The sequence below is a fragment of the Antechinus flavipes genome, chromosome 2 (assembly GCF_016432865.1).
Source record: "Antechinus flavipes isolate AdamAnt ecotype Samford, QLD, Australia chromosome 2, AdamAnt_v2, whole genome shotgun sequence".
NCBI classification, from domain to species: Eukaryota; Metazoa; Chordata; class Mammalia; order Dasyuromorphia; family Dasyuridae; genus Antechinus; species Antechinus flavipes.
Genome location: NC_067399.1, coordinates 650,159,575 through 650,303,753, shown reverse-complemented (window position 1 = coordinate 650,303,753; position 144,179 = coordinate 650,159,575). Strand labels below are relative to the sequence as shown.

General features: G+C 44.1%; 2 protein-coding genes across 8 annotated transcripts in view; both read right to left on the bottom strand.

Annotated features, from left to right (window-relative positions):
* The window catches only part of BMPR1A (bone morphogenetic protein receptor type 1A), a 104,818-nt gene extending 103,648 nt beyond the window's left edge, over positions 1–1,170 (bottom strand). Inside the window, exon 1 of the mRNA XM_051982384.1 lies at positions 913–1,170. The gene's annotated coding sequence lies outside the window, so the exon portion shown is untranslated. The remainder of the gene's footprint in view (positions 1–912) is intronic.
* A 22,844-nt stretch (positions 1,171–24,014) lies between these two features.
* On the bottom strand, positions 24,015–141,506 carry LDB3 (LIM domain binding 3). Of its 7 annotated transcripts, XM_051982376.1 has the most exons (17): positions 141,446–141,506; positions 141,194–141,315; positions 106,668–106,819; positions 99,483–99,558; positions 87,363–87,385; positions 84,944–85,147; positions 81,503–81,517; positions 77,796–77,965; positions 75,663–75,699; positions 61,395–61,430; positions 59,449–59,616; positions 50,525–50,658; positions 39,134–39,638; positions 37,100–37,280; positions 36,526–36,646; positions 33,691–33,806; positions 24,015–27,360 (listed from the first exon to the last, which is right to left on the bottom strand). In XM_051982376.1, exons 2-17 carry the CDS (start codon positions 141,284–141,286, stop codon positions 27,271–27,273), a joined length of 2,121 nt encoding a protein of 706 aa, XP_051838336.1. In that variant the 5' UTR covers positions 141,287–141,315; positions 141,446–141,506; the 3' UTR covers positions 24,015–27,270. The 7 variants fall into 7 exon arrangements, with proteins under 7 accessions (XP_051838336.1, XP_051838335.1, XP_051838337.1 ...); XM_051982375.1 differs by lacking the exon at positions 141,446–141,506 and having other exon boundaries at positions 141,194–141,436; XM_051982377.1 differs by lacking the exons at positions 59,449–59,616; positions 141,446–141,506.
* Positions 141,507–144,179: the final 2,673 nt, after the last annotated feature.

Below are 144,179 nucleotides of genomic sequence, written 5' to 3'. Positions count from 1 at the left end.
CTGAGCCAGGCTCTTTCATCTCCGACCCCAGCGCGCCAGTTCCTAGCTGCCTTCCGCCGTCCTCGGGCTCCGAGGAGGAGGCAGGGCCAAGGCGGCCCCGGGGAACATGAAGGCCTCCCCGGCCCCTTTTCCATCGCGGCCCGGAGGTCTGCACTCCCAGAGGCCCAAACGGGCCCGCAGGGCAGCAGACAGCCAGGCAGGGCCCACCCCGAGGGGCTCCTGGAGAGGGCCGGGGGAAGGGCACGGAACCCAGAGCGTTTGGGGAGGAGGCAGATTGGGGAGGACAATGGAGTTTGGCTCCGAGGACCAGCTAAAATTAAAGGGAGGGGGGAGCCAATGGTCAAGAGCCAAGAGGAACAGATCGGGGGGCTGGAGCCAAGGGTCCACAGAAGTCCATTTGGGAGAAGCACAGACCTGGGAGATCCTGATAAGGGGGACTGGGGGAATCGGCGATGGGCTCAGGCTGAGGGAAGGGGAATGGAGGGAAGGGGTACGAGCGGGGTGAAGGGGTCAGTGTGTAGGGCGGAAGCAGGGGGGCCACCAGGGGCTGAGGGGGCTCTGGGGGTCATTAGGGCAAAGGCTGGCCACAGACAAAACGAGAGGGAGGGGGCGTGCTGAGGGGCCCGAGGAAGGGGCGGGGCGGCAGTCAGGAGGGGGCAGTTGACAGGTGGGGGCGGGACAGGCCGAAGCGGAAGATCTGGGGCGGCGGGGAGGGGGGTCGGCAGCGGGGAAGGAGTGGGGGAGGGGAGAGAGATGGAAGGTGGCCTAAAGGGAGTCCTAAAGGGAGTGGGGGGCGGGCGCGGACGCAGCTTAACTGCTCAGGCCCGTCCTGCCCCGCGGCCTCTCGTGAGCGCGCGCCCCGGCCCGCACCCCAACTTCTAGGGAGGCCCAGCGGCGGAGCGGAGGACTCACCGGAGGCACGGGGGGCTCATCCTTTCTGCCGAGGGCCGGGCGGCCGGACTTCTGGGCCCTCCCGGCCGCCGCCGCCGCCCTCCCCCCGGGCCTCGGCGACTTCTCGGGCCGGCCCGAGTCGGGCTCCGGCTCCGGCTGCGGAGCGAGCTCCGGTTGCAGCGGGTGCGGGTGCGGCCGGTGCGGCGTCTCGGAGGCCTCGCTAGTGCTCCTCTCGTCGTCGATCGCGGCTCGATCGCGGCCCGCTCCCTCCCTCCCTCCCTCCCTGTGTCCCTGCGCGGCGCGAGGCGGCAGCGGCAGCGGCGGCGGCGGCAGCGGCGGATTCCAATCAGTGCAGCCGCGGCCCAGACGAGGCTCGGGACGGCGGGGGAGGGGGAGGGGCTGGGGCCGCGGGAGGGGGGTAGGGGGCGTGGCCTCCGGGAGGCGGGGCTTTCTTCAGGCTCCGCGCGTACGCACACACGTACGCACGCGCCCCCACGCTCCTGCACAGACCCCGCCCCGCCTTTCCTATCCGGGGAGTCGGAAGGAGCCGAGTAGGCGCAGGCGAAGGCGCCCGAAGAGTACGGGAGTCCTTCCCTTGGCCCCGCCTCCGGCCACCATCGGCCCGGGGGAAGCCTCGTGCCAGAAGCCTCCCAGCCACGCCACGGCGCGCGGAGTGCGGCACCCAGTAGGCGCTCAATGCTGGTCTCCCACCAATTTCTGGGTCCTCTGTAACCATTTCGCAGATGTACACGGAAAGTAGGGTTGTGACTATCTGCATTATGGGAAGGAATTACCACACCACCGAGATCCAGGCCCCATCTAACACAGAAGTGCGCGGAATCTAGCGTGTGACTTCAAATTCCTTTTTCTTTTAAAGCCTTTTCGGAGCCCTCTCCTCCAATCTCCACTTGCCCTGGATTCCTCGTGTTTTTTAACCTAAGAGGTCAGCCCGAGGTCCACTCAGACCCCTGGATCTGTCTCTGAGCCTAACTACCATCTCGTGCTCTCTGGCTATCTTATAGCATCCCATGAGCTTCCCTCTCGGGACAGATGCCTTCGCCTTGGAGTCGTGGAGTTGGATGTCCCTCCGGTTCCCTTCAAGAATGCCCGGCCCCCTGCCAAAAAGCTTTCCTCGGAGCCCACTCCCACCCCTCTGCTCCCCATTCCGTACAACGTGTAATCTCTCCTGGGGCATCCCCAGAATTTAGAGGAGATAGCACCTGCCCACCTGGAGATGGAGAATTGGGGGAAGAACTCCAGAACAGTTAGTCAAAATGGTCCTCCGCGCGCCTCCTTTCCAGGAAGTCGTCCTAAGGGCCGCCTCCAGAAAGGTCACCCGCCGAAGGGCTGGAAATGATCCCCGAAACTATGGAGCGCCCCCCCCACCGTAGCCCACAAGTGATGGCCGCGGTGGCCGAGCCTGAGCTCCATGCGCGGAGACTCGAGGGGCTCAGCTCTGCTGCCCGTGAGGCAGACGGATCGTGCATTGGGGGGACCCGAGAAATCGGGGAGACTGAATGGGGAATGCTCCAGGTCCGCGCTGGGCTAAGGAAGAAGCTGGGGTTTGACGCCGGCTCCTCACTAAATCCAGTCTTCCTTTCCCTAAACTTCACAGATAAGAGCCTATCTTACCTGTGATGGAGGGAAAGGGTAACCGAGATCTTGGTAGGGGAGAAGGGGTTCTAACGCATTGGAAGGTTAGACGTCGTAACGTCCCCCTGAAAGGTGCGGTCAGGCAGTCTGGTGCAGACCTCATTTAAAGCCGAGGAAACTGAGCCGCAGAGAGTAAGTAACAGAGAGGGGATTCGAATCCAGATCCCTGGTGGTGTCATTCTTTCAAACTCTTGGAGAAAAGGATTAAGCTGAGTCGGAATCGAGAGAACGGGAAGCTGGTGACAGAAACAAAAAGTGCTAGAGATCATGGGGCCAAGGGGTTCTGCCCCTCACCCTCAGTCCCCCTGCTCCTCCCCTCTACCCTCCATTTGTGGTCTCTTCGTCATCCTCCCCCAACTAGAACCTCCCACAATTTTTGGGCCGCAGTGAGCATATCACTGCCGGAACGCTTTTTGATCTGAACTTAAATCCGGCCTCAACACTTACTGGGATCTTGAGCAAGCTACTCTTCCTCTCGTTACCTCAGTTTATTCGCCTGTAAAGCAAATAATAGCATTTACAACTCAGGATTGTGAGGATAAATTTAGCTCTTTGCAAACCTTCGAACGCTCTATAAATCCTAGCTAACTTTTTCTTTTTTTAGGTTAATCTAGAAATCTGGAAAAAATCCCGATTTCCTTTTATCCCTCTTGTGTTAACTATTATAAGTTAAACAGTAGGTGGAGGTCCACAGTAAAGTGAGAGGTTTTCTCCCTCTGGAGTTCCCTCAATTCGGGGTCCTTCCCTATCCCTTTAAGCACTGTCGTTAAGAGGATAGCCCTTAGGCTACTTTCCATTGTGAGGTTTATTTCCTTAATGAGAGTAAATCTGGAGGTCTCTGACCTTAATTGTAAAAACTTCCCCCAGGATAGGAAGCTGTCAACTCAATTTATTGGTGCTTAGCCCGTGCTAGACAGTGGATTTGAATACACATTGCTCGGCTCTTATCTTGAGTATTTTTAGTGGTTAACTGTGGTGAAGTGTGAAATCAACTGAAATGAAAGAATTAATCCCCGGATGCTGGATTGGTTTGTAGTGGTTTCCAGAGTGGAAGTTCCCTCTGCCCTAAAGGAATTGCAGGAGTCTCAGAGAGGTTGGGGACTGGCTTTGGTCACACAGTTAGTCTGAGGAGGGAATGGAGTGCAGAGCTTCCAGTCTCCTGCTCTCTCTCTCCAACCATGCTAATAAAAATAATTTGATGCATTACTGAATGGCAATCCATACGACAGCTAAACCTCTCCGCCTCTTATGCTCCCATTTCTCTCTCTTTCAGTGCTCCCCATTGTGAGAAAATGTTGGACACCTAGGTGACTCATTAGCGGTAAATTAGGACATTGTTTTTATGCTTCTAGATGTGATTAAAGTCAGGCATAGATAAATAGGCTCTGAATTCCAAAGGGGTAAGAATAGAAACCACTACATAGCTTAAAGGGCTGGGAATAATAGGTTGAGGCTGTTTATTTTCTGTCCCTATCTCTACTCCTGACTCATTTCTGGGATCAGTCGAGTAAGCTCACTTCTTTGATGTCAGTTCCTTCATTTGTAAACTGTAAATAATTGCTACTTCTCTTTAAAAGGTATGGTACAATTACTCCGTTAAGATCTATGTGGAAGGTCCCTTGTGCCATAATCAAAAATGTAATCTGCCTGTGGTAGGGGAAGAGGAGAGGTGGTGGGATGATTTCCTCTAAATGTGACTTGAAGGATTTTTGAAGAGAATGCACTATGTTCTTAAGTTAAACCTTTTCTACATATAAAATCATCTTTTAAGAGGCAGCAGACTACTCATTGGAAGGACAGATATTGAAGTTGAAGCTCTAATAATTTGGCCACATCGTGAGAAGACAGGACTCATTGGATAAAGCAAAAGAAGGGGGCCGCAGAGATGGACAGATAGTGTCATGGAAGCAACAAACAAGAGCTTGGAGTGATCTGGGGAGACAGCGGAGTACAGAAGGGCCTGGAGTGCTATAGTCCATGGGGTGATAAAGAGTTGGACATGACTAACAACAGGGATGTAAGGATATAAAAGATCTGTGTTCAAAGCCCACTTCTGATATTTAGGAATTGATGGACAAGTCACTTAACCACCTGAGGCTCAATTACCTCATAAAAATAGGGGACAAGATGGCTTTGGTCCAAATCAGTTCTAAAACTATGATTTTTGTCAATTAATTTTCAGGGGAAAAAAACTACATCACTTAATTGTTAATGTTATTAAAGTGTTGAATACCAAATTTACTTGCTTAATACATTGGTTAATTAGGTCTTACTCGCTTCTCCCCCACTATCAAAATAACCCTCTGCCTCTAGTTTCTCTTGGGCATCTCCACACAGCTCAGAATATCACAGCTAACTGATATTCTTAAAGCTCAGACTCCAACCACATCACTACTCTGTTTGAGAAGCTAGGATAAAAATTCAAAGTCCCTTACTTTGCCTTTTCTTCTCAAGTTGACTCCCATCTATCTTTCCAGACTTTCCAGTTTTCATTTTTCTCCTCATTCATTCCAACTTATTTTCTGTTCTCAGAATACCTTTGCACAAGCTAGTATATTTTGCCTCCTCAAACCTGCCTCTTGGAAGCTTTCCCCCACTTCAGAAAATACATTTACTCCTTATTTTTATTTATTTGTCTACCTGCCAATAGAATGTAAACTCTCTGAGAACAAAACTGTTTCAATTTTTTGTTTTGTTTTATTTTGGAATCTCCAATGCCTAATTCATAGTAGAGACACTATAAATATTTGGTGTATTGAATAAAATTAATACACCAAAGCCTAGGCCCCATCTCCTTCCTTTTTTATTATTCTTTCTTTCCCTGAGTTACTTTTCATAAAGTTCCTTTGTTCTGTGGTTTCATATTCCTTTTGTTTTTTCCCACCATTCCCCTCCTCCTTTATCCCCCCTTTTATTTCTTTAATCTCTCATTTTTGCCATCAGTTTTCATTTTTTGCCTTCTCCAGTTTTCAATTTTTCTTGTTTCCGTAACTCCTCCTATTACAATAAACTCTTCATTTCCAGTTTCTAGTCAAAGCCTATTTGAGGAATGAAATGTTTTAAATCAATAAAGATTTGTCCCTTTGCTTAACATCAAGTTCCTGACATACTACTTTGTCTTAATTAAAGGGAAAGGGATGAACTATGCCTCAGGGCTTTGGAGGCTAATTGGGATAGGAGGTGTTGAGGTGTGATGAGCAAGGTATCTTAGGCAAGCCCTTCATAGAGCTTAGAAAAAAACCTCACCTGAGTGCACTGTCTGTAGTCTGGGTTAGTTTTTGTGCATAAAGAAAAAAAAAAGAAGAAGAACGGATATATTAAGCTGTAAAACTCTAACTGGAGTCAGAGCAAATCAAGTTTTTCAAAAGAGATCATGTCCAAATTCAGGTCAGCATTTTCTGACTGGTGTCTCATTCTGATGTGGAAACTGGAGCAAACCTGAAATATCAGACTTGAAGCTATGATATCTTTGACAGCATCTCTATAAAAGTGCCTCTTTTTTAAGACGTAGGGGATTTTATTTAACACATCCTTTTGATCCTGAAAAATCTCACTATTGGTGGATAAAGACCACCTGCCACCCAGATTAAATACACACACACGTTATGTCTGTGAATGAAGCAACCACTAACAGCAAAACTGGTTACAGTGTTTTCTTTATGGCTCCTGGCAAGTGGGTACATGTTAGCCTGTCTCTCTGGTTTGCCGGCCCACCAGGCAAGCCGATCTGACTGGTGTGGCACAGGGAGGCAGTTTAGCACTGGGGATATGGCCCCTAAACGCAAAGGCACACCAGAAGGTCTAAAGTTTGCTTTTTCTAATTTGGTGAGACATCTCTTTAAATGCATATTCATATTGTGAGTAGGGGAGAAGGTGACTTTCACTTATAGTGCTGATTGACAGAAGGAGTTATTTTTGAAGCCTGCTGAAATGTTTCTATAGTATAATTGAGGTTTGGTTTGGTTTGGTTTTTAGTGTCTTGTATTATACAATCTCTATCATTAATTATTCTGATTCAAACCATCTTTTTGTCTTGCTGAGACAATGGAATTGTTTTCTTAAGACACCTTTTCATATAACCCTGGAGATCTCCCATGATTCCAAAGAAACTAGGTTCAAAACCCAGCTCTGCCTCTTAACAGTTGTGTGACTTTGAATAGATCACTTAAACTCTCTTAAGTCTCAGTTTCCTCATTTATAAACTGAGAAAGCAAAAGGTGTGGGTGCTGATGCCATCAGGGACAATAACACTTACTGTTGCCAAAGTCCCTCTTCTCTTTCCTGTTGTAAAAGATTTTATGGGACAAGAGGCAAAGCTAAATGTTTGTGGGTGTGGTGTTGTTAGAATAAAATAAAGGGGCAAATGAAATGTCCAAAGTGAAAGGATGTCATTCAGTTTTTGTGCATAAAGAAAAAAAAATGAATGCATAAATTGGGGGGGGAAGATTGCTGTGGAGCTGAGTTGAAGAAATGAAACCCCTACCTCTTTGTTGAGAGACCCATCCATTAGAAAGAGTGCTGAATTTGTAGACAAGAGCTTGTAAGAAACTAATTCTGGGACCTTAGAGAAATCACTTCTCTGGGCCTCAGATTCCCCTTCTGCAAAATGAGGGTGTTAAATTAATGGCCTCGAAATTAGAATCAGTGATATCTTGATTTGACTTGAATTTGTAGCTCTTTAAAATTGTTGGATATTTTTTACATGAATTATTGCCAAGGCATGTTTCTCTCATCAGTTTGAGCAGCTGATTTTGATATATACAGATATAAATATGTATGTATGTGTATATACATATGTATATATGAATCCCTGCCTAAGTAATATAAATAATAAATATATAAAAGTACTAATGCATAATAAAAGTCTGCACTTAGGCTCAAAATCATAGTTATATAATAACTTTATATTTAAAAGGAATAGCAAATTATATACAATAGATTGGTAGCTTCGTGGGTTTATATTTTACTGTATTATGGAAATGATGGTTTTATTAAATTAGAATAAAAAACAAAAAAGTTGAAAAAAATCATATATATGTATATGCATATGTATTTGTATATGTGCATGTGTACATATATTAATATAACCTATATCTATTATAGAGATAATTGCATCGAGGTAGCACAGTGAATTAATTGCCAGGACTTGGAGTCAGGAAGACTCCTCTTCATGAATTTAAATCTGGCCTCAAATACTTACTAGCTATGTGACTCTGAAACCACTTCACCATTTTGCCTTAGTTTCCAAATCTGTAAAATCACCTGGAGAAGGAAATGGCAAACTGCTCCAATATCTTTTTTAAGAAAACCCCAAAAGGCATCGTGGAGAGTCAATGTGACTGAAGTGACCCAACAACAACAATTCTGTTTTATACACACACACACACACACACACACACACACACACACATAAAACCTCTATCAACATCCTCCTGCAATTCCTCAGCAAGGCAAGGAGGTGATTCTGGGTTCTATGTGGTCTACTAGGTCCTGCCCACACTTCAAAAATAGTCCTGGCAGTCAAGCCTTTTATATGAGAACCAGTCCAGCATTACTCAGAGCTGCCCTCTAGCAGGACAGCCAACAGGTAAATCACTTCTTCAGTCATAGCAATTCACAAAAACCATGTCCCAAACTTTTTCTAGTAGTACATTTCTATCAGTTAAGAAGTTTTGAGCATGCATCCCTTAATATGTGCATATTTATTTACTTACAAATTCTACACATATGCTACTAAATTGAATTTTAAGCAGGATAAGTCAAAGATATTAAAGAACATTTTTACAATTTTTTATTCAGTAATACTAGGAAAAACCATTTTGTTCTCACTAAATATTGGTAATAATAATGCTGGTAATCTCTAATTCACAGAGTTGATGTAAGGACCAACTTGATCATTTTAATTTATTGAGCTAAATACAAAATAAGAAAAAAAACAATAGAAAAAAAGAAAAGGAAAACAAAACAAAACAAAAATTGCCATGTGTCCAGGGAAGATTCAAACTATGTAACAAAAAATTATAATAAAAGAAATTACATTCATGAGTGTCCATCTTTGCTTTCTTGTAGGTTATACGTTTGTTCTTCACTGGATACTTTTTACTATTCTTTTTTTTCCTTTTCATCCTCCCATTCCCTCAAGCAGGCTACATTTAAGCACAGATCTATAGATATATTGATAGATACAGATATACAGATTAACATCTACCACAGACCAACACATATATCATATGACTATATGCACATATACATAGATCTACATACACATATACCCATATATATATACTCAGACACATATATGCATATACCCATATGTAAACATGCATCCAAAATTATGTTAATGTTTTTAAGGTGATATAAATATTAGCAATTTAATTATAATATAAATCAGCAATTTAATACACATCAATATTTTAAAAACTATAGAGGGAAGAAAGACTGACTTATAAATAGTAATTGTTATTAAACATTTAGTTAATTTGACCAGTGTAGCTAGTCAAGCAGGTGAATGTCTTTTTTTTAAAAAATGCCTTTTTAATGAAAGATACACAACACAACAAGCTAAAATGTAACAATTGTGAATATAAGTTTTTCAAGCGGAATTAGACTTCTCTGTGGACAGATATTCACACTAAACAATGCAAAAACAATGAGCAAAAGTGAATCTCTCTGATTTCAATGAAGCAGAAAGTTTTCAATACGAATAAAATCCTCTTTTTTAACATGGTTCTGCTTAATGAATGTTTCATATCTTAATTTCCTTTTTGTGTTTAAATATTTTAGCTGTGTTTTTGTAGGACTGTGGAAAACAGCAAGCAAGCCAGTTGGGCTGGACCACAGAGAGCATGAATTAATCCATCAATCAACAAGTATTTATAAAAGACTTAATAAATATCAGGCATGGTGCTCAGTATATACAAAATAAAAAGATCTCTATTTATAAGGTAGTCATGTATATGAAGACTGATAAGATAGACTGGAGTCAGGTCTTGTTCAATCCAAGAAATTATATTTGATCTTAGGGATATAAAGAGCCACTGGGGTTCGTTGAGGGAGAAGGTGGGATATGACATGGTCAGAAATAAAGTTTGGGAAATTAAATTAACAACAAATATGCATGAGGGATAGGAGTATTAGGGACTGGAAGCAGGGAGACAAGTTAGGAAGCCATTGCAATAGTTTAGGAGAAAGTGGAGGAGGTCCCAATCTAGCTGTATGAGAAAAGTAATGAATAGGAAAGATGACGAAGAGAAAAATGGCACGATTCGACAACTGCTTGGATATGTGGAGTGAAGAAAAATGAAGTGAGGATGACAATGAGGTTGTGGACCTGAGAGACTGTAAAGATGGTGGTAGTCTTGACAGAAATAAGAAAACTCAGTTTCCTGAACTTCCAGAGATAGGAAGGTTCAAGGATGGCTTTGTGAAGACATGATAATGACATTTACAATTTAAGTCCTAAAGTGTCCAAGACTGTTCATTTTGTACAGCTCTCTCTGGCCCATTCAAAACTAAAGAGAAAAGGACTCTTACTACCAGGAATGACCATCTTATAATATGGGGGACCACGGGATGTAAAGGGGAGAAAGGAATGTTTCCAATGACACCTCTGCAAACACTGCCATTAGATTATTACTACTGGTCTGAGAGCCTATTGCCCACCTGATTTAGAATGGGGAACATGTGGGAGTTTATACAGCAGTGACAAGGGGCAGAATGAAGAAAAGATGGGGAATAATGAGTAGAGAATAGTTGTGGTTGGATTAGATTTCCCTGTAATCAGAGAGGGAGGATGAAATGAATCTCCCTGCCTTCCTGCCTTCTGATTGGTTCATCTTATATCCCTTGGGGTCATAAAAGGGCCACAGTTCTTTGGAGTCAAGTCATGATTTCCAGTTTGGAGATCACCATGTCAAATCAGGAGCAAGGTGTGTTAGCCAAGGGAGTCTCCATTCTAGTGACCAGGATCCTTAAAGCATTGAAATGAAGGCCCTTTCCTCATGATACTTGATCCTTCCATCTAAGCTATCTCAATTTTTTGGATGTTGAACTTATCTTTCAACATGTTAGCTCTCTCTTTCAGGTCTGTGACATTCTAATATCTGAACATTTTCTTGATCCCTCCTGGTTTCTTCTTGCATTTTAGCATCTCTTTAAAAGCTAAAATAAACACATCCGCAAGTATTTGATTTACTGATGATTTATGTCTTCAATCAGATAATAAAAAGCAATAGGTACATTTCTGGTAAATACCAGAAATGGCCTATAACTTTCCCATAAAAATTCTATGATAACAGTCTACAGTTAGAAGTTTTGAGCTTTGATATTTTTTATTAGGGAACTGCCCAAATTCTATACAAAATACCATGAAGAAGTTCCTTAGATTAACTATTAACTATTTACTCCTGTGTTCATAAGCATAGCACAACCAATATGCCTAGTGACAGAACTGAATTTAATGACTCATTTAATCTTTTAGGAAAGAATATTTACTAATTTTTGTTTCTGTGCTAGTTGATCTGGGAAATCACAAAGATATATGAGCCTCTCTCCCAACCTTTAAGGATTTTATGGTCTAGTAGGGAAGATAAGACAGTAGGGGGTCAATCTGACTAATTGGTCTTTATCTGGAGATGGTTCCCTTCATCAACTAATTCATCAGCTAGCATTTATTAAGCACCTAAGTGACAGATATTGTGCAAGCTTTGGGGAACACAAGGACAAAAATGAAAATTCCTGTGTTCGGAGATTTTCCTTTGTGCAACATTTAAAATTTCTTCTTCTTGGAGAGTGATTTCAGAATCACTTCTCTTTCCACTGCATCACCACCCCCTTTCTAAGATCCTATCCACCAAATCAAGATATCATCATCATCATCAAGAGAATATGTGGAGAATAAAGAGTTGACATAAACAGGAAGATTTGAGTTCGGTTTCTTCTTTTGACACATATTGATCATGCTATCCTGGGAACATCATTTAATCTCTCAGTGACCCAAGAACAATACTGTGACATAAAAAGGTGGCAGAGATAGGCATGAGCTGCACTGGTCAAAGTTCTTTCATCATTTAAAATCACAGATCTAGTCACATTGAAATAGAATTCTATCATGTATATATGTCTACACCAGACCATGTAGGGGTTACTAGAAACCAGATTGATGGATAGTTGTCTTATATTTAAATGACTCCTTAAAGCTTATATCTATTTTGGCAGGTGAATGCTCAAATATTTTATACTTCCTGTAATTATTTTAAAGGGAATTGAGCTTTTTATCTCTTCCTGTTGGGTTTTGTTGATAATATGAAGAAATGCTAATGATTTCTGTGAGTCATGAGTAGAATTCAAGGCATCTGTAAAGTTGGATGGGATAAATACATCTTTATTTCAATATAATTGGCTTCCTTTATAATTTTGTATTTCATTTTATTCATTTTAAAAGCATTTTTTTTTCGGTAAAGAGATCCACAGGTTTGCCAGACTACTGAAGGAATTCAGAACACACCAAAAAAGTTTAATAACCTCTGAAAAAGAGCCAGGATACAAACCTTAATTTCCAAAACCCAGGGCCCCTTTCACTTCACTGCACTGCCTCTTAAAGTAAAATGAGTGGGAGGTAGAGCAACAATAGAGGCAAACAGTTTTTAATGCTGCCCGCCTCCAAGTTCTTCCCAAAGAACACCTCCATGTGTCTTATAACACACACTTGATCCTTTAAACGAGAACCAGATTACCAGCAATGGAACTTAACAACAGAAAACTAAGGCACCAACATACCCACAAGGGAAAGGTATTTGTTTTCCATCCAAATCCAGTCCCAGGGAATTACAATAGTGAAGCTGTGGGCTTGGATTCTATTATCATACAGAGAACAAAAGACATCACAGAAAAATGGAAAGCGGTCCTTCTTTGCCTGACGGCTCATTGCATTGAAAAATACAACAATTCACCAGCAATCTGATTTCCACTACCCTATACAACAACCACCACCAAAATCTTCACTGGGCAGTTGTCTGCCTTCAGCCGATCTCTGGGCCTTTGAACAATACTGGCTGTTGCTTACGGGGCCATCAGGAAAACCCAGCTGTGCTACTCTCTAGTACAATGAATTGCTTCCGCTGTATATAAAATTGAAAGTATTGGGTGTTTTAGTGCGGAAAAAGGATATCCTGCTACTCAGCTCCTATTTCCTAACTGAAGGCTATTACTGAACTTTCTCCATTAATTCATATGCACTGGATTATCCTGTGATGAAAGAGAATGGGCTGGGGAAACTGGTTAGTTATCCTTTGGGGGAAGGGATGAAGGGTAGTTATTTTCACTTGAGTATCCTTTCCCTAGGAAGTTCACTAGGACTATACAGAAGAGATGATTTGCTGATTTTCATTAAAAGAGGGAATTTGCACACTTCGAGTTTACCACAGGAAAAAAAATCACAGATCTAAGGGTCCCTCCCCCCGAAAAATTTATTTCTTCTCTTTTACACTGGAGAGGTCAAAGTTTTCTAAGCTACTGTTATGACAGAAAGTGGCTGGATACTGATTTTATTATTCAGAATCTCTATTAGAACTTACTTATGACCTTTTCTTTGGAAGGTTTTATTTTGAAAATACGTTTTCTTGCTTTTGCTGTTGTTTCTACATCACCTAAATTTTCCTCTATAGCTTTTCCCCTTTTCCTTCTCAAAGAACCATCTGATCTAAGAAAGGCATTTTTAAGAGGAAAAAAGAAAAAAGGGAGGGGGAGGACATTAGCAATACTCAATAAATCAATATATTTTTTTAAATCTCTGAAAATAGTTTCATTGTTCCTCACCTGCAGACTTACACACACACACACACACACACACACACACACACACACACACACACACACTGCAAAGGAATAAAGGGAAAAAATTGTCCTTATATCAACAATCTTTTTTTTTTTAAATCGATGTACATTCCATCAGTGTTTAGCAGTATTTGAATTCTACCACACTTGTAAGGTTTAGAGAAAACATTGTTCTGGAAGTGAGGAGGTTGAGACTCAGCCCTTCACTATTGAAATGTCCTTGAGAGTCATCAAAGATCATGGCTTCCCATTTGTAGAATGGTAAGTGATCTTTGAGATCTAGTCAGGGAATTTACCCAGGGTATCGAGAAGGTTGGACCAGCTAGTTCTCTTACGAGAGGTGGGGCTTTCCCCAGGGTCATCCCTTACTCCTTTCCACTCCTACCTCCACTATCCTTTTCTAGGCCCTATCTCCTCTCCCCTGAACTATTGCAATAGTCTCCTAATTAGTTTCCCGGCCCTGGTCCTCTCACTCCAGGCCACACTCCTCACCACTGCCAAGTTGATAACACAAAAATAAAACACAACCTAAGTCATGGCCTTGCCATTCTCAGAAATTTTCGGTGATCCCTTAGTCTCTAGGTAATGATTCTCTAGCTAGTAAATTATGATTCTCTAGCTAGTCTCATAACCCTTCCCTCTGGATTCATAAACCTTTTACTGCCTGACTCCCATGTCCCTTTCCCGGGGACATTATCCCCTGGATTATTCCCCTTGCCGATTTCTTCATTCCCGATTAGCCAGCTAGCTGTTCCCTAAATTCTCTGCCTCTTGCCTGGATTTCTTTATACATGGTCCCTCTTGCTTAGAATGTACTTCCTCTCACCTCTTCCTCCCAGATTCCTTCTATTCCTTCAAAGCAGAGCTCCAGTAACTGAGAACCCGCCTATTAACACTCTCTCCCTTTTGAAGTTATTTGGTCTGAATTCCCTTTTGTATTTACTTACTTATGCAAGTAGTGCCCCTTCCCACTCACTTCTCAGGCTCCTGGACAAGGGACTGTTTCATTTTGGCTTTGTCACCCTATCTCTTAGCTGTGCTTGTGAAATAGTAAACAACACATATTGACTTACAGTCAATTGAATAATAGCAAGGGATAGGCAAATTCTATTGTGTTGATTTAAATGATTAGATTATTTTTATTAAACTATTATGTACGGTTTAACAAATATTGGACTACTTGCCATCTGGGGAGGGGGAAAGGGAAGGGTGGGAAAATTGGAACACAAGGCTTTGGAAGAATTAATGTCGAAGAATTATCCATGCATATGTTTTGAAAAAGAAAAAGCTTTAATAAAAAAAAGAAGAAAGAAAAACTATTATATACTTAAATACTATGTAATTTGAATAGGGAGAGCACTATGAGTTTGTTATTATTGTTGCTATTAACACAAAATGTGCCCTCAAACAAGAGGGAACAAGGAAGTAAATTATTCTGTATTGGTCATTCCACAGCCAAACTCCTATACAAACACCTGTTGCAACCATTTTTTCTCACCTCCCATTCTTCTCTCAATTCCTTTCACTTAGGAATTAAAATCTGTCTTTCAAACTTCACTATCAAATAAATCAAGAAAAGTCTTCTCATAGGAAATGGCACAAAAGATGGACCTTAAATGAAGCTTGGAATTCTAAAGGACAGAGATGAGGAGAGAGAGAAGTCCAGTTATGGGAGACTTGTTTAAGAGTGGAATTGCAGAGATGGAATGCTGCTGCTGTAAAATATCAGTTAAGCCCAGCTGGCTGGAATGGAGAGTGTATGAAGGAGAACAATGTAAACTAAGTCTGAAAGGGCAGGCACCAGCCAGACAGTGAAGAGGATGACCAGGATGATGAAATGCTTGGATTCGTTTCTTTGTAAGGATCTTTTGAAGGAGCTGCCAATGTTTAACCCTGAACAGAAAAGACTTAACTGGAACAGGGTGAGGACTAGGAACAAGAGCTGTCATCAAATATTTGAGGGTCTTTATGAATTAGAGATGAAACATTCTGTTTGGCACTAGAGAGTAGAACTCACAGCAGAAGATAAAAAGTTGGATAGACAGATTTCAACAGGATTTTGAGCAAAACTTAACGATTATAACTATCCAAAAGTGCAATAGACTTCCTTGGGAGATGGCACTTCTCCTTTTATTGATTTATTTAAGCAAACAAATGATGATCACTTTCATGTTGGAAAGGCAATCTTTTTGAGGTAAAACTTGGACTAGAAAGGTCCCTTCCAAGTTGGTGATTCTGTGATTCTTTTGAGATGTCTTCCCCAAATATAGGAACATTATGCAGCTCAGTTCAAACATTACCTCCTATGCCATACCTTTCTAGATTTTCTCAAACTGCTAATGCCCCCTTTATTTTACTGACATTTTAATATGTTTACACATATGCACATATGGGAGACATATACTGTCTCCCAAATATACCTTGTATATAAGGCCAGAAACGGTTTCATTTTTATCATTTTATTTTTCCAGTGTCTAGAGCAATGCCTGGCATTAAACAGGCACTTAATAAATGCTTGTTGAGTGATTGTTGTTCGTCCTTCATTTTCCAAGGGACAGGTGACATCACAGGGATGTCTTGACTTGCTCTTGTCTTGGATCTGAGTGAAGCAGAATTACATAAAGTTCTTGCCTTCGTTCTTTCTTCCAGAGTCATCAAAGTCCAGTGGCAAGACAAAAGTTGAGATAACTGGTGATGGCCCAGGATGTGTGACCTTGGTGTCTTTGATGTCTGAGCAAGCTCTGCTCCAGCTGCCTTCATGACTGTAAGAACAAATTGTTCTCATCTGTTCATTCCACTGGGGAAATTCTTCACATGCTTGGGGTCAACATCCCTTTAACTCACCAACAGGTTTGAGGTCTGCCAAATTATGTTATATGAATATGTAACGTGGTTGACTGATCCCACTAACTGAAAGCCAACCTTGTCCCGTTTTACTGTCCCTCTCCACAGAATTCCTTGACACCCTGAAAGGACTGGAGAAATTTCTTTTCCCTGCCATCATTTCAGGCCCCCACTCACTGTGTCCCCACCCCACCCTCTTTTTATCAGTCCAATGACTAGAAGATAATAATTTGAAATATATTTGTAAAGCACAACACTACTCTGGCACAAAATAGGCACGTAATAAATGTTTGTTCCCTTTCCCCATTTAACCACTTAACATCTTGTTTGTTTTAGCAAAAAGACATTTACTTTAAAAATATAGAGCAAGAACAAATACTTCCTTCTACCCTTCAGGGGCATAATCTCCCACTATGCCATCTCATTTCTGGGAGACTGGGGGTGGAGATTAGGCTCATAGTGTTACTCAGTTCATATATAGCATTAGTCCTCCCAAGTTCACATCCAAAGCTTCTGCTGGGCTGGCATTTCTGGACCCAAGCTCCTCAGGGTATTGATGCTGGACTGGCTGCAACATCCTATGACCCAGATTCCTGGACTTGTGGCTTCTGTTCCTTAGCCAGATGGAAACTTCACTCCCTGCGCTGAAAATGGAACACAACAAAAGACCAAAGACCCAGGCCCCTTTCTTGGGTCGCATGACTTAAAAGGGAAAGGGGAAGGATCCTTCTCCTTATCATGCAGTGTTAATGCAGGAATCCTTTTGTCGCAAAGCCAAATACTGCAACATCTCCCAGGTACTAAATCAGGCCCTTTCAGCCAACCAGCTATGCAGTCAAAGGCTGCTCTCAACCCTGTAGTTCACTAAGGCAGAATGTCCTCCCATCTCCCAAAAGCAGCTTCTTAATATTTCCTTGCTAAGATACTATTCCCTGTAATGGAATACCATAGTTTGATGAGAAATAATTAAAGGAATGGTTTCTGAGAGTTTGGGGAAGATTCACGTGAACTGACGTGGAATGAAATCTGGGGAACCAGGAGAAAAACTTACACGGTAATAGCAACACATAGACAAGTAACTCTGAAAAACTTAAGAACTTTGACCAAATCAAAAACCAACCATAATTCCAGAGGACCACTAATGAAGTGTCCGCTGCTGAAAAAGATGGACTTGAAGTACAATGAGAAAACTGTTTTTGGATATGGCCAATATGGATATTTGCTTTATTTGTCTATGCATAGTTGTGACAGGAGTTTTGTTCTTCTTTTTCAAGGTTGGGGTTGTGGGAAGTAGAAAGGAAAGTAAATTTTTGTTAACTGAAGCAAATTTAAATAAAATTTACATAATTAAATATTCGAATGATTTAATTCTATTTTTAAAAAACGAACACCAAACATTTATTCTCTTCAATTTCTGAAAAATATCAGGGTACTTCCTTAATGCTAATCTCAGCCAGATTTTGTCTGCCCCGAACCCCAGTTAGGTATGATGATGAGGGGAAATGAGAGACATCCCATAAGGAGGAGGAAAGAATCATAATGGGCTCAGATCCTTTGTCACTCTCACTATTCAACTGAGGACTAAGCTGAAGAACTTTATTAGGTCCAGGAAACACTTTTGTTTTCTTTTCTTTTCTTATCACTGAGACAGCCATAAAAAGAAATCCTCATTTCCTAAAAGTTCAGGCATGATAGTGCAGGTTTAATTAGGAACATCAAACTCTTTACAGCAAATTATGAACTACATCCAGCAGAGCTGGGTGGATACTCCCAAACCTGCTTCGTTTGCATGTGCCCAACAACCCAGGCCTGGCCAAGCCCAGATCTGGCAGATGGAGCCCAGAGAGGCAGGGATGGCTTCACATCTCCTGTCTAGAAGGGAAGAGCTCTAGGACTCCTTTTGGGCAATTCATGGACCTGAGCAAATCATTTTCTTCTCTCAATCTTAGTTCCCTCTCCTGTAAAATGGAATAGTGCCTACCTCCGATGGTTGTTGTGAAGATAAAATGTTATCATGGATGTAAAGTGCTTGGTAAACGTTAAACTGCTACATAAATGTGAGTACTATACATGAAAATGATGCTTTAAAAGGACTTTGCAAATTCTAAAGTACTATTTTCTAGAGCAGGAGCTCTTAATATGGGTCCATGAATATAATATTATATATATACACATACATACATATATACACAGCGACCTGTATATGTAATTATATTTCAGTATAATTGCTCTCCTTTGTAATCCTCTTTATTTTATTTAATGCATTTTAAAACATTGTGAGAAGAGGTCCATAGGCTTCCACAGACTGCCGCAGGAGTTGAGGACATACATAAAAGATTAAATACTCATACCTTAGATTTTTGAGGACAGCTGGGTGGTGCTTTGGATAGAGTTACCGATTTGGAGTCAGGAAGATCTGAGTTCAGATTCAGCTTTAGACGTATACTAAGCTGTGTAACCCTAGGCAAGCCACTAAATCCTGTTTGCCTCCGTTTCCCCATCTGTAAAATGACCGAGAGAAGGAAATGGCAAATCACTCCATTTTGCCTGCTAAGAAAATCTTACACAGGGACACGAAGAATCTAACATGGCTGAACAGCAAGAACCTTACAAAGCACTAGTCTCATAACAATTCTATAATGGAGGTATTATTAGCTTCACTTACACATGGGGAAAGTAAGGTTCAGAAAGATTAAACTATTTGTGAAAGACTAGAGTCGGAGAGACAAGGAGGAGGAGGTAGAGGAAGAGGAGGAGGAGGAGGAGGCGAAATTCAATTTAATAAATTAGTCAAGGGTCTATTCTAGAGAAAATAGTTGAATCAAGGAAGACAGACCTCGGACCCAGGAGAATATCAATCCCTTTCCTGACTGAAAACTTCCTGTAGGCAATAAATGGGAGAAAGTGGGCCTCTAGGCTGTATCCAGGCTAGCCCATTATATTATGGTGCTTAAGTTTTAGAAGAACTGAAAACAAGAGGGCCAGCTAAGACCTCTGTTGTCAGCAGAATAACTATGGCAGCCTATTCATTGGATTGTCTTTCTCTAGGGATCTGTGGAGCCCTTTGTCATGCATGGGCCTGGGAATAGCCTTGATCATTAAGATGGCCTATAAATTGCTCACAATACCCAGAATACACCCAAAGCTGGGTCTTTGATCCTAAAGTATTAACCCCATGGCCCTAAATCTGCTGTATGTGTAGGGGGAAGGGACACAGGGATCCAGGAGTTGGGATCACATCAGTGTTCTGCATCAACCCACTATGGCATGTTGAAGACAAAGCTAGACTTCTGCTATTATAGAATGGTGGAGCTTTAAGAAGGCAGACATTTCATTGGACATCACATCTTTTCCCTTACTTAATAATCCAGCCAAAAGGGGCTTCTCTCTATTCCATGTATTCTTTATCTTCCATCTCTATGTCATTGTCCTCACTGCCTCGTGCCTAAAATTAATTCTTTAATTTAGACTCAGAAATTCTCTACTAGCCGTACTTATATGACCCCAGACATGTAATCTTCTGTTTCTCAGACAATAAGCATTTAAATACCTACTGTGTGCCAGGAAATGTATCAATATCGAAAATGCAATAAAATAAAATAAAATAATAAAAGCAAACACATTGTCTTTGCCCCCAAAGAGTTCACATTCTAATGGCAGAGACGTGTAAATTATTACATACATATAAAATAAATATTGACTAAATGTTTAGAAGGTAATCTCAAGGGGACAAGCCCCCTCAGCATGTACATGGGGTGGGAGAACAATTCTGGGCTTGGGTTCACTTATCTGTAAAATTCAGGGTTAGCTCTAAGCCTCTGAATCTAAATGCTATAATTTTATGATTGCCCTAATTACCTATACAGAGGCCCTTCTGTAGGGAATGGGATGGAATTATATGACAGCCACTTAAACTCTTTCCCCAACTTTTTTTTTTTTTTTTTTTTTTTGGCTAAGGCAATTGGGGTTAAGTGACTTGCCCAGGGTCGCACAGCTAGGCAGTGTTAAGGGTCTGAGGTCAAACTTGAACTCAAGTCCTCCTGACTTCAGGGCTAATTCCCCGATTTTTAATAGTTCAGACAATGAAAAGCCAATGTTCAGACCTCAGCAAGGAACTGACCATCTTTTAGAGGACATGTGTCAGGGTCCCCAGATCTCTGACTGTCAACCCTCTGCAATTTCTGGCATGTATAGACCCAAGAAATCAGGGAAAAACTCAGAGCGTAGTTTCTGTTGCTAATCTTGTGACATTGTATCTTTGCTACACAAACCATTGGCAGAAAGTACTTTAAGCCTTCTGGAAACTTTCAAGAGAAGCCAGAGAAGAAGAATCATCCCTGGGGAATATAAGTGACACAGGGATTGAAATAATCTGCCCTCTCAGAGCTGTACTACTTTAACATTGAGAATTCTAGCCTAGGTCTTCTTGTTGTTGTAGTTAGCCTTGAAGTATAAGAGCCAATTTTTGAGAACTCTGGGTCAGTAGTCTGGGCTCTCTCTACTTTTATTGGATGGCTATAAGCAGACTCAGATGGAAAGAAAAGCTGGAAGCCTCCTCAGGGTTACTAGCAACACCTGCTGCCTGTCCCATAGAACAATGACTTTTTACACTTTTTTTTAGATCTAAAATTACCAACTAATGGATCTGTGAGCTCCAATGAAAACTAAGGATGTGGTCATTTATACCAGCTAGTATTTATCTGGTACTTCAAGGCTGGCAAAAAACTCTATACACACACATACATAGGCACTCAGGAATATATAGTCTCACTTGATCCTCACAACAGCCTTGTGAACTAAGTGCTATTATTATCCCCATTTTATAAATGAGGAAACTGAGACCAGGAGAGGTTAAGGGTCTTGTCCAGGGTCCTACAGATAATGTGTCCAAGGCAGGATTTGAACCTGGTCTATTCTGATTGCAAGTGTTCTATTATATTACTCAGCTACTTGCTCATGGTTCACTGTAAGTCCCAAGTTGGGGCTTAGAATGCGAAAACATTGCTTTGGTGAATTGCTTGTTGAGGGCTTGGTTGCTTCTCTTCATGATGAATTAACCCTGGGTGAAAGTGGCTACTGACTTTCCCGAGTTCATTTTTATTTCCAGCCAAAGCTGTAGAAGAAATTCCAGTGTTCTCTTGGCTTTCTTTCTAAGTTCCTGTAAGATTGGGGACAAGAGAGGGAAGGCTAGAGAAGAGATACTATTCAGGAGATATTGCCACCCCTCACCCAGCTGTAAAGTTCCACCACCTGACAGAACGATTTGTCCGTGGATGGAAACAAGTCTCAGAAATCCCAGGCTGCCCCAGTGGTTGTGCAAATAATAGATAATCTGCCATTTGGGTGTAGACTCATGACCCAGGAGATAGGATCCCAGTAGGTCTGTGACTAGAAACAAAGAGAAGTTCTGGGGATTCGTTGCTTGGTGCTGCACAGCTCAGCTGATGTATGACATTCAGGGAAGGCCATATCCTTCTCCCAGGGCTGCCAGATGCTTGGCCCAGAACAGATGAGAGCCACGCTAGCCAAAGACTCCAAAACAGAGGCTTCGCATCTTGCTTCTCCCAATACGAGAACACTCAGCGTGCTTTTAGTTCTGTCAATAAAGAGAAGTGAGTCCTATTGGATCTTAGGTCTAAAAGCCTCAGTTGTAACTGTGTCTGATTGTTCAACAGGCTAGGGACAGTGGCCTCCCAGGAGTATTTGGCTGAGAACCTCATGAAGTCACTGACCTGACCTTCTACATGCAGGAGTTTTGGTGCAATTAAAAAAAAAGTTAGAAATTACAACTATCAAGCCCCAAATGCCATCTCTGTGTAGAAGAAGGACCTCTTACCTTTGATAACCACCCCTAGAACTTTTTATTTACCAAATTGGAGAAACACCCATTTGAATAGGAGTAAATGTAATTTCTGGTCACATATTAGGAAGATAATTTAAAAAAAGAAGAAGAATCAAAAAGCAGGGGAATTTGTATTGGAAACATTTGGGTAGGGTCCAAGGTCAATCCAGTGTGAGTTCTTTAACTTTCAGGGCATCTTTAAACAGAAAGCTTGCCATGTTGCTTTTTTTTTTTTTTTAGGAAATCCTTAGTGAAACAAGTAGAAGCTCAGGTTAGAATGAATTCAGTGAAATTCTGATCCAAATCCAAGGGTGAAGCAAGTATTAATTGGCTAGACTATCATGGGACTTCAGTGTCTAGTCAGTGAGTTTCTTGTAGTTGGGTCTAGAAATATTTTTTGGAAATTTAATTATACCTCGGGACTGATTTGTCAGTTTATCTCTATTAGACTAAGTTTCTTCCAATGCCAATGGGCTATGATAAAAGAATTTTAAAAATACTTCAAAGATGTATTTATATTGTATTCTTATGCTTCATACAGCTCTTTCAAGGTCTGGTTAGATCATTTGTTAACAAATCAAATATCATAAAAACTGTTGAAAGATTTAACTTTGTCATTAGCCAAAACCAGTTCTTTCCATTTGGAGAAAGGATCATAAAGAGAAAGAATGAGAAGAGAAGAAAAAGAGAAAAAGAAAAGAAAAAAGTGAAAAAGAAAGAGGAAAAAAAAGATGGAATGAGAGGAAGAGAGGAAAAGGAAAAAGAAAGAGGGAAGGAAACAGAAAAAAGATGAGATAATGAAGGAAGCAAAAGGAAGAACAAACCTTATTTGGGACTGATTAACTTCTCAATCAACAAAGATTAAATTATTTTTAGTAAAAAAAAAAATACTGGGTATTTAAAAAAAAATTTCTAATTCTTTGGCAACTAGAAATCCATGTGGGATATATTTGATAACTTTCAATAGAGGGAGAATAAAGAAGAGGAGGAAGATAATAAAGATAAGGAAAAACAAGGGGTAATGCTAAGGTCAGCCAGCACCTCTTTTTCTCATGCCTTATCAAGGTTTATGAACTGGATGCGACTTATTTATTGGATAAAAACTGTCATGATACATTTTTTTTTATTTATAGGCAATAAATATGGGAAAACCATAATTTCCAGAGAACTGTCTTAGAGTCATTTGGGTTAGGTTCAAAATGAATATTCTCTCAATATTTGGTTGACAAGTATACAGACCTTTGCAAAAACCTAACCTTGAATTTATGATAAACCACTTCCATTTACATATTTATGCAAAACTTTTCCTATCTTCATCTTGTTTGATTAAATAAGAAAATTGAATTTCCATTAATGTAGATAAAAATCCTATATATGATATGCTAACCTGGGGTGTTAGGGGATTTGAAGAGCTGTTTTGTCCTGTTTGGTTCGAGAGGGCAGAACTAGAAACAACATGAAGGTTGCAAATTGGCAATTTTAAGACTAATGGAATTTTTAAAAATTGCTTAATTGGTAGAGCTGTTTAAAAGAGAAATGGGCTACTTTGACGAGTTAGTGTGTCCTCTCTAACTTCCTCTTTTCCCTTCTCTACTATTATAATACTTAAAGGATCCTAGGTTTGCATATAGAACTACAGGAGAACTCAGAGACTATTTAATCCAACCTTCTTATTTTACAGATGAGGAAACTGAGGCTTGATCACATGAGTAGTGAACATCAGCAAAGCCAAATGACTACTTGTTTGGATGTCAGAGATGGAATTCCTATTTAGGTATGAGCTATACCCTAAATTAACCTCTAGGATCCCATTTGTTTTTAAGTTGTTTTATTTGTTTTTTATTCTGGGATTCTGCAACTTTTTTGACTTTCTCCCATGTCTTCAAAGTCTCTACAAGTGATAACTGGCCAAACCGGCTTGTGATTTTTAAAACACTCAACAGAAAATTCCTTTTATGCACATCCTTTTTCATCATTTTATTTTGTGACAATATTTAGTTCACATTGATTGGCGCAAAAACTTCATGCAAAATATATTGGCACACACTCCTAGTAAATGACATGACATTCCACTTCTGAGCTAATAAATAGAAACTTTTTCTTAAAAAATTCAAAAGCAAAGACATTTGGGATTGAAAAAACCCATTATAAAAGCTAAATTCCTAGCACATCACTGCAGACACAAATCACTCTGTTGCTAAAGTTAATGTTTAGAAATGTTAAACAGATGTCTATTCTAAGGAGACAAAAATTTCAATCCAAAGTATACTGCCTTATGTTGACTCAGAAGTGTGGTTCACTACTATAGGCATTCATGCAGTTAACCATAAGTAAGAGATAACTTAAACAAAACATTGTACCTAACTTAATGACCCCTGAAGGACTAAACTTTAGGAAACTTCCTTTTTCTGTCAACTTTAGAATCGTGTGTGTGTGTGTGTGTGTGTGTGTGTGTGTGTGTGTGTGTGTGTGATCTAAAAAGTTTACAACAGTAATAGCAAAACCAATTTCCCCAAAGTTCCCTTTTAAGGCTTTTCACTTTCCTTGTCAATTTCCACCAAAAAAAAAAAGGAATCAAAATAAAATCTTCAAATAGGCTCTAATATTCTTTAACTGTAAGGAAAGTGGGTTCCTGCTATTTTCTCCCCTTGAAATCAGGCACTAGGAAATTTGTGAAAGGGCAGAAGTCTGCTAAGTGTGATGTTATGGAAGGAACACTGGATTTGGTTTCCAAAGAAGGAGCATGGGACATTGGAAAGAATGCTGGATTTGAAATCAGCACATATAAATTTTAATCCTAATTCTGGCATATGACCTTGTGTAATCCTCATCTGAAAGAAGGGATTGAAATCAATGACCTCTACAATTCCTTTAATTTGGAATCTATGAGTGTATGTCTCGGAAAATCTGAGCTTACATCTTGACTCTATCACTTAGGTGGGTATCTTTGGGGGAGGTCACTGTCAGTTTGGGCTTCAATTTCCTTATTTGTAAAATCAGTAATTGGACTTTATCACCTTAAAGGTTCTTCCCAGCATTCTGTGCTAGCCCAGCAGATATGCTGTCCATTCAAAAATGCAGTCTGGATGTTTTAGGCTGTCTTTGTCCTTAGCTATTATATTTTTAAAGAAGGTGATGGAATCATAGATAGTTGTTAGTGTTTACTTCTGAAAAAAAAAAAAGTATCCTTTCTTCCTAATCTGAAAAGTATCTTCAAAATCAATGTACAAAAAAAGATACGCCAACTCAAGGCTCTCATCTCAGTGCATATGTTTATGAATATGTGCATATATTTCCCTTTGGATTTTATATGGATGAGAATAGATGGCTTCATGGAGATCCATAGAAATAAAGCTTAAAAGTCCATGGCCATTTGTTAGCATCCTCAATTTACGTACTTAAGGCACTTTCCTCTACAAATATCAGTTTCCATGGGGAGAACTGGAACTTCTTCATTATCATACACACATCCAGTGGGCAAAAAGGGAAAGAAAAAATCCTCAAAAGAAAGGGTGCAGAGTTAGCAATAGGATGCAAAAAACTCCATCTGATCATGCTTAATGGAGAGCCATAGCCATTCAAAACTGGAAATATACTTTGTCAATGAAAAATATATATTGCTTGCTACTGAAGGAATGAGAAACAAACATGTCATTTTCAGAAATTACACTCCTTTCTTATTTCTACTCACTGAAATAGCCTAAAAATGACCGCTTGGATTAGCTCAACACTGAGATTATTTAAGGAATTTGGACAATCTCAATGGCGATCTCAAAGGCAATACTTGCTATATTGACTAGAGAGATTAAGTTCAAATTTTTTCTAACACAACTTAAAACACAGGGTGTTGTAAAAATGTTAGCCGACAAGATAGATGAGCAATTCAGTCAATATTATCCTATCCTTTCTTCTTATCAGCTAACCAAACTATAGGTTAAAGAATGGATCCCATATAGGGGAATTAATCATGGTGATATCAGATATAACTGTGAAACACCATCAGTCTGTGACCTTTGCCCTCCATCTTTAATGAATTTGGCAGAAATTAAATCTCTCCTCATTCTATGGATTGGGCAGGCCCTTCTGCTACCCTATTTATTTTTGCATTCCATGTTTGTTCCTTCCCAGTACTGAAAAATCAAGATTGGTTCTCTTCTCCTGACAAGGGGTTCCGATAAAAACTTCAATCAGTGGCCATTTGAAGAACCATGGGTGTGGAGACCCAGGAACATCATTTCCAGAAAGCTCTCAAAACAGATACCACATTGAAATATTACAGAGTCCTCTCCTTCCCTTTACCTCCTCCACCACGGAACAAATTTGGGGGATACTCATGCCATTTTTCCATCCCAATTTAATAGGAGATGGGTACTTTATGGACAGTGGGTGTCTAAGACCAAAAGAGATGAGCTGAAGAACTTAACTTTTCTTAACTTTGTACTGAGTAGAAGGACGTCTTTACTTGTGTTATCCTTTTTAATGTTCCATTCTCCTAGAAATATAGCTCTTTTCTTTTGACTTTGGCACTTGATTTTTTTTTTATTCTTGGCGACCTTTCATACTGTGGAGAATGATTCAAATTGCTTTATTTAAAGGCCTCTAGTTTGCTTCTTTGGGAGTTATCACCATTATATTAATAATGGAATAATGCTTCCTTTTTTGGTGAGAAACGCCTGGATCTGTCTTACTTTACAAACTACTAGCTCCAGGCCTAAAAATATGCTACAACTGGAACTTTTTTTTGGCATATGACTTTTTGTTTTTCTTTCTGCCAGCTGTAGCTACAGACTAGAGGGCTCTTTGAAAGGACGCTGAGCTCTTGTTAAATGCCAGCAAAGGATGACCAGAACTCTAATGGCTACTTTGCTGAGCTTATTCAAGAGCATATTTATATTTCTTAGGAAAAGTTGCTTTTAGTTTCATACTCTGGAGTGCTCACAATTGTGTCCTCAGCTTTTGAAGTACCATTCCAGTATTGGATTAATTACGAGCTCCTTGAGGGAGAGATTTGAGTTGACTTCTGCTCAGAATAAGGCAAATGCATGTTCTGTGTACATAAGAAGGACTAAAATTGTACTTCAAAAGATCTCAGGGGCTTCCTAGGTCCTCTCCCTTCCCCACAGAAAGAAATCCATCTTGATTTATTGTTTGTAGTTAACAAGGTTGGCCATCGAGGTTCCCTCTGAGCCAGGGACTGCCAGCTTCTTTTAGACATTGATGGCATGAGCATGCTTCTTGCAGAGTGGCTTATCTTTCTTGGAGTAGAAGGGTTGTCCCTCCAAATTCACATGACAGACCTGGAAGAAAGATGCAAATGTGAGAAAGAAAGGTCATGGTAACAATGAAATCATGAATTCATGAATTGGAATAAGTGCCCTGGTAAATGTTTAATGGCTGAATGGGGAAATGAACGGCATCACACATTTTTACATTTAATCTGCATCATTTACCTTTTCTCCATTACTTTTTTTAGGGTGGACTATCAATCAAACAATAAATTAAGCCTTGATTTGTAATATTTGTCCATGCCCAGATGTTAATAATTGGCCTTTGTAGACAGATTCCAGTAGGCTTCGACACACACCTGAATAAGAGGCTGGATGTTGTGTTTGTTAATGTCCTTGGAAAATATTAGGAGTTGATTGTATCCCTCTCTTCTTTAAAAACCTTCAGTGGCTCCTAATTGACTCCAGGATATTTTTAGGACTTCCACAATCTGACTCCAATCTACCTTTTCAGGTTTGTTTCTTATTATTCTCCTTTACAGTCTTTACTTTCTACAAATTGGTCTATGAACTGTTTCCTGAATGTGACATTCCATCTCCTGCCCCATAGGCTGTTCCTTAGGCTCAAATGTTTCCTTATCTCCATCTCTCAGAATTCTTATCTTCCTTTAACATTTGGCTTTGGTATCATCTCTGCCATAATGATGATAAAAACGAGAAATGATGAAATAATAAATGATAATAATAAAATAAGATGGTAAAGTGATAAATGATCAAACAACATAGAAATAAGATGATAAAAGTGATAAATGATTAAATAATGATAAGATGATATAAAATTGGTCCTCTTCTTTGCCCACCTGTTTCCAAGTTTCAAGTTATCTGCCTTCTCTATCTACCCACACCATGCTAGCAGTAAAATATAAATTACTTGAAGTCATGAGCTGTGTTTTAGTCTCTATATCATAGGTTATCTGATTGCCTTGGTAGACTTTTGTTTTTTTGGGGAAAAAATTTAAATCAATCAATCAACAGCATTTATTAAATTCCTACTATGTACCAGGCACAGTGCTATATAGGAAGGATACAGATACAAAAGTGAAACCATTTATAATCTCAAAAAACTTACTTTCTTCCTGGGGGAGACACTAAGGACATAGATAGGGATGTATGTACAATACTTGCATATATTCATACATATTCACAAATCTAGAAATATCTGTGTGCCATATATATGGTAAGTTATGTAACTACATAATCCTTACTTGTTCTCATTTGTGATAATATTTCACTACATTCCTTCTGAGGCTATCATGCCCATCAAATGAATTAATATTTGTGAAGCTCTAATAAATAATTTTTTTGATTTTTTGGTTTTTGGAAAAGTTTAGGTCTTTTGTCTCTCCTCTCTCAAATTACCTTCTATTCACTTTGCCTGAGAGTCAAATAGTTCAGTGGATAGAAGGTCAGACTTGGAATAAGATAGGCTTGGTTTCAAATTTTGTCTTCCATCCATCCTGACTGTGTGATTCTGGGCAGGTCACTTGAGCTCTCAAAATTAAAACTGGAGTTGTAGAGAAAGTACCAACCTGCTTAATGGGGGAACTTCTTCTACCAATGAAATCATAATTTTGATTTTTTTAAAAGACATATATACATATACATATGTATGCATGTGACTATGCTGTTTATATATGCATATATATAATTATGTTTGTGTGAATTACATATGTATGAATGCTTACATATAATGTATATGTATGTGTGTGTATGTACGTGTATATATATATATATATATATATATATATATATATATATATACATACACATAAACAAAATATAATGTATCCTTAGTGCTTAGCAGGGATAATATAGGTGCTTAATAAATGCTTCTTGATTTGACTTCACATTTTCTTGGCCATTTCCTCAAGCCTGGAATGCTGTCTCTCCTGCTCTTCACTTACTGATTTCCCTGGCTTCCATTGAGTCCCAGCTAAAATCTCTTCTTTTATAGGAAGTCTTCCAAACCCCCTCTCAGTTCCATTATCTTTCTTCTTTTCATTATTTTCTATTAATCCTGTGAAGAGCTTGCTTTGTATATATTTTTGTCTTCATGGTGTTTTACCTTATTAAATTGGAAGCTTCCTGAAGGGAGGGTCTTTTTCTTTCCTCCTTTTATATCCCCCTGGGCTTAGCCCTGTGCCTGCTACATAGTGACTGCTTAATGAGTTTTATTGAATGAATCACTTGGCTACTAAACGACAGAGTCAGAATTTGAGAGCCCAAATCCTTTCTATCATACTGCTCTCCTAGAGAATCTGATTCTATTTTCCCCAGTTTCTAAATGGCTACATTGATCTCTCCCTAGCCCAAAGTATTTAAATTGTTTCATACCAGTCTACTATGTAACATTTGTTCCTTGAACCCCGGGGTGTGTGTGTGTGTGTGTGTGTGTGTGTGTGTGTGTGTGTGTATTCTGTTGTCCCAAAAGACTAACTTACTGACATTTGAGAGTGTGAGCTCTAGCCTGGATTGTTTCTTAATGCGACAGCTGCTAAATGTAGCTAGAGTCCATTGAAAAATTAAGTTTCTAAGAAATCCTCCCAACTTCCAAGAAACTGATATGATCAATGAACTTGAAAGTCTCTGAGTTTCATTAATAAGAGAAGGATCAGAATATAAGAATCCTGGGAAGAATAGAGCAGATTTCTGTGTCGAGTAACCAAGGGCAGTTTAATTTCAGCCAGGTCATTAGGAGCAGAAGAACCCTGTTGGTGTCAGTGATGCTGTCTCAAGCAGCCAAGGAAGGAGTTAGCTAATGTAATATCTCATCTCTGCTGGAGCACCTCTGGGTTGCTACGGCGACAGGTAAATACAAACATCTGGGGAGAGATAACAAGCTTACAATGCCAGGCCAAGCCAGAAACCAGGCCTCCAATGGAATCATCAAAGTCAGTCTTAAAGGACACATGGGAAATCCATAGGCTTGACTAGTCACTCCCATGACTAAGAAGGTCCAGGGGCTATTGCTTCTAGTCTGGAGGGAAATCGAAGCTCCCGTTTGGTGTGTGGAGTCCATTACAATGTCTTGCCTTTCTTTTCCAGCTCGCAAACTTTATTCCCCACCATGAATTCAGCATCAACCAGACTAGACCATTCTTTGACTGTATTCTAGATCATAGATTTAGAGCTGGGGAGGACCTTAAAGATTTTTTAGTTTAATTTCTCTACTTCAGAGATAAGGAAATCGAGGCCCTATGAAATGAAATGCCTTGCCCCTGGCCATATAAGTGGCAAGTGGCAAAGCTAAGCTTTAACAGAGGTCCTCTGCTCTCCCATGGGAAGCTGACTTGATTATATAGCTATGTGACCCTGAGAAAGCCATTCAAACTTCTAGAACCAGGCTTTCTTCTCTGGAAAATGAGGAGGTTGGTTGGGCTGGTTGGCATCTGAGCATTTCCCCATCAGAGCTATAGTTCTATGAAATGCATCATTCTTTCCCCTGCCTTCCTTCCTCCATGCCTTTGTGCAGACTGCCTTGGGTATCTGGGATGCCTTTACTCTTTAGTGGTATTGCTCAGAATCTGTAGTTCCTACAAGATTCAGGTCCAGCCACATCTCACCTTCCTCCCCCTCATAATTCTGGAAATACATTGTACTGGTTCATCTATGCTGGTAGTTTCTTTCAGTAGATTGTAAACCATTTATGGCTCCAGTGTCTAATATGGTATCTGGCACTTAGTAGTCAGCTCACAAATGTACCCTTTATGGCTCTAGTACCTAGCAGAGTATCTGGCATTTAGTAGACAGATCTCAAATCTAAACTCTTCATGGCTCCAGTGTCTAGCACAGTATCTGACATTTAGTAGGCAATACAAATACTTGAATGAATGAACTAATGACCTAGAAGACGTCCATTTTTACAATGCTTACAGCTATCATGGAAGTAAGTGGGAGATATATATAAAGCTTCCCTTCTTGTCCCAGAGCAGCTCCATGTGTGACTCATTGCTAAGGGGAAATGGAAAAGAAAATACCATCAAGTCCTCATGAAACCATACAAGTGAGACAAATTTACATGTTTGAGTGCTGAACTTGTAGTAATGGGTCCTGAATTCAAATCCAAACTCTCTCATTTATCTCTATGACTTTTGGGGATGTCTCCTTGTGTCTCTGCCTCCAGTTCTGTATGGGATAGATGCCCTCTAAGGCGCCTTTCAGTACTATCTATGGCCCCATAGTCATGGTTCAGTACAAACTCCCAGGAGACCCCTCCTCCTTCCAGTGATGGGCAAATAAGTGCTTCATTAAAGAGCAGACAGAGCAGTTTAAGGACAGCTAGGTGGTGATGTGGATAGACTGGGCCTAGAGTCAGAGAAACTCCTGAGTTTTAATCCAGCCTCAGACACTTACTATCTGTGTAACCAAACTGTTTGCCTCAGTTTCTTTATTTGTAAAGTGGGGGTGATAATAGCTCCTGCCTCCCAGGTGTGTTGTGAAAAAAAAATTGTAAGTAGTTAGCCCATGGTAGGTACTTAATAAGTGTTTGTTGACTTGACAAGTAAGGTTTTTCTTTATACTACCAAACTTGCTTGAATTGTGTACAGGTAGAAAATAATCATACTTTGAAATTGGGAGAGAACTTTATAAATATCCTATTTATATACTGGAGAACTTAGCTAGGAGTTAAATGCTCAGGGCCTCTGAGGAAAAGGTCAATAGTAACAAGAATAACAATTAACACTTATTTGGCCCTTTAATGGGTAAATATTAAACTTTTGGGTGTTTTTTTTCCCCAAGATAGCTATGCCACCTAAAAGGGTGGTAGTGCAAAATTATTATGCCCATTTTATTGATGAGGAGATTGAGGTTCAACAAGTGATTTTTTACTGTCACACAAATAGTCGGGCCTTAACTGGCTCTAGGTCCAATGTTGCCTCATTTTATCACACACATTCTAGTAGCAGCATCTAGAGGTTTAAATGTAGGCAAATATATGTTAGGATTGTGGATTAGCAACCAGGAGAATTTCCCACTTCCTACTGAATCGACTGAATCTTAGCAAGCTTCTTTTAACATTCTCATTAAAATGCTTCAAGTGATATTTCATTCAGCTTTAAAATATTCTCATTTCTACTTCCTTCCTTTAAACTTAAGAAAATTTTAGCCTCAAATTTAAATGGGGGAAGAGAGGGTAGAGAAAAGCATAAACATTTATTAAGCAGCTATTGCATGTTCAGCACTGTACTAAGTGCTCTCAAGAATTATTCCATTTGATCTTCACAAGAATCCTATGGAGTAGGCGCTAATATTATCCCTTTCTCACAATTATGGAAACTGAGGCAGAAAGAGACCAAAGGACAGAGTCACATAGCTAGTAAGTTTCTGTGGCTTCATTTAAACTCAGGTCTTCTTGATTCCAGGCCTAGTTGTCTGTCTCCTGCACCCACCTAGCTGTTCATAGTTCTCCGAGTAGAGAAGACATCAGAGATCATCTAATCATATATCATCATTTCACAAATGAGGATCATAGGGATTAATTGACATGCCCAAGATCACAAAACTAATGAGCTGATCAGAGCTAGAGAATCTCAAGTTCTCTGAAGTTATTTTGTTAGGCTGAATGAAATGCTGCATGAAGTATTATTTCCATTAATAACAATTGCCATTTGTATAGAGCTTTGATATCTGCAAAATTATTTACATGCATATCAGCTTCTTGGAACTTGACAACAGCCCTGGAGTGAGTTAAGACTGCTACTATTATTTCCTCTTTATAGATGAGAAACCATCAAGTCCTCAGGAAGCCATATATACAAGTGAGACAAATGAACAAGTTTGAGTGCTGAACTTGTTGTAATGGATCCTGAATTCAAATCCAAACTCTGCCATTTGCCTCTGTGACCTTTGGGGATGTCTCTTTGCATCTCTGTAACATCTGCCCTCCAAGGCATCCAAGTCTCAGAGAGCTTAAGGGGCTTGCTCATGGTCACACAGTTACCAAATTCCAGAATGGGATTGGAACCCAAGGCTTTCTGACTCCAAGACCAGTGCTCTCTCCTCTTTCCTATCTTCAACAGAAAGAAATTGCAGGTGGCCAATGGGCAATTTCATGCTTGGCTCCTGACCTGCCCTGTTTTGAGAAGAGAACGCTCCCTGGTAAATGGAAATATGCCTTTTCCAAGTGAGAGACCATGAGGATTAGTCAACAAAGTCTCATTTGGTTTTTGTGATTTGCATTAGAAATAAAATAGGAATGAACAATTTTTGTAAATAAAACCAATGACTTTCTTCCTGTTATCCAATGCCCAGTTTCCTGGCTGTCCCCTTGCAGTTTTGGTTCCCTCCACTTTCAGAGGGGCAGGGAGACTGACTGAATAAGTCACATAAAGGAAAACCTACAGCGCAGATGAAGCAAGTATCATGCCAAGTGTGTCCCAGAGCCTCGATGAACTTGTCTCCAGCTTCCACGGGGAAGTCACAGCCATGACACTTGGTGCTAAACAAATTGATGTAATCTGAAAAGAAACAAACATACACACTGAGATGCCAATACTCTGAAAAGGATCCAGAAAAGATGGCGGACAGAGCTATGGAGAAAGGATGGATTTGGAGGCAGTTTAAACCTCAGCTATACCCCTTCCTTTTTGTGTGACCATAAGCACAATCTCTAAGGGCCCTGAACTTCTTCCTCTGTCTGTTAAATAAAGGAGTCAGCTTAGATGACCTCTAAAGTCTCTTCTAGATCTAAATATATTACGTTGAGAAGTGGGCTGGGAGTGAGGAAGCATCTCAACTTAAGTCTATAAGAAACTAAGGCAATGCCACAATTCAATAAAAATCACAATCATAAGAAGGTAGCATCACATAGAGTAAAGAGAATTTTGTATTTGGAGTCCAAGGACCTGAGTTCCAATTCTGATTCTCCTCCTCTTTACCACCTGTATGACCTTGGACAAGTTATTAAGTTCTGAACTTTTGTATCTTCAGTTATAAAATGAAGAGGACAGTTGGGCTAGATGAACTTCAAGGTCTCTTCCAATTCAAAACCTATGATCCAATGTTGCTAGGTGTCTGCCATTATATGGATAAGAATCTGTTGAATGACTTAAATTTTTACCAGTTAAGTTGCTTTGCTCTAGATAGAGACTTTGAATTTCTATAAGTACACGTTAGTTTGATATTTTGCATGATATTATCATTTAATCCTTTTCAGTAATGATAATCCTCTTCCCTTCTGTCACCTCTCTTTTTCGTCCCCCAAAGAAATACAAGTCCTTAGTCTGGATAAAAATGAATATGAGACTCAGGGTGTTCAGAGTTATGATTTCACTCGGTAGTTATAATGAGTGAAAAAAACATATTTTATATTTTCTCTACCTAAAAATTTCCAAAGGATTAAAACTGTCTAAGAATGGAAAGTAGAAATTAAGCAGCAGAATTCGAAACTGAAACTGGAGTAAATCCCTGCAATTTCTTTGTAGTGACCCCAATTCTATCCTTTGGATCTGTGTAGAATGTTAATCCTTCAAATACTGCCAGATAGCTTTCTTGTCCCATCTTCCCCTTTCTCTCCCCATCCCAAGCCATGTCTTTTCCAGGCTAAATATCCCTAATGCCTTCCCTGAAGGCTTATTTCCCAGGTCCTTCTACATACAGATTGCTCTCCTCATTTCCATTTGTTCCTTGGTACATTTGCAATCCACTGAAATCCCAATGTGTTGTTTTTTTTCATATCAACTGATATTAAGCCAGGTTTGTCACTTCATAGTTGTACAATTGAATTTTTGACCAAAGAAGCAGACTTTCAATTCATCCCTATTAAATTTCTTAAGTGGTTATAGCCCATCACTCCATTCTTTCAAAATCTTTTGGCTTCTGCTATCTGACATATTTGGTTTTTTTCCTGGCTTCATGTTATTGGCTCAATGGATAAACGTACTTTTTATGACTTCATTCAAGTCATTAATGGGCATTTTGGGAAGATGGTGGAGTAAGTCAGAAATTGATTATCTCTTGAATCTACATAATCATGTATATTATGATTATGTAGATGCTTTATGTAATATGACATCAGAAACCTGGATTGACCAGTAATGTAGGAGTTAGGTGAATGTGTGGTTAATTGAACATCTGTGCATAAATATTGTGATTTAAAAATAGATGTCAGTCTGGCTATTACATAATCATAATTTTATAGCTGAAAAGGAATCTCATATTCCAGCCAGTCCAATCTTCCCCCAATCCTACCTCAAAGCATAGAGTTTCACAAGAGCTGAGAACCAAAGATATAACATGACTTGTCCGGAGCTCTGAAAACTCTGTAGTTAATTATCAGTAATAAAGCTTTCATATTTTTCTATATACGAACACCAAGGTAAGAATTAGCTAACAGTTGGTCTGATGTTGGAAGGTGATAAGGATTCTCTGAAGTGGAGAAAGAGATTCATTTAAGACATGGTTGCCATGTAATAGCCTAAAGACAATCAATAGGATTTTGTGTAACAGGAACAGTTGATGAGTCAATATGGCTGATTAGAATGATAAGTGCATAGTAGATGATAATATGAAATAAAACTGAAAAGTAGAAGACAATCATATTTGGGAGCACTTTACAATCTAGGGGAGGACTTTTTAATATTAACCAAGAGGCAATGGGGCATTGAAGGTTTGTGAGTGGGTCAAAGGGATCATGTAGTGAGATCTGTGTTTTAGGAATGCCAGCTTGACAAGAAGGGACCCCTAGAGAGAAAAGGGACAGGATAGATTGGAAAGGGAGAGACTAACACTAGGGATACTTATCAGGACATTATTGAGATAGTACAAGAAAGAGAGGATGTGGGACTACCTAGATTAGAGGATATATGAGTGGAGAGAAGCAAGCTGATGAGAGAGATGTCCTGGAAGAAAAATCAGCTTGACTACTGATAGGGTGCAGGAGTGAAGGAAAGGGAAGGGTTGATTCTAGGGCTGTGAATTTGAGGGACAGGAAGGATAATGGAGCTGTCGTCTAGAGAGGGAGAGAACTTTGAAGGAGACTCTTACCTGCTTTCTGAAATTCAGTGAAGCATTTAGTGCAAAGCATTCTGGATTTGGAGTTAGTGTACTTGGGTGCAAAGCCCAGCTTGGCTACACTCATTACTTGAATGACCCCATTCCTAAGTCTCTCTTGAACTATGAGGTTCAGTCTTATAAACAATTCGAGCATCCCCACAGATTTCCCCCAGGGCCCCGTACCTTTCTCACAGTAGGGTTCCCCATCCTCCATGTGGAAGAGACTATTTCCAAAAGGCTTCCTACAGGCTGCACAGACAAAGCAAGTGGTGTGCCAAGTCTGCCTCAGAGCATGCATCACTTCCTGGGAAAAGAAAAAAGGGAAACACAAGGACAAGAGAACATCAGCTGGCTGACCTCGGCTCCATCTCTGGGAGTACAGGGATGAGGGCTTGCATGGAACAGTTTAACCCAGCAGCCTTAGACCTAATGCAATTTCTGGCCTTGGAAGAAGAAAGACCCTGCTTCAAACAGATTCAGAGAAATACTCCTGGGGCCTTGAACAGCTTTCTCTTCTGGAGGGCCTTCATTCCCCAAAAATGAATAGGTTTTTTTTTTCTTTCTTTCTTGCCTAACAGAAGAAAATGTGTCTGAATTGCTGGGTAGAAGGAGAGAGGTTATCAGGACTAGTCTTCCTGAATCTGAGGAAATGGAACAGCTGCTTTTCCAGATGTGGGAAAGTGGGAGTTGAAACAGGAGAGAGACATGGACGGGTCCCTAGGAATCCCCTGAAACAAGAAGTTAACTTGCGACTTACCCCCATGATCTTGGTGTTGCACTTGGCGCACAGTGGGGCAAAAAACTGCTCGTAGCAACGCTCACAGTACACGTTATTCTGCTCCTCCACGAAGCATACATCGGCCAGAGAGGTCTTACAATAGGCACAGTTAAACTCTTCTGGGTGCCAGGAACGACCCATAGCAACCAGGAAGGGACCCCTAGGAAGAGAAGGGACAGGATGAAAGGAATTCCTATGATGACAAGGCCAAATATCACTGGAGTTTGACAGGCTAGAACAGTGAGCAAACCAGAAAAGATTTGATAAAGCTTGGTGATCAATGTAAAATCCTAGATCGGGGTTCAAAAAACCAGCTTCCCAACTATGAGGGGCAGGAGTTCTGGCCCAGCAATAAAGTTTCCATGAAAAAAAAAATGATCTAGAGCTAGTTCCAATGGTTTTGTGATGGAGAGAGCCATCTGCACCCAGAGAGAGGACTGTGGCCATTGAACATGGATTACAACATAGTATTTTCACTTTTTTGTTGTTGTTTGTTAGCTTTTTGTTTTCTTTCTCATTTTTTTCCTTTTTGATCTGATTTTTCTTGTACAGCATGATAACTGTGGAAGTATGTATAAAAGAATTGCATATACTGGATTACTTGCTATCTAAGGGAAAGGATGGGGGGAACACAGGGTTTTATATGGGTAAATGTTGAAAATTATCTATGCATATGTTTTGAAAATAAAAAGTTTTATTAAAAATGATCTTTTAAAAATATCTAGGGTTGAAGGAGAATGCAAGTTCAGTATAGTGAAAACAGTCAATAAAGCAAATGTAATTTTAGGCTGCATTGTGAGGAATGGCAGTCAGGACTAGGGAGAAGAAAGTTCCCCATCCCTCCCCCCTCCACATATACTTCCCCTTCTTCTGTCCTCATCTGGAGACTTGTGTTCAGTTCTACATACCACATTTGAGGAAATCAATCAACATTTATTAAGCACTGACTGTGTACGAGGCTCTGTGCTAAGTGCTGATCATCTGGAGAGGGTTCAGAGGAAGGCAATGAAGATATTGAGGGATTTCAAGGCTGTCATCTGAGGGTTAGTCAGAAGAACTGGGGATATTGAGCCTAAAGAAATGAAGACTTAGGAGACACATGATAATTGCTTTCGAGTTCAACCTATCAAGGCAGAACTGGAAATAATGGAAAGAAATTATAGAGAGGCAAATTTCTGTTCAAATTATGGAAAAAGTCCTTAATAATTAAAGCAATCTAAAATAGAAAGCACTTAGCACAGTGTCTAGCACATAGTAGGTACTTAATACAAATTTGTTGTCTGCTCCTCTAGGAGGTAGTAGCTTTTTCATCAGTAGGAGTCATTGAGAGAAGGCTGCTGACCACACACTAGGGATTTGTAGAGCTCACTTATGGACTGGACTGAAATTTCCCTGAGGTTTGGGGTTTTTTTGTACTCCAAAACTCCTGTGATGATGATGTCTTGAATTACTCAAATGGAAAGGTCTTAGTTACCATGGACTCCCTTGCCCAAGAAACGATCAGCTTCCTGTGACAAATGAGTGGCTACAAGAGCAACACAGCAAGGCCATTTGCCTTGTGAGCACCCAAGGCTCCTAATGAGCAAGAATTAATGTATTGGCTGAATACACCTCCAAGTGAGTCCTGATGCCTTCTCTTTAGTGATGGAGTTTGCTGGCCAATATGGTAGAGTAGCTGGAGACAGAGGTTCAAATCCTAGCTGGGCCCCTGACTAGCCATGTGACCTGGTCTAAAGCCCTTAACTTCCCTGACATTCTTTGTTCACCTAGAAAATGAAGGGGGGTTGACAAAATGTTATCTAAGGTTCCTTTCAACTCTAGATTTTATGATTATAGAGAGAAAAGGAAAAGAGGTAAGGCTGAAGAGGGTACACCAGGCACAAGTGGGAAAGAGACTGCAGGGGAAGGGAAGAGGACCCTCTCCGTGTACCCCTCACGTTTCCTACCCTTAGGGGCCTCTCTGTGAGTCAGAGCCCCTTTCCCACTTCTCCCACCCCAAACCCATGACTGTACCGGATGATGCTGTTACAGTGTCCACAGTGAGGAGTCCGGTTGCTGGCTGGAAAGCGCTCAGCCCTCTGGATGGTGCCTCGGGCTAATGTGGGTACCTGGGTGCCAGCAGGAGTATAACCTGGTGATGGGGCCGGAGCACCCCGAGGAAGGATCTGCTTGCTGAGTGAGGTGGTGGTCTTCCCAGGGGCGAACTTTTGAGAGAAGTTGTCATCGGTCACCCACGGTGGGCGGCTAGCTGGCTCCGCTGGGCCGGAGCTATAGGTTGCTGATGGGGCTGGGCTGTATGGGGAAGGGTTATAGGAAGGAGCTGGGGATGGGGTATAAGCTGGGGCTGGGGATGGGGTATAGGCTGGGGCCGGGGATGGAGTATAGGCTGGGGCTGGAGATGGGGTATAGGCAGGGGCTGGAGATGGAGTATAGGCAGGGGCTGGAGATGGAGTGTAGGTTGCTCCTGGAGCTGGGCTGTAATTGGTGCCTGGTGCTGGGCTATAGCTGCTTGCAGGTACTGTAATCCCAAAGCATAAAAAGAAAAAAAAAGGAAGGGGTCAGGAAGCTTTGGACTGTCCCTATGTTGAAATCCACATTATTTTCATATCTCAAGTTCACTAATTTTGTGAGATCCAACCCTTTGACCATAAACTATCAGTTGCTGATGGAGCTGGGCTACATGGGAAAGGGTTATAGAATGAGACCAAGGATAGGATGTAAGCTGAAACAAAGGTGACATGAAGAATGAGGTTTGTTTCTTACAGCCAAAGAACTAGAGAAAATGTATTGTTTTAAGAATTCTCATTCAAAAGAATAAACTTCTTTTCCAAAATCTTCGTTTATTTATATCTTGATTTTTTTATCCTGTTCACTTTGGAATGTATCTCTTCTCCCTCCCCTACTCAGACAGCTATTTCTTACAACAAAGATTTAAAAAGGGATAAAAGCATTTTAACAAAACCAATCAGAACCTCAATCATCTCTGACATTTAGTGAAGTATTCCTCACCTCTGGGCCTCCATCTCTGCAAGAAGAGAAAGGAGGTCTCAGGAGCATCACCCCTAGAAGATATCTCATTGGCCCCATACAGTTTAACCCCCTCGTTTCACAGATGAAAAAAACTAAAACAGCCCACAGAGGCTGGCTGAGTAATTTAGCCAGCACAAAGATAGCAAATATCCAAGAAATGATTTGAACCCAAGACCTCTGCCTGCAGATCACTGTTCTTTCCATTACGCATTCTCTGGGGCCCAACTTGAATTATTATAATTTTTTCACTTAATAGTATTTTTTTCCAAGTACATGAGAAGATAGTATTCAACATTCACATATAAGATTATGAATTCCAGTTTTCTTTCCCTCTCCTTTCCTTTCCTCCCCCTCCCCAAGACAGCAAGCAATCTGATACAGGCTATTCACAATCATTTTATGCATGTTGTTAAAGAAAAATCAAAATAAAAGGGAAAAACTAGAAGAAAGAAAAAACAATCAAAGGTAAAAATAGTATGCTTCATTACACATTTAGTTTGAGTTATTATGATTTTATAGAAATCAAATTCTTTTTGGTGGGATGGGGAAATATTTCAAAAGCATTCTTTAAAAGAACTCTCCAATGAGCTCTGCTCCCCATATTTCAAGTGTGAATAATAGAGACAAAGAGTAACAAAAGAATTCCTTATCTGGAATTCAGAGAAAAGATCTGAAGAAAACAAAAGATGGCATTTATATAGTACCTACTGTGTACAAGGCACTTTGCTAAGTACTTTACAAATATCTCCTCTGAGACCTCACAATGCTTTGTTGTTATTATCTCCATTTTAGGGATGAAAAACTGACACTGGGGCAAGTAAATATCTGAGGCTGAATTTGAACTCAGGTCTTTCTGATTCCAGCACTCTATCTGTCACCCTAAAAATGGCACCAATGAATAATATGTCTAACTGGTCAGGATTGGATTTTTTGATTTCTTTAAAACTAGAAGTACTGGGGTCAGGAGGTTAGCAGAATGATGGGTGGGATCTGGAGAAATGATCACAGAGGATGTTTAAATAAAGTTTTATAATATACAAAGTACTTTTATATCCTCTGAAAGCCCAGTGAAATAGGTAATGAAAGTGTTACTAGCCCCATTTTAGAGATGAAGCCACTGAGGCTCAGAGCTGGCTTCCTCAAGATAGTGACAAGTCAGGGCAGACCCAGGCATGAGAGTGTCCATTTTAGATACTTTCTCCAGACCCCAACTCTGTCTCCTCCAAGTGGTTAGAGGAAGACAGAGAACCTTCTGGATGCTCTGACAGCTCCTGGAGTCCATTTGCTCCCTGGCATCCCTCTTATTAAGCTGTGGGACCCAGAAAGCAGCTTAGAGTTGCTCAAAAGCAGGCCTCTTCTGGGCCAGGGTCAGATCCAGCCAGAGACCTAAGGAGAGACAGTACGAGGAGAGCCCATAAGTGTGTTAACTCCTAGCCCTGGGGAATTCTGGGCTCTCAGAATGCTCAGCTCTCCCACTCTGCCCAGTGAGGGACGGATGCAGACATGCCCTGCCTTCACACGGGCTTGTTCCACCTTCCAGCAGACTCTCAGGGCTCTCATTATGGCAAAGTGTTAGCTTCTTCTGCTCCTCTCTTGATATCTCATCCAGCTCCCCCTTGGACACAAACCACAATTCTTCCTTCTTCCTAGACTACCAGAAAGGCATGCTGGGATTCTCCTTATCCCTGAGCCCCCATCGGCTAAAACCGACCCAGCAGGATCAGGTGAGTGTATATTGTGGGGGTGAGGGGAGGAGGGGGTTCCATGACTGAAATGGTGGTAGGGAACTTCAACTCTCCTCCATTCCATTTCTCCCAGCCATTCACTTCCCATTCCCTACAACTAATGGCTGCCTGCTTGCAGTTTTTCCAGATGCCCCCTCTTCACCCAGCTTGCTACTGTTCAGGTTTTGACACTGCTCTTTATATGCAGTGCTCCCCCATTTTAGTGAAAGGGAACTCCCCTTTTCTTCCATAATCCAGATAGGCAGCTGAACCCCTCTCTTTGCCAGTTATTCCTAACTATTGCATGGGGAAACTCAGCCCCTTTTGGGAGGTAAATAGAGCTGAGATACAAACAAAACTAATGCAAACGATTAGAAGGGAAGCAACAAACTGGGAAAACATCTTCACAGTTAAAGGTTCTGATAAAGGCCTCATTTCCAAAATATATAGACAACTGACTCAAATTTATAAGAAATCAAGCCATTCTCCAATTGATAAATGGTCAAAGGATATGAACAGATAATTTTCAGAGGATGAAATTGAAACTATTACCACTCATATGAAAGAGTGTTCCAAATCATTATTGATCAGAGAAATGCAAATTAAGACAACTCTGAGATACCACTACACACCTGTCAGATTGGCTAAGATGACAGGAAAAAATAATGATGAATGTTGGAGGAGATGCGGGAAAACTGGGACACTAATGCATTGTTGGTGGAGTTGTGAACGAATCCAACCATTCTGGAGAGCAATCTGGAATTATGCCCCAAAAATTATCAAATTGTGCATACCCTTTGATCCAGCAGTGTTTCTATTGGGCTTATATCCCAAAGAAATACTAAAGAAGGGAAAGGGACCTGTATGTGCCAAAATGTTTGTGGCAGCCCTATTTATAGTGGCTAGAAACTGGAAAATGAATGGATGCCCATCAATTGGAGAATGGCTGGGTAAATTGTGGTATATGAATGTTATGGAATATTATTGTTCTGTAAGAAATGACCAGCAGGATGAATACAGAGAGGACTGGCGAGACCTACATGAACTGATGCTAAGTGAAATGAGCAGAACCAGGAGATCATTATACACTTCGACAACGATACTGTATGAGGACATATTTTGATGGAAGTGGATTTCTTTGACAAAGAGACCTAACTGAGTTTCAATTGATAAATGACGGACAAAAGCAGCTACACCCAAAGAAAGAACACTGGGAAACGAATGTGAACTATCTGCATTTTTGTTTTTCTTCCCGGGTTATTTCTACCTTCTGAATCCAATTCTCCCTATGCAGCAAGAGAACTGTTCGGTTCTGCAAACATATATTGTATCTAGGATATACTGCAACATATCCAACATATAAAGGACTGCTTGCCATCTAGGGGAGGGGGTGGAAGGAGGGAGGGAAAAAAAATCGGAACAGAAACGAGTGTCAATATAAAGTAATTATTAAATAAAAATTAAAAAAAAAAACACTCTGGGTCTCAGTTTCCTCTTCTATAAAACCCAAGGGTTGGGCTAGAAAATCTTTAAGTCCTTTTTCAGCTCTAAATGCTGTGCCCTAGTTCTTCCTGCAGAACACTTTGCAAAGTTCTTTTAAAGTCAGAAAAGAAAGGGAAAAAAAAGGAAATAAACACGCCTGTGAGATAGGTCCCCAATTCCCTGGAGGTGCTTGGGCCTTAAGGCAGTAATAGAAATGAAATGAAGTCTGTCTCCACTCACCCACATGCATCCCCACCAGCCGCTCACCGTTTGGCAGATTGAGTGGAGAAGAAATAAAGAAGTATTTGAAGAGGAGGAAAAGATGAATGTGAAGAAAAAAGAAAAAGGAAGGGGTGTGTATTTGGAGGTGGGGGATTTTTGGGGGGTGGAGGAGATTAGCGCTATTTGAATTCAATTTAATAAATCTTTCTGAAGTATCTATTATGTGCTCTAAGACAAAAATGAGACATTTCCCCACTCTTGAGGAACTTATGGTCTTCTGGAAGGAAGAACACTTCTACAAATACAGAACGTATTTGGATAGGAGTAGAGAATTAACAAATGGGAGGAAGCTGGGGAGGCTTCATGGAGGAAGTGGCACCTCAGCAGAGCTCATGAAGGAAGAGGAAGTTTGTGAGATTCAGAAATGAAGGAAGAGTGCATCCCAAGCATGGGAGACAGTCTGAGTAGTCATACAGAAGCAGAGAGTGAGGGCAGGTAGAGTTTGTGAAAGGGAATCATGTGAAATGATATTAAGGACAGTTAGAGCTAAATTTAGCAGAGGCCTAAATCCCAGCCTGAGGCATGTGTATTTATCTTAGCAGGAGTAGGGAGTCAGGAATAACTCTAGAATAAGGGAATCAGGAAAAGGAACACTGCTGAGAACACTGCTTTCCTTGGTTCCAATAATGGGCACTCAGATGCCCCTGTGGCTCTGTAGTTACTCCTCAGAGCTAATGACACTCTTCTGGCTACAAAGTGAATTCCACCTTGGCTTGGAAGTCTACACTAAAGTCAGCACTGTGGCAGAACAAGGGGCTCCAGTGGAGACACACAGAGCTTTCTCTAAGTGGTGGATATAAAAAAAAAAAAAATCAGCTATTTCTGCATTTGAGTTCTGTTCAAGATTTGGATGACCTCTCTCCAAAGAGCTCCAATAAGTTCCTTTCAGGGCAATTGAGTCCTAGGTATGGAGTCTTGATCTGGGATAGCCCAGTCCAATACACCTGTCCTGATGCTGTACTTCCCTGCTTGGCTATGTGAGTTTGTTAGTCAAGAAAGGTTGATTAAGCACCTACTATGTGCCAGGCACCAGACTAAGCAGACTGGACACAAAGAAAGGCAAAAATATAATTTCTGTTAATAAGGAGCTCACAATCTAATGGGATCATAAGCTTTCAAGCTTAGATAGGTAGGGAGGGGGAAAAGTAGTATTAGAGACATGGTTTAAAGTGAAGTCCTCAGCAGGAAGCTCCTAGAATGAGCCTGGGCAAAGGCAAGGAAGTGGAAGATGACATAATAAGGCAGCTAGGTGTACACACCATAAAGTCCTTGATTTGGAGTCAGGAAGGGTTAGAGTTTGAATTCTACCTCAGACATTTATGAGCTGTGTAAACTTGGGTGAGTTCCTCTGTGCCTCAGTTTCCTTATCTGTAAAAAGGGAATAACCCCCTTCCTTTGGGGGTTTTTATGAGGTCACATGAGAGAATATAAAAATGCTTTGTAAATCTTGAAGTGCCATCTAAAAAAATGCTCCTGTATCTCTATCTCCTAACTTCAAAAAAATTAAGTGAGTTCCACTTGGCATCCTTCCTCTCCTCCATGATGTTAATCCCCATTTCTGTTAATCAGCCTTGGAACCAAACAACCTAGCTCAACCCAGCCCCCCCACCTTTTCCACTTTGGAAAGATAAACAGTGTTTAAAAACAGCAGAGGAGAGCCTTGCTATCCTATCTCTTTAGAGACTGCCCAGAGGATGTTACTATTTCTGCATGATGGCATTAAGCCTGTCCAAATTAGAAGGTGATATTTCATCTCTAATTGGCAAGTTCAAAAGGCCCCCTATCTCACAAGGCTGCTTGGAGAATATGTAATTAAACAAGGTGATTCCTAACTAATTCTAACTTCTCTGCCCAACTTTTTTCAAAGAGCTCTTACTCACTCAGCCTCTGGCAAGACTGTTTCCCTCCCAGAATCCTCTTGAGCTGAGCCCCCATTCAACGTACTCAAAGTTGTATCTAGTGATGATAGTTCCAATGGTTTTTTTTCACCTTTCTGTGATCCTTGGGATTCCGAAAAGTATACTAGCTACTATTCCACAGTTTGGAGGCCCTTGAGAGGCTGTATCTTCAAACTGGCCTTCTTCATCAATGCCCCAAGGCTTTTTAGAAGGAACCTTACTGTGGCATCTCAGGCGCCCCACCTCTGGCGCCAGCAGAGTGGGGGCCCTGGATAAGATCATGACTGCAAGAGGATTGTTGATTCTGCTCCAGAAATGCCACCCACAGGCCCAAGGGGAGGAATGTTGGGGCAGCCTGGAGGAGAGGGCTTCTGACCTAAGGGTTGGGTGGAAGAATGTAGACGTGGGCTCTCCAGAGACCGAACTTCTTTACTGGTTGGTCACAAAACCATCACTGTCTCCCATCCTCTCTTTTCAGAGTGGAAGCTATCTTGCACCCTTGCCATTTCTTCCCTTGGACCCTGAAAACCTGATCAGAGCCTGTCTGAGGAGTGCTTTGAGCCTGATGAGGCCCTAAATAATACAGAGAATATCATCATTTTCCCTTTTCTTGAAGCCACCATGCACTAGAGTGGATGAGTGGTGTATGGGAAGTTGTCCAGTCCCTCTTCCTGATAAAGAGAAAACCAAGGGTGAGATCCTCTGGGAGGTGGGAGTTTCTGGGTCCAAGTACCCAGATCTTTCTTCTCTTTGCCAGATGACCCAACAAGGGCCAATGCTGGTCTTTTGGCCAATATTGTTCAGTTCTGCCACCAGATTTGAGCCCACCCCAATATGTTCCTCTATGGATTCTAAGAGACTCGCCAGCATGGGAAGCAATATAATACAGAACACTGCCTCTAGAGTGGAACCTGGATTCAAATTCTGTCACTTACTAACTAAACAATGATAACTGACAGGTCATCTAAGCTCTATGGGCCTCAGTTTCCTCATCTGTAAAAAGGGAATAACCCCCTTCCTTTGGGGGTTTTTATGAGGTCACATGAGAGAATATAAAAATGCTTTGTAAATCTTGAAGTGCCATCTAAAAAAATGCTCCTGTATCTCTATCTCCTAACTTCAAAAAAATTAAGTGAGTTCCACTTGGCATCCTTCCTCTCCTCCATGATGTTAATCCCCATTTCTGTTAATCAGCCTTGGAACCAAACAACCTAGCTCAACCCAGCCCCCCCCCCCTTTTCCACTTTGGAAAGATAAACAGTGTTTAAAAACAGCAGAGGAGAGCCTTGCTATCCTATCTCTTTAGAGACTGCCCAGAGGATGTTACTATTTCTGCATGATGGCATTAAGCCTGTCCAAATTAGAAGGTGATATTTCATCTCTAATTGGCAAGTTCAAAAGGCCCCCTATCTCACAAGGCTGCTTGGAGAATATGTAATTAAACAAGGTGATTCCTAACTAATTCTAACTTCTCTGCCCAACTTTTTTCAAAGAGCTCTTACTCACTCAGCCTCTGGCAAGACTGTTTCCCTCCCAGAATCCTCTTGAGCTGAGCCCCCATTCAACGTACTCAAAGTTGTATCTAGTGATGATAGTTCCAATGGTTTTTTTTTCACCTTTCTGTGATCCTTGGGATTCCGAAAAGTATACTAGCTACTATTCCACAGTTTGGAGGCCCTTGAGAGGCTATATCTTCAAACTGGCCTTCTTCATCAATGCCCCAAGGCTTTTTAGAAGGAACCTTACTGTGGCATCTCAGGCGCCCCACCTCTGGCGCCAGCAGAGTGGGGGCCCTGGATAAGATCATGACTGCAAGAGGATTGTTGATTCTGCTCCAGAAATGCCACCCACAGGCCCAAGGGGAGGAATGTTGGGGCAGCCTGGAGAAGAGGGCTTCTGACCTAAGGGTTGGGTGGAAGAATGTAGATGTGGGCTCTCCAGAGACCGAACTTCTTTACTGGTTGGTCACAAAACCATCACTGTCTCCCATCCTCTCTTTTCAGAGTGGAAGCTATCTTGCACCCTTGCCATTTCTTCCCTTGGACCCTGAAAACCTGATCAGAGCCTGTCTGAGGAGTGCTTTGAGCCTGATGAGGCCCTAAATAATACAGAGAATATCATCATTTTCCCTTTTTTTGAAGCCACCATGCACTAGAGTGGATGAGTGGTGTATGGGAAGTTGTCCAGTCCCTCTTCCTGATAAAGAGAAAACCAAGGGTGAGATCCTCTGGGAGGTGGGAGTTTCTGAGTCCAAGTACCCAGATCTTTCTTCTCTTTGCCAGATGACCCAACAAGGGCCAATGCTGGTCTTTTGGCCAATATTGTTCAGTTCTGCCACCAGATTTGAGCCCACCCCAATATGTTCCTCTATGGATTCTAAGAGACTCGCCAGCATGGGAGGCAACATAATACAGAACACTGCCTCTAGAGTGGAACCTGGGTTCAAATTCTGTCACTTACTAACTAAACAATGATAACTGACAGGTCATCTAAGCTCTATGGGCCTCAGTTTCCTCATCTGTAAAATGAGGGCAGGTTTCAGACTAGATGGAATCTGAGATTTCTTGAATGTGTGATTCCCAAGATAGCTGTATGATCAAGTACAAGTCTTTGAGCTTTTCATCTCTAAAATGGGAATCTGAATTCTTAAAATGCCTACCTCACTGGAAAGCCCTGTATAAACCTTTAAGTAAGTAGCTGTGATCTCCTTAGGGACCCTCAGCCTTAGACTACACCTGGAAACTTTGGAAATACTAACCCCTCTCTGACCCCAGCCTGCCTGTGCCCTTGGCTAAAACCAGAGCCAGCCATTCCTTCCCAAAGCAAGTCAGAGAATTCCTGTCCCTCCCACCCTTCGGGCAGGAATGAGTTAATGTCTGGGAAGTAGATGAGATCTTCTTACACTGGGAATGAAAGCAAATCCCAATCAAACTCAACACCAGCCCTACAGGAATGAAATCATTCTGGGGAGTGAAGGAGTTAAATGGAGAGCTGTAGTCTTCTCCACTCCCTCATTCGTTCTTCCCTTCCCGCGGGGCTTGAAACTGGAACTAGGGGTATGCTGCCACCTAGTGGGACACAGACAGATGGACCAGATAGAGACTGGAAGAGGGCCAAGAGTAAGACGGAAGAGGGGCCCAAAATGTTTCCAGACCCTCTGTCACCTTAAGAGAAAGCCCTTGTCCAGCTCCCGCGGATGATCCTACCAGGGGGCGAGGAGCACGGGCTTTTTCACCAAGCCCTCTTTGTCCTCTTTGAATGTTGCCAAAACTAAGAGAAGCCCCAATCTGGGGAGGGAGGGCCTTCCTCCAAGGAGATTTTATTTCCTTTTAGGATTCTGAGCATTAAGCAAGCCCGTAGCCTGGCTACCCTGGCATCCTGCCCCATTGTTCCTGGTGCTATACTTAGCGTTTCAAAATGCTTTGAGTTCTAGCAAGCTCACAATGCTCGCAGTTCTCTTCAAAGTCTGCAGTGTTGGGAGGAATCAGCTCTCCTGTGGCCCTGCCTTGCCTCTAAACTGGAGCCTGACATCAGATCCCAAGAGGCTAGAGACAAACTTGTTGGTGGCTCCCATTGCCTAAGTGGTTCAAAGCATGCCGTGCTCTACCTTCATTTCCAGGCTATAGTGTCATAGAATTAAGAGCCGTAGGGGATTTTCCAAGTCAACTAGACTAATCTTTTTGTTTACTAATGGGAAACTGAGGACCAGAAAACTTAAATGATTTGTCTAAGCTCGTGCAAGCCAGTATTTGTGGTCATGCAAGTAGGATTTATATATGTTGTTATATATTCCCCATATATACACACATATACGTAGATATAGGTATAATTATTTTTCAATTAATAAGCATTTTTTCTCCCTCCCACTTCACTCCCCCCTTTTTCTTTAGTAAAACAATAAAAAAGAAAGAAAAAGAAAACAAATATGCAAAGTTAAGCAAAGCTAATTCCCTCTCTGGTCACATCCAAAAACATACGTCTCATTACATAGTTCAGTTTTCTTGGCCAGCCAGGGTACTTCCCACTATTGCCTGCCTCTTTTGTTCTGTTCATCTTCTCTCTCCTTGAGCTAGGTCCCATTTAACTCAGTAAGATTTTGAAGGGGAATTGGATAGTTACCGGTCTCCTATCACTGGCATCTTTGGGGGCAGAAGGAGCTTTTGCCTACCCCCTGTGTGGCCCCAATGACTTTTGACCAGAGATTTGTTTTTAGGTATATCCTATGAAGAACACATAAGGGACAACCCTTATGCGCTAAAAAATTTACTCAATTGAACGTTTGTCCCAGAATTCCCAGGACAGGTCCAGAGGGACTACTTTCATTCCTTATGTTTGCTTCCTGGGTGGGAGACTGGAAGGCAGGAGGGATGATGTCCCTCCTGGGAATAGCCAGAGGCTAAGTGGGAGAGAGCCAGTAACTTGGCTCCTGGTAGCAAGGGCTTCCTGAGGAAGATGTTCCAAACATGTCCTTGAGAGGGCCTTTTACCTGATCTTGCAAGGATTGTGGGAGGAAGGACTAGGAGGAACCTTCCTGCTTTCCACCTGGCTCCCTGGGAAATGCCCTGGCCCAGTGCCAATCTACCAGCCGGCTCTGAACAGGCGGCTCTTCCTTTCCCTGAAGGGCCCATGAGCTGGCACATGGATGAACTTCAAACTCATTATTCTGCTCCCCAGCAACTCCCAGCAAGTAAGACTTGCTCCTTGTAGAGGAAAGAAAGCCTCCTTGCTATTAGCTCCTGGTCTGTAAGAGACAGCTCCTTATCAGCAAGATTTAGGATCCCAAATCACACTGCAAAGACTTTCCCTTTTCTGGGATGTGCGAGGTTTGATTGACTCCCCTGTTTCCCCTTAACCTACACACACACACACACACACACACACACACACACACACACACACAAACATATCCACACACATATATACACATACAACATACACAGATACAATATCTTCTCCAGATTCATACAAATCTGTCCATGTGTTCTCACCTGACTGGTAGACGGAAGGCCGAATGCTGGCAGTGGTAACCACCCGGGGTTTAGGAGCCGTGGCAGGAGCTTCATTATAGGTGGCAGGAGCATGGGACGCTGAAGGCGCTGGTGAATAGGAAGAGCTAAGGACCCTAAAAGAAAAGGGGAGCAGTAAACAGACCAGCTCATAGGGAAGCTACTTCGTTCACCTCCCTATTTTCTGCCTTTTCTTTTCCCCTATCCTTCTGTTTCTGCCGCATAGATGTATCTGGGGATTAATTTTCAAGGGATCTTGGGAAAAGAAATTTTATCAAGAAAACTACAGTTGTTGGTAAAAAGCCTCTGGTTGCCTTGAAATTGATAGAATCATGTCTTCTCAGCCTCTAGCTACCCATCTTTGAGCTATCAGCAATAAGAGTCTATTCAAGATTAGTAATCAGCAATTCACATTTCCAAGGAACATTAAGTCTCTGATTTCATAAGTCAGTAGTTATGAGGATCAAATCATAGAGTTTAGAAATGAAGGGACCTTAGAGACTCTAAGATCTTGGGGTCCTTAATCTTTCCAGTATTGCTAGCCCCTTGGACAGTATTTGGGGGAACCTTTCTCTGAATCTTATTTTTAAAGGTACAAAATAAAAATCTATAGGATTGCAAAGGAAGTCAATTATATTTGAAATATATTTATCAAAATATATTGTTTCATTTTGCAGAGGAAAAGCTGCCTGGGAAAATAATTCCTTTGTCAAATTCTCAAGGGTGGGAAAGTTATCTCCATTTTACAGATGAGGAAACTGAGGCATAAAGAGGATGACTTGACCAGAACACAGTCCCATGTTCAGTGATCAGTTACATTTCCTAAGTCAGTTCCTAAAACTTGGTGAGGGAGATGGGGGCCCCCTAATTCTGTTCAGTTGAATAAAGAAAGATCAAGAAACTGAAGGTTGTGGCTAGATGTGTAGAGTGGGCTCAAGGAGGGCACAGCTCCAAGTTTCTGAGGTTTTCAATTCAATTCAATAAAAGACCTACTATGTATAAGGTAGTATGATTAGAGAGACCAAGACAGAAATGAAAAAGTCTCTGTTCTCATGCATTTAAGTAACTAAATGAAAGATAAACTGAGGGAAGGGGAAAGGAATAAGCGTTTATTAAGCACCTACAGTCTGCCAGGCTCTAAGTGCTTTACCAATGTTATTTTGCTCAATTATCACAGCATCCCCTGAAGTATGTGCTATTATTATCCCCATTTCATAGTTGAGGAAACTGAGGCAGACAGGTTAAATGATTTGCCCAGGGTCACTTATAAGTGTCTGAAGCCAGATTTGAAGTCAGTTCTTCTACACTTGAATTCTAGAACTATGTGCCACCTAACTGCCATGAGAGCAGGGGAAAAGCACTAACGGCTAGGGACTTGAGTAAGAACAATCTCTTCATTGGATAAAGAATCATCTGTCAATCATTTAGTCAATGAATATTTATTAAAAACCTATGCTGTCAGCTACACCCAAAGAAAGAACACTGGGAAACGAATATGAACTATTTGCATTTTTGTTTTTCTTCCCGGGTTATTTATACCTTCTGAATCCAATTCTCCCTGTGCAACAAGAGAACTGTTCGGTTCTGCAAACATATACTGTATCTAGGATATACTGCAACATATCTAACATATATAGGACTGCTTGCCATCTAGAGGAGGGGGTGAAAGGAGGGAGGGGAAAAATCAGAACAGAAGCGAGTGCAAGGGATAATGTTGTAAAAATGTTGTAAAAAAAAATTATCCTGGCATGGATTCTGTCAATATAAAGTTATTATAAAATAAAATAAAATTAAATTAAATTAGAAAAAGAAACTACCAAAAAAAAACAAACAAACAAAAAAAAACCTATGATGTGTCAGCTGGCTTCCAACACTTTCCTCCATGGTGGTATCCATAGTATGGCTCCCATTCTGAATCTCATCCTGTATAGCAGTGTGTCTTCAGGCCTCCATAAAATAACCATTTGATCCCAAATGATCCCTGAGGTTCCAAATCCTATTATTTTAAAACTTTATCCTGTTTTATAACAGGGGTTCTTAAGCTTTTTTGTAACCTTGACACTGTCCCCAAATTCCTTTTGGCCACCTAGTATAACACCCCCCCCAAAAAAAAATTGGATTTTATGGTGTGGGCCCATACCAGAATCATGAGTTTAAATGCAGAATATAAAAATACACAACCTTACAAAGGGAACTAATTATGCTGAAACTGTTACCAAAATATCAACAGTTTCAATTTCATTGAATCCTTGAGATCCAGCTGCGGACCCGATTTAGGAGACATTCTCCACCCAGAACTGCCTGGGTCGGTCGACTCTTGAGAACCAGAGAATAAAAGATGCTCACATTTTGCTCTCCATAAATCAGAGAGAAGGTGCCAAGAAAAGCTGGCATTTACACAGCACTGGAAACTTTGCAAAACTTGGTGCTCATTACCTCATTCTATCCTTACAACACCCTTGTGAGAAAGGTGCAAAGGGTATTATTGTTCCCATTTCACAGATGAAGAAAAGTGCCATTCAAACAGATTGGCGATTTGCCCATAGTTACATAGCTAGTGGATGTTAGTGGTGGGATTTACTCAATCTCAAGTCTCTCCTGGTTCCATGCCCAGCTACCACACAGATCTCACAGATGGGACAAACATTGTCCCCATTTAACAGAAGAGAACACTATGTACCAAGATGGTACAGCTAATGGGGAGGATAGCCAGGATGCAGACCCAGCTAATCTGGCTCCAAGTTGGGTTTCTTGCCAGGTTGCTGAGGAGTCGTGGTTAGTGGCCCCCTTGCCTGGGCCTGCCTGGATACTATCCCAACTAGTTTAGATACCGGAAACAGGCTCAGACCTCAAGATTTGGGCTCCAGTCTCGTCTCCTTCACTTACCTCAGACAAATCACATCATCTGATTCTGAGGTCTAGAGGGCCGTGAGGACGGAACCCAAGCTTTGTCAAGAGCTTCTAAACCAGAAAGCCTTCCAGTGACGGGAAGCACTGCAGCAGAGGCTTGGGCCACCATCACTCCCCGAGAAAGACCCTCTACTAAAGGGCAGGGGCGCCCATTGCTGACTGGACTCATCCCAGCTCCTGAAAATATGCTGCGCCAATGATCACTGAGTTTCTTAGTGCTTTCTTCATGGCAGGCTTTGGGGTAGCAGTTAATACAACAATTATCATCCCCATTTTATAGTTAGGAAAACAAGCTCACAATGATGATGTGACTTGCCCAGAAAATACAATATAGCTTATAGTTACTTAAAGTGTCTGTATGTGTGTGTGTATATATCTATATATCTATATCTATATCTATATAAACATATATCTCAAATGGATATAAATTTCATATATAAATACACATATATCACTTAAATTATAGATATATAGATATATACCAAAAACATATAAAGATATATGTATATATTTGACAGATACACTTGTATGTATATATATATATGCACGTATATATCACACACATGTGTAAATATATGTAGCTGTACATATATGTGTTCATATTTATACATGTATTTATACATATATATCACACTGATAGCTCTGTGTGTGTGTATGTATAAATATAGAGATAGATAGATACATATATAAAATCACAGATGTGCTAAGAAGGGTTGGAACCTTTATAGAACAGAAAGGAAAGCCTGGAAAGATCATGTAACCTAACTTTCTTACTTTGTAAATGAAGGCACTATGTTTTGGGGAAAGCAAGTCCCTGGCCCAGGTCCCTGATGGAAAGTGGCCGAGCCAAGATTTGCCCCAGGTCCTCCGCTTCCACATGTGGCACTTTGTGTCAGTGGGGAAGCAATTCCCTGGATGACAGCACAAAGGTATTGAGGTGTGGGGACACACGGAGCCAGAGCCAGAGCAAGAGCCAGAAGGAGCATGGCAGAGCGTGTGGCCCGATCCCAGGCCCTGCACAATGCCAGCTGACCCTGGCCTTTTGGATCAACCTGGCTGGAGGGGGTGGGGTGGTCCCTGGGAAGAAGGCACCAACGGAGAGCCTTATCAGAGATGTCTCCCCGCTATCTGTCCTCAGCACCATGGGAGAGAATGCCTTTCTTTTTTCTGGTCTCTCCCAATAGATTTTCAGAAGAAGGCCGGGAAACAGCAGCGGGAGATCCCTCCATTTATCCTTGTCCCCTTCTCTGCCCCCCTCCCCAGTTATCTAAGGCCCACGGCTGGCAAGAGGCCCACAGCCCTGAAATCCCGTTCTTCTTCCCGGCCTGTCTGCTCCCAGGGAGGACTCGGGACATGTGGCCAATTCGGTGAGCTCCATCTAGAGCCTGACTGTGTTGGGGGAGGGGGAGGGCAGGAGGGTCAGTGGGAGCTTTCCCCAGCTCTCCCCAGCTGGAGGGGCCCTTTGTGGCTGTCACAAGGAGCACATTCATGAGTTTTCGGTTTCCTTCCTCATGCTTAATAGCTTCATTCTTCTTCTTGGAAAAAAAAAACTAGCATGTGCCTCTAAGGGAAAGAAGGTCAAAGATGACAGACAAGAAAGCTAAGCTCTATTCTCCATGGGAAGGACTTAAAATGAGCTTCTTACAAATTGGAGAAGCCCTTGCTCCTAAATTCTCCCCTCCCCCATCTGCCTCCTCCCCCCCTTGCCATCATCATTCCTCCCTGAGCTCTCTGTGAGTCTAGGTGAAGGTTAGCTAGAAGAACAAAGGGAGGATCCTCTTCCGGGCACCATTGAGTAATTAGGCTGAGCTCGGGGCCTTTGGGAGTCTAGGCCCTGGGGGAGAGCAGGTGCCCAGAAGTTGGAGGACCTGGCTTCCAGTTCCACCTCCACTTCACCTCTGGCTTGGGCTTCCTCTGCTGAGAAATGGAGGAGTTGGATGACGTTCCCTGAGGTCCTTTCCTGGAAAAGTCTGGATCTCCAGAACTAATCCTTGGCCGGGGCCCTGATTTAACACCTGGCTCCTTTAAAAGACATCCCTTTAGGAGTTTGGGAGCAGGAAAATACAAAAGAAAACCATCCCCCCCAAGTGGCCAGGGCCCCTGAGAGAGGAAGTGGATCCGACTGTCCAGGACAGGGAGGTAGGTCAAAGAAAGGCCGTTCCTTAATCAGCTGTAGCTGGAAAAAGGGAAGAGGGATAAAAGTCATGTTGGGGAGAGAATGGGGGCTTCCAGGGTCCTCACGCTTTGTTCACTCTGTCTACCCAGCTCTGATACACTATGTTCCAAGATTTCTTCTAGGACTATAGGATCTTTGTCCTGAAGAAAACTTCTAAAGACATTTAGCCCAGCCCCTTCATTTACAGATGAGGAAACTGAGGCCTGTGGAAAGACCTGCCTGAGGTCACATGCCTAGTAAGCATCAGAGGCAGCACCTGAACCCAGGTCCCCTGGCTCCAGAGCCTCTGCTGTCTCCTAGAGCACTACTGATTAAATGACCACTGCTCCCAACTCCTTTGGAAACTACTTACTCAAGTCCTTAATGATTTCCTTAGTGTCCAGTCCAACTGAACTTAACTTTAAATATATGGGGGAGGGGAGAGAGTGTCCAGAGTCACACAGCTAGTAAGCGTTTGAGGCTGGATTTGAACTCCCAACCCCAGGGCTGATACTCTATCCACTGTAGCACCACTTACTGGCTCCTAATGATATTGGGGTGTTTTTAAGCTAAGAATCCTTGCCTTGTGATCCTGGGATAGAGGTTCAGGCTGTACCAAGAAAGTAATTAGGTCCAACAGCTTATTTCTACTATATTTAGGTCCTTTCCAGAGAAATATCAATAAAACTAATAAGTACCAAAAAAAATACCAATGAATTTCAATAAAAACAAAACCAAAAAAAAAAAAACCCCAAACCCTCATGATCTTTCCTCCTAAATTCACTCTTCTTCATTCCCCCATTTTTACCAGGAAATCCTGGAGTCAGCCTTTAAAGTTCATTTCAGTTGGACTGGTCACTAAGGGATCTCCTATCTCCAAGCTTTGCATAGAATTGGAGCAGTCTCCTCAATGTCTGGCAGGTGGAAGCCTAATTTCCTTTCCAGCCTCAGCTCGAATACTCTCTCCTACAAAGACTTTTCTTGATCTCCCATCTCTCAGTGGTACCCCCACCACAGAATTATCTTGTTTTTATTTTGCATTTAATTGTGTGTTTATATGTTATTCCCTGCTTCCCTGCCCAGAAGAATACAAATTCATTGGAGGAAAGGAGACAGTTTTTAATTCTTTTTTCAAAGATAAAACTAAGTGTGCCCAATCCTATGCACAGTGCATACAGAAGGTGCTTATTAAATGCTTGTCACTTTTTAGGAGAGGAAAGAAGAGTGCTGAGTTCTTGAAAAAGATCACTGAATTTGACTTACTTGAATTTGACTCTAATCTAGTAACTGTGTGATCCTGAGCAAATCACTTTCTTTCTCTCACCTCAGTTTCCTTATCTGTAACATAATAGTCTATTTATGGAATGGACTAGATAATTTCTAATATTTCTAATACCTAATAAGAATTCTTTACGAGGATGAGTCAACAAAAACATGATAAGGAACAAAAAAACCTTCACAAATGGGACCTGTCTCCATCCTGAGCTTCCCTGTGCACTTCCATGCTCCCAGCCCCTAGAAGCTGAGCAAATAAGAAGGCAATGCTCCGCTAAGGAAATAGAGAAACCAGAGAGAGACGAGTCTGAGCCACCTAGTCTGAGGAGACAGAGCGAAAGATGCTTTCCAAGTGTACAAGTAAGAACTTAAAAGCTGGAGAAAAGGTTGGGCAAAAGAAGGAACAGATAGGACCTGGGAAAGGCCCCTGGGTCTGGATACAAATTAATGGACTAGAGATTTACTCATGTCCCATCTAACTGCAAACCCAAAGACCTTGTGAATGTAGGAGACCCCAAGGGTACTTGTGTCTGAACCAGGAGATGTCTCCAGTGTTTTCTGGACCTTGAAGATCCTCTTTGGCCAGAAAACAGTGGTGGGAGATCCCTCCATTTATCCTTGTCCCCTTCTTCACCCCCCAACCCCAGTTATCTGAGGTCCACAGCTGGCAAGAGGCCCACAGCCCTGAAATCCCATTCTTCTTCCCAGCCTGTCTGTTCCCAGGGAGGACTCGGGACATATGGCCAATTCGATGAGTTCCATCTAGAGCCTGACTGTGTTGGGGGCGGCTGGAGAATGCTCCCAAATTACTCTAGGAACTCAAGAGGTGACTCCAATTTAACAATTGATATTCAGATGATCAAAGCCGTATATAGAATTCCAGAAGGGACCTTACCTCACTTCATTTTATAGAAAGGGAAACTGAGGCCCAGTGAGTTTTTAGGAGATCGAAAATCACACGAGCAGTAAGTAGAAACCACGATTTGAATCCAGATCTACTCTCTCCAAATACAATCCCATTCCATTCCATCTTACTGAACCCCCTTTACTTTTCTTCCTTCATCCTGACCTTTGGTACCTCCTTGGATGAGAGATGAAAGACAAAGGTTAGGGATGAGGCTGAGGAAGTTGGAGCCGAAAGTCATATTCTAAACACCAAATTCTATCCATCCTTTGATCCAGCTCCTTCATCTTTCCCAAGAAGCCTTCTCTGCTTCCCCAGGGAAACCCTTGTTGGTCTATCCTTCACCAAATCCCTTATAGCAACAAGGGCAACCAACAACTGATATTTCTAGAATTCTCTCAAATTTACAAAGTGTTTTGGTCCCATCGGGCTCCTTACTTACTGCTGACAGAGACAGAAAGACAAGCTTGCACAGTGGACTGAGGGCGAATTTTGAAGTTAGGAGTGCCTCCGTTGGAGTCGCACCTCTGACATGTCCTGGCAGTGTGACCATCAGCAAGATGCTTCACCTCAGTATTCAGCCTACATAACTCTCTAGGGCAAAGATGTGTTAATCTCTTGTGGGTCCAGAACATCTCTGGCAAGACCTAAGACCCTTCTCAGAACAATGTTTTAAAATGCTCCAGATGAAGGTCATAAAACTACAAAGGAAAGAAATTATACTGAAATATAATGCTGCCAAAATATCAAAATAGGACTTTTTATATCTTACAATATTTTTGAATTGAAGAAATTCACAAACACTTCCCCTCAGATTAAGGACTCTGTAAAATGATAAATTACAGGGAAAGTGCTAACCTGCATGGGCAGAGGGAGTTCCCAAATAAGAAAGCCACAGGCTTAGTTCCTAATCCAGTCCTTGTTTTACACATGAGAAACCTGGTTCTCAGAGAGTCTTCTTAGGGACACACAGCTGGTGAGAGTCTCTTTCTGGGCCTCCCCTGACTCCAAAGTCCAGCTCTAGCATGCAGGCTCTCTGCACCATGCTGCTTGGTTAGCTAGCTTTCCAGAGGGAGCAGGCTTGTACCTCCAGATGGACTAGATTTTGGAGGACAGGGGCTGTGACGTCTCAATCTTGCACAAATCTGGGCACATTGTAATAGGTGCTAAGTCTATCACCATGACTAGTATTTATATAATACTTTAAGGTTTGGACAATGCTTTGTAAAGATTATCTTATTTGAGCCTCACAACAATCCTTAGAAATAAACACCATTATTATCCTCACTTTACTCTTGAGGAAACCGAGGCAAACAGACTAAATGACTTGCCGAGGGTCATGCAACTATATTGGAGAAAGCAGGAAAGCTTTTGAGGAGGGAATTCTTGGGTCACAGGATTGCTGTGAGGAAAATGTTTTACAAATTGCAAAGAACTCCAGAGATGAAAGTTACCTCTTCTCTTTCAGCCCCTGTGCTCTGACCCCCCCAGGACTATAGGTGATGAACATCTGGAGGTACAAGAGGCACTGCTCTCCTACCAGGCTGACTGGTTTCTAGGGCTGACTTTTCTCTTTCTGTGCTTCCTGTTGGAGCATCTCTTGGTGAAACCCCATCTACGACCAGGGCCTGAGCCTCAGCAGGCAGAGCCAAGGACCATTACCTTTGGAAAGCAGGTGAGAGGCTGTCAGCAGAGGCAGAGGTGGTGGAGACAGCTGGGGGCGATGCTGGGCGAGCTGGGCTGGCAGCAGCAGTAGCGGGCGGATGGGCAGAAGCTGGCGGCAGAGCAGAGGCGTGGCTGGTGGACACTGGAGCATGCTCGATGGGGGTACTAGTTAGGGTTGGGACCAAACAGAAGAAGTACATTGAGACAAAGTTCAAAGAGCCCGCAGGAGCGAGGCCCATTTGTAGCCAATGAATTGGGGCTCCGGGAAGGACAAAGGGCATTGGGTTTTTTTAGGAGGAAAGAAATCAGTGAAGGGAAGCAAAAGAAGCTGGGGTAATCCCCAAGGGTAATGGGCTCTGGGAGGTTGGGGTAGGGAGGCATCTGCTGGGGAGTGTCTTTCTTTGGACACCCTTTCCTTGACTTGGCTACCTGGGGACAGACCTGGTTAGCTTAAGGGCAGCCAGACTACTTTGGGAACTACAGAAATATGGACCGGATCAGGGCTATCTAATCTAGTGCCTCCGAACAGCAAAAATGTTCCCAACCAAGAAACTTGTTCATTAAAGGTCCTCAACATTCCTCTCTTAAATATTCTATGAAATATTTCCTGAGGACTGTTTAGTGAGGAATAATTGGGGGTAGTGGTGGAGAGAACAACCCAGGGATTCTGAACTGATTTTGTTTCCAGCCTAATGCATTGACTTGGGTAGAGCCCATCCTTGAGCACTCTCAATCCCTTGAACTTTCTTGCTCTCTCTTTTCTTCCTGTCCATCCTGGGGGCATAATGGTGGGGGCAGGAAGGAGGAGGAAGTTGTGAGACAGAAGCTTGGCAATACAAATGGGCAAGAGAACCCAGAAGAAAGTCAGAGTGAAGCGGGAAGCATCCGGAAATGATGCTACAAGAGAAAGCAATGTCATTTCTTTTTATAAAGGCCATTGATGAGAAGAGTTCTGTGGGTGCCTCCTGACACAAAAAGGGATTATGGGATGCTATAGAATTACCCCCAGTGGCCTCATTGTCAGTCCAGAAATATATGCCCTTACAACTCTGCGTTGTCAAAGTCTTTACCTAGCTTCCATTCATCTGCATCCGCACCCAGATGCTTCCCATCTCATTCCCTTCCTATTTTATAAGGAATGAAATTAAGTTCCAGGGAGTTTCTTAGAATGAGCTAAGCAGATGCAATTAGTAGGTGGTGGAGGCTTAAAATTCTAACTCTCTGGGCTTCCAGCCTCTGACAATGTTCACTTGTCCTTCTTTAATCCTGGCTTGACCAGGAGACTGCTGTGATCTGGTGAAGGGATCAAAGGATCTGAGTTTGAATTCAGTTCTGCTATCTATAGATCAGCCAATATGCAATTATTTATTGTTTATAATGTGCTAAGTACTGTATGGATACAAGGAAACATGTCCTGGGACCCTCAATTTAAGAACCAGTCATTTTCTATGGACAATGCTGTACTGAGTCCAGGGTAATTATTTACTGCTTTTATGCCTCAGTTTCCTTCTTTTCAAAATGCAGGTAATAATATCCTCCTGCCTGCTTCGGGAAACTCATGTGAAGATCATATAAAAGAACAGAACAGACATAAATCCACAAAGCGTGACTGAGTGTTGCTCTTTGGCTAGGGGTGGGGTGGGGAGAAGACCAGCCCCAAAGAAATTCATTTGAAGGAGTCTCCACTCAAAGTCCCAGTCCAATCCCAAATATAAGTGGACTACCGAATCATTAGGGTTCCATAAGAGATTTGCCATCTCTATCTGCCAAAATCAGACTGCCTGGAAAAGCAAACCCTTTGGCCAAAGGCACAGCTCCCCAGGTGACATGGGTCTGTACCTCCAAATGGGCAGGTCAGTGCTTAGGGAGTGGTAAACTCTTTTGGAGGAAAAGGGAGGGAAAGGGAGGCTGGACTGAGGGACATGGAACACAGAAAACGTTACCTTCTTCCTGCTGGCTCCTTTGAACTGTCCTTGGCACTGTGAAAGGAGGGGAGAGGATATGAAGAAACCAGGGAAAACACAGGGTTCGGTGAGGAGGGAAAAAGGAAGAGAAGAAATCAGGAGAGAAGGTAACAATCTAGCTTATTGTCTGGCTGTCCAAGGCATTAGTGTTTTGAAATGAAGAGTTCATTCTATGGTTAGAAGAGGTGGAAAACCATATTCTAAGGAGACAAGAAATAGATAGAACTTCCAGGAAAATCCCAAGGATGGCGTCAGGACTATGGACAGTACTCAGCCGCCTGGTCACTTTGCACTTTCTACTTTTCCCATTTAATTTGATTCATGGACACAACCAAGTTTAGAACTCCAAACTCATCTCTGGCTATCCATCTGCCATATTCATAGGATGAACTTATGACAGGCTCAGCTTTCAGCTATGAGCAGGATTTTCCCCCCAAAGAAGTTGTGAATCCCGGAAAGGAACATGCTCAGGCTAATGGCAAGGGCACCTGCTGCCCCTGAAGGTCACTGCCTATTCTCTATCCCAGTAGCCAACTGGACAGGATAGAAGAGAAATGCTTGGACAGGTATCCCATCTCCCCTCTACGATGAATGTTTTGTTGTGGTGGCCTTGCCGGTTGGGGCTTTTGTTGGGAGTAATGGAGATGGTTATATGGTCATGGGTAATGTGATGTAGTCAGTGGTGGGGAGGATAGCGAGGGACAGGATTTGTGATTTCCTTGGTATAGGAAATTCCCAGATGAGGCCACTTCCTCTACCAAATCAGGCTGGCATCTTCTCTGTAACTTATGGCCTTAGCTCGGAGAGCATTGAAAGGTTGACTGGCCCAAGACAACCGGGATATGAAACTTGACTTGAATTTGAATCTTCCTGATTTTAAACCCAGCTCTCTGGTTACCATGTCAAGCTGCCTCTCTGTCAGTGGTGATGATGCAGTTAAATAGTTGTCAATCTGATTTGATAGTGGTCTACTTGATGGTAGAATGTAGGGAGTGCTGTGGATATTAGAATCAGTGGTGATTCATCTGGGGTTGAGGGGAGGATGGGGAGGTCTTTCCCACTCAGCTGTTTTTAACTAGGTTTTAGAAATGCTGTGTCAAGGATGGAAGCTTAAATGGGGACTACCAGAAAGAGAGTGAGACTGAATATGTTTTCCCCACCTGGAAATCAAGGGCCAGCCAAAGAGAGGAGGAAGACAGAGTGTTCAACACTGTATGTTAAAGGGAGAAGGAAGTTGGAGAAAACAACAACAACATGACATACCTAGAACCGTGATGACAGACCTAGAGCTGGGAGAGACCCCAGAGGCGGTTGAGTCTAACCACCTCATTTTACAGATGAAGAAACTGAGGTCCAGAGACATTAGATGAGACATTAAGTGACTTGTACACAATCACACAGGAAGTAAGTTTGAGGGCTGAGATTTGAACTTCAGTGCCTATTCCACTGTACCATTCCATGCACAATCAGAGGAGCATCAAAGACATAGAAACATACTTCATGAAAAATGCACACAGCTAGAGGAGTCAGAAGCACCATTTATTTTCAGGATGGCCAATGGAAGCTCACAATCTCAAATCAAAGCAGAACAGCAAGCGGTGGGGAGGTGGGAGTGGGCAATAGCAGGGGGCCAATAGAAAATAGGAAGTGTGCCTGCCTGGTTATTGAGTGTTTGGAGATTTATGAAGATCAGTGACTTCGGGGAAGAGTGAGGGAAAATTATGAGAGTAGAAGACAGTGAGAGTGAGAGAGAGCAAGAATGAGAAAGAGCAAGAGTGAGAGAGAGATGTAGACAGAGAGAGTGAGGAAAGAGAGAAAAAAGAGAGAAAGAAAGAGAGAGAGAATGAGAGAGAGTCAGACAGAGAGAAACAGAAAGAGACAGAGACAAAGATACAGAGAGACAGAAACAAAGAGACAATTATAAACAGATAGAAAAGAGGAAGAGGAAGAAAGGAGGGAAAGAGAGACAGATAAGACAGAAAAAGAGTTAGAGAGACAGAGAGACACAGGAAAAGAGACACACCGAGAGAGACAGAGACAAGAGAAAGAGAGAGAGAAGGAGAGAAAAGGAAGAGGAGGAAGAGAGGAGACAGAGACAGAGACAGACAGACAGACACAAAGACTGAGACAGAGAGAGAGAAAGACCGAGACAGAGAAAGACTTGAGACAGAGAAAAACCGAGATGAAAGACAGAGACTCAGAGAGAGCATGCAAAATCTGGGACTGTAACATGATAAGTGAGCCCTTGGAACCAGGAAGGAGGAAAAGAAAAATAGGAGGGAGAGAAGGGAGTAAAGGGGAGAGGGAGAAGAAATCTCTCCAGACAGAATAAGAAGGAAAAGAGACAGTTTGAAAAGCAGGCAAGAGCTTTCCAAGTTCCAGGATAAGGAGAGCTATGGGGAGAGCCAAAGGAGATTGGAAAGGAGGACCATAGGGAGTGTCTGAGCCCAGCCAAGGGTGAGGGCCCTGAGCTTTTAGGACTACCCTAAGATCTGACCAGAGAGGAGCTCTGCCCCTGTGTGTCCTTCCTGGCTCTGGCTGCACTAAAATTAATGTGACCTTCTGGAGAGCCAGCCAGGCTTGCCATAGGGAGGGGCATGGAGAAGTCCTGGATCCAACATCTGGCTACTGAAACTCAGGCGTTGGGAGTGGGGAATTCCCAGTTTCTTTCCCTCTCCTTCCTTATAACCCTCTGAGATAAGATGGACAGCGGGAGCTTTATAATAGATGGGCAGCTTGCTGCAAGTCCTCTTTAAGAGCTGGCTTTCCTCTCCACTGTTCTTCCTTCATCGTGCCCATCACGGGGCTCTCAGGCTGACCGACCACAAGATCTGATCAAAGTTCCCAAGTCTATCCTTCAGTCTTCTTGGCCTGGCTTTAAGAAGGCACCTTGTGATAACAAGCCAATGGAACAATAGCCTGGTGAAGACTGCGGGTCAAATGTCACAGCATGGATTGAGCCTCAGGTCTCAACCTTCCTGCCTCTTCAAATGTCCCAGAGCCTTCTGAATCCTCTCTGAAACTTCCTACTGAAACTCACCTCACTCCAGAACAGTCAATGTCCCAAGAGGATCTTAGGAAACTGCTCGGGTTTTAGAAACACTTGCTTGGACTCGGGGGGTCCTTGGAGAAAGCCCTCTCCCCGCCAAAATAAAAGGCAACTCAAAGCTAGTCAGCTTTTGCATAGGATGTGGTTAGAGAGCAATGTGACACACACACACACACACACACACACACACACACACCACACACACACCACACACACACACACACACACACACACACACAGAGTCTTTGAGCAACCACTGATGATACTTATGGGAGTGTTGTAAGTTCAGTTTCCCTGCCAAAGACAATATAACCTAGAGTAATGCATAAGTCATAATTCTTGGAGTTAGCAAGAACTAAGTTCAAATACTACCTGAGACTTACTACGTGTATAAGCCTAAGCAAGAGGAACTCTGATTAGTCTTGTGTCCCTTTTGGTCCCAAACAGCATGGCAGCCCCTTGGGCGGAGGGTGGAAGAGAGAACCAAAGGAATTCATTGTTTCTCGTGGCTAAGAGGGAGCAAGGACAGGCTCCAGTTTTGGAAAGGGCAGCAAGATCTAATAATGCTATAATGCCCTGGGGGATGCAAAGTCCTGGGCTCAAATAGAAATGCTGTGGAGAAGCACAAATGTACCATGAAGACCAGATCCCTGCCCAGAAAGAAAGTGTGGACACCCTTAGCTGCCTTGTGACCCTCAGGAAGCTTTTCTTTTGCCAACTATCCACTCTGGTTGGATGTCATTTCCTTCTGTCAAGTATTGGCAGCTTACCCACTAGAGAAGGCTCCCTCTGCTTGCCAACAAGGAGCACAGAATTATGGGATCGTAGATTAGAAAAGACATTAGAAGACATGGAGTCATCAAAAAATGAGGAAAGTAGGGCTAAGAGAGTCTTGAGTGCCATCCAATATGAGCCTAAATACTTTGACTCCAAAGCCTGTGTCTTTCCCATGGTAGAGTGTGATGAATCTCAGAATATCAGAGCTGGAAATAACCTTAGAGATTACCTACATATTAAATGTTTCCCAAACATTCTGAGGTCCAGCAAAGGGAAGGGACTTGCCTGAGCCAGTGGAAGAACTGGGACCAGAAGCCAAGAAGCTTCCGGTTTGGAGTCTTTCCATTAAGTCACCCAGTCACTCCGGGAGCTTCTTTTTGTAGCCTCCAGGGCACAACAGAGGCCATAACTTCTAGGCCTCTTTGTGTTTTAAAGACCGATCCTATCCTTGGATCACTGCCTCAACAGCTGGGGATCTGGCCTACTGGGTCCTAGAGAGGAGATGGGTAGGGTGGAGGGGAGTCACACGTCAAGTAAAAGTGCTACAGTACCAAGCCAGTGTCTGAGGGAGCCGAGCTCCCTCACCTCCTCTCCCTGCATCCTTCCCTCAGCATGCGTGTGCACATTGTTCCACACAGCATCACAGATCCACAGAAAATAATCAGAAGGGAGCTCAGGGACATAAGCCCAGGTTCATGCTCTACAAGGTTTTTCTTTCTCTCTGTCTCTGTCTCTGTCTCTGTCTCTCTGTCTCTCTGTCTCTCTCTCTCTCTCTCACACACACACACACACACACACACACACACACACACACTTTCTCTGTTTCTCCTCTCGGTCTGAATCATTTCCTACTTTTTCTTTTTCTTTCTCTCTCCCCTCTCTCTCCTTTTTTCTTTCTGCCTCTGTCTCTCACAAACACACACTCACACCCACATATGCACACACTCTTTCTCTTTTTCTCCTCTTTGTCTGAATCCATCTCTCCTACTTTCTCTTTTTCTTTTTCTCTCTCTCCATCTCTCTCCTCTTTCTCTTTCCTTTTCTCTCTGTCTCTCGTTCTGTCTTTCTCTCTGTCTCTCTGTCTCTTTGTCTCTGTTTCTCTCTCTCTCTCTGTGTCTCTCTCTCTCTCTCTCTCTCACACACACACACACACACACACACACACACACACACACACACACACACCAATCATGTATTCGTGCAGATGGGCATACAAACTTGCTCCTTGCCTGAGGGTACAAAGCTCTTCCATTGTGCAGGGTTAGCTGAGCCCATCCATCCATGCAGGGCACCACCTCTCTTACCCTGAGATCTAGGCTGCCTGCCAACAAGCAACCAGCAGGAACCAGCTCTCCTTCTCCTAGCTGCCAGCCCTCCCCCCACCCAGGAATCCTGCCAGCCAGCCATGCCAGGCTGGGGTTACGAGGTGAGGAGAAAGGGTGGGGAGGGAAGGCTTAGTACAGTTCTGAGAGGTTAACAGGAAGCAACGGAAGGAAGTAGGAATCTCTCTAAGCACTGTGGGTATTCATTGCCCATGTCCATCAAAGTAAAATTGAGGAGGGGTAACAGTTGAAAAAGCAAGCTCAGGAAGCCTAGAACCAGGGACCAAATCCCACCCCATCTTCTCCCATAAAAGATGAGACCTCAGCTCTACCAGAGTTTGGGCCCTAAAGAAGATTCAACAGTTCTATACAAAGGCCATTTTTTACTCCTGGCAACATTCTTCTAAACTGTCCACCCTTTTCCCATTCTCCTCCTGCCTGGCTCCAACCTAAGGTTCTCTATATCAGACTCCAGCTACAGATCGACTCTCTGAGTTCCTGAGAAATAAAATTGGACAAAGCAGAGATTTCACCCAAATGTGTGCTCTATGGGACTTACCCACCACTGATATGTAGGCAAGGTAAGCCCAAAGTTCCTTGGCAGGAAATTTTAAGATCTGCTCACTAATAGAGGTGGGAACTACTTCCTTCTAAGATCTGCTCACATGTAAAGGTGACCACTAACTCCTTCACACTCTATGGCAGAGACAGAGAGAGAGACAGGCAAACCCTCAAGGGACCACTAAGTTATGGCTGTCCCATTTGGAGAGCTCCCAGGATCCAACTAAGGGTCCTTAGCCCTAGATATGGTCCCTCAGAGAACCTCAATATGAAAGATCCACAAGAATATCTAGTTCAGCTTTAGACCTGAGAAAGATTCACCTTGGCCAAGGAGTATCCATCCTCTGCCTGAAGACCTCCAGTGATGAGGAACTCACTACTGCTTAAAGTTCTAAAAGGTCACACAGTTTCCTTTTGCCAGAATCCTCCAAAAACCCATCCCTGAGTCAGCAACCAATGTAGGAAGAAGAGAGCTTGATAGTCACTTCCTAATTTGTGAAATTGTCATTTTTTTTAACAAAATTGGATTTTCCATCAAGCTCTCTTGCATCCGACTTAAGATGAAACTTACAATGGACTACTTCGTTCCACATCTCCCACTCTCCCTTCCCAAATCCATCTCCCTCCAGCGACCTACAGCCAAAAGAGCCTGAACTATTGAACTTTGATTATCAACACAGAGAAAAGCAAGGAGACTACTTGCACAGGACCCCTCCATAGCACAAAAGCCAGGCTCAGAATTCACTATGGAACCACGTTAGCTCCTTGGAAGTTGTTATTTAGGGTGGGAAACGCATATAGTCAATTTTTTTTGGAGAAAGTTCAGGTGTGGCCACACCTGCCAGAAGGAAGACTCTCCCCATCCCCCAGAATCCCATCTGAGAGACATTTTGGGTCCTAGCAGTAAGGAATGCATCTCATCTCCAAGAGCTCCATCTGGGCTTCTATAAGTAGGAAGACTCTCCTTAATCCTCACTCATGGCATTTCTACAGTGCAGTAGAACTCCTTCTTGTCCTATCTGAAGGGTTTCCAACATCAAGAAAGAAAAACTCTTTCCCTGAGAAAGAGAGCCAACCCTGAGTCTCCAAGGGTCTGAGATCTGGTCAAGATTTGAGGAGTGAGGCGGGGAGAAGAGGGATGGCTGGGGCCCCTGTGAGCACCCGCCCCAATCCCCCCGAAGCCCCAACAGCTCCACACACAAGCATTAACATGTTGCTGCTTCTACTCCATGCTGTCAGTACTGGGGGGGGGGCTGGTTTGTCAGAAGAGGAACAGAAATGGAAGGCAAGGGGGCAAGCCAGGGGAGGGGGAGATGTTAGGGGTTCACACCATGGCAAAGAAGGGGAGCGTTACCCTGCGCCACAGCCAGACAAGTTGATTTACCTGGAAGGGAGGCCTGGCTGCTGGGCTTGGCTTTTCCGACTGCTGTTGCCTGGACTGCATCTTCATTAAATGCTTAATTAAGACTGGGGTGTGGGGAGATCCAGGGCTGGGATTTTTGTGTGGAGGGAAGGGAGAATAACCCTGACTGTAACCTCATCTCTATTCCTCCTTCAAAGTTTTACTAACATCCTGCCCCATACACAAAGTCTTTCCTTACTATTTCATAACAGAGAATTCTTCTCTGAATGACCACTATACCAGAGTTGGAGCTGCATCGTCTAACCCTGTGGTAGTCTGCCTTTTTGGGTTGGTTAATTTTGCCCACATGTGTCTTGTCTTTCTAGAAAGACTATGGACCTCTTGAATGTAGAGATCATGTCTTTCCCTTCTCTTGATTGCAAAACAAACAACCAAACAACTGAAGAATCCATAGCTAAGGGACAGAGAGGTCTCTGTGGGGTAGTCACTGGATGGGGTGCCTTATCCTTCATCATAAGGATTTCTACTGCTATTGCTGTTAGCCACCCCAAAGACCTCCTTTCTTCCACAGGCTAGCCTTAGCCATGCACGTGTCATTTCTGCTCAGGAGAATGGTAGCTTCTGGAGGACAGGAACTCTTTTCTTTTTTGTCTATAGCCTTAGCACCTATGTATGGATTAGCACAGTGCCTGGCATATAGAAAAGCTTAATAAATATTCATTGAATTGAATTAAGTGCTGGATCTGACTGGTCTATGTATCCTAAATCCTTGTATTGGCTCAGCTCCTTCCCCTGGCGAACCTGTTGCCTTTTCTGTTAACTTCTTATTCCTCCTTTCCAAGGTTGGATTTTAGGAGATGGGCTGGAGGGTTTGAGAGAGAGAGAAGAGGGAGAAGGAACCAGGAAATGTGTCTAAAGTCCACTGGCTTGATCTCTGCCCGAGGTAAAAGGTGCCCAGTGCCAAAGAAATGTCAGTGGAGTTGGTAAGGTTGGCAAATACAAGGTTGAATGGGCCAACGAGGAGTATCAAGGATAGGGGAGAAGGGAAGGAAGCCATAGCTACTACAATAATCCTGACCTTCCTCATTCACTAGAAATCCCATCCTTGGGTGAGGGTTTCCCACCTGGGAGGAATGGGGATAGAATTTAGGCTCAGGTTGACTAGACCCATAAATCCATCCATCAACCCCCTTCTCCCAAGCATCATATGCTGGCCTGTGAGAGGCATCCTACTTGTCACCCAAAGCATCAGGCTCTCTGGAAGCAACAGGCAGGGCTAGAGTAGTGCCAAGGAAATGGGGTCACAACAATCTCCCTGAAAAAAGGAGATTCCATTTCCTTCCCATCACAGATAAAGAGAACTTCCCCCACTTTTTCTTGTTTACCAGGCCCCCAGACACTTGACATGACATCATTGCTAAGCAAATCATGAGAGGAGCTTGTGAGAGGCAGGGGAGGGAGGGCAGCATCTGACTGCCCCCCATCTCTGTCCCTCATGGCCCTTTTCTGTTCAGAAGTTACTGAAGACTGCTAAGACTTAGGATCTGGGTTAGACTTGATGGGCTTCCTCAAAAGCATAGATCCAATAGGAACATGGCAGGTGAAGAAAAAGTCTTCTCTACTGACTCTTTTCTATGATGGCCTTAGCCCATAGACACATCTTAAATACTGCCTGATGAATGGATCTCTCTAGAGTAACAGTTGAAATGTTATGGAGAATAGCGTCAAAGTGCAGAGATGGGAAATTCTCCTTCTTCTGGCCACCAATCCCCCTTTTGGCTGCGACCAAACACAGGACAAGCCTAGGAATCAATTGAATTGAACTGGACTGACTCGAGCAGACAAAAGCCTGTGGACCCAGCCCCTTGTGCATGGGCGGGCCTGGCCGACACTTTTGCCCTCTCCCAAGCCTCGGTATTTCATTGCTTACAGAACACAGGCACAGCATGACCAGGGCATGGTTTGATTTATTTAAAATTCTTTTTATTTCAGAAGAAGCATGCTGATATGTACAGAAAGGGGGGAAAACTGTGGAGCTGGCCAAGCAAGCATGTTACAAAGAGAGGAGCACGTTCGTTGGAGGCTTGAAACGCCCTTGTCTGAGACTTAACCACACATATGTCTGACACTAACAACACGCTTGGGAACCCCCAAGACTAATAAGCTCTGGCGGGGCTAACCTCTTGATTATTCAACTTCCACTAGTGAAAGCATCATCTCATCCCCATCTTCTCTGCTTCCCTGAACATTTGGGATCCAGTGTTGGCTCCTTGGGCTCACCAGAGGTTGGCAAGGGGCTCGGAACCCGGACCCTGAGCCAAAGCATTGGTTCTAACACTCAACATGCACAAATGCCTAGCCCACTAGACTCAGCCGAATCTGGGGAAGCTGGCCTTTCTCACAAGCCAATTTTTTCAATAAGGAAACCTGAGCACAAACTGTGATTCACTCATTTTTCCCCCGATGCATTAAAACAGCAAATCTAAACTTCCTAGCCATCTGAAGGCTAAGGCTACATTGAAATGAAGATCAAATAAATGCCAACCCTGTGTCCAAGCAGAAGTTTTTGCAAGGGGGCGGGGAAAGGAAAGGAAAATTGATTATACTGAAGAGGATATAAGGGAGGCAGTATATCATCAGGGAAGGGGATTCTAGAATATTTCTCCTTAATAAGAATGTCTCCAACATTGACTGCTGTGTACAGCAGTGAAGTCATTAGCATCCCAATGAGGCTCCTTGGATGCTACACATGTCTTTTTATTTGGAGGGGGAGGGGAATGCAGGTAGAGAGGAAGGGAAGGAAGAGGGATTCCAAATAGGGTTTTTTGTTTTTGTTTCTGTTTTTGTTTTTGTTAATGTTTTTAGCTTTTCACATTAAGGATTTGGGCTGAGAGGCCATGATGCCAGTTGCGTAATTTGGCAAAACGTGGGCTGTTACGTTCCGTTTCAAACCTTTCCCTGTGGCATAGAGAAAGAGAGAGAGAGAAAGAGGAAAAGGGAAGGTGAGAGGAAGAAGAGAGAAAGACAAAAACAGAGAAATGAAAGAATTGGAGAGAGAGAGAGAGAGAGAGAGAGAGAGAGAGAGAAAGAGAGAGAGAGAGAGAGAGGAGGGAGAAAGAGGGGTTAGGGAACATATATGTCCACCACTCCCCTACCATACAACTAGGTTGAGGGGCAATTTATTCAAATTGGTTTCAAAAGCCACATGGGTTCCCAGTTTGGAGATCTTGAAAGGCCCTGAGTTTCTTTTGCCTAGGCAAGGAGAGACTACCATATAACCAGGAGCCAAAGAGATAACTAATCATTGGGATGAATGGTGACCCTCATTCTTCCCCCTCCCCCCAAGAGGACGCCTGGAACATCTCATCCTGCCTTGAAGACCTTGGAAAGTCATTCATTGAGAACTTGTCTGCATTGGGTCTCCCATGATCATCACAGACCCATTTCATGGCAAATCTGAGTCCCATGATTAACTCTAAGATTTTCGCATTGGGAATGGGAGTGAGGAAGATGGGAGGGAGAGCAAGACACATGCCATCCAAGCTCATTTACCTCACCGTGTTTGGAGGGGTCTGGGAAGCTTGTACTCAGCCATAATCTTATCTTAGCCTCTTTAGGGTTCAACTTGGGTAAGGCAGGATTGCCGAATTTTTAGTCTTACCCTGATAGATTGGACAGATCTCAAGATTCTCGTGGTCACCAAAAAATGGGGACCTGGAAATGGGTCTAGTTACCACTTAGGTTTTTCCTCCCTGATTAAATAATTAGGACAAAAATCTGCCTGCTGGGAAATGTCCTAATAAAAGGTTTTGACTCAGGTAGACTCCTCAAAGTCCCTGAAACTGAGCTCTGCTGCTGCTGGAGAACATTTGGCCCGATGCTCTCTCCTTGGAGAGAAAGATAACATCATCAGGCAGTTACCATTCCTTCCTTCCCCCCCCCATCATCTCCAATACATCTAGGGTGCCCATAACAGCCCAGCACAGCTAGCCAGGTCTGCTGCCTCCTCCAGATCTCTCTAAGCACCAGGAAAGGCACATGCTAAAGAAGGTTAGGGAAGAATTAAGTAGGGCTCGATTCATAGGACCAAAATTTGTGAGAATTAAAAGAGAAAGAAAGGGAGTGAGTAAGGGAAGAAAAAAACAGCAGGATGACCCATCTGGAATTTTGGATCTGGTAGGGGCCATGGAGATCATTTCTACCAGCTTTCTCATTTTACAAATGAGAAGACAAAGGTCCAGGTCTTGCCCAAAGCCACATCACTACGCCAACACGCTTTCCCCTACAACTTACTGGCTTTCCAACAGAAAAAGATAGGAGTAAGGATGGAAGTAGATGGAACTAGAAGAGTTTACATGGCCCCCTTAAGGAGCACATAACAATCTAGATTACTAAATGTGTCACTGGGGCTAAAAGACCTATTATGGCATGCCCCAGCAAAAAGAGGTTTTCTTCTTGGGGTACCACAGAATTTAGTGCTAAAAGACACCTTGATGCTCATCTGGCTAGGATAACTTAGTGCTTGAGGTACCTTGAAATGCAGCCTAATTGTGGAAATTAAGGAACAAAGTCAAGTAAGATGTTAAATTATTTATCCAAGATCACACTGGTGGCAACTAGCAGAGCCAGGATTAAATCCAGGTCAGAGGAGTATAGATCTAGACCAGGAAGATATCTCAGAGACCTTCTAGTCCAATCCCTGCATTTTACAATTGAGGAAACTGAGATGTAGGGAGCCCCTAAACCAAAAGGGGTAAAAGGCAGAGCCAAGATTCAAATCTCAGTTTCAGACTGAGAGCCTTCTCTCCATCACTTGGAATGATCTCATGCAATAAATGGAGCCTGGGGGACTTCAGGAGGCCCTGTGCTGATGATATAGTCTGACCCAAATGTCTCATTCCTCCTAAACCAGCCCACAGGGGAATGTTTGGAAGATGCAAATGACTTTTCAGAGTCCAAGGAGGGACCAGGTCTTTCTATGTTCTAGAAGCAGATACAGAATAAAGCAGAAGTGTCACACACACACAGGCCCAACCATGAGCATGGTCCAACCCAAATTAAAATGTAGTTCCTATCTGATTCTAATGTTCTGATATATTAATAAAAGAAATATGTAAGCATGTGTGATTTTCTAAGTCAGTAATTGACCTGCAGGGATCTTTATATAGGGTTCAGTAGCCACCATTTTTGCATAAGTTTGACACGATTGGCCGACCAGCCAGGTCCTAGACACTAATGGAGAGTATGGCTCTCTCTCTATTCAAGAGCACATGAGTTGCCTCTGAAATACAGGCTCCATCATTACTGGGTTTTTTGACTGGATGGCACAGTGGGTATGGGGCGGGTTAGGCAATATTCAAGGAGAGAACATCTCCCTGCTACAAAGTTTCTATCCTAAAGTATGGATTGTGAAAACCCAGGTTCAAAGAAATCTTCCATAAGTGATTTACCAGTATAAGTCAATTACTCAAGAGCCCAGCATGGAAGAGCATAGGATCCTAGATCCTGAACTGGGAAGGACCTCCATGGCCAGCTCTAATCCCTACCCTCCCATTTCACTAAGGATCCAAAAGGAGAAATGACTTGCCAAAACAATGGGGATTTTTTTAAAAATCTGGTCACTCCTATATGTGCCAAAATGTTTGTGGCAGCCCTATTTGTAGTGGCTAGAAACTGGAAAATGAATGGATGCCCATCAATTGGAGAATGGCTGGGTAAATTGTGGTATATGAATGTTATGGAATATTCTTGCTCTGTAAGGAATGACCAGCAGGATGAATACAGAGAGGCTTGGAGAGACCTACATGGACCGATGCTAAGTGAGATGAGCAGAACCAGGAGACCATTATACACTTCGACAACGATATTGTATGAGGATGTATTCTGATGGAAGTGGATTTCTCTGACAAAGAGACCTAACTGAATTTCAATGGATAAATGATGGACAGAGACAGCTACACCCAGAGAAGGAACACTGGGAAACGAATGTGAACTATTTGCATTTTTGATTTTCTTCCCGAGTTATTTTTACCTTCTGAATCCAATTCTCCCTGTGCAGCGGGAGAACTGTTCGGTTCTGCAAATATGTATTGTATCTAGGATATACTGCAACATATTTAACATATATAGGACTGCTTGCCATCTTGGGGGGGGGTGGAGGGAGGGAGGGGAAAAAACGAAACATAAGTGAGTGCAAGGGATAATGTTGTAAAAAATTACCCTGGCATGGATTCTGTCAATACAAAGTTATTATTAAATAAAATAAAATTTAAATTAAAAAAAAAATCTGGTCACTTAAATGAAGGTAATTTCACCTTTGATTGAGCGTGTCATGTCATCTTCATTGGTTTCAGTTTCCCTAACTTGTAAAATGAAGACTAGACTAGATTAAATGCCTTTCAAAGGTCCTTCCCAACTCGAAATCTTTGATCCATAAGCCTCTCTTTTGGATCCTCAAGAAGAGCCAATTCCTTCTAGAAATGGGGGAGATGTTGAGGGGATATAGGCTTCTCCTGACTTCCATGCTGACCTTTATCATCAGAGCTATGACCAGGGCGGTGCCATTGGCCATTGCAAGATAAATTGGATCACAGAAACATCCTTTTTTTTTGAGCTGTTCTAGCACAAGGCTAGATGCTTGGTTCCCAATAGCACAGGAGCCAACCTTGATTTTAGGGAAACATCCTACAATGCCCAGAGTCTCCAGAGCTGCCCTGCTCCCCCATGGGACTCCCTCTTAAAAGAGATCTGACTGCTTTAATAGCCACCAGTGGGAGATGAATGGCTCTCAGAGACCTTGAGCGAGAAGCAGAATTATAGTCTTAGACCTGGACACCACTTTTGTGGAAATCAACTGGGTTCAGAATTTTCTGATCTGATTTTTTTGCCCCTAGGAATATTGTCAAGGCTCTGCCGGTGGAGAAAGTAGGTGGAAAAGTCCTGTGAGCTGAAAGATGGTGTGTGTGTGTGTGTGTGTGTGTGTGTGTGTGTGTGTGTGTGTGTGTGAAGGGAGGAGGAGATGGGAGAGATAGAAAGCATTTCAGTTTTTAGTTTAGAGGTAAAGGAGTTAGAAAGGTCTCTTCCGAGTGAGCTGGTTTAAAGGAGTGGCTGTGGAGGAGCATTAGGAGGTGAGTAGAGGAATGAGAAGGTCACAGAGCCTGTTTCCAGGCGCTTACCTTGATCTCCTCAGGGCCTCTTCATCAGGGTCTTGCACTAGGAGAGGGAAAAGCACTGTTAGAAAGGCATGCACGGGGATCAAAGTTGGCCTGACTTTACAAAGTTAGCCTGACTTTATAAAGTTAAAAATCCTGATCTTGAACCTAGATGAGTTCTACATGGCTCCGTCTGACCCGGACAGACCCTGCTCGGCCCACGGGATGCTGAGGAGGTAGGTTAAAGAAGCCTTGTTGCTTTTTAAATCACCTCCAACCAGCCAACAACTGGCCAACATGGGCAAAATCAGCATGGGGGACGTATAAAGTCTAAGTGGTCATCTCTGCTTGGCTGCTACCTAGCTGTGTGACTCTGTGCCAGCAAATCTCTCAATCTAGAACTCAGTTTCCTCTGATAACACTGGGTAGCATTTACATAGCCTTTTAAGGTTTACAATATACTTTATAGTTATTATCTCATTTAGTCCTTACAATAACCTGTAAGGTAGGTACCATTATTATCCTGAATTTATAGATGAGGAAACTGAGGCACTTGCTGGGATCACACAACTAATAGATGTTAGAAGTAGGATTTGAATGTAGGTTCTTCCTTATTCCAAGTCCAGCACTCTATCTATATGTCTATATAAAATGAGGGGGCTGCAGAGAAAGGACTATGGGAACTGAGTGTGGATCGCAACATAGTATCTTCACTTTTGTTGTGGTTGTTTGCCTGAATTCTGTTTCCTTTCTCATTTTATTTTCTTTTTTCATCTGATTTTTTTCATGTGGCATAATAATTGTGGAAATATATATAGAAGAATTGCACATGATTAACATATATTGGATTACTTGCCAGCTAGGGGAGTGAGTCCCGGGAGCAAGAGAGGGAGAAAAAAAAATTGGAACACAAGATTTTGCAAGGGTGAATATTGAAAACTATGTAGGCATAATGTTTTGAAAATAAGAAGCTTTAAAAAACAAACTAAAACGAGGTGGGGGTGGATTAGGTGATCTCTAAGGTTCCTTCAAGCACTACCAATGGGGGACATGGAAGAGAATAAGCATTTATTAAGTGCCTACAATACAACTGGCACTGGGATAGGTCCTTTATAAATATTTGATCTAGGATAGTCTACCATATATTATCTCATTTTATTCTAGAACATTTTATGTGGGTAAAATGAATTAATTCACCTCAAAACAGAGCATTGAGGGTAACACTTAATTACAGGCTGTTAAAAACACAGTATATTGGTTGGAAGGGAGAGATGACTAATTAAAGAACGCCAGAGTCTCTGCTGGTGGAATTAGGGATATCATTGAACTAGGAGGTAGCCTCAGTTAAACTGAGACCTGTTAAAAACCTCAGGTTAAAAAGGCCCAGGACTTTCTCCAGTCAACTTGATCTATATCTGGCCACTGGAGCCAGATGGCTCTGGAGGGAAAGTTGGGCCGTTGACCTTGCATAGCCCTCCCTCTCTTCAGTCCAATTCGCTTTTGTGTCATGGCAGCATCTGCCTGAGATCACGGTCCTGTTCGAGAACAAAGAAAAGCCCACAGGGAGGAGGTAATAGAACTCTGCCCTGGTGTCAGTACAGTTGGTCATGCCCTTGGATGTAAGAATCATGGCCAAGTGAAGAAATGATAAGCCATAAACTTGATTGATCTGTGTTGAATGAAAGGAATCCATGACTAAGCAGAGATTTTCCTTAGAAGCAACGGCTGGGAACAAGTCCCTTCTTGCTTTGTCACAGTGCTGAGGCCCTGAAGAGCCCAGAAGATTGCCAACTTTCTTTATCCAACCTCCTTAACTGCCCTCTAGGAGGAACTACAGCACTGGGCTGGTCACTATTTGCAAGGCTGCATTCTGAGCGGGGAGAATGATTGGCTAGCCCCCTCAGCTTGGGAACAAGGCCTTTTGGGGTCAGACTCCAAGCTCCCACCTCATCTGTGTGTAGTGGAAAGAGCGAGGGACCTCAAAATCGTGGATGTAGCTTCCAAGACCACCTTTGCTACTTATTCCCTGTGTGATCCTCAGCAAGTTAGTAAACAGCTCTGGGACTGGGTGACATTTTCTGCAAACTGAAGGCCCCGACCAAGCTGACCTCTAAGGTAGGTACTTCTGGTTCTCCATCTCAGATGGGAACTACTTACTGTATTCCGTGCCAGTCATCTGCGCCAGGATTCGGAAGGAGCGTGACTGCAGATTGGAGGAGCGGCGGGTCCACTCATCCATTTCATCTTCAGGCTTGTTCTGGTTTTTAATCACAGCCTGATACACGGGGGAAGCACTGTCTACTGCGAGATCTTTAACGGGGATGTTACTGCAATACAGAAAGAGGGTGTTGGAAAAGGTCTCCAGCTTGGGGGCCTCAGGGAGCACTTGGTGCTGTGTCCAGCACGTGACCCTGGTCTCCCCCCTCACTTTTTTTATAAGAAAAGGAAGAAAAATTCCACCCCACCCCCCAGTGCAACCGAGGGAAAATGGATTTTTTGTGAAGAAGTTGTACAAAGTGATCGAGAGGTAGGGAGAAGATAGCACGCTGGAGGGCTGTCTGGGTCATTGGCGCTCAGTCCTGCTCATCCTGTAGAATTTTTTCCCTTTCACCCATTGCAGAAGACTAAAATAAAATGTTCTAAGTCCATAAGACCCAACACCATGTGGTTACTGGGATCTGATCAGTCCAGCCTGGAAAGTTAAACAGTCACCGGGTGCAGAGGAGACAATGGGAGTTCTGGGATGTTGCTTAGCTGGAATAACACTGGAGAGGAAGGAAGGCTATTCTTCACATCAGTTAGCCCTCCCTCCTTCTGAAATCTCTTTGGAAGCCTTGATATTGCGTCTTACTTTTTATCAGAACAAGCCCCACTGGGGAGTACCCGGGCAGCCAAACTAAGCCTCTGTCTCCCTCCTCCCTTTGCCCAGTGGCATTAAGCACTGCTCAAAGGAGATGAATGCCCATCAGTGGCAAGGAGACCATACTTCCCTTTCAAGGGCAAGGCATGTTTTTAATGTCTTTCCTAAAAGGTCTGAAAGTTATTTAATTGGCCCTATCTGATGTTAAGGACCCTACTCTCCAAGATCAAGGCTAGAAAACTATGGGATGTGAGGAGAGCAAGAATCATATTGAAGAAATGGGTTCTCCTCTTTCTAATTGCTAGGAGCTCAGGAATCTACCCTTTGAAGGAAGCTTCTAATTCAAGGCTGAAAAAGCAATACAGTGAAAATACTAGCTTCAGAATTGAGGGACATGGATTCAAATCCTGCCTCTGACATTTACAATCTGTGTGACTAGGGGAGAATTATTTAACTTCTTTGAAACTCAGTTTCCCTAGCTGTATGATGAGGGGGATTGATGAAATGGTTTCTAAGGTTTCTTTTTGAATCTATGATTGTCAAGATTCACATACCCTGTCTCTCTTAGGCAGTTGGTACTACAGGGAAAATGGGGAGCCTTGGAGACACATCCTTTAGGTTGAGTTGGGGCCTGAGTCTGGTCGATGTACTGACTTCTTGGCCCGAGGGTGTTTTAGAAATTCCCCAAATATCAGGAACTGGGTAGAAGCTTAGAAGCCTACTCTACATTGGTGGATTGCCTTTGCTCAGTCAACTGCTGATATTGCCATCTGTATTCAAGCCAAAGATTCTAGATTTGGCTCCCTGTCATTCCCTAGATGCTCTGACTCATCCTGACCACTTGGCCCTACTTGATTGAGGGCGGAAGAAGTACAGGACCAATGGGCATTGAGGGAACTGGACCAGACCACACTGAAAAAAGAGAAAAGAGACCTCTGCATCACAACACTGTCAATTTCTACTCAAACTAAGAGCTAGATGAGGCTCTAGTAAAGACAGCATGCCTCTGGAAGTCTCCAAGACTCCTAGTAGGAATCCTCAAAGTATGAGGAAGTTTGTTCACTCTGATAGAGGAGGAGGAAGTAGCCAAGCCTTACAGGGCACCTTCCTCATCAACAGTTGCCCATGAGACTTGGGTCTTCAGGGGCTGGCCCTAGTTGTACACTCTCTAATGTCCAGTTGAGGAAAACTCAGTTCCACACTGGGATATGCCTGCCTTGTCTTGGATTTTCTTCTGAGTTTCCTGCTGGCATCTGAACAGGCTTTATGTTCCTGCTGGCCCTGAGTGTGGCCAGAGTATAATGTTATGTTTGGGGACAATTGGAAGCCAAACAAAGAAGAAAGAAAAATGGATTCCGTTTGGCATGAGGGAAGATCTTAAGGTCCTTGACTAGTCTAGACTGATGGCAAGATAGTCCGGACTGAACTCAAGTACCACACGGCAGGGCAGGTGTGGGACTGTTCTAGAGTTTTGTCTTTCGATTCTTTTTCAATATCATTTAGAAATAGTACATCCTAATCTTCATCCCACTGGTCTCTTTAGTTTTCTTTCATCTTTCATGGCTTAATTTCTACCTGTTAGGTTTTTTACAAGCGAGCTTTTTGCTTAAAGGTTAAATAAATGGAATTCTGAGAATTGGAGGGCATGAAGAATGAGCCCTCCATGCATTCAAAGCCTCAAAAGACCCCTGAAGTCCCTAGAATCTTTTCACTGGGATCAAAGGCATTAACTGAGTCTCCAGCTGAGAAAAGCAGGGGAACTGAAATTTTCAGCTAAATCAATGCTAATCTGTATCATTTGTGTTGGAAGGATTAGGCCCATGCCAGGGAGCCAGAGGAGATTTGTCGTATTGGAAGAGAGCAGGTTTGGAAAAGAGGAATATTGGGAAATGTCCAACACCGAGGTTCTTAAAACACATATCGAAATATCGCGGTTCAATTCAATGCAAGTCAATTCAGCTCCATCCTCAATTCTCAGAGGCCTCTCACTAAGCTTTCAGACACATCTCAATAAATGGTTTCCAAGCCACAGAATAAGAATATCCATTCTGATGGCAAAGGAAACATCGGAGCCTTTGTACTGCAAGTGTTTTCTTATGCTAAGCAGGGGCCAGGAAATTCTTCTTGGAATCCCTCCTTCCTTCCCTCCACCTTCTCCCCACTGATTTCCTACCCATCTTTTGAAATGGAGCTCAACTATTATTGCCTTCTCCAGGGAGTCTGTCTGCCCTGAGCCTCTCACTCATCCCAGCTGATAAAGGACCTTTTGCTCCATCAGATGTTTGCCAAGGATTAGGGTGGATTTTGGCTATATAGTGTATTCCCTTTTTAGACTGCAAGCTTCCGCACACAGCAGGCGCTTCATAAATGTTAAACTGAATCAAAGTGCGTGTGATTTGGGGTAAGACCTCTATGGGGCCATAAAAGCAAAAGATTGTATTAGAGGATGGCTATGGTCTCTTCCAGACAGTAATCCTAGGCCAGCAGATGGTCCCTTCCCGGGACCTCACCATGCTAGCTCCTTCAGAGCCCTTTCCCATGATGATACTTTAGACAGGGCCTCTAAGGATCCTGCCTTCCATCCAAAGACAGCAACACTCCAAGAAACCGCACACTGTTATGTCAGAATAAGGATCCGAACTCCCTCTATCAGAGGAAGCTCAAGTCTGTTAAGGGATGTTCCCGCGACGGAACTCAGACTTTGACCTTGGATTCTACAGAGTCTCTGGAGGCAGATTTTCACACAATCCTGTAGGTAAGGCCAGCAGGCTGAAGGCTGCCAGGCTCCTGGACGACCGGACACGGTTCCCATTTCCTGAAGCTGTGAGTCAGGGAGCGGGCAACGGGTGATAACTCGGGGCACAAAGCTGCTGCCCTCTGTACTTGTCATGGAACACACCCGATCAAATCCACACCCAGTTACCCAATCACCCCAAAGGAGCAGGCAGGAAGGCAGGCAGACAAATAGACAGACTCGGGGAGGGGGAGAGATGCATCTACTTACACAAGTGGTGATTCTCTGCCAGGTGGGAGATGAAAACCCAGCATTGAGTGAGTGGTTTCCATCAATAAACAGAGGGGGTGTAGAGCACACAGCGGGGCAAGGTTAGTACCAGAAATGAGTTACAAGAGGAAGAATTGAATAAAGAAAGGAGAGAAAAAAAAGAAAAGAAAAGAAACATCAATGAGGAAAAAAACAAGTTAATCAACACCAGCTAATCGAAATAAGCACAAGTAGGCTCAGTACACCGGAGGCAGCATCGTGGTTTAGGTGTCAAGGGACCCGGATCCAAGTACTGCACTCTGACCTTACCAACCGCGCGTTTTATGTTTTAATATGTTTTGCAAAAGGTAGCATGGTGTTACAGAAAGAACAGGACACCTGGGTTCAAATCCCCCCTCAAGGTACTTATTGTCCACGTTACCTAGGAAAGCGACACTCTCTCAAAGTCTCAGTTTCAGATCTATAAAATGGAGTAATGATAATGTCTGAACTATCTACCTGTAGGCTGTATGTGAAAAATGTTTAAAGCACCATTTTTTTTTAAAAAGGTGATTTTGTTTTTGTTAGAGATTTATTTCCCCATTTGTAAATAAGAATGACAAGAGTTGTCATTCTCACACAACCTTGCAGAGTTGTGAGGGAAATTCTTTGCAAACCTTAATAAGGTACCTGCAAATATAATTTGCTGTTGTTACATTGCTTTACCTCTCAGCCTCAGGTTCCTCATCTATAAAATGGGTCAGTACCTACCTCATAAGGTGGAATAAGGCAATGGAGGGAAATCTTGTAAACCTGCACAGTCTGCTATGAATGTCTGTTCTCACTGAGAGCCAAATGATAGCTTTAGAAGAATTATGTTTATAGGGAGGCACAGGGCATTTTTCTTCCCCCCCTTCACCCCAGACACTTAATAAATGCTTATTGACTTATCTTGACCAAGACTTCTACCATCTTTCTATGGTTCTATGGCTTTGGAGACCCCTGAGAAAGGCTGAGAAAGGCAAAAAGGCTCAATAGAGGGAAGGGGGTTGTTAGCTCCCATTCATGGTTTAATAGAGGTGGGTCAAATAGAGGGCTGGAACTCTAGAGAAGTATACCTCAAACAAGGTGTTAACTCAGTGGAACTGATGAAATGATGGTTCTCTAATTCACATATATACCTGGTACTTAGCATGGTGATATAATGGCTCTCTAGTTCATACTAATATGCTATAATGATGTAATTACAATAAGGTATATAAGGGCTAAGGACCGGAAGATAGACATTCTATCTTTGACCAGCCTCCTGCTGGCATCCTGCCTCCTGCACTCAGATCAAGGCTGGTCCCGAGGTCCTCCAGAAAGCTAGCCCGAACACTACAGGCAAACCTTGTATTGTGAGGTACAATGGAGAAACTCGGAATTAGAGACCAATGTTTCAGTCCTGAGCTCTAGCCCTGGTCCTTGCCATCTGTATCGCCTCGGGCAATCTCTCTCTGCCTCAGTTTCTCAAGCTGTAAAATAAGTTGGTGATTGGATTGGATGATTCCTTAAGTTTGGCTTAAGCTTTCTGCCATGAAAGTTACCCTATACAAAACTAGTAGATATTCTACTAGATATTTCTTCTGCCTCCCATCCCTCAGATATGTCCAAGCCAATTTCTTCACACACATACACATACACACACACACCATGATATAAGGGCTGGTGATACATAAAGTATCCTGAACAATGGTGAAGAATGGGAAAAGAAGTAAGAAAATACTTTTTAGTCCCTTCCTCCTCATGTTTTTTGAGTTAAAAGATCTAGAATAAACATTAAAAAATTCTCTCTATTGGTAGGGATTGTATGATATGCTGCTACCCAGCATAGGACAGAGGCATAATTTCCCTGCCCCCAAATTTTGAAAATGTACACACTAATCACCTTTAGGATGAATCCAAGAATATAGGGAGTCCCTTCTCAGGATCCCTTGAAGATGGAGGCAAGGCAGCAAGAGAGGCTTTTGGAGTAATCCTGGTCTTTAATTTTTCCTTCTTTATTGTGCCACCAGCTTACAATTGTATAGCCTGCTCTTCAGAGCAGATAGTTTTCATTGCCACTTGGGGCGATGCACAAATAAGGAATCCTTTCACAGCTCTGATCTCAGTGGAAAACCCCTGACCCGTATTCTATTTTCAGAGCTGCCTTCTTATTCTTGATCTTAGCTCGAAGAGAGAGAGAAATGAAGCAGTACACTTTCCATCTCAAGTGTGAAAAAATCAGAATAAATAAGAGAAAGTTAAAAAAGGGAGAAAATTGTGTTTAGATATCACCAAAATACCCCAGAAAATGAAGAATTCTTGAAAAAGTCTCTGAGATGGGCTGGCTCTGGTCCTAGAAGTTTGTTCTCTTTCCCTCCTCTGAATTAAAAATCTACTAAAATCCATCTTTCTCTAGAAAAACATTCAGAGTTTCAAGAGGATATTTGGAATCAACATCCTAACAGCTGGTCTTGCCTCTTAGGAGTCTGGGATGGAGGCTACGCTAGAGAAACCTGAAATATATCCTTTTCCCCTGTTAGCAGGAGACCAAACGGTTTCTCTAGTCTTCCTGGAGTTTTTCAACAGCTTACCTAGAGAAGACCCCAGGACTATGAAAAGTCATGACGGACAAGACAACTTAATGACCCTGAGGGATTCCCAGGAGCGCTTCCTTTTCACCCCCCAGCTTTTTCTCTTCTATCTGCTGATACTTATTACCAAGACATCTGGTCCTGGGGTGGGCAGAGATAGATCATATGAACAAACTAAGAACTTCTCAGCCCCCAGCCTACCAAAGCCCCGGGATACTAAAGAGGGATTTCAGTTAGAACTCTAAAATTGAAGACAAAGAAGGAGAGGGCCCAAGGCCAAGAGCAAACATTACCGGAGAAGTCTGAGACATAGAATTATTCTTGTCGGGACTTCCATCTAGAAGGAACGCAAGCTACCCTGGCCAAATAGGGCTTCGTACACCAGTCATAGACAGTGGACAAGGAAGCAGCTGAGGGCACAATCTATCGGAAGATAATCTTGTGAACCGTGCTGGTGATGAAGAGGATGCCGTTTGTGGTCAAGTGGCATTTGGGGATTTGGGTAAGTGGTCACCTGTTGTTGTCCTATACTTTTAAGTACATCATGACAACCCATTTGTGTTCCTTCCTTTGTCCCTTTGCCAGAGGAGATTTCTATAGCTTCCCTGCCTTTATTACAATCAGGTGTGACTCTGCTCACATGGCTCAACCTCCCTGGATTTCATTTTCCTCATCTGTAAAATGGTACACAGGTTCTGAGGACCTCCCAGGTCCGAGGCTATGATCCTCCAGTGCCCTTCAGGCCCATGGTCTTCTGAGACCCGTTCCAGACCAAGGAGAACTTTGGACCAGGAGAGGGGACAGGTGCCCCCTCCCAGGCACGGGCACGATGGGGGTCAGGTCTTACCCGCTGAACTCGCTGCCCTGAGCTTGGGCCTGGCCAGCGATGGCATCCATGATGGCATCCTGCGAGTACATGCTGATGGGCGTGTTGTACTGGGCATGGATGATGGTGGCCTTGCCCCCAAGCCCCTTCACCTCGATGGGCTTGTGGGTTGACAGGGCAGAGTCCTTCAGGGCATTGGGATTGAAGCGTTCCTGGTACTCCGCACTGGGGGTAGGAGAAGGGAGGAGAGGACACAGGGGTAGGGAGGGATGAAGTGGGCGAGAGGTGGGCAGAGAACAGGAGGCAAAGAAGGGAGGGAGGAGGAAATAAGGAAACAAGGAAGGACAGAGGGTCTGGCATTAGATAGAAAATCAAAGAAAGGGTGATGAGCCAGCTGATGAGAGATATCTCACAGAGAGAAGGCACGGGGACTAAGTGGTAATGGGTCAGCCTACTGGGCTTGATCATGGAAGGGGGTCAGACAAGGGGAGGAGGGAGTGGAGAAATGACTGCTGGAAGGTTCCAGGCATCTTAACAGAATGTATGTCCAGCTCTTGACACAGGGCCTGGTATACAGTAGGCATTTAATAAAGGCTTGCAAATTGGCTCTATCTTGCCATTGGACTTCTCTAGGGGAAAAAAATGACCATCTTGGCTGCTACAGACCTTCTTAGCTTGATTTCAGTGTAAGGAAGCCTTACCCACCAGCTCAGAAAGGCCTTTCTCATGGTCCTAGACTGTACCCAGACAGGGATGGCACAGTGGATAGAGCAGTAGCCCTGGAGTCAGCAGGATCTGAATTCAAATTCAGCCTCGGATACTTGCCACTCATTAGTTGGGTGCTTGCCAAAAAAAAAAAAGTATGAACTGAACAGCCTCATGGGATAAGCCCAGGGGAGTTGTGGGTGCCCATATGGGTTCCTGTGCCCATTAAGTTCTGTCAGATATCTCACGTTGTACAGACTTGACATCAGGGATGGGGCAGGAGAAGAAAGAAAACAAGAACCACTCTTGTGGACACAGACAGACAGACAAATGAGAGCAGACAGACTCAGTCCAATCCATGCCATCCAAGGCCCAGAAGCAAAGAGCATCCCTGCCATGTCCTGCATTGGAGAAATGGGGGCTCCACTCTCCTCAGAAGAAGGATCATAGCGTTCTCTGCCATCTGGAAGTTTCCTGAAGGGGCAATAGTTCAGGGGGTTGTTTCTCCTGGCTCTTTCTGGGGATCCCTCTTGTTTCTCTGGCAGGGACCCTCTGTGCAGACCAGAACAAAATCCCTATCCATGTAGCAGACAGCAAGCAGCCGAGTCCAGCCCCACTTTCCCAAAGTCCGGATCCCCTCTGGCTTTTACTCCCCAGAAGACTCAGTGTGGCTTCCTGATTTGTGAGCTAGGGAGGAGCTCCGGAAGGATGGAGCTTGTACCTGGAGCTTCTCCCCGAGAAGCCCAGACCTTGATATTCGGAGGCCACGTGCCTAGGGAGAGCCAGTTTTGTGGGAGGGAGACATGCGGGTCCATGCAGCATAACTTGGCCAAGAATCCCCGGAAGGGACAGGATTTCTAGAAGGAAGGAGCCAGAAAAAAAAGATGACCTGACTAAGAAGAAGAAATTTGGGTGAGGGGCTGAGGGAAGATGGAATCCCCGCGAAGGGGGAGAGAGGATAGGGACCGATGGCCGATGATCCGGCCAATCGTGTGGCCAGCAGCCCACTCCAAAGCCAGCCAAGCATGGCAGAACACAGCAGGAAACACAATCCCATGCGAGCCACCCTCCAACTCCACACGGAACACGGTAACTCGGGCTTTTTCTATCACACATAGAGACCTATCCACATGTGTATAAAGAGCTGTATTTGTATATACAGGAGAGTGGATGGGAATATGTGTGTATAGACATACATAGAATGCATATGTGTATATATTTATAAAAATATGTATTTATATAAAACTATATATTTATAAATATATGTGTATATATGTAAAAATGAGAGCCTGTGAATGCTTTGAATGTAAATCCTATGTGCATATAACACGTGAGAGCGAGGACATGTCTATTTTGTAGTCTTTATATGTCTAGGGGAGTTATCAGAAATGTATGTACACATCATGTGACTATGCCTAGGTGGCTGATTGAGAATACACACGTGTCTAGCACATGTGTGCAAGGGCATGCATATTTCCACGTGAGCACACGTATACATGTGTTTGTATTTATTCAGGTCCCTTCGTGTGTGTGTAGCACACGCAGAGCTGCACAAACACATCTATGTCTAATGCTTTTTGCTCACACACATAGCCGTTTTGTACAATTCTGTCACAGAGAGACATGCAAATGCCACTGATGTATGGACATAGGCTTTCACGTGCACAGATTCACGCACGCACATGCTTTCACACACTCACACATACACACACACACTCTTCAATTCGATACTAACTTGGCAGGAGAGTTGGCTATAACCTGAGAAAAAGAACAGACAGAAGAAACAGTAAGTCTCTGGAGACAGTTTTGGAAAGATCCCCGTGACAGAGAGAGACCGAGTCCCAGTAGGAACCCAGTGAGGGGGTTCTGGGTCCCGGCTGACATGCCGCCACCTGGTTTTATTCCTGAATATTGGTGGAAAATCGGAGACATTATGACACGTAACGACATATCTCTGTCCCCTTCTCCCTAGAGAAAGCCCCAGCATTCAGTTCATTGTGCAAAGAAAGATCAGCATCTCAGACGTGGGATTGGGGGTGGAGGGAATATGGATAGCAGGGGCTGAAACAAGTCTAGAGCAGCTCCCAGAGGCCTCCACTGTCCAGGGGAAGGACTCTTTGCTTAATAGCTCTTTAGATGGATCAAATTGCCCATCTCCACCTCCATCCCCATCCCTGTAACACCTTCTAAGGGTCCTTCCGGAGACGTTCCCCAACCTGAACTCCCAGGGGAGATCTCTGAGGAAGGCACAGGAGCTACAGACCCCAGAGAGCCATAATAACAATAACCACTCACACTCTGCAGCATTTAGTTAATGACTCTCATTAGATGTTCTTCCTTACAACAATGCTGGCGTGACAGATAGGAAGCCCATTTTTAAGGTGAGGAAACTGAGTTTCAGAGAGATTAAGAGACTAGGACTTGGCCATAGAGCTGATAAGAGGAGGATTTGAATCCAGGTCCAGAACCACAATTGGACAAGAATAACTTGGTTTTTCACTAAGGCCCCAGCATGTGACACAGAGCATGTTGATGGCATTTACATTCAGTTAGTGGGTATTAACAGCTGAGTCTGGTGCATCGTTAGCAAGAATAATGAGTTAAAACTGGAAGTTACCATATGGTGGGCTGCTTCATCCCTCCTGCATCCCAAAGGAGCCCCCCCCACCTCCTCCCTCTGCCATCCCTTTCCCTCTCAGAGCCTGGGCTTACAGGAGGACGGGGCGAGGTCACCCCAGCCTCTCTGGTCACATCACTGACCTCTAGGCGCCTGAGCAAATGGCTGTGGTTGGACTCCAGCCGCTGCCCCTCCTCCCGCTGCCCCTCCCCCATCTCAGGTTCAAGGCTCTGTCTGGGGCAGCACCCACTCAAAGCTGACTTTTCAGTCAGTCATCTGGGGGACGCTAGTTTAAAACAAAAAAAAATTTAATCAAAGTAACAAATCCCCCATAAACACCAGGATGCATGATATGTGTAACAAATCCCCCATAAACACCAGGGATGTATGATATGTGTAAAGGAGCTCTCTCAGGTAGGTGAGCTCCCTCCCCGCCCCCTATGATCATACAACTTCTGGAGTCCCTTCTCTAGGGACCCAGAAGAAGCTTTCTGCTTCAACAGGATGGACAGCTGAAAGAGCTCGGTTCTACATTCAGTCCTAGATTTTCATCTTACAGATAAGAAAACTGAAACAGAGATAGACAGAGACAGTCAGAAAGACAGAGAGACAGAGACAGAGAGAGAAACAGAGAAATAGTCTGAAACAGAGAGAGTAACAAAGAGACAGAGACTGACAGAAAGACAGAGAGACAGACAGAGAGAGAAACAGAGACAGACTGACAAGGATAGACAGAGACAGAAAGAAAGAGAGAGAGAGAGAAATGGACAGAGACAGTGAGAGAGACAGAGACAGAGAGAGATGGACAGAGACAGTCAGAAACAGAGACAGAGACAGAGTGATAGAGATAGAGTTAGAGACAGACAAACAGAGATAGAGACAGAGACAGACAGAAAGAGAGAGACACAGAGAGAGAGATGGGCAGACAGAGACAGAAAGACAAAGACAAACAGAAACAGAGACAGAGAGACAGACAGACAGAAAGAAAGACAGACAGAGACAGAGAAGGACAGGCTTTTGAAGAGGGCATCAGTTCCTGGTCACAGCAGAGCTGGCCCTGTATAAAGGCAGAACAGTTCTTGGCCTCCGGGGTACGATCTGGAGAGGTTGTCTTAAAATATCTTCTTCCTCCACATGTCCCTTTTACTTAAATTAGAATCACTGTCGGGGTGGGGGTTGGGAGGAGGGGATGGATAAGCTCCTCAGACCGAGGTCCTCTAGTCCAAGCCCTTCTCGAAGCTTCTACAGCCCTCCCCACTAGGACTCACTCAATTTTAGCTTGAGCTCCATTAGCAATGGGGAGCTCACTACCTCCCAGGGTAGAGCAAAGGCTCTTAGATCTGGAGCAGGAAGGATCCCTAGGGACTCTTTCATTTTACAGAAGGGGCCATAAAGGCCCAGGGGAGCAAAAGAAGAAAGCACTGAAAGTGAGATTTGAACCCAAAGCCTCTGATTCCAGAGCCAAAGCCCTTTCTACTAAACCTTACTTTCTCGTATTTTACAAATGAGGAAGATGAGATCTCAAGGAGGGAAACAGGCTCTTTCCACTAAATCAGGGCTGTCTCCCTTGATTATCCTTTATTATTCATTACTGTCCATTCTGGGCTCCTTTTTCATGGTGTAAACCTCCACCTCCCTGGGGGGCCATGTCATTTCAGGATCAAGTAAATTAGCAAGAGCTAAAAAGGATGGGGTCAATATGTGTGTGGGGGGAAGAGCTAAATGTGGGCACTCTCATGAGAAACTCTGGTCCTTCCTGGTTTGACTGAGGCCTTGAACCCTTGTGTGAGGAAGGGCTCCAGGAGCCGCCCTGCCTGATCAGGCTCTTTCTGTCCATCCCGGCTGCTTGGAGCGTGACTGCTGATCAAGGCCCGAGTTTCCTGGGCCCAGGTGCTGAGATCACACTGTGGCTCTGTTTGACATCCGATCACCGGGGAGCCGAACTCCAGGATTCTCATCCCTCCCTGGCTCTGATCCCCTAACATGTCTCCAGACACTCTGAGTCAAGAAAATTCCATCTGCCCTCTGAACCCTGGATGACACCAAAAACATCCCCAAGCTGGGATATTTTAGGAAGAAGCCACGGTCCCTTTTCCATTTTAGGCGAGCGTTGGGCATGGAGCCTCTGATGTAGGAAATACTTGATCAGCGCTTCGGCCTCCAAAGGAGGTGGCAAAGCCCCTTCCCACAGCTAGAGCTGGGCCTCCACATCTGGCTCTCCTCCTCTGCCTGGTCACCCTGGAACGGTCAAGCAGGTTTCCGGAGCAACGGAGACGAGACTCTGCTGTTCGTCCCCACTCTCCTCGACCCAAGTCACAGGACTCAGGCTCAAGGCTAGGTCCGAGCTAACACCTCGATACCCATTTCTTAGCCTCCCGCAAGATGTCACAGCCATAGAAATGAGAGTCGCTACTAATTCTGAAGCCTCCAAGGGGACATGTCTTGCCTCTGGTCACATAGGTCAGACACATCACTGGAGAGATCCTCTGACTCCAAAGATGGTGCTTTCCCCATCGTAAGCTCCTTGTGAGTTGGAAATGTTTTGTGGTTACTTGTACCTTCATTAGCTAGCACCGTGGCTGATCCCAAGTTGGTACTTAATATGTGCTTGTTGGGAGCAGTTAGATGGTGCAGTGGATAGAACACCAGCCCTGAAGTCAGGAGGATTTGAGTTCAAATTTGACCTCAGACACTTAACGCTTCCTAGCTGTGTGATTTTGGGCAAGTCACTTAACCCAATAGCCCCAGCAAAATATAAATAAATAAACAAACAAATAAACGAATGAATAAATAAATAAACAGAATGCTTCTTGGCTGATGAATAGATCCCATCTAAATCTGTAGAATTTTCTTCCCCACGATAAGTCCCCTTCCCAATAACCAATCAATAAATGAGAAGTGATTAAGCATCTACTATGTCCTAGAGTTGAAGTTTACAAATATTATAAATGAAATAATACCCACGCACAAAGATCTTATACCGTAACATTACAGTCTACCCTCGTGATGGGAGACTTGTTCACCCGGCTTTGTAGGTTTGCCATACTACCATTCCTAATTCCCACCAGACACCCATGGTGAATGTGTTATAGCGAGTTATAGGGAGGGAGGCTGCCCCCATTCCCTAGTAATTATTGGTTTTGCTATTTATCTCCTCCTCGCTCTAAAGAAAGATTACAAAAGTGGCAAATCCCATCATGCTCCAGAAGCTTCAAATATCAGAGTGATTCAGCCCCCCAGTACAGCTCCACCCTCAAATCTGCACACAAAAAATCAGCTGCTCACGCCTTTGACCAATGACCATGAAAAATCTGGAATAAACGGTATTGTTTCCTCAGGCACCCCAACCAACAATCCCTACAGAGCCATTCGATGATCCATCCGACTACAACACAAGGGCTGCTCCTCCCTTCTCTTGAGTTACAAAGAACAAAACAATCCCTCTTCACAAATTACTTTCAGCGAGACAAGCTCTGAGTTCAAATCTTATCTCTCAAGGTTACTATTTTACCTGCTCTTCTCTCTTCAGCTCCTCTCTAGAAACTGAAAGATCTAAAAAAATGATCCAAACACTAAGGCGTAAATTAAGCGCTATGTGTTGCATGTTTTGTAGCTCTAGCACTTAGCATGATGCTTGGCACATAGGAAGCGTTTAATAAATGTGGGTTTACTGACTGACTGATTGCCTACTGAGATTAGACTACTCTAAGATCCCACCTTTTATCTGTCTCAACTAAGAGAGAGCAGTTAGATCTTTGGGGGTCTTTTAACAGAGAGAAAACAGGAGTCAATACTCAAATAACCAAAGCCCCAATCCATCATCCAATTCTTCCCTCTGGCTAGGTAGGCTCTAGTTTACTCCTAGAACAATATGGGTCTTTTGTCCCTCACGGGATCATAGATTCAGAGTCAGAAGAGACCTTAGAAACCATGGAGCTCAGCTCCCCCAATTGACACCTGAGCAAATTGAGGCATTGAAGCTAGACGACTTGCCCAGCATTTTGAACTCATTTTCCTCATTCCAAGTCCGATGCCTTCTCCACTATTTCAGGCTGCCTCTCCTCCAGACATTATCCACCATGTTTCCTCTTTCTGCTTTAAGGACGTGGACCTGAGCCTTCCTCTTTAGTATACACTATTTCACTGTCCCTTTGGTCAGGTCTGCTGGTTTTGGAAAAGGGATAATTTGTCAGGCTAAGTCAGAACTCCTTTACCTACCACTCAAGGCTTTCCAAAATTTGGCCCCAACCTCCCTTTCTGGCTTTTTGTCCCCCAACCTCCCAACAGGTGCACTCTTCTCCAGCCAGGTCACTGTCTTCATGGTTGCCTACATGTGCTGTATTCCTGCTTCTTTCCTCTGAAAACCTCAAGTGTCTTCTTCTCTCCTTCCCCTTCTTTTGTCTATACACTGCGACGTTGCCTACTGCAGTGGAGGAAGGAGCTGGGGAAGCCATACCTATCTCTAAGCCCATCTGCCCTGGGTCTGGGCAAAGCTTTAGATACTCCCTTCATGGATGCCCATGGAAGCTTCCTTCACAACATTTCCCTTTGCCCTCCTCTTAGGCCGAGAGTCCCCTCCTAATTCTCCTCCTGAACCCTCACCTGACTTGGCTCGCTATTGTGTTTTCTCTTTTGCATTGTATTTTTTTTTCTCAGAAAGGTCTCTCCCCTGTTTTGACTTTTTTTTTAGATTTTAACTGGGCGTTGGTGGAGGGGATTTTCAGCAGAGATAGAGATAGAGAGTTGTCTGAAGCACAGAGAGATCGTCCCTGGTCCAGCTGGCACCGATAATAGGCAGGCAGAGATATAGGAACCAGATCTGGGAATTTCCCGAGATAAGGAAGCCCATCCTACCGCAGATTAGCAGCAAATTCTCAGCAATTTCCAAACTTTGGGACTTGCCTAAAGTGGAGATGGCACACTTGAATGGAAGGGGATTTCCAGGCTATCTATCGTTCTTAGAAAACCACAAATTTCATCATCTATGTTGTAATGTATTTTTATTTATTGTGTTAAATGTTTCCCAATTCCATTGTAATCTGCTTTGGGTTGGTCACAAGTTTGAGACCTCTGGCCTAGAGCACTTTGATTTGCCCGAGATGATACAGCCAATCCATGTCCGAGGCAAGATTTAAGGGCCCCGGGTTTATCGTTATGAGAATTATCAAGGTAGCAACTCATCTGCAGTGTAGGGATGTATGGGATAGAGAAGAGGCAGGAGACATGGCCTCGAGTCTAGGCCCTCCTGCCTCCGAGCCTAGGTCTCTATCCCCTGAGCCCCGCTGGTAGGAGACCTGGTAAACACCTGGTTTGACTCGAATTCCCCTGGACTGGATGGATCCCAAAGCACTTGACCCAGCAGGAGCTAGCAGAGCACCAAGGACCCAGAGCTCCCTTGTGTGTTTAGGGATAACTGGGAATGTGGCTTGTGCCGTCACGGAGCAGGCGGGGAGGACGGTGCACGCTGAGTTACCTACCCTCTCGGAGGTTCTGTACCCGGAGCCTTCCCTTTGAGGCTGAGCTGATACATCTCAGCCATCTCCCTCAGCGTCTCTGCCGAGTACAGACCAATGGGATTGTTATACTGCTTTTGTAGCCCGGAGCCCGCTTGCGCCTTGGGGCTCGGGCTGCCAGAGGTCACCTCTGGATTGGCCTTCGACCCTTGGCTCCCTCTCGGAGGCGAAGGCTCCGAGGTCACCGTGTGGGAGGAGATGATGGTCGCCTGGGAGGAGGAGCTAAGGGTCTGGCGGACCTCCTGGGTGCTGAGAGCCCCTAGGCCTGTTCCATTGGTCACCCCTGGGGTGGGGAGGTCCACCTTGGGGCTGGGGATAGAGCTTAAAGCTGCCAAGTTGCCATTCATCTCCGAAGCAGGGTCCTGGAGCAAGGGAGCCGCCATGGAAGGGGCAGGGGCGAGGGAGGGGGCAGAGAAAAAAAGAGTCATCAGAGAGACACAAGCAGTATGGACGTGGCCGTCTGTAACGTAAGGGGCAGTGTACACAGCCCGGCTGCCCTCCCACCCTCAAAGCTCAGACCCCTTGGTTCAGGCCTGTGGCTTCCACACTATCCCCTTGACGAGGGAAGCCCTGGAATAAAAAAGCTGTTTGTGGGATGTTGCCTGTCTCCAGCCCCCACAGGCTGGTAATTGGGGTGTCTCTTCACATCCTCTGAGAGCTAGTTTGCCCCTGAATAAAGAAGTAAGAAGGGGCAGTGGTTAGAGCACCAATTCTGAAGTCAGAAGGACCTGAGTTCAAATCTGCCCTCAGACACTTAACATTTCCTTGATGAGTGACCTTGGGCAAGTCACTTAACCCCAAATGCCTCAGAGAAAAAGAAGAAGAAAAAGAAGAAGAAGAAGAAGAAGAAGAAGAAGAAGAAGAAGAAGAAGAAGAAGAAGAAGAAGAAGAAGAAGAAGAAGAAGAAGAAGAAGAAGAAGAAGAAGAAGAAGCAAGGAAAGGCTTTTGGAAAAGTCAAAGGCAGCTGTGCTCATGGGTAAGGATCCAAGGGTGGGGGGCAAAGAGACGGAGCAGGTTGTCCACAGTGGGATCATCCTAATGATTAGAAGGGACTTTGGAGGCCAATTAGTCTAACCCTATCATTATCTAGATTAGGAAAATGAGACCCAGGGAGATTAAAAGATTCTGTCCAAGGTCACACAGGGAGGAGCAGTCAAAGGCAGGACTTGCTGGGATTTCTCATACAGCTGCCAAACGCTCTCCAGCCACGCTTCCTAGACCCAGGGCAGCCTCGGCTTAGACAGGCCTAGGGCGGCTTTCCAGGGGACATTTTCCTCCAGAGAACTTAGAGAAATGGCAGCCCCCTCCAAACAAGGAAAACACTTCTATGTTTTGATGCCCAGGGAGGGAACATATTTGCTCCCCTAAAGATCGCCCTCCCTGTAAGAGGCGTTCTGCTCCAAGGCTACCATCCCCGAGCCCTGATATCATGGCTCGGTTACCATGACCCTCTCCCAAAACCATCTACCCTGTGCAGTCCTATGGCACGTCCCTAGCTAAAGTACCCCGATGTCCTCCTGGGTATGGGCTATCCTCAGGCCTGGTTTTACGACTGCCATCGATGACCCTGCATCCTTCTCCCACGAACTGTTTTGTTCCAAAGAAAATAATTCCTAATAACAGAGCTAAAAAAAAAAAAAAAAACCTTCCTTTCAAGGCTCCCAGCTTGCATCTAGGCTGCCTGCTTCTCTGCCCATTTATATGCCTGGTCTTGAAATCTTGATAAAATTAAAGCCACAAAGGGGCTGTCAGGAGCTCATGATTTATTTGAGAGAAGAGTTCCTGGGTGGAGGGAAGAGCAGATGATCAAATTCTGGCTTACTGATATTTTGTTCTTGACTCTCTCTAGTCAATTGGTCATAGTTCTGGAGCAGCTAGAGGGTCAAGTTCTGGGTCTGGAGTGAGCGAGACACTTATTAGCTGCTTTGTGACCATGAGTAATACATCGCTCAACCTTGGTTTACCTCAGTTTCCTCACCTGTAAAATGGACATCATCGCACCACCCACCTCCCAGGACTCAATTGTGAAGCACTTAGCATGGTATAGTAGGCACTATATAAATACTAGTTTATAATAATACTGATTATATTTATAATAAATACTGATTATTATTAGTCTTGGGGTTCATCCATCTGCATACTCATAACTGTGGGCCTGGTGTAGCTGGGATGGGATCCGGCCCCTTTACTCTCCAGCTCCCTCTTGGGCATCCCGAGGTGACAGGGGGTTTGGGTTCCGCAAGTCTTGAGTTGGAGCAAAGATCAAAAGGACCCCCAAATATGGGCTTTAATAGAAGCCCTAAATGTGGCCCAGCCCTGAGGCTTTCCTGGGAGAATTTGTGCTCCCACTCTCCGGAAGGGAAATAAGGCCATTTCTAGCTCTCTGTCAAGGCCCATGGGGGTCCCCTCTGTCTCTGCTTCTGAAGCTCTTGGCGCTTCTCTCGGGGCTGGTGTGGCTCCTCATTCTAAGAAGAATTCTCCTCTGGAGAATTCTAGGCTCTACCCTGCCTAGTTTCGGCACCCCGCCCTCCTCCCTTTCCTTTTATGTGTTGCCTTTCTCCAACAGAATATAAGCTCCTCGAGGGCAGGCCCTATCTTTCTGCTTGCATTTATATTCCTCTCACTTTGGGGCACATTAGTTATTATTGGCCAGTTGTTCTCTAGTTTTGTGTGACTCTTCACGACCCCATCTGGTATTTTAACAAAGATCCGGAAATTTGCCATTTCCTTCTCCAGTTCATGATTAATCTCCAGTTCCAGATGAGGAAACTGAGGCAGATCGGATTAAGTCATTTTCCCAAGGTTTAAGGCCGAATTTGAACTCATGCCAGGTCTGGCTTTTTGATGGCTTCTGGGGGGGGAGGATCATTTAGCCAAGGGAGCCGGCAGAAAAAAAGGAAAAGGGTTCTTAACAATTAGAATGGAACCAAAATGGAAGGGGCCCCTCCCGAGGAAGAGGTCTCCCATCCCAGGAGGTGTCAGAGCGGAAGCTGACGACACTTGTTGGGGACGTTTTAGGAGGGCTGTGGTTCAAGCTTGGATTAGATGGAGTTTCTGTAATTTAGTGATTTGGGGAAAACTACCTGGGAGCTATGGCAACATGCAAATGAAGGTCAGGAATAGCCTCGGAAAAGGTGGGCGTTGTTTTAAGGAATCCCCCATACTTTTTGAGAATAAGAACTCCCGGTTCTCAGCAGAGAAAAAAAGTTTGAACAGCATCTCCAGACAATGGCCACAGCTGCCCGTTAGAAAGACTTGATATGTCCTTTGAGGAAAGAGGAACAGCTTAGTAACGTCTTCCTATCACTTTTATGAGTTAAGTAATGTTCCATTTTGCAGATAGGTAAACTGATAATCAGATAGGTAAAGACAATTGCCTAAGGTCACACAGGTAACAAGTGCCAGATCAGAATTAGAACTCAGGTCTTTTGACTGTAAATTTAATCCTCTCGTTTCCCCTGAATCATTGGTTTTCCACAAGGACTAGCGACATCAATTCGGTGGCTCAGGATTTACTCCTGCCTGAATGTCGATGGCTCACTCCAGAACCCCACTCCGCCCAACCTTCCAACTGTCTACTGGATGCTGAGGGCTGGGGTCGAGCACCACAAAGCCTCGCTTTCTGTCCCTTTCCTTCTTAATTTTAGGGCCTGATTCACTCAGAGCGGCCTGCAGAGGGCACCCCAACCGCGCCTTTGGTCCTCTCGGCCTCCTTCCACAAGGCAAACTCAAGGTCAGGAATTTCCAAGTCCTGTCCCAGACTTCCCATGATGCTCCGCACATCCCCTTGCCGTGAAGGCTGCAGTTCCCCCATCTTTTGCTGGGTGACTTATAGGCGTTTTCTGCAGTGTTTTAGAAGGCATCTGATTGAACAGTGCCAGAAATACAAGGACACTAAGAACATTCCGAGGCAGTGTGGTCCAACAGTGGAAGCAGGAACCCCAAGGCTGAATACTTATTAGCCTGTCACTGCCTCAGTTTCCTCCTCTGAACAGTGGGGGCAATGATGCTTTTACAAAGCTTGTTTTGATGGAACATTTTACAAATTTTAAATGATAGACAAATATTATTTATTGTTATTATTTAGTCCCACAAGTGCATTTTAATTATGAAGAAACTGAGGTTTGATGAAATGAAGTAATAGACTCATAGGTTTAGAGGTGGACTCTAGAGATCATTAAAGGCAAATCTCATTTTACAGATGGGGAAACTAAGGCAATGAGAGACTAAGTGACTTGCCCTCAGTCCCAGCTTGTAAATGGATCTGAGTCCAGGCCACTGTCCACTGGGCTTGCTTAAGTTTAAGCCAGGATTCAAATTCAGTGTCCTGCCCACTTGATCATACTGTCTCTCGCAACCTGACTTATTTTACAGATGGCCAAGCTAAGATTGGAGTGAATTTGGTGGGGAGGCAGGAGTTCTGGAGCATTCTGCCTGGCCAGGAGCACAGCCTTAACAGAGAAGATTCTGCCTAGAGCAGATTCTAGGTTTTATCCTCCATCTGTAACATGAACGGGCTCCCTAAAATGCCCACAGCCAGTGGTCATCAGCTTTCACTTGGATACCTCCAGGAATGGGGAGATCACTTGGACCCCAAAAGGCCCGTGGAAATCCTGCTCCATTGGGAAGAACCTGACCTTTGCTTACTGCTGTTGCCCAAAAGACCTTCAGCATCCTTACAACCCTCCTCTGAAGGGCCCCATGCCTTTGCCACTCGAGCCTCTTCTCCCAATTTCCATGATAGGTAACAATAGAAGAGGATCATGGGAATCTCCCGTTTGGAGCATGGGCCCCTCCTCTGCTGTCCCAAGCTCTTCTCCTCACCAACTAAACCCTAACCTTTGAAAACACCCAGATCTCTCTGCTACTTGAGACAGGAGATAGAGAAAGCAACATAGTGTAAATGAGGCAGGCTCGACCTGCCGCTTCCCTCCCTGCTTGAGCATCTGCATCCCCATTTCCCTGACACTCTCACAACCAGCAAGCTGAGAGGACAGTGCCGTGGGCCTGAGTAGCCAAGCCCTCTGAGAGCCAGGGGAGACCTTGCCGAGCCCCTTCTTCTCTGTAGGGAGGAAATATTTGCAGCCCCTCTCAGCTCCCCAATTCTGGCTCTGCTGCATTAGATGAGGGGGCAACTCAGGGGATTATAAAAGAAAGATCTAGAGTCAAATTGGGAAATGGTCAAGTATTTTAGAGAGAAAACCTCTCTGGGGCGTGGAGGAGCCCCATTCGGTGGGAGATGTCCTGTCCATAGCCAGAAGTCCCATTTTCCAATCTGATCTGGATTTTCATCTTCATCTTCTAATGTCATAAACCCCATTAGCACCAACCCCTGTATAAGTCCAGAACACCTCCTCATTCTAGTTCTGGGTCAGGATACGCATTTCTGGGTCAACTGGTCATCCCTGTGAGGGCATTCGTGGGTTCCCTCCTGGCTTTTCTGGGATCTGAGCAAGGGGAGGATGAATGTTTTTAGACTTACTTGTTCTTAGGGTTAAAAGAATTTCTATCTACATTTTCTTTTAGGGTCCAACAGGCTCAATCCTGCAATTCATCATTCCCTGCTTCATTGTGTCTCAAGCATCCTTTCCCCTTTTTTCTTGTCCCATTAAACGCTTGTCCTTGTTCTCAGAAGATAAATGAGCCAAGGACTCGGATGCAGGAAGGGGGGAAGGAGGAAGACCGGTGTAAGGAAAGAGGGGCCACGTAGCCAAATGTCACATACCTTCTGATGGGGAATCACGGGCATTGGAGACTCAATCCGCGGAGCTGAGGTAGAGATGGAAATGGGGCGCTTTGACCTAGGAAAAATCAGAAATGAGGTTCCAATGAGAACCATTCTTCCTTGCAGAACCCAAAGCTGTCAGAGCTATTTCTCCAGCCTGGCCCCACTTTCCCAGAATGCTCTGACCCAATACTTTGCTTTGCCTTTTCCATTAATATTCATTTATTTTCTCTCATTCCTTCCCTTTCTTTAAAAGAAAAAAAAAAAAGAAAATGAAAACCCTTGGAGCAAATATGTGTAGTCAAGCAAAACAAAATCCCATGTCCCAAAAAGTATCTCTTCAGTTTTCTTTAAATTTAATTACATTTTTGTTAAGTTCATTTGTTTTATACCAACTTCATTTCCAAATGTGTCCCTCCTCTTGCATCTCCCCTTAGGGGAGAATCATTCCTTATGAAAAGAAAGGAAAAAAGGAAAAATGTTTCAGCAAAATGAGGCAATATAGCACGAGAATTCTGAGGATGTATGAAGCATTCCATACCCATAGTCCTCTACTTTTACAAAGAAGGGAAAGAGATATATCTTCTCCTCTCTGTGGACAACCTTTCTGGTCCAGTTTTCATCAGAAATCCATAGTTGAGAGGGGCCTGTGACCAGGAAGAGGATGCCCTGATCTTTAGCAAAGATTGGGATCCCTTCTCTGCCCTCCAGGGTGAGATCCGGAAGGTTCAGACTGAACGAGAGGGAGGGAAGGGCCCTGCTGGCCTCTATGGTGCTGGTGAACCCTACACACAAAGCAAGCTCTGAGTGCCCACAACACTGAGATCTTGATCTTAATATAGGACCTTGAATGAGGACTTTCTCTGAGCTCCAAAAATCAAAGGATGTCATTTTCATATTACTATCAGCTATTATTATTATTCCTATTAACAAAGAATGACAATAATAATAGAGAAGAAAAGTTGTAGCTTACGATCAACCTTGGCAACAGGCTCAAGTCTCACCTCTGACCCGTACTGGTTATATGACTCTAGGTAAGTCAGTTAATGCTCTAGGTCAGAGGTGTCAAACATGGCGCCCCATGGGCTCGTTGTCCCAACTAGATTAAAATATAATCGGGGAGTATTTAACAAAAATGTTCATAAAAAGACAATAGAACAGGTAATGTTAATATGTGGTTTTCTAAGTCAATAGTAACCTGGAAGGGACTCGGGTATGCTGGCCCCATTTCCCCATGGGTTGGACACCATTGTTCTAGGCAACTCTCTAAAATTATAAATTAAAGAGAGAATCCCAATATCTGCATTGGGAGAGGGAGTGTTCTCAGCCGGGAGATTTCACAGAGGGCTGGTAGGGTGGGGGTTTGAAGTCAGATGACCTTGACCTGTTAGAAACACAGGGCATGGTAGTTGGAAAAAGCCCCCTTGGGGCCCCTTGTTGTGAAGGACATGAGTTACCAATGAAGTACCAACTCTGATACCCCTGTCTAGTCTCTTCCTTTCTCTGTCCCCGAAAAATCTCCCGTTCCAAAGGAGGAGCGCTGGCCATGGTGGCTCGTCTCATCTGCTCCCCTTGGTCATCCCATCTACGTCACTGTCCACCTTAGACTGGAGCTTCTTCAAACTTCCTCCTGATAATAAGAACTGCCATTTATAGAGCAATTTAAGGCTTGCAAAGAACTCTGCTGACATTCTAGTGGAGCTCCATCAAGCAGGTCCTAGAGAAGGTATTAGCCCCATTGTACAGATAAGAAAACTAAGGCTCAGAGAGAGAAACTGGCCCACAGTCGCAGAATTAGTAATCAAGTAACTTATCTAACTCTAGCCCTAGGACTCTTCCCATTGTACCTTGAGTATAATGAAGGACCAGAGTGTGAACCTGATTTTGTAACTTGAATGACCTTGGACTAAGAAGAGGATTCTGCTTATCTGCCTACATGCGTCTACAAAGGGAGACAGGCTTTTGAGTCTATCTGGGGATCTTCACAACTAGCCTCGTGGTCTTGGGGACTCAGTCTCCCCTATTTTGAAAACCCAGGATTCAGGGCAGGAGAGTGGGCAGATCCTCTCTGTCAATGGCGCCTGACTTTCCTTGTTGTGCAGGACTTAAGGGTGGCCCTTCCAACGTGAAGACTCATTGATCTGAAAGGTCTGCCATCTGGTCAGATAGCCAGAGTACATGGCTTTACTTGGATTAAAGAATAAGAGTAGAGTAGGAATAAATATAAGCAGTTAGGTAGTCCAGTGGATAGAATGCCGAGCTTGGAATCAGAAAAACTCATCTTTAAATGTTCAAGTCCAGTCTCAGGCACTTACTAGCTGTGTGAATCTGGGCAAGTTAGTTAATCATGTTTGCCTCAGTTTCCACATGTGTAAAATGAGCAGGACAAGGAAATAGCACTCTAGTGTCTCTGCCAAGAAACCCCCAAAACGAGTTCACAAGAAGTAAGACACAAATAATAGAACAGAAAAAAAATGGGCTATAAAATCCATTCCTCTCCCAGGTTTGGCTGTGACCTTCCCAGGATTCCTTGGGACCCCCTGGATATGGCTTATGGGCTGGTAGGACCAAGAGATGTAATTCATTATAGTTCTGGGACCAGGAGACTCTTTGTTCTATGTTTAGAGAACTAATTCCATTCCAGCTTTGCCCAAACTGGGAAATGGGTTTGCCAATAATTAAGTGGAACCTGACCTGGTGCAGCCTGACCCAGGTCCCTGAGACCTCTTTGGTGACAGACTTCAGGAATTCTAAGGTCTTCCACATGATTCCTTTAGGCTCCAAGTCTACTCCTTAGGAGAGATATGTTCAATTCAACAAGAAAACAGCTGTATCATTTCATTACACAAATGGCAGCTTAAATGGCCTCTTCTGCAGGAACCATTGCCAAATTGGAATTCTCTCAAGAAGTTTGGCTTGCTGTGTGACTCTAGGCAATTTCCCTGACCTCTCTGAGCATCCCAAGAGGCACAAACTGAAGACACTGATCTCTCTGCCCAAAATGAAATGAGGTGAAATCTGGGGGGGCTTTGTGCTGTGCTCAAGAAAAAGGCTATGGAAACAAGGGAGTTTCCTTGTTCTCAGCTCTTTCGGTGTCCCACACCTCCGTGGTGTAGGAAATGAGGACTACCTTGGAGATCCAGGGATGGCTTGTGGTGGTACGGACCCCAGAATGGCTGAAGTGATGCTGGGCTGCAAAAGTGGCCGGCTCGGGGGCTATTGCCACCGGGTCTAGTACTGCTGTGTCTTTATCTCTACAGGTCTCGTCACTGCCAGCCTTGCCAGCATCCAGACCTCCGTTATTGCAACAGTGCAGCCTCAGCCAGGCCAGATCCATGTGGGAGGTCTGGGGAAAATGTGTTTTCAACTAGAATGCTCATCTCTGGCTCTCCATTGCTGGGATGCCACATTAGCCTCAAGGAAGCTTTCTGAGCTATGGGGAAGAAGGACAGCTGAACACATATTGTTTGAACCCCCTTCCCCACAGTTCTCTAGGAGCTCAGGAGGCCCATGGAGAGAAAAGGCAGACGTGCCAGGTGGAGCTTCCCAGGGCTGTCTTCCTATGGGAGCTTCCTTCCCATCTGCTTCCCATCAGCGTTTTGGGTAGAGAGGAAAACAAATCCCTCCTCACACTGCTGGGGGCTTCAATCCCTCCTAGGCCACATCCAAGTTTCCTGCATTGTCTGAGGCATCTCAGGTGGAAGCTTATGGGATCATAAGATTAGAGGTGGAAGGGGTCAGAGAGATCCTTCAGTCTGCCCTGCCCCTTCCTTTAACACACAAGGAAATTGAGGTCTGAAAGGTAAAGTCACTTGCTCAATGTCCCACAAGTAAGCAGAACTGGGATCTGAATCTGGGTCAAATCCAGGACCAGACGATCTCAGATTTTCTTAGAGAACTCTGTCGAGAGCTTTTCTTTTCCCCTTTCACGTTCCAACTTTTGATAGACTTATGGATAGATATTGCTGTACATGGATAGTCCCCTATTACTTTGTAAACTTTGAGGGCAAGGATTGTCTAGAAGGCTTAGGAGTCACTCCCCACCAAGCACAGCTCCTTGAATGCCCAGAAATACTTCATAAAGATTTGTTGAAGTGAGTTAAACTGATGAGAACCTTGTAGACACTACTCCCAGAGCATGCCCCAGCCTCAATCTGGATGACATGTTAAAGCTTCCTTCTTTATGACCTTCTATCTGTCTGCTCTTTAGTAGAAATAGTAGCAGCATTAGTAGTAATTACTGGCATTTCTCTAGCACTTTGCAAGTTTTTCATTTAATCCTCATACCAACCCTGTGAAATAAGTCCTATTACTATCCCCGTTTTACAATTGGGGAAACTGAGCCAGGATTCAGTAAGGTGCTGAAATAGTTCGGTGACTTACCCAGAGTCATACAGCTGGGGAGACTCTGAGGCCAGATTTGAACTCAGGTCTCCCTGAGGAGACCGGACCAGAAGCCACCTAATCCAGAGCCTTCATTTTGTGGTAGAGGAAACTGAAGGTTCAGTGGCTTGCTCAAGATCATACGGTCCTCTAATGTCAGAGTTCTTTTCATTGTCCTACAAATTCTCCCCTGTATCACAAGTTCTAGACTTTATTTCATTTGTTTTGCCTTATTGTGTTTTTCCCTTAGTGACTTGATAACAATTGTACATAATAAAACAGATCCCCAACTTTTGCTTTATCCCAGTGGGCCATGATGTAAGGGCGAGGAGAGAAGAAAGGGGAAGAAGTGACCAACGATTAGCCCTTGTGAACTCAGAAGTGGGGAACATCCTTAAAACCAGGGAGTGACTGCAACAAAGGAAAAGAGAAGGGCCGCTATCCCTTCCCCATCTGGGTGCTAGGAAGTTGTCAGAGAGAGAATCCAAAGCAGAATCATCTGAATTCTGGGTTGTACTTGCCTATATACTTTGTGTCTCTTCTCCACTAAGCTTCTTGAAGGCAGGCACAATCCCTAGCACAGAGTCGGTCAATAAATATTCTGTTTACTGTATGCCGGGCACTGTGCTAAAGACAGCAGACAACATAAATGCTTTTTCACTGATTGATGGTTACTACAGTCTTTCTTTCTGTCTAGATTCAGAGTATCTATAGCTTAAAGAAAGTTTAAAGTTCATTTAATCCAATCTTCTTATTTTACAGAAGAGGAAACTGAGATTCAGAGGAATGATTTGCTCGAGGTTATTCAGATAGTAAGTACCAGAATTAGGATTTAAATTCAGGTCTTCTGCCTCAAAATTCATTGCTTTTCTTGCTATTACAAGCCTCCTCAGTAAGAGGATTTCCTTATAGGGATTGGGAATTGGGAATAGAGGAAAATGCCTTTGGAAGATATATGGACATCACCAAACCTCCTCTGCCATGTATCCTTGACCCTATGGCCAGACCTTTTGAGGCATGTCTGCTCCTCATAACTGTCCTTGCTGTTCAGAGACAGTCTCTTCTAACTGAGCTCCAGAGGTGACCTAAGGGAGTTTCTGGACTTTGTAGGAGGCCAGAAGTGGGCTGGTGGGGAAGGGGCAGACGCCTCACACTTTCCAAGCCCACACAAGTGGAAAATAACAGAGTAAACCACCAGTAGTCACCTCACGCTGGCAGAAAAGAATGTTATCTTGAGTGGTGTCCTTCACTACAAAATTCCCTCCCCCACTGCCTCCCACAGTTCCCTGTCCTATTTTCTGGGTCTTTGCTAATCTGATCCCCCACTTCCTGGGGGTCCTTGCTGTAAACTCTGGACGGGGGGACCTGTGTGGACCCTGATTTGCCCCAACTCAGAATCCTATCTGCTCTCCCTGAGGTTTAGGGCACCCGCCCGGTTTGTCAGCTGCACAGATTGCTGCCTGCCTCTGGTATGTATGCCCTCCCTTCTTCAGGCTTCCCAGAGGTGCCAGTGTCCGCAGTGTGGCAGGATCTGGGCCTCTTGCCACATCTGTGACCTATGGTCCTGTCAGGCCTTCTATCCTGGGAGCAGCCATTGTGGGTGTGAGCTGATGTGAGAGCAGTCAGCCAGCACTGGGGAGGAGTCGCTGGGCACAGATAAAAAAGACTCAGCAATTATCGTCCCTTCATAACCAGCAGCCTTTTCTACTGTCCCACGCCATCTTCAAGGCCTGCTCTGACCCCTCAGTGTACCTGGCAGCTCTCGAAGGCTGGGAGGGCACAAAGGTGCCATCCTTCCCCAGCAGCCCACGCTCTGAATCTACCGCAGCCCTATAACCAGAGTCAGGAGGGAACAGTTAAAAACCCAGGCCCAGGGTTCAAATCCAGTCTCAATCACTTCCTGCTTACAAACTCTAGGAATCTTAAGCTCTCTATGCCCAGGGCCCTCATCTGTAAAAGGAGTGGATTCAATGGCCTCTATGATCTGTAAATGGATGATTCCTCCTCCTCCTCCCCAGGTAGGGGATCTTACTAATTGGTGACTAAACTGATCCAACAAACATTTACTGAGAACCTGCTGTTTTCAAGAGACACTGAGTTTACCAGTTTTAAAATGTAAATCTTTCTATGTGATCCTGGACAAGAGACTTAACCAATTTATTCTATTTGCCTCAATATACTAAACTATAAGATGGGGATAATGTAAGGTTCTTGTGAGGATTGAATAAAATGTCAATTGTTTAGCCCTGTGCCTGGCATACAGTAGGTGCTATATAAATGCTCATTCCTCCTCTTCTTCTAGTAGAGAGTATTTAAGACAATAGTAAAAGGGAAGGAGGCAGTCAGCAAACCCAGGAACAGCAATGGCAAGAAGGGGAAAAGAACAGATAAGGAAGGTTCAAAAGTACAGCAGTTTTCTGGCCCAGGGAGCCAGACTGGCTCTGCCCAGGAAAATCAGGAAGCCTCCAATCGACCTTCAGTGATTAGTGAAAGATCAAAGCCTTGAGTATTGAAGGCAAGATGGGGGAGCAGCTTTGAGAGCAGAAGTGGACATTGACCAAGGCCGGGGCTGGGGTCCGGGGCTCTGGCTTTCGTTCTCCATCCATTGGCCTGATTCTCTGCCGCCATCTTGTTCAGAAACCACACTAAATCAATCTGTGCTTATCTTTTCGGAGGCCACCTTATGCCTCGAGACTGGGCCTAGGAAGGTCCTCAGCCCTGGCTGCTGCTACACCTGTGGCCTCTGGGCCCCCTCCTCGCACCCAGGCCCCATCCCAGCCTCCAGAGCAGGCTCCCACTTACTTCTGCAGGGTGAGGCTCAGGTTGTAGCTGGCTGACTTGATTTTGTTCTGGGCCTCCAGGTGGGTCATGGTATCTGTGTTCACACCATCGATAGCCACCACAAGGTCCCCCTGGGTGAGCTGAGACTGGGCTGCCTTGCTGCCGGGAGTGATCTGGGGGAACAGAAAAAGGGCAAAGGTTAGAGGGGTCTTGGTGACCTTGTTCATGGACTCAGTGGTCAAGAAAGAATCAAGGAGCTAGCATTCTTCCCCAGCCTAGCTAGGGAGGAGAGTTACGGCTAAGGGAGGTGGGGAGATAATCAAGTCTATCCTCATGGATATATGCTTCAAGTCTGATAGTCTGTGATACTTCAAGAAGAGAGACGTAGAGACAAATCCAAGCCTCCTTCTCCTTCCCTCTTCTCTCACCAAGGAAGCCTGCTAAATGTTTAACAACAATCTCTCCAGGGAGTGGGGGGAGGGGAGGGTAAATGCTTAACAACCAGCTCACATGAGAAGAGATCAGCTTTTCCATCACACTTTTGAGTTTAATCAGAATTGTTTACATTTTCTCCACTACTTTAAGTCTAGACTCATCACAACAATAAATCCAGCCGTGATTTATAGCACTGAGGATTTCTGGGGCATAAGTGCTCACACTGAAAATGGAACCATGGGTAAGAGAGTTTCAGGCCAGCCCTGCCCCCTGCCCATCTCTGAGCTGGTCCCCTAGCATCATCCCGTGGGAAAGTCCAGCTCCACGGGAACAGACATCATGTGGAGCGACTGTGCAATCAGAGAACTTCACTAGAAGGATCTTTACGAGATTATCTAACCCAACCCTCTTATTCTATAATTGAGGAAGCTAAGTCCCGGAGGGAAGCTAAATAATTTGACCAAAGTCACATGGCACTGGAACTGGAAGCCTGCTCTCTAGACAATTATTGGAGGTAATAATAATAACAGATAGTTTTTATGTAATGTTTGGAAAGCACTTGACAAATGTTTTCACATTTGATCATCACAACAACTCTCGATAGGGGGTACTATTATTAATAATCCCCATTTTACAGATAAGGAAACTGAGGCAGACAGAGGTGGAGTTTCTTGCCCATAGTCACACAGCTGATGGATTCTTAAGATTTCTAAGAAGCCTTCTAGCTCTAAGCTTCTTTGATTCCATAAATATTGGGGAGTTTTGGGGGGTAGAGGGGTGTCTGTCCTTGGAAGCCCGGCTGCCTGGTGACAGCCCATGTTATGATGGTTAGTTTTTGGAAACCCTTGCCCCTAGCCCCCATAGTGACAAATCAAGAACCATCACTGCTGGTTTCTAGATGAAATGATCCACCCTCAGAGACCCTGCCCCCAAAATCCATGGAGCTGTCACCTGCCCCTGGGTCATTGTCCCCAAAGCTGTGGCCCCTCTGAAAAGCCCAGACACCGTCACCATAGATTGTACAATTAAATACTGTACTCCTGCCCTCTCTCCAGCCCTGATGCAGAAGCTCCTGGGAAAAGAGCAGAGAGAGCTCACGTGCAGACCCCTTTCCCAGATGAGTGGTGGAGAAGGGAAAAAGGAGTCGTCTCTTCCTGACCCTCTCCTTGGCCAAAGTCCTCTTGCCTAAGAACGCTCCAATCTGCCCTCAGACCCCACTAAGGCTAAAGCCTGGGGAGGTCTTAAAGAGGGCCCATTCCTGAGGGGGTGGGGTGATTCCAAAGTTCCAGGCCCTCAGCTGGAGGCTCCAAGGCTCTGCCAGGAACATTGCAGCAGCCCGGGCTGGGCCAAGTGTAGAGAGGGTTGATGACCTTGACTTTAAAGTGCTCAATTAGATGTTTATTTATTTCATTCATTTGTTCACTTGGTTAAAAAAAAAAAAAAATACTGGATTTGGAGGCTGCTAGGTGGCCTAGTGGCTAGAGCACCAGCCCTGAAAGTCAGGAGGACCTGAGTTCAAATGTGGTCTCAGACATTTAACACTTCCTAGCTGTGTGACCCTGGGCAAGTCACTTAACTTTAATTGTCTCAGCAAAACAAAACAAAACAAAACAAGCAGATACTGGATTTGAATCCAAAAGACCCAGGATGGAATCCCACCTCTTGACTTTGTCAAATGGCTTAACCTCCCTGGGCTGAACAAGGTGACTTCCCACCCAGCTCTAGATCTATGACCCTAATTAGTAAGCCCCTACTGTGTGCCGAGCACTGTGCTAGATCCAGTGGGACTTTCAGAGTTCAAAAGAGGCACAATGTAACTTCAATGGAAAAGAGACAGGACGAGCTGAGTGAGTTGGGAGAGGGCAAAGGCCTCCTCCTACCAGGGGAATCTGAGAAGGGACTAGTTCTATTTTAATGCCTCTGTAGAAATGCCACCAGTGAGGAGGGGAAGGGAGTGCTTGGCAGGCACAGACAATAGCCCTGAGGTGGGAGAGAGCGGGTGGGTTCTAAGGAAGGGGAGGGTGTGGCAAAGGGATGCCCAGTTCAACTGGAACCCAGTCTGGCTGCAAGAAATCGGTGTCCAGTGGACAGGGAGAGGGCGGCAGGCGTTTGACAGACAAGCTCGACAGGCTGATGAGAGCTGATTATTAAATTTTCAGCGTGGGCATTAAACCTCAGAAATCAGCAAATGCTTCAACTCGGGACTTGATTTATAATTTTGTTGGCTGTCTAGATTGAAGAGAGAGATGGGGAAATGTGTTAATTATGCCAAAAATCAATTGTTCACCGTTTACCAGCATATCACGGAGTGGGGGGAGGGGGAGTAGAAATTAAGGAGGGCCTTGAATGCCAAACCAAAGCCCCCTGTTCTGGAAGATTTTCTGAATGCCTCATTTTGATTCCTCCTGCTATCTCTCTTGCCCAACGCCAGCCTCCTTCTTGTACCAAGTGACTGCATCGAGTTGGCTCCTGGGCTCAGGCCCCCCCCCCAGCCCCCCGAACTTGGCAGCTCTCCCTGTGTGAGTGCCCTCCCCGCTGAAGGGGAGAAGACACAAAAACAGGAAAATTGAGCCCCAAGTGTCGTGCCAACGTGGCCCTCACAGCCGGCAACCTGGCGCCTTCCTCCCGCCCCCTGCCAGCCACCTGTCTCTGCTCGTCAGGGATCCCCCTCGTGCTGACCTTTGGCAGACCCCCCCCCCCAGAAGAGCCAAACGGCTGTTATGGGAGGAGTGAAGTCCCCTCTCCTCCCACTTTCTGAGGCAGGCATGGGAGGGGGCGAGACTTTAGTTGCTGACACTGAGAAAATGGAGGGGAGGGGGGCAAGCTGGAGGGACTTGGGGCAGGAGCTGGCCTAGGTAGGGGTGCAAGGAGAGACATTTTCAACTCAAAAGCTCCACAGAGTTGGAGACCATCTAGGTCAAGGACTCTTAGCCCGGGATTGAGGGGTCTAGGGGGAGATTTCAAGGGTCTGTGGACCTAGGGAAAAATTACATCATTTTTTCACTCATCTTTGGCCTCCATTGATTGGTTTTTAGTTGGTTTTATGCTTTAAAAGCCCAATTCTGAGAAAAATCCCTAGGCTTCCTCAGACACCATCATGGAGGCCCATGGCACAGGAAAGGTTATCTGTTGTTATTCGGGCATTTCAGTCACGTCTGATTGTTCATGACCTCAATGGAGTTTTCTTAGCAAAAATACCAGAATGCTTTGCCATTTCCTTCTTTAGCTCAATTTACAGATAAAGAAACTGAGGCACACAGGGTAAAGTGACTTGCCCAAAGTTACACAGCCAATAAATGCTTGGGCTGATTTGAATTCAGTCTCTCTGACTCCAGAACTGGTGATCCTGTGCACTATGGTACCCCGTAGCTCTCCCGCCTATTAATTCATCTTCATATTATAGATGAGGAAACTAAGGCCAGGAAAGTTGGGCCTGGCTTCTCCAAAGTCATAAGCAGTGTGCTCCTACACCACCCAACCTCTCCACCATTCTTCAACCAACACCGAACTTTGGATCATGGATTCAGATCTGGGCGGGGCCTGAGAAAGTAGCTTATCTTGACTCATGAAGGAATAGTCAAAGAAGCCAAGGTATGAATGGAAGAGCCACAATCTGATTCTAGGTCTTCTGGATCCAAATTCAATGTTCTTTTGATTGTACCATGTTGCCTAGATGAATAAATGAGTGAATGAATGAATGAGTGAGTGAATGAATGAATGAACGCTACTGAAATTGGAAACCTGAGTTCAAAGCTACTCTCAGACACTTAACACTTCCTGGCTGTGTGACACTGGACAAGTCACTTAACCCGATTGCCCCTCAAAGAAAAATTAAAAAAAGAAATGATCATCTTCCACCATCCACACCTCCTCCTGACTGCCTTCATTCTAGTCATTCTAGGCCCCCAGACTCAGACTCAGAAATCTGGCTTTCCCATGAGCTGGCAAATGTTTGACAAAGCCGCTTGGGAAAGGGGTGGGAATAGGGAGAGGATGAGCACTGCCTTATTGACTTTTTCTCCCTTACTTTCTAAGCACAGACAACTAACAAGACAATAAAACAAGGCCTGATTTGTAGCATGTGTGTCTCATCAGAGGTGCAGAGTCTCATGTTGAAAATTTAACTGGTTCTGGCCACTTGAACTGACCCCATCATACCCCAGTCCCTCCTTTCCTTTAAGCAGAAGCTGCTCCTTTTCCTTCCTCCTCCCCCCCCCCCCCCCCCCATTTAATCAGTGGCCAAGTCTCTCTCATCCTTTCCGGTGCAAACATTTTCACCACCCTGGTGAAATCCTGGTTCCTCATTGTCTTTTGTCCGGAGGGAAGCTCTGTTGCTGTTGGGGGGGGGGGGCTCATCTCTAATCTTTTTTTCTTTTGAAATAGCCAGGAGTGACCCCCAGAAAGTCCACTTTGAAAGCCTCTGGCTACTTTTCTGGATCATAATTCTGGAGGTCACCAATGAGGAAAGGAGGGAAGAGAAATCAGTGATGGAAGCATTGCTTGGGTCTCGAAGGCAGCACTTGTTTTTACAAAAGCGGTAACTGAGCCCCAAAGACATGGCCCAGTTGCCCCGAATCCCATGTCAGCGCGGGATTTGAACCTGTGTCCTCCAGGTTCTTCCCACAGAAAACTTGGCTCCTGGAAAGCACAGGGACCAGACTTGCTTTAAGGGAGACAAAAACAGAGGCGGCTGTTGGCTTGTGTCATGGAGAAACCCCCTAACAATGACGGAGAAGACAGACTGAGAAGGTAGTGAGCTGCCCTTCCTTGGGGGTCTGCTAGTGGAGCCCGGACCACTGTTGATCAGAGATCACTGAAAGGGGTTTTTGTGTTCCATCGAGCTCAGAAAGGGCCCCGAGCCCCTCTCTTGCCAGTTCTGAGGGGCGATTTCCATCCCCGCTTGGCTTTGGCCATGAATCGGAGGGTGGGGGTAGGCCCCACCTCTCCCGGGGACCAGAGAGCAGAGAATTTTCCTGGAAGGGACACAGGCCCCTGAGCCCTATTTATAACCAACTTCTTAACTTAGCGGAGTATTTATAGGCAGTGAGACATTCTCCCCAGCCCCACACCACACAGACCTCCAGCAGAACAGGGTACAGGGGAGGAGATGGAGGGGGAAGGGGGGCTGAACGAGACCCCAGAGAGGCTGAACCATGGCCCTGGGGCCTCGGCTCCAGCCAGGGCAACCGGAGGGGCTCGGCAGGGGCCTCTGGTCCGACTCCAGAAGGGCTAGAGAGGAAGGGGGGGTGGTTTTTCCACAGTGCAGTGTGAGCTGACCAAATTAGCTCCCGCTCCATGGATGCCTCCCCTTCATACCAAGAAACTCAGGTTACAGCAACATCCAGGACACCTCAAGAGGATGGGAGTCTGTGTGGGAACTTCAGGTGTCCCCCAGCTCTAGTCCCTCACACTGCAGGGGAGCTCAGAGACATCAAAACTTAGCCCACAACGCTGATAAATGTAGGAGGAAGGATTTTAATCCAGATCTCCTGGTTCCAAGTTCAAAGCTCTATCTACTAGATCCAACTATCTTTTTTTTTTTTTTTTTTGGCTGAGGCAATTGGGGTTAAGTGACTTGCCCAGGGTCACATAGCTAGGAAGTGTTAAGTGTCTAAGGTCACATTTGAACTCAGGTCCTCCTGACTTCAGGGCTGGTGCTCTATCTAGCTTTGAGGTCCCCCTCCCCAACTGTCTTTCTTAGATTTACAAGAGTGCTGAAAGAATAATTGTGTGCACATGAGCCTTTTTGTTTTGGTTTAATAATAAGTCACTTACTCTCTTCTCCTTGACTACCTCTCTGAGTCATACTGAGGCACCAGCAACATGGGGGCCTTCCAGTGAGGGCCAGAGCCCTCTCTCTGATTTGACGTATGGTATTTGGTGATGGGATTGGGGCTTAATGAGATGGGGATGGAGGATTTCTAGGTAGAGGGCTCAATGACGAAATGGGAAAGGAAAGAAAGAGCAGACATAAGCTTTAATTAAGCACCTACTGGGTGCCAGACACTGTGCTAAATGCTTTACAAATAGTATCTCATTTGCCGCTCACAATAACTCTTATAGGTAAATGCTATTATTATCCACATTTTAAAGATAATGATAACAACAACAACAACTAAAGAGTTCACATTTATATAGGATTTACTATGTGCTGGGCACCTTATAATTATTATTGCATTAGATCCTTGCAACAACTTTGGGAGGCACGTGCTATTATTACCCTCCTTTTAAAGATGGGGAAACCAAGGCAGACGGAGGCAGGCTAAGTGACAAAATATATGAGATAATATTTGAAGTCTGCTCTTCCTGACTCCAGGCCCTTCTCTCCACACTGGTGCCATCTGGATGTCTCTGGGTGGGGTTCAAAAAAGGGTTACCAGAGCAACCCGAGGTTACATTGTAGGGAGACTTCCTTTGTGTTTTTATAGACCAGAGCAACCAGAGGTACATTGTAGCGCCTTCCTTTGTGGTTTTACAGCCCAGGGCAATCAGAGGTTACATTGTAGCAACTTTCTTTGTGTTTTACAGACCAGAGCAACCAAAGGTTACATTGTAGTGACTTCCTTTGTGTTTTTTATATACCAAAGCAACCAGAGGTTACATTATAGCAACTTCCTTTGTATTTTACATACCAAAGCAACCAGAGATTACATTATAGTGACTTCCTTTGCTTTCTTCCATTTTCCATTGTTTGCATATATATATATACTCTACACAATGCACATGTAAAGTCTGGGTCCCAGTGTGGATCCAGAGCCTTGCTCTATGGGAATTCTGTTCTGCTTTGTTCTCCCTCCTTCCATCTGAGCAACACTCTTTTATGAATGGCCCCAGCTCCACTCACTTTCTAGATTCTCCATCTCTTCAGCAGCACCTCCCATCCCCCATTTTCTACCTTGCCCTTGCCCATTGTCTTTCCCCACTAGAATGTAATCTCCTTGAATACAGGGCTGTCCTAGTTTATCTTTGAATCCCCAGCCCTTAGCTGGGTACCTGGCATATAGTAAGTGCTTACTAAGGGCTGTTGGTCTGTCTTTCCTCAGAGCTGCAGTATCAGTTACAGAGGGTTCTGGGTAATCCTGTCCTGCCTCATAGAGCCTAGGGTGCAAGTAGGGAGGAGAAAGAGGGAATATGATTGAGGTTTTCCAGTCCCCCCCACATTCTTATTTAGGCACAGCTGGGACAAATGCCCCTATGACTTTAACCACCTCCCAGGGGTCCTGTTTTTTTACCTTTATCGGTGCTTGACAAGACAGTGGGGACCATGTTCACACTCTTCAGTCCATCTACCTGGTGGATGGTTCCAATTTTGCAAAGGAAACTGTATTTAATATGTATTGTATCTAGGATATACTGCAACATATTTAACATATATAGGACTGCTTGCCATCCTGGGGGGGGGGGGAGGAGGGAGGGAGGGGAAAAAACGAAACATAAGTGATTGCAAGGGATAATGTCGTGTAAAAATTATCCTGGCATGGATTCTGTCAATACAAAGTTATTATTAAATAAAATAAAATTAAAAAAAAAATAAATCACCAAAAAAAAAAAAAAAAGAAACTGTATTTAGAAGTCTAAAATCAGCCAGGCTATATGAAGGTAAAAATGGACTTCTTGACCACAGATAGTTCACTAAAATCATCTAATATGCTGAACTTTCAGAGACACCCTGAACTTTTGCAACCTTATAATCCTGAAAAGAATGAATTGAATTTAGAGACTGATCCATCTCATGAGCGCAATTGGACCAAAACACTTACAGATGAAACTAAAAATGACAAGCATTCTCAAACTTGCTTTTCTAAACCTGCTACTTCTCAACCAGCTAGCATGCCTCCAGGAGACATGTCAAAATGTCTGAAGGCTGAAGGACCAGAATCCTTGGATTTGGCGACATTCAGAGGGAGCTCTTGAAACCAAGCAGAGAGATAGACCTCTAAGCTAACCGGGCTATATTGGAGATAATAAAAGATCTGAACTTTTATCACCTGGCTGCGTTTTGAGAAGAAAAAGCTCACCACATTTTGGCGCCCGAACAGGGACCGACAAAATCCTGATTCCAGGGAAGGCACCCAGAGAGAACTTTTATAATATTTTAAAGAAGAACAAGAACCCAACACTTGAACTCCAACATTTTGGACCACCCCTCTCAATAAGCTATGTAAAAATACAGAGACAAAACAAGGATCACTGTAGTTATTTAAGGTGGGTGACTGATCAGTGAGCTTCAATGGCGCCTCCTTGGTTCATCGATCGGCGCTATTTGATTGGCCTACCACGGAAGGTAGTGAATTCCACATCAACGGACATATTTAAGCAGAAGCTGGAGGTTTTATTAAGAGAATTGCTCCTGAAGTAGAGATTAGATCAAATGATTTAGGCTGTTTCATCCAGCACCGAGAGTCTGTGATTCTACTCCCTTATGTAATAAGATCAGGAATGAGTTCAGAAGAAAGGAACGGGAGAACTAAGTAGGACCGGGAAGCCCAAATTTCCCCTGTTCCCTACCACCCAAAGTTACCATGTTTTCAAAAGCATCAAATCAGAATAAGGTTTTCAAATAAAATAGAATTAAAAAGTCACGGTCTTGATAATGGAAAAATGGAGTAGAGGGGCCCCTTTTTCTGAGACTTCTTCCTAAGTGGGACTAGAAGGATGAGTTACACACAACTCTGTGTGGATGAGTGTATGTGTATGTGCTGGGGGAAGGGGGGAGTGAGTGTGTGTTGGACAGAAAGTTAGTGGGTGCCTTACAGCTAGGCCACTCTATTTCTAGCACTGAGTGCAATTGTCTGGGGCAAGACCCTAAGGAATTCTAACTGATGCTAGACCTGGATTAAGGAAGATCTAAATTCAAATCAACCTCATATTCTTACTAGCTTATTGACTGAACAAATCACTTACCCTCTGTTTACCTCAGTTTCCCCATCTGTTCAATGGAAATAATAATATGACCTATCTCCCAGAGTTTATGTGAGAATCAATGAGATAATATTTGCAAAGTGCTATCTAGATGCTAGCTATCATTATGGGGTTTATTACCAGGTTCTAGAAAGATCACAAGGCTGATTAAGTCACTGGCTACAGAGTTCCAAAAACTTGGATGTGGGAAGGACCATCTAATTTAGCCCTGTTCCCCTGGGGCAGCCTGGTGAAGCCTATGAACTCTTTCTCGGAATGTTTTCAAATGTACCCAATAAAATAGGATTTAAACTAAAGTCACTTATATTGAAATAGAGTTAACAAAATAATAAATTCACAGACTGCCTGAAATCTAACCACAAACTCCAGCTGAAGAACCAAGAATCTTATCTCACCCAGATCCAAGCTGGAATTCTTTCTACAAGATCTGGACCAGTAACCATTTGGGCTTCTCTACTTGAAGCCCCGAATCTCGCTCGACTCCCTTTGGTGGATGGGGATCTCAAAGCTTGGACAAATCAGGGAATCTCTCCTGCCGAGATCACCTGGCAGATACTCCCATTTAAGTTTTGTAGGGAGAGATCAGAGGAAGCCTGAGAGAGATCTCTGCAGTACAGAATAGGCTAAGGAGATCCTTTGTCGCTAACTAATCTCACTCCCGAAGTCCAACCCAGCTGAGGGAATCAAGAGCCATGGCGGGAAAATGACGCGTCCAACATCATAGTGTAAATGCTGGAGCCTGAATCGGAAGCCAGACTATCTCCTCAGCCTCCCATCAGGTGTCCCTTTTACAGTACCATGATTTTCCTTTTGGCCACTTATGTTTCATGATCACACGTGAGTCTCAGGTTTCTTATTTGGAAGATGAGAGGGTTGAAGTCAGGGGTGCTCTGGAGTCAACTCTTATTGGCATAGGAGAGCTAATGGTTCAATTTTCAGCGTGAGCGTTTGTCCCTTGGAAATCGGCAAATTCTACAAACCAGCCCTAGATTTAATGTTTTGTCGATTGTCTGGACTTAGGAAAGCGGTGGGGAAAAGTGGAAATAATGCAGATTCCATTGCAAGGCGAGCCGGCTGTTCAAAATTTACCAGCGTGTCACTGGTTGGGCCGGGCCATCTCTGCGTTTGCTTCAGACTGTGCCATTCTAAAATTCCTTGATTCTGTGGTCGTCCCAGCAGCCAGATGCTCACACCCACTATGTTCACACACCCACGCGCTCACACTTCTTGGTGCTCACATGCTCACAAAGCATTCAAACACCCCCTCACCCATCCTCCCAGACATTCCCCTTCCCAGACTCTCACACACTCACACTAAGAACCTACACCCGCTCCCACATGTTCCCCCCCCCCACTCAAACATGTAATGTCTCTAGAAAACACAGCAGTGTCAGCAATGAGATAGTGATAGATAGCAACGTTTGTTTTACTCTGAATTAGAAATTCTCCGAAGGGAAAGGGACCTCAGAGGCCATCTTGCTCAACCTCTGTCTGACCAAGCTCTCTAGGTGGATTGAGCACTGGGCCTGAAGTCAGGAAGACTCATCTCCATGAGTTCAAATCCAACTTCAAGCACTTATTCTGGGCAAATCAATTAATCCTGGGTGTCTCTATTTCCTCCTCTGTAAAATGAGCTGGAGAGAGACATGACAACTGCCTGATCAAGGCTCCTTCCATTGCTAGTCATCCAGCCTCTGCTTGAAGACTTCTAGCAAGGGGAACGTAGTTCAGTCCACTTTTGGATAGATTGAATAATTAGGAAGAATTCCCTTATATTCCCTGTACTCCCCTTTCATTCCTCCATTGTACAAAGTTCTTACTCCCTGTTGTTGGGCAAGTGACTTCTCTCTGGGTCTCAGTTTTCTCATCTGTAAAGTGGGGGAAGATGATAGCCCAAAAGAGCTGGAGATCACCCTAGACATCATTCGGGTTCTTATTCTGTTAGTGATACTGAGCAGATTATTTATCCTTGATAGTCCTGTCTCTTTTTCTACAGTCAACGGGTTAGATTCCATGATATCTTGGGGTATCCTCCAGCCCTCTTCAAGTGTATGAGAAATGATTTTAAAAACCTCCTAGAATAGCTATGGACAGTGATGGGCCCAGGTCAAGGTCAAGGATAGGATCAGCTGTTAGGAGAAGTCAGAGTCCAAGCAGCACTTAGGATAAAGGTCCTGGCAAGTTCTAAGACTGGGTCTAGATTCAGGTTGGGAGGAATCAGGTCAAGATCAAGGCCAGGATTGGGGTCATGAGTTGTCTGGAAGATTTAGATCAGGTCCAGAGACTGAGGGTACTTCAAGGCTGGAGGAAGGATGGGAATTACTACTGGAAACATGGAGGTGCCCAAGGGTGGTGTTTACAAAGGAATGCTCTTCTCTTATTGTCAGTTCAAATGATCTTATTGTTCCTGGAATGGTTTTTGCCTTTTCTTATACGTGTATCCCTGGCACTTATAATAGACATGTAACAGATGTAACAGGGAATCTTCCTCCATTACTGAGTGGGGAGCAACACGCAGACAAATAAATACAGAATTTTGCACAGAATGAATAAAAAATAATGGAGATAGGGCATGAACACGTGGAGAAGAGAATCAACCAAGATTCCTTATAGGATGCGACTCTTTAGTGGCTCAAGTGGAGTTGAGGTCCCCAAGAAATGGAAGTTAAGATGAAGGATATTTGAACCACAGGAAGGAGCTCCTGCAGAGGAGTGGAGGGAAGAAGAGGTTACCCAAAGACTATCCTGGAGGGGAAGAGCCAAGAAGACTGAGAAGGCCTCCTGATGCTGGGAGGAGCAGGAATTCTAACCATAAATTCTAACCATAGTATAGAGAACTCTCAGGTGAAAAAAGACTTTTTAATGGACATGGCTCTTTTCAACAATGAGATAATCCAAGCCAGTTCCAATGATCTTGTGATGAAGGAGCCATCTGCACCCAGAGAGAGAATTGTGGGAGCTGATCATGGAGCACAACATGACATTCTCACTCTTTTTGTTATTGTTTGCTTATATTTTGTTTTCTTTCTCATTTTTCCTGTTTGGTTTGATTTTTCTTGTGAAGCAAGATAATTGTATAAATATGTATGCACAGATTGGATTTAACATATATTTTTATCAAATCTAACATGTATTGGATTACTTGCCATCTAGGGGAGAGGGTGGAGCAAAGGGGGGAAAATTGGAACACAAGGTTTTGTGAGGGTTAATGTTAAAAAATCATCCTTGCAGAGGTTTTAAAATTTAAAAGAAAAAACTTTAATAATTTTTTTTAATTTAAAAAAGAAAGACTTTCTACTAGTTTACATTAAGACTTTCTCTGCTAGTTATAATCTCAGGGTGAGGATTCTCAAAATTTTGTGTGTCACAAGACAAATGTCTTACACAAGACAGTGTAAGAATTGCAGATCCTTTCCCAGAATAAGATTTTTTAAAAATCATAATGAAAGGAAATGTTAAATTTCAGGGAGAGGCAAATGAAAATACACATTTTCCCCATCACATCCTGTGTGATTGGGTGGGTGGGTGGGTGGAGTCCATTAACCTCAATTTCATGACCCCTGTTTAGAATATTGAGGGAGGGGCTAAGTGACACTTATCAACATGTGTCATGGGCTCTAACAGCATTTCTATCTTCACCATCATTCCACTTCTTTCAAATGCCTGAGGTTTATGTTTTATCCTACAGGAAATCTGGAGTCATTAAAACTTCCTGAACAGGGCAGTAACATGGTCATGTTGGTACTTTTGGAATATCAATTTGGCAACCATGTAGAAAATGGGTGAGGGAAGGAAAAGATTGGCTGCAGAGACCAATTAGTAAGCTACCGAGATTAAAAAACTGATGTTTGACCACATTGCTTTCATTCTGCACTTGGGTGGTTCATTTTTTAAATCCAAATATAGCGTTCTACATTCATTCTTGCTTGGTCTAGCAGCATCCAGTTCAAAGTGGATTGAGGCAAGGAAGAACTGGTCCTTCCCCAGCCCCACTGCATAAGCTGTATCAGACAGACTGGGCTGGCCAAAATCCAGTCTTGATCAAATTAATCTTTTCCTTGTTTTTCCATTTCTTTCCCTCCTCCCCCCATCCTTTCCTGTTCATAAGAACCTTAGAAAAAATCCAAGCTTGGCTCAGCTCAACCAGGGTAAAGGGGATTCGTTCAGCCCTGTGGCCAGAAGGACAGTAGGCATTAGAACACACCCAGAGATTCAGAATTTGTTGTTCATTTGCTTCACTTGTATCTCATTTCATAACCCCATTTGGGGGTCTCTTGGCAAAGATACTGGATGATTTACCATTTTCTTCTCCAGCTCGTTTTACAGATAAGGAAACGGAGGCTAAGTGAAGTGACTAACCCAGGATTACACAGCTAATGTCTGAAACCAGATTTGAATACTTCCCTAAGTGATCCCCATTAATCTTGCATTTATTTTGTATATGTACTATAGCTATTTTTTTGTATATACACTGTTCCCTAGGCATAGGAGGATGGATTCATTTCTGTGCCCAGCAAAATGCCTTTTGAAGAGCAAATTTAGAAAAAATTGGATTCCGATAAAAAAGGTATCTTTTTGCCTCCATTCAGTGTTTCCCTTCAGAGTATATACTCCCTGCTTTGATGTTTCAGATTTTGGATGATTGCTGAGAATTTCTTCTGATTTCGAGCTACCCACTGGATTTGTTTATTTTAAACCTCTAAGTCTGATGGGAAATCACTTGTTATTTACTCTCCTGGGCCACAGATCCCTTCCCAAGGAGGCTTCCTTCCCTTGCTCTGTTAATTGCTAATTAATTAGCAATCTCCAGTAGGTATCCATTCATACCCATTGGATAAAGGATTCTCAGTCTATTTTTTTCATGGGTCATTGACCCCTGAGGCAGTGTCTGGTAAGAATAATAATTTTAAATGCATCGAATAAAATTTACAAAATTATAAACTAAATCACTTATATTTAAATACAGTTATCAAAACTTTTTTTTTAAGTTCACAGGTCATAATTAGTCTGTAAGAATCTGACACTAGATATTCCCTCAGTGTGACCTGGCAAAATGGGGATTCTCGGAAGAGAAAGGAATGAGATTTCAGGAAATGCTTCCTTGGTACAAGACTGTCCTGAGGGCCAATGAAGGTGGTTTCCTACAGAGCTGAAATTACCTTGTTAGGAGACAGTTATATCTATATTCATCATGCAAGAGGAGGGTCATTCAGTCCCGGATCCTGCACTCACATCACAGTGTATATTTCTGACCTTCAGGGCTTTGCTATAAACAGTCACCGCCTGTCAGCAGCTCTGGGTAACACCAGAAACAAAACACACGGGCAGGCTTCTGTTGAGAAATTCCAGGAATGTCCAGTACAACCTTTCCCCGGAATAGCCGGGGTCAAAGAGCCATAGGATGTCACAACTGGAAGAGACCACACAGGATAGACGTTCAGCCCCCCACGAGCCTAGCCATCGCTGCTAAAACATCTGGAAAAGGGTCATCTGGCCTCTGCTTGAATACTTCCAGGGACAGGGAACTCACACTGTGAGCTCAGCCCATTCCACTTACAAACATTATTGTTAGGATTTTTTTTTAATATCATACCAAAATCTTTGTTTCTACAACTTTCACACATTGATTGATACTAGTCCATTCCTCCAGGGCTATGCTTAAAAAATATCGAATCCCTCTTATAGCAACACATGGAATGCTAGCAATCCACAAGCTATTTGAGGACAAGTATCATACCTCTCCTCCTCCCCCACCCTCAGATAAAGACTCCCAGTTCTTTTACTTTATCATCAAATGCCACGGCTTCTGGTCTCCTCACCATCTCATTCACCTTCCCTTAAAAAGGGTTCAGCTTATCAATGTCCTTAAATGCTACCCAGGATTGGCCAGAGTGCACCAGCTGGGACAGGCTCATGGCAGAGCACAGCAAGACCACCCTAGTTTTTGTCCCGGACGTGACACATCGCTCCCTCTGTATGTACTTTCTTGGTTGCCGGGCCAGTTCTGGCTCGTGCTGAGCCAACAGTTCACTAAAACTCCCAAGTCTGATGGAAATGAGAGCTGTTTTCTAGCCACAGGTCTCTAGCTTGTCCTCATGAAGTCGGCTTTTTGAACCTCTCCTTTTAGCCCGAGTCTATTACAAACCATGTTCGCTGGCTGTCCCAGCTTGGCATCGTTGGTCCATTTTTTTTGACTTGGCCACTTTTGCCTCCTCTGAATCATTAATTAAAGTGCTGAACGGAGCACTGAGGACCGAACCTTCTGCCAGTCAGTCCGTTAAAGGCCACCTGGGATGACCTCACAGGATTATGAATTGAAAGGTGGATGGGACATAGAGGTCATCTAGCCCAACCCCTTAATTCTCCAAAGTCCAGAGAAATTTAGTTCCCATGGCCAAGAAGTGAGGAAGCCTGTATTCACACCCACATCTCACTCAAAAGTCCAGCATCTCTGCTGCTTTATTAGCGCAGTGTTGCCTCTGGTTTCCTCATGGGTCTAATGAGGTGATTGAACTAGATGAGCTCTAAATCCCATGCTTTTCTAGGTCACAAAAGGTGAGCGTTCTGAACAGAGACTTTTCCATGGGGACTGTTAAGTGACTGGTCTATACTGATTCTCCCTTCCCCAATCAATGACACTGACCCTCTATTCTCATTTAATCAGCCTCCCTGACCAGGCACAGGGTAGGAACTGCTCCCGAGCAGCTGGTCTTCTTGTTCCACCCTGATTCCCCAGGGAGAGCTTCCTCCTAGTCTGGGGAGTGGGGAGGAGGATAGATGGGGCAGCTGAGGGAGGGGAGAAGGAGCCCAGCTCCCATTACAGCTGCCCATGTGCACCTGTTGAGAGATAAATAAAGTTGTTCCCTTCAAACCCCTCTTTGTAAAGTGAGTCCCCCAAGTTTAGTTAGCCTCCGGTTAGCACCAATATCCCAATTCTATAGGCAGTTAGAAACTGCTGGGGATGGGGGCCCAGAGCTGAGAAATCCAACTTTTCAGTGTGGGGCTGGACCTGGGACAGCTCCTAGAGGAGAAGAAGTTTAGTTCTCCTGTGCCTCAAGGTCAGGTCAAAGACGTAACTGATGTCAGCCCAAGAGGCCGGGAGAAGAGCTCTTAGCCCAGGAAGCAGGGATGGGGGCAGATCCTCTAGAGCTGTAGAGTTGTCTAACTCAAGAAACTGTGCCCCCTTCCCCAACCTCTCCTCCACATGGAGTCTAAAAGGGACAAATATAGAGCATTGTGTGCCATCCAGCTGTAGACACTGACCCGTCCCCCAGTGACAAAGCCACCTGGACCTGGCCATGGTGGTATGACTATACCTTTTAATTAGCTGGGGCTCAGGGCAAGCAGCCAGATAGCTATAGAAAAACTCCTCTCTCCTAAGAGGCAGCAAGGTATAGAGGATATAGCACTAGACTTGGTATAGAAGATAAAGCACTAGACTTGGGTTAAAGGGTTAAAATTCTGCCTTGGAACTTACTATCTGTGTGACTCAGAGACCCACTTAACCCTTCTCAACCTCACTTCGCTCATCTGTAAAATGGGAATGATTGTAAAGATCACATGAAGTATTTGTACAAATGTTGATTTGTATTATTAACTCTGGGGAAGGAGATTAGCTTGATCACTGAGGAAACTGTAGACATCCAGATGGGGGTGAGTAGACCAGAGCTTAGAGCATGATTGATAGTTTAAATATAATTCAAACTTCTTAGCCTGGCATTCAAGACCCAATTTCACATCTTTATCTTTCTGCCCCTCTTTACTCAAGTTGCCCATTGAAATCAAGTTCCTTCCTGGCAGTTATCCCTTCCATCAGCTCCTCTTCTGCTTCCTGTGTTTCCTATGCTTGGGATGCTCTCCCTCTGCCAGCCTTGCTATCATTTTTTTTTTTTTTGCAGTCTCCTCCAGCATGCCTTCCTGATTACTTCCACTTCGTGGAAATTTGGGTGCTTAATAAATGCTTGTTGCCTGATCTCATCTTTGCTTGCACCTCCCTGAGGTCCCTTATCATACATTATCATGTACTCGAGTTTTCCATGTTTATGCTGTCTTGAAGCCCACAAATGGAGGGGCCCTATCTTATCTAAACTTCAAAGCTTCCCCAAGGCCCAGACCAGTGCCATGCATACAGAAGGTGCCTAACAACTATTTGTCAAGTAACTAGGACATCAGTATGACCTGGTAGAGAGAAAGCCTCCTGACCCCGGAGCAAGGACAACAGGCTTTCAGACCTCACTACTTCATGTCTTACTCTAGGACCTTAGACAAATTATGTCCCCTGTTCCTCATCTGCAAATTCGGAATGACATTTATCGAACCCTTTAAGACGTAAATAACATTTCCCACCAGTGATCTCATTTGATCCTGACAACAGCCTCCTGGGATCAGCAACTAAAGGATTAATTACTAGCCCATTTTATAGATGAGGGAACCAAGGGACTGCTCTGTGATCACACACTGGCAAGTGTCAAGGGAGGGATTCTTAACCCAGGTCTTGTCTGATGTCAAAATCCTCCCACTAAACCCCCTCGCAGGGTCTCCATAACAATCATGTGAGAGGATGGATTTTACAGGTGGAGATATTGAAGCTGATCAAAGTTGAGGTCACCCAAGGTCATAATACTTTGGGGTATGCCAGTTAATGTTTAACAACCAGCTCTTCAAGAGGAAAAAACTCTCACCCTACGCTTTTAAAATTTGATCGTAATAATGGACAAACAACAACAATCCACATTATTCACATTTTTACCAGCATTTTCTTAAGTCTAGACAATCAACAAAAGAATCAAGCTCTGCTGGCTAGTTTTTAAGGTATAAATGCTCACACTGAAATTTTAACAATCAGCTTAAGAACTAGGTGGTGCAGTGGATAGAGCACTGGCCCTGAAGTCGGGAGGACCTGAGTTCAAATGTGTCTCAGACACTTAACCCTTCCTAGCTGTATGACCTTAGGCAAGTCACTTAACCCTAATTGCCTCAGAAAAACAAAAACAAAAAACTGGTTCTAGCCAGTTCCAGTTATTGAGTATCTCAGGCAGAATTCAAATTCAAACCCCCTGACTCTAACCCCATTTTGCTATCTATCACAAGACCTCTCTGCCCCTCAGGAGGTCACAGATTTAAACTTAGAAGAAAATTTAGTGATCTCTACGTAGTCTAATTTCTCTGTTTGTGGAAGTTGAAAGTCGCACAAGTGTGGCAGAAGCAGGATTTGAACCCAGGCCTTCTGTCCACAGATGTCAGACTTTTACCCTTGCTTCCTACTCTGTCCTGTACCATGGTGCTTTGTGGCATGGTCTGAGCTCTCTTTGCCAATGAAGCACAAGTCCTGGCAGAGCTCTGGAACACAGAGGGCCAGCCTAGTGATGGAGCCCAGATCTGTTGTCCAGGGCTCAGCCTACCAATGTCTTAGAGGCTCACCAGCCGCTCACTGGGAAGGTACAGAGAGATGGATTTTTGGTTCTAGTCAAAGAAAGAGAGATGTGTATCTCAGAGACTGTCTTTTGCCTGTGTTTGAATCCAGGACTGGGCTTAGAATCAGGAAAACTCATCTTCCTGAGTCCAAATTAGCCTCAGACACTTATTAGCTGTGTGACCCTGGATAAATCATTTCACCCTGTTTATCTTTGTATCATCTGTAGAATGAGCCAGAGAAGGAAATGGCAACTCTCTATAGTATCTGTGCCAAAAAAACAAAAAAGGGGTCATGGAGAGTGACACATGACTGAAACAACTAAATAATAACTTATTTTATATCGTGCTCTGTGTAAGAGTTTTACAGTTATTATCTCATTTGATCTTTGCAATAACCCTAGGAGTAGATGCTGTTATTATCCCCATTTTACTGATAAGGAAAAAGAGGCAGTAGAGGTGATGTGACTTGTCCGGTCAGGGTCCACCAACTAGGAATTGTCAGAGGCTGCATTTGAATTCAGATCCCCCAAACCAGACCTGTGTGCTCCGGAACCACCGGCGGCCACGGTGTATTTAGAATAGTGTTTGGCACATAGTAGCCATTCATAAAACTTTATTTCATGACTGCCATGTTAAATGGGGCGGTACGTATAAAGGGCTCTGAAAACCTTAAAGAGCTTTAGAAGTGCTAGCTATTAGTATCGTTGTTCTTATGGATCTTACTGTTATGGAAATACAAAGGGTTTGCCAAATGTGACGTGTGGGAAGAGTCCCCATCTTGGTTGGCCCTCATGGGGCAGTTGGAACAATCAAATCTGGGCAAGAGACATGGATGAGGAAGAGGAGGATGGGAATGGGGACCAAGCCCATTTATGTCCAAATCCCAACCAGAGAGAGGGAAAAAATGAGATGATGATGATGATGATGATAAGGATCATGGCAACTCCACAGCTATGTATGTATAAATACATGGATTTACACACATAAGTATGTATATGTATCTGTATAACTTTGTTTTGATGTTCTTACATATAAAATGTGTCTGTGTATAACTATATATTTTGATGTACTTATGCAATTTTAAAGTATTCTTTATACACATATATTATATATAAAATATATATAAAATGCTTTAAGATAGCTATGTCTGTGTTTGGATATGTGTATATGAATGAATATAAGAATATTCCCATATAAAAATACATACATAAATAAATATACAACCATATTTTGGGGGTACTTATTTATACAACCTTAAAGTAATATATACATATATAATGTTTTGAGATAGTTATGTCTGTGTTTGTATATGTGTATATGAGTGAATATAAGAATATTCTCATATAAATATACATACAACTATATTTTGGTGTGCTTATTTATACAACTTTAAAGTTTTATATATATAATGCTTTAAGATAACTATGTCTGTGTTTGGATATGTGTGTATATGAATGAATATATGAACACATATACAACTTTATATATTTTGATGTAGTTCTACAATACATATATATAAAACGCTTTTAGATATGTGTATATGTACATGTAATAATATAGTCATATGTAATTACCTTAAGATAGACATGCGTATACGAATGTGTTGACACACATATATACATGCATGCATGAACATATATACATAATGTTTTCAGGTTGACCGGCACTCGACATACATTATCTCATTTGACTTTTGAAGTGCAGTGGGGAGCACTGGATTTGAGGATATGATATCGTAAGGTCACAGACTCAGAGCTGGAGGGCCTGATCTCCCCATTTCACACGTGAGAAAAGTGAGACCCAGGGAAGCACACAGGCAAACCTCAGGGAGTAGGATTATCCCTTTTCCCAGGGTAGGCTAGGGATTCCATCTCTCCCTTCCCAGGGCTGCCCCAGGCAAGACTGGGGAGCTTGTTTCTCGCTCTACTCTCCCTGCAAGCCTTTGGGACTTCTTGGTGCTCAGCCCTTTCCCGCAGCCCCAGCCCATCCCCCTCACAGATCCCTGGGAGTGTCCCACTGATGCCTGCTACTAATCTTTCCTGATCCTTCCTCAGGGACCCTGTTCTAAAACCAGCCTCTCATCCTCCTCCCTTGATTTTCTCCTCTTCCTTCAGAATTCAAGCACCCACTTCCTGCCCCCAGCTAATGACTGATGTCTCTGAGCCTTATCTGTCATCTGTAAAATGTAGTTAATGTACTCATTAGGAGGCAGTGGAGTGCAATGGGAGATTTGGGTTCCAATCTTGCTACTCTCTGTGTGACTTTGCAAATTACTTAACTTCTCCAACCTCAGTTTCCTCATCTGTGAAATGAGAGTCTGGGTTAGATGGCGTCATGGATTCCTTCCAACTCTAGTTCTTTGACCTGTAAAACTTATTTCTCTGGCTTATTGGGAGGATTAAATTAGATGGTATGTGTAAAGGGCACTTTGGAAACCTCAGAAAGAGTCTTGATCAAATTGTTCACACTACAGTGTGAATGATTGATGATGGCTTTCAGTAGGACACTTCCCATAGTGCTCTGCATTTCATGAGAAGTCAATGGATGTCAGCACTGTTTTAATAACAATTCTCTGACAGTGAAATACCAGATGCCATCTAGGTCACTACCTCCTTGGCCCAAGCTTCAAGGTCATCCAACCCAGTCCATGTCTAGAGGAGAATCTCCACTCCAACTTACTAAACACATGATCCTCACTTGAAAAGTTCCAGTGAAGGGGAGCTCACTATCTCTCAACGAAGAAGTCCATTCTCCATTTGGATAGCTCTAATCGTGAGGAGGGTTTTCCTGATCTCAAGTCTACATTCATCATTTTGGTTTTTTTATTTGTTTTGCTTTGTTTTGGTAAGGTCCACAAATTGCTTCCAGTCCTGCTTTCTCAGGGCCAAGCTGAAAAAGTCTAATCCTTCCTTCATAGAATAACCCTATAGCCCCTTCATGGCTTTGCCTCCCCAGTAACAGGTTCTTAAGAAATACTTCTCGATTGATAGCAGTCTCATGGTTTGGGAGGTAGAAGAGATCTCATTTAGTCCAAAAGTCATTTTACAGATGAGGAAAACTGAGGCTCGGGGAACTAAAGTGACTTGCTTATGGGCTTACAAGTAGTAAATTACAGCAATAGGACTAAAACCTTTGATTCCAGAAGCAGTTTTCTTTCCACTACAATCATGCTGTAGACCTCATGGTCTATCCACTACAACCTCCTCGTGTCTTTCCTTCTCTAGGCTAAACATCCTGAGTTATTCCAACCAATTTTTCCACATGAACTCCAGGCCCTTCTCTTTGCTACCTTCTGGTGCTCCATGTTGTCGACGCCCTTCCAAAATGGCGGGGCCTCTCTGGGACTGAGCAGATGCTCCACATGGAGTCTGATCAGGGCAGAATACCTAGGGCTTCTTCTGTACGGTTCTTTTCGCACAATCTAACATCAGGCAAGCTGCTCTGGTTGTCATATCACATTGTCGACTTCTGGTGGATTGTAGTCCCCACGTTGCCCCCTCCACTGCCCACCCACTTTATCTTTTTTAGATCCAACTTCTAAAACTGTAGTTCACAGCCCCATATGGGGTCTCATATTTGAATATGGGGGTCGCAAAATTATGATTTATTATCAGTACATGTGTCATTTCTCTTCCTATTTTATACTTGGGAGTCGTAAAACATTTTCAGGCATAGAAGGGTTGTGAATGGAAGAAGTTTAAGAAGCCCTGCTCAAGGTAAACTACTGGCAAACCGGATCTCTCTCATTTTGACCTTGAGAACGTGATTGTTTTTAACTCAAGCATACAAAATTTCCTCACTAAATTTCACCCTATTTGGTTGAACCAATGGTTATATTCTATCCTGCTGCCGTTCTGACTTGAATCTTCCATGCTTCAGTGCCAAACCTAGCAAACTGCTTGTGGCCCTAGGTCTGCTTCTCTTTGCCTGGTACATTAGAATCCCCCTCCTGCCATGGACTGAATCTTAGTGAAGGATCCTTACTTAGACTTGGTAATATCTCAACTCTGCCCCATCCCACCTCCATTTAGTCTAACTCATGTTCCCCTGTCTTAATAGTAATTGCTGAATCTGGACATTAGTTGGGTTGGGCCATGATGGGAGAATAAATTCAGGTCTATCTCCAAATGGTCTGAGAAATGAAATAGTTCTGGGACAGCTAGGTGGCACAGTGGATAGAGCACCAGCCCCTGAAGTCAAGAGGATCTGGGTTCAAATGTGACCTCAGAAGAAAGAAAGAAAGAAAAAAGAAAGGAAGAAAAGAGGGAAGGAAGGAAGGAAGGAAGGAAGGAAGGAAGGAAGGAAGGAAGGAAGGAAGGAAGGAAGGAAGGAAGAAGGAAGGAAGGAAGAAAGAAGGAAGGAAGGAAGAAAGGAAGGAAGGAAGGAAGGAAGGAGGAAGGAAGGAAGGAAGGAAGGAAGGAAGGAAGGAAGGAAGGAAGGAAGGAAGGAAGGAAGGAAGGAAAGAAAAAAAGAAGGATCTTGAGACTCCAAGTTCTCCTGAATAAAGAAGGGAAGCCAGATTCCATCAAGTTGCCTACCAGAACTACCAGAACCTCACCCCTGGAAAGTCTTGCTCAATCTTTCCAGCACAGAAACCAAAATGAGACTCTACAAGGCTAGAATCAAAAGCCCCTTGCTGTCCAGTCTCCCCCTCTGACACTGACACTGCTAGGAAGCTTGAGAGGTCAGCTCAATCATCCCTCTGCCTTTTAACATGACCCTAGGATAATAAGAGGCTGTCCTTTTTTGGAAAGACCCCTGAGTCATTAATTCGAGCATTAAGTTAGGAAGAGCCTCCCTCTGTCTAGCTAAAGTCCTAACCTTCCATCCATGCTTCTGGACCCCCCAGAGGGAACACGGGGCTAACATGATCTGTTTCTGCTGAGACCCTGCATGAGGTCATCAGCTATCCCTGGTGGCTCAGACGTGCCAGGAATGTGCTGAGGCCTCTACTGGAGAACAGGGAGCCCTAGGCAGGCTACTTTGGTGATTAGGTTACCATGTGGGGGCCTGGGATGGATGCTGTTCTGGGAGCCTGGGGGGAGTGGGCGGAGAAAGAGAGGGTTGTGGTTGGGAAAGGAGGTCCCTGCTCACCAAAGCCCTTTTGTGAAAGGGGAGGTCTGGATTTTTCTGAACAAAAAGAGGAATGACAGCTGCGAACAAGACAGTAAGGGACGGATTGTTCTAAAAAATAAACTGGAATTCTCCGAGAAAAGGGACTGAAGTGTCCACACCCCTTGACCCAGAAATCCAACTCCTGGGTCCAACCCACCTCGCCCATCCCCAAAGGCGGTCAAAGCCAGAGAGAAATGTCCCCAGTACACCAGAATGTTCTCAATGGTACTTTTATGGTAGCAAAGAACTGAGAATAGAATGGGTGTCCATAGACTGAGGAAGGGGAAGGGGAATAGACTGTTACTTTGCAGTGAGAGAGAGAGAGAGAGAGAGAGAGAGAGAGAGAGAGAGAGAGAAACTTGGGAAGAGCACATGAACTGATGCAGGATAAAGCAAGCAGAATCAGGAGAATGACGCACACTGTGATTCTAGTCATAGAAATAAAAAGAACATTAAAAAAAAAGCTGTCTCTTTATATCTCCAACAATTAGCACAGTGGCTGGGATCTAGTAGGCACTTAATAAATGTTTATTGAAACTTTGGATGGAAAATGCCATCTGCATCCAGAGAGAGAAATATGGAGACTGGATGTAAATCAACACATGCTATGTTCACTTTTTTTTCTGCTTTTTATTTCTCTCTCGTGGTTTTTCCCTTTTCTTCTGATTTTTCTCTACCAACATCATTCATAAGAAAATGTTTTTTAATTAAATGTATACCTAAAAAAAATTCAAATGCCAAAAAAAATTACAAATATTTATTAAATTGAAGTTTGAGTAGCTAATAACCCAATCTGATTCTAGAGATGGGGATCATCACTATCATCATCATAGTTAATATTTATGTTCTATGGAAAGTTTTATTAGGGATTTTACATGCATTACCTCGTTTGATTAGATTCACTGAGGTAGATAGTTTGAGTGACTGGCCCAGGGTCCCACAGTTGGAAGTAACTCACTGCTTCCCGGCTTCCAAATCTAGCTCTCTAAACACTATAGCACCACCTAGCTGCTTGCCTTGTCATTTTTTTTGATGTAGGGAAATTAAGGGCATTGTCTAGAGCACAAGGGATAGCTAGATGGCTCAACAGTGCTCGACCTGGAGTAAGAAAATCCTGAGTTCAAGTCCAGCCTCAGACACTTACTAGTTGATTGATCCTGAGCAAGTGTAATCCCCTGAGCAGGAAATGGCAAACCACTCTGGTGTCTTTCTCTGGCAAAACACTCTGGTGTCAGAAGAGGAAAGGTGTTCCAGGCAGAGAAGACTACGATAAGCAAAGGTGTGGTGGTGGGAGATGGCGGGATAAGACTGGAGACCAGCCAAGCAGTCCATTTTAGATGAAACACAGAGTCCATTTAATGGAGTAAGGTGAGACATAGATGGAAAGGAAGGTCAGAGAAATGAAAAGCAAGAGTCAAACACACTGAATGACTGAAAGGTAGAAAGGCCAGGACACTGGTCCAGGGTCACACAGCCAGGATATGTCAGATTGTGATATGAATCAGGTCTTTCCAACTCTGAGCTGCATCTCTCTCAATTGTGCTCTTAAGACACAAATAGCAGAAAATCCTCCCTTCTTTCACAGAAAGGTGGGGGACTACTGGGGCAGAATGTTGTCTCACTGTCAGACAGGGTTGTTTTTGTTTGACTACTAAAGGGCTGAAACTCTGAGTAGGGGCACTGGAATCAGACAACCGAGCGCTTAAGGCTAACTACCGATTGGACAATACTCTATTAGCATATGCTTGGAACATGGCCCTTCCCACTATCCTGTACTGGCTCGATCTGTTGGTGTATACAGAGAATTGTGGGAGGGATTAGGGGGTGGAGTAAGATTAACCAGAGTCACTTTGGAGGATGACAAGAAGGGAGGTCGTGGAGATCCTGTATCCATCCCCTTCACTTCTACCCCTAAAGACCAAGGATTTTTGCTCATCCTGACTCCGGCTGATGCTGAGGCCTCCAGGGAGCTAATCCGGCTTTACAGACTACATCTATTGGTTAAAAGCAAAGGCTCAGCTACTGGAAGAGAAGAGACAAGGAGTAGAGAAGTTTGGTGGAGAAGGAGTAAATAGTGTTTGCTTTTTAAAATAAGATCTTGAGAGACATGGGAGGAGCTGGCCAGCATCCCGCTCTCCGAGGCTGTTCCCTGGTCTGAGGCTTCCCGTTATCCATCAAATAAGAGATAAACCCCTTCACATGTTACTCAAGGCCCTTTCTGATCTGGCTAGAATCTTCCTTTCCATCTCTGTCTCTCCTTATTCCGTGTAATGGACTCTCGTGTTCCATCTAAAATGGGCTGTTTGGCTGGTCTCCAGTTCTATCCCACCCTCTCCCACCTCCGTATTTGTTCTTATGACAGTCTTCCCTGCCTGGAACACCTTCCTCCTCTGATTGTTGAGCTGTTTCTCTTCCTTCAAAGCCCAGTTCACATATCACCCTTTCCAGGAAACTTTCTCTGATCTCCCTAGTTAGAATTGTTTTTTTTTTCCTTTTCAAACTTCTTTGTCCTCTCCTCCACACATACCAAATTATAACTCGTGCTATTCTTATTTACGTATTTACCTCAGCCCCCTAGTTTTTAAGCCCCTCAAGAGCATGTTCTATGAACACAAGGACTGCATCTTATCTAAACTTTATAACTCTTCATAGACTTGCACGGTACTGAATACAGTAGGAGTTTAATAAATGTTGACAAGCACCACCAAGAAACTTGTTAGGCTGGAGGAGGGAGGAAGAGAGATATCGAGACAGAGACAGAGAGACAAAGGGAGGAAGAGAGAGACAAAGGGAAGGAGATCACAGAGAAGAGAGACACAGAGAGATAGAGAGAGAGACAAAGAGAAAGAAAGAGACAGAGACAGAAAGAGAGAAAGAGAAAGACAGAGAGACAGAGAAACAAAGACAAATAAAGAGAGAGACAGAAACAAAGACAAAGAGGCAGAAAGAGAGACAGAGAGACAGAGAGAGAGAAAAAGAGAGGGGGGAGAAAGGGAGGGAGGGAGAAAGAGGGGAAGGGAGAGACAGAGACAGAGACAGACAGAAAGACAGAGACACAGAGAGACAAATAGAGAGGGTGAGAAAGAGAAATAGACACAGAGACAAAGAGACAGAGACACAGAGACAGAAAGAGAGGGGGGAGAGAAAGAGGAAGAGAGACAGAAACAGAGACAGAGACAGAAAGAGAGGAGGGAAAGAAAGAGAAAGAGAGACAGAGACAGAGAGAGGAGAGAGAGAGAGAGAGAGAGAGAGAGAGAGAGAGAGAGAGAGAGAGAGAGAGATAAAGAGAGAAAGAAATAGAGGGAGAGAAAGAGAGACAGAGAGAGACCATAGTTCTAGAGCCAGGAGTCCTCAAACTTTTTAAATAGGGGGCCAGTTCACTGTCCCTCAGACTGTTGGAAGGCCAGACTACAGTAAAAACAAAAACTTTGTTTTGTGGGCCTTTAAATAAAAAAACTTCATAGCCCTGGGTGAGGGGGATAAATGTCCTCAGCTGCTGCATCTGGCCCATGGGCTGTAGTTTGAGGACCCCTAAATCTAGCCCATGGGAGAGGAGCTAAGAAGCAATTCGCCTTAACCAGATCTTTGTTGTTATTGTTCGATTGTATCTGACTTTTTGTGACCCCATTTGGAGTGTTCTTGGGAAAGATACTGGAGTGGTTTACCATATCCCCCCCAGACCATTTTACAGATGAGGAAACTGAGACAGACAGGTTAAGTTGGCTTGTCCAGGGTCCCACAGCTAGTAAGTGTCTGAGGCCAGATTTGAACCTACAGACAGGAGTTTTCCTGACTCCAAGCCGGTGCCCCATGCATTGTGGCCTTGCTGTCAATAATAACTCACTCTTTACAACATCCCCAAGGAATAAACTCTTCTATAAGAAGGGGGAAAGAATAGCATCTGTCTGCCTTGTAAGGATCAAATAAAATAAAGTGTTCTGTAAACCTTAACGAGCTGTATAAATGCAGCTATTATTATTAATGCGACTGAACAAATCCATAGTGTACAAAGTATATGCTATGTACATTTTTCACATGGTACGCAGAGATTACTGTTCCCATTTTACAGATGAGGCTACTGAGGCACAGTGATTAACAGGTTTGCACGAGGCCATATGGTAACAAATGATGGAGATTTGAATCTTGGTCACTGACTCCTGCTCCGTCCCATAAGCCCTAACCATTCTGCCTTGCCTGACCTCGGAAAGAGACTGGCGTCCAGAAGGCCAGGGTTTGCCCAGATAATACCTGAAGGCCCCAGCCTGAAAGGAGCAGGTTTGTTTTCCTAGTCTGTGGCAGACCCCGGACACTAAAGATCCCGGAGGAAGTTCTGAACTGAGCTGAGATAACCCCTGCCCCCTGGCTTTGGCTCCGTATTACTTCTCCTGTCCGGAGCAAAAGGACCACTCAGATCATGGGCTTTTCTTCCAACTTCCTGCCAAAGAGGGCCTCCTGGGGAGCTGCTGGCAGCCCGGGACTGGGATGGGAGAGCCGGCTTCCCCGAGCCCAAGCAAACTTTCCCACTATTAAATGGGTTTATAGATTTGCCTTTGCCAAGTCAGGCCAAAACCCCAAGGCAGCTGGCTCCTCGGTTTACAGTGCCTGCTTGGCAGGAAGGGACACAGGGAAGTCAGGGCAGGGAAAGGCACTGAGGAGCCAGGTGGGGGGTGTTGAAAGAGCCTATGAACAGTAATCTGAACACCCCGAATTCAAATCCTTCCCCCATTTTTGTTATGGTGAAATGCCTTTAATTCTCTGGGCCTCAGCCTCCTTATCTATAAAATGGGGATGATAATCTTGGTCGGATGATCATCGGTGTAGGGAGGAGCATCTTAATGCTCTGGCAGTGTGAGTTATTGTTGCAACAAGAAAGCAGCTGGGGAAGAGCCATCTTTGGCTTCTCTTGCTGGGATTTGGGAAGAAATATTCTGCCTCCGAGATGATTTAGCTCGTTCCCTTATGCCCCTGGCGAGGCTTGAGCAAGCCGAGCACAAAGGTGCCCATTGCGTGACAAGGGCCTGCACAAGAACTTCTCCTTCCTTGGGTCTTGGCCCACTAGGAGCCCCTGCAGGGGCTCGGCCCTCCAAGATCTGGGACCCAGGATGGGGACGGTGCTGACTACACTGGGTTTGGAATCACAGGACCTGGTTTTGTCATTCACTCCCTGCATGACCTTGGGAAGACCTGAAACTTAGATAAACCAGCTTTCTCTGGCCCTCAGTTTCCTCATCTGTAGATTGTTGGGCTAGGTGAGAGGTGTCATGGAGGGGGGAGAGACAGAGAGACTGAGACAGAAAGAGAGACAGAGAGAGAGAGAGAGACAGAGAGAGAGACAGACAGAGAGACAGAGACAGAGACAGAGAGAGACAGAGAGACAGAGACAGAAAGAGAGAGATAGACAGACAGAGACAGAGAAAGAGAGACAGACAGACAGACAGAGACAGAAAGACAGAGACAGAGAGAGAGAGAGAGAGAGAGAGACAGAAACAGAGAGAGACAGAGAGCGACAGAGAGACAGAGAGAGAGAGAGAGTGCCCAGTGCTGAATGAACCAGATTAAAATGTAACTGGGACATGTGAACCAAAGGCCAGTTCATTCAGTAAGTAAACCACAGCTTGCTATATCTATATGGCACTTTCTGTACATTGTCATTGGCTCCTGTCAGTCAGCCGGGTCCTGCTCCTCTCCCCCGTTCCCTGACCCCTCCTCTAACTCCGTGTGCCAGCTTCAGAATGGCCTCTCCCACTCCCTCCCCAGCCCACCCCAGCCCTTCCTCCAAGCCCCAGCCCTGCTGCTTCTCTCTGGCTTGCCCCACCCCCAGCCCACCTGCTCTTTTCCCTTTGCCCTCCCCGCAAAGTCCGTCAGTCCTGTCGCTCCTCAAGCCCCACCAGCCCCTGCTCCAGTGCCATCTTCTTCAAGACGAGTCTGGGAAATAAGCGGCTACCTGCAAAGTACATTGTGGGTCTTAGGGAGACACAAGATTGTTCCTGCCTCAGTCGTGCTGCCTGTGACTTGACCAGGCTCATAGTCTCCCAGCCTCAGTTTCTTCATCAAGCCAAGGGGAGAAGAGGTAGACAGTGACCTCTGTCTACCTTGGAGGTCTCCAAGGGTGAGCCCATCCGCTCCCTTTCATGCAAAAGACAAAAATCTGGTTCTGTTTGTCTTTGCTTTGAAGCAAAAAAAAAAAGGAAAAAAAGTGCTTTTGAGGCATCCAGCATGCTCTAGGTCTGATTCCCCCTGAAGAATCCTGCTCTGAGAGCCACATATTCTCCGGGGGCTTGGAATAGAACAAGAGTCAGCTCCCTGCCCTTGTCCCCTGCCTTGCTCAAGTGCCAATCAAGACCTCTCCCTCTCTTCCTTTTTTCTCCAGGGTCAAGAAAGCTTCTGGGTTCCCCGTTTGGATTTCCCCAGAGAGAGAACAATTCTATCAATAAGTGAGGCTCAACAGCTTGGGTTTTACCCCCGCCTCAGTCCCCAAGAGGACAGAGAATCAATACTGAGAATTTGGTGAAGTAAGGCTGGGGTGGGCTGGGGGTGGGCTGAATATGGCAGCTGTCACCATTTGCTAAAGCAGCTGTGGGATCTCCCTTGTAAGGGAACAGATGAGTGGGGCTTTGTGAGAGTCTCAGCCACAAAGGAGCATGGACGTTGATCCACAGGGACCTCGGAGGCTAATAAATGCGATCAGTCAGTCAATCAGGCAACGGACATTTATTAAGCACTTACTGTGTACTAAGCACGAAGACAGGCAAAATGTGGTGTCCGTCCATAAAGAGTTCACATTCTAATGAAGGTGGAAAGTTGGGGGCAGAGGAAGATGGTAACTTGAAAATAACCAGTTCTATGTATGATATGTACATTGAGGGGAAGATCTAATTCTTTATGAGCTGCCCAGGACCTCAAAAAACATCTGATCCAAGTCTACTTGGTGGGGCTCCCCTTTGGAACGTCCCTGAGCATTTGTCACCCCTGCAGTGTTAGGGAACCTGACTCCTTCCTTGGGTAACTCATTCAGCTTGTGGACAGATCTGAGTGTCAGGCTGCGCTTCCCTTCCCCTTAACTCTAAACAAGTTGAAAATGATCTCCTCCCATCATTCCCCCATTATTTCTGATTCAGCCCAGCCGAGCCAATCAGAGCGAGAGTAATCCCTCTCTTCTGCGATAATCCTCCACATGCTTACTGACACAGGGTGATACAATGTAGTAGGGCTCCAGGTGGGATCCTAGCTCTCATCTGTGTGACTTTGGATGCGTCCCATCACTAATTGGGTCTATTTCCTCAGGTTTCAAATGAGGGCTCGGACTGGCAGGATGGCCTCCAGAGTCCCTTCCCTTCTCATTACACACCTTCTCTCCTTTAGGACATCCCCGTGAGGGTCAGGGAGCCATAGCATGATGCAGGCCATAGCAGGAAAAAAGACAGACGAGAGAAAGGAGGAGGAAAGCGAAGGAGACAGGGACCGTGATGGGTCAGCAGGGAAGAGGTTAATCCCACGGCTTAAGGACTGAAGGGAGAAATGTTGGAATGAGCAGAGCCTCTTCAGACCCTCCCATGAGTCCCTTGGAAATAAGATAAGGGATGCACTTTTCAAAAAAAGAAGGAAAGAAAGAAAAAGCCCAGAGCCCACTTTTAAAGGACTATCTCGAGTGTCAGGGACAGCAGAGGGAAAATGTCAGAAGTTGGGGGCTTTTATCACCACTTGTAAAGGGCACTGGGAGGCGAGAGAGCCCCAAACACCCAGGCAGGAAAGGGATGGGACAGCCATCCCGTGAGACTCAGGGCCACTATGAACGGCTGATCCTTCATGCCAGAGAAATCCAGTTTTGACCCCCCTTACAGTTTTGTAAGTAAGTAAGGGGCAAGGGACTGTCTTCCAAGCCCCCGACTCCCTCATTGCCCCAGTCCCCCTCTCAGTACAAAGGTTTAGAGATGACATGATTTCAGACCTTCTGGGAAAGCGGACTGGTCACCTACAGAAGCTGGTGTTTGGCCACTTAAGAATCGCACAGGTCCTTCCAAATAGCATCTTTCATTTCTTTCCTTTCTTTTCCTCCCCACACTCTCCCATACTTATCTCTTCTCTCCTCTCCTCCCTTTTTTTAGCTTCTCCTCTTCCTTCTTTGATCCTCTCTTTCCCTTCCTCATCTTTCTCCTTTTTCTTTCTCTTCATCTCAGTCTTCTCCTTTCTTATTCTCTGTTCCTTTCACCTCTCTTCTCCCTCTCTTCTTCCCTTCTTCCTCCTTTCTCTTCCTCTCCCCTTCCTGCCTTTTCTCTCTTCTCCCCAGTCTCTCTAGTCTTCCTCTTCTCACACTTCTCCTCTCTTTCTTCTTGTCTCTTTTCTCCTCACTTTTCCATTCCTCTAAATCACTAATTGTGCATTTCAAAGTGATAGTTTCCCCTCCCGATCTTTCTCTGTGTCTGTCTCTATCTCATCTCTCTCTCTGACTCTTTATCTCTTTTTTTTCCTTCTTTCTCTCTTTCTCTTCCCCCTCTTTTCTCTCTCTGTCTTTCTGTCTCTGCCTCTCCCCTCTCTTTTCTTTTCTTCTCTATCTCCCCCACTCCATTCTCTGCCTCTCTCTTTCTGTCATTGTCTTTCTCCTTTTCTCTCCCCCTTTCTCCTCTCCTCTCTTTCTGTGTATGTCTGTCTCTATGTTAACTTGTCTATCTCTGTCTCCCCCCTCTCTATCTCTCTTTGCCTCTCTTCTCTATCTTACTTTTTCTCTCCCTCCTTCCCTCTCTTTCCTTCTTCTCTGTCTTTCTCCCTCTCTTTTTTCTTTTTGTCTTTCTGTCATTTTCTCATCTTTTCTCTTTCTCTCCTCTCCTCTCTTCTGTCTCTATCTCCCCATTTCTTCTCTCTCCTCTTTCCATTTCTCTTTGCTTCTGTTTCTCTTCCCTTTCCTCTCCCTCCTTCTCTCTCTCCTCTTCTCTCTCTCTGTCCTTCTTTCTCCCTCTGTCTCTATTTCTCTCTCTCTCTCCCTTTCTGTCTCTCTCTTCTTTTTTCTTTTTCCTTATCTCTCTTTGTGTGTGGTCTGTCTTTCTGTCTCTGCCTCTCCTCTCTATCTCCCATTTCTCTCTGTGTTTCACTGTCTTTCCCCCCACCTCTCTCTCTGCCCCTGTGTGGCTCTATATTTCTCTCCTCTCTCTCCATCTGTCCTTGTCTCTCTTCTTTCTATTTTTCTTTCTCTTCCCTTCCCTCTCCTCTTTCCTCTCTTTCCTTCTTTCTTTATCTCTGTCTTTTTTCCTTTTCTCTTTCTCTGCCTTTGTCTCTCTATCCTGACTCTGTGTCTCTGTCTCTTTCTGTCTCTCTGTGTGTGTTTCTGTCTATGTGTCTCTATTTCAGTCTCTCTACATCTCTGTCTCTGTGATTCTGTGCCTCTCTGTATGTCTCTGTCTTTCTGTCTCTATTCCTCCTCTCCCTCTCTCTCCTTTCTTCCTTCCTCCCTTCCTCCTTTCTCACTCTCTCTTCTCTGTCTGTCTCTGTGTGTGTGTGTGTGTGTGTGTCTGTCTCTCTGTCTCTCTTTCTCTCATTCTCTCCCTGTCTCTGTCTCTGTCTCTGTCTCTCTCTCTCTCTCTCTCTCTCTCTCTCTCTCTCTCTCTCTCTGTGTGTGTGTCTGTCTGTCTGTCTGTCTCTGTCTCCCTGTCTCTGTCTCTCTGTCTCTCTTTCTCTCATTCTCTCCCTGTCTCTGTCTCTATCTCTCTGTCTCTGTTTCTGTTTCTCTCTCTGTCTCTGTCTCTATCTCCCTGTCTCTGTCTCTTTCTTTTTCTCTCTCTGTCTCTCTGTCTCTCTCTCCTTCCAGTACCTGGAAGACTGAAAAGAATATTTCATAGCTTAATTAAGCTACCTGATTCCCTTGATCATGTTTCACTTCCATTCTAGAACACAGAGATTGAGAAATATAGACTTGGCTGTGAGAAAAGTCTCTTGGGAAGAAAAAAAAGGTGGTGCTATAAGCTGACCTCAGCTTCAGCCATGGGGCCAGGACCTCCGGGTCTGTTTGACTGGGCAGCTGAACACCTGATCTTCCAAATATTGGGTGCCCCCGATCTTTAATATGATACAGGAAAGGTCTGCCACCTTCTCCCATGCTTAGGTGTTTCCCCCCACCCCCAATATCCCAGAACACTGGGCTGGCTACAGGAAAACTCAATGGAATGGTGCTTTACCAATGATGGTGAGTTATCTCGAACACAGGGATTTCTTGAGTCTCCGTGCCCTAAGCAAGTTATCCAGGCTCCTTCCATCCATCCAGTGTGGCAGTTGGGCCCACACCCTGCAGCCCTGCCACAGCCACTAGTCCCTGACTAACAATCAGACAGTGATGCAACTGATCCAGGCTACTGGGGTGTCAGAGAAGGGCTGACGTCCCCTCATTCTCCAGGCTCCCCAATAGACGGTGACTTCCTCACCCACCCTCTCTCCCCGCCGAAGACCACCATTGAGCTGCACCAATTGCTTTCCAACCCGAGCATTTCCCATCCCGGGGAAAGAAGCCCCCAGCTCTTCAGCCCTTGCCTGTGAGTAGGCAGCTCTCCCCTCTGAAGGGTTGCCTGTTGCTTCCTCTCCTCAGGACCAAAGGCACCAGAGACAGACCTCAGTCGTACCTTCCTTGGGCCCCAGAGCTGGGCTCCGTCGGGGCCATGATCCCCTGAGACACTCACCCGGGAGATGGTAAGCGGCATGTTGAAGTCCTTGCCCCCCTGGAGACGGAAGCCCCAGGGTCCTGGGCCCGTGAGGGTCACGCTGTAAGCCATCCCAAGGTTGAGACACTTGCCCTTCGCCTCTGCAGGACAGACGGAGAAGCTGGTGAGGGAGAGGGAGATAGAAGGGGCTTGGGGGGCGCAGTGTAAGGAAGGAAAGAAATCCCAGCCGCCCTCCCCACCCCAGCAGGGAAGCCACCCGGTCTGCCTTGCCTGCACAGCCCAGCTGGAGAGTCACCTAAGAATAGACGGCAGCTCGAACGTCGACACTGATATCTCCACTCAGCTGAGTCCATAAATGGGTTGTAACCCAATACTCCCTATACAAGTGCCTCCATGACTCACCCAGCTAATATAGCCCCCAGGGAAGGGAGCCCGGTCCCAGCTCCCCCAGCCCCAGCCCTGAGGGCATAGAGAAGAAAGAAATGGACATTCTCATCCCTGCCCCCAAACTCGTCTTTTTTAGGGGGGAGTCCTCCCTTTGTCTTCTGGGTGGGCTCAGCCTTCCTGGGCACCCAGGGAGATACACAGTTTCTTTGCTGGGAACAAAACCTTATTTTCAAATGCTCCATTTTTGAATGGAGCCTATGGGATACTGGGAAAGTCATTAAGCTCTTTGGGACTCAGTCTCCTGAGCTGTAAAATGAGGGGGTTTAGTTTGGTAACCTGGAAGGTCCCTTCCAGCTCAGAACTGATGAACGAGTAAGCGAATGAATGAAAGGACATTTATTAAGCGCTTACCATGTTCCAGGCTGTATGCCAGTCTCTGAGGATGCACACATTAGAAAGTGGCCCCTGCCCTCAGGGATTTTACATTCTTTTCTTCTCTCTCTGTCTCTCTCTGTCTTTCTGTCTCTGTCTCTCTCTCTTTCTCTCTCTGTCTCTCCTTCTCTCTCTCTCTCTCTGTCTTTGTCTCTGTTTCTCTCTCACCATCTCTCTTACCTTCTCTCTCTCTCTCTCTCTCTCTCTCCTTCTCTCTCCCCTTCTTTCTTGCCTTCTCTCTCTCACCTTCTCTATATATTTCTCTCTCCTTCTCTCTCTCTCTCTCTTCTTTCTCTTGCCTTTTCTCTCTCTCTCTTCTCTCTCGCCTTCTCTCTTTCTCCTCTCTCCTCCCCCCCTCTCTCTTTCTCTCTCTCTTTCCTTTTCTCTATTTCTCTCTCTTCTCTCTCTCCATTTCTCTCTCTTCTCTCTCTCTCTGCATTTCTCCTTCTCTCTGGGTGTCTGTCTGTCTGTCTTCTTCTGTCTCTCTCTCTGTCTCTCTGTATGTGTCCCTCTCTCCCTCCCTCCCTTTCTTCCTTTCTTTCTTTTTTTATTATAACAGAAGCACAATGTCCCTCATGGGCCCAATCCTGTTCTTGATACATGGACATTATGACCTCAGACATTTCTGATCTAGGCCAGTTAGTCCCTGATTAGGCAGCCTGGTATCCCCACCAAGGGGCTCACCATATTGGTGCCTGATGTAGACACACATTTGTCTTTAGCCCTACTGTGATACAGAACTCCTGAGCTCAATTGCCTGTAAGCCCTGACCTTTGGGAGGCTAAGGCTGATGGATTGATTGAGCTTGGGAGTTCTGAGCTGAGTTCCATGAGCCTCAACTTCCCAAGAATCAGGGATTACAGGCAAGCAGCTTACATGCTAACAGGGGAAGACCCAGACTGAAGATATATATATATATATATATATATATATATATATATATATATATATAAAGTTTATAAACCTGTTTATAAACCAGATATATCTGGTTTATATATATATATATCTTCAATGCACCTAGAAGCACACAGAGGGAGGCAGGCAGGGTGGTATCCTGCGGTTGGAGTCAGGAAACCTGGTTACCTAGTGCCCACACTGCCACTAATTGTAAGATACTGGACAAATCATAAGATTTAAAAGGTAGGATTTTGAAAATCATCTGATCCCTAAATCATTTTACAGGTGGGGAAACTGAGGCTTAGATTCACTAAATAGCTCAAATATCCATAGCACATTAGGTTTATAAAGTTTATAAAGCTCAGGAGAATACCATAAATGACAGAAAACTGGTATTATTTTGTTCATTCTGGTTTGACTCTTCATGACCCCCTTTGGAGATTTCTTGGTGGAGATACTGGTTTGCCATTTACTTCTCCAGCTCATCTTATAGATGAGGAAACTGAGGTAAACAGGGTGAAGTGACGTATTTGGGGTCGTCCCACTAGTAAGTGTCTGAGCCCAGATTTTAATTTTGCTCTTCACAACTTCAGGTCCAGCACTCTCTCTATCGTCCCAGCCAGATACCTTAGCCATAGGTCTATGATCTTGATGGTAGCTGCTCTCCAGAAGCATGTGATCTGAGAGATCCTGAAGCTTAATTTTCTGACCCCAAATTCACCATTTGTTTTTCTCATACTGTATATATATGAATCATTCCACCTCTGAGCCTATTTACTCATGCATCAAGTGCATCATTCTCCCTGTCCCTCTTCGTTCCCGGGGTTGCCAGGAGGATAACATTTCATATTGGGACTGAAGTATTCTTAAATCATAAATGACTATGTAAATTTGCTTAATTGGTCATGTGATTTCATCAGTGTCAAGGAGGTCCCACTGAGGAAACTCCCTTTAGAAATACACAGTCTTCTCTCTACCAGGGTACTTGGATGCTTACTCCAGTCACATAGCTAAAAACTGGAGGCAGAATTTGAACCCAGGTCTTCAACCCTCTCTCTCCTCCACTCCCTCATTACTTGGGATTTTCTCATGAGGACAATGACCAAAGTGAACAATTATTAATTAAGACACAGTCTTTTTGGCGTCCCCGGGCCATTGCCATTAGAGCCAGCTCTTCAAGGACAGAAGCAAGTTGTAAGAGTCAACCGGGCAATAGTGGATCTGGAGCCCAAAACTTGGCTTGGAGTCCTGCTTTTCCCACTTGCTAGCTGTGTGACGGAAGGCAGGT

Excerpts from the sequence above, each read along its gene's own strand:
- LDB3 (XM_051982376.1), bottom strand. The coding sequence starts at position 141,286 with ATGGCTTACAGCGTGACCCTCACGGGCCCAGGACCCTGGGGCTTCCGT. Across the intron at positions 50,659-59,448 it reads CTCTCACCTGCTTTCCAAAG|GGTCCTTAGCTCTTCCTATT; the intron begins GTAATGGTCCTT and ends CTTTTCTTTTAG. Across the intron at positions 37,281-39,133 it reads CACTGTAACAGCATCATCCG|GGGTCCCTTCCTGGTTGCTA; the intron begins GTACAGTCATGG and ends TTCTCTTCCTAG.